Source organism: Solenopsis invicta, chromosome 4 (genome assembly GCF_016802725.1).
Source record: "Solenopsis invicta isolate M01_SB chromosome 4, UNIL_Sinv_3.0, whole genome shotgun sequence".
NCBI lineage: Eukaryota > Metazoa > Arthropoda > Insecta > Hymenoptera > Formicidae > Solenopsis > Solenopsis invicta.
In genome coordinates this window covers 29,022,417-29,136,123 of record NC_052667.1, presented here as the reverse complement: position 1 = coordinate 29,136,123, position 113,707 = coordinate 29,022,417, and the positions used below count along the sequence as shown (strand labels likewise).

Sequence of the window (113,707 nt, the reverse complement as noted above, 5' to 3'; positions counted from 1 at the left end):
TGGCCTGGCCTGGCCTGGCCTGGCCTGGCCTGGCCTGGCCTGGCCTGGCCTGGCCTGGCCTGGCCTGGCCTGGCCTGGCCTGGCCTGGCCTGGCCTGGCCTGGCCTGGCCTGGCCTGACCTGGCCTGGCCTGGCCTGGCCTGGCCTGGCCTGGCCTGGCCTGGCCTGGCCTGGCCTGGCCTGGCCTGGCCTGGCCTGGCCTGGCCTGGCCTGGCCTGGCCTGGCCTGGCCTGGCCTGGCCTGGCCTGGCCTGGCCTGGCCTGGCCTGGCCTGGCCTGGCCTGGCCTGGCCTGGCCTGGCCTGGCCTGGCCTGGCCTGGCCTGGCCTGGCCTGGCCTGGCCTGGCCTGGCCTGGCCTGGCCTGGCCTGGCCTGGCCTGGCCTGGCCTGGCCTGGCCTGGCCTGGCCTGGCCTGGCCTGGCCTGGCCTGGCCTGGCCTGGCCTGGCCTGGCCTGGCCTGGCCTGGCCTGGCCTGGCCTGGCCTGGCCTGGCCTGGCCTGGCCTGGCCTGGCCTGGCCTGGCCTGGCCTGGCCTGGCCTGGCCTGGCCTGGCCTGGCCTGGCCTGGCCTGGCCTGGCCTGGCCTGGCCTGGCCTGGCCTGGCCTGGCCTGGCCTGGCCTGGCCTGGCCTGGCCTGGCCTGGCCTGGCCTGGCCTGGCCTGGCCTGGCCTGGCCTGGCCTGGCCTGGCCTGGCCTGGCCTGGCCTGGCCTGGCCTGGCCTGGCCTGGCCTGGCCTGGCCTGGCCTGGCCTGGCCTGGCCTGGCCTGGCCTGGCCTGGCCTGGCCTGGCCTGGCCTGGCCTGGCCTGGCCTGGCCTGGCCTGGCCTGGCCTGGCCTGGCCTGGCCTGGCCTGGCCTGGCCTGGCCTGGCCTGGCCTGGCCTGGCCTGGCCTGGCCTGGCCTGGCCTGGCCTGGCCTGGCCTGGCCTGGCCTGGCCTGGCCTGGCCTGGCCTGGCCTGGCCTGGCCTGGCCTGGCCTGGCCTGGCCTGGCCTGGCCTGGCCTGGCCTGGCCTGGCCTGGCCTGGCCTGGCCTGGCCTGGCCTGGCCTGGCCTGGCCTGGCCTGGCCTGGCCTGGCCTGGCCTGGCCTGGCCTGGCCTGGCCTGGCCTGGCCTGGCCTGGCCTGGCCTGGCCTGGCCTGGCCTGGCCTGGCCTGGCCTGGCCTGGCCTGGCCTGGCCTGGCCTGGCCTGGCCTGGCCTGGCCTGGCCTGGCCTGGCCTGGCCTGGCCTGGCCTGGCCTGGCCTGGCCTGGCCTGGCCTGGCCTGGCCTGGCCTGGCCTGGCCTGGCCTGGCCTGGCCTGGCCTGGCCTGGCCTGGCCTGGCCTGGCCTGGCCTGGCCTGGCCTGGCCTGGCCTGGCCTGGCCTGGCCTGGCCTGGCCTGGCCTGGCCTGGCCTGGCCTGGCCTGGCCTGGCCTGGCCTGGCCTGGCCTGGCCTGGCCTGGCCTGGCCTGGCCTGGCCTGGCCTGGCCTGGCCTGGCCTGGCCTGGCCTGGCCTGGCCTGGCCTGGCCTGGCCTGGCCTGGCCTGGCCTGGCCTGGCCTGGCCTGGCCTGGCCTGGCCTGGCCTGGCCTGGCCTGGCCTGGCCTGGCCTGGCCTGGCCTGGCCTGGCCTGGCCTGGCCTGGCCTGGCCTGGCCTGGCCTGGCCTGGCCTGGCCTGGCCTGGCCTGGCCTGGCCTGGCCTGGCCTGGCCTGGCCTGGCCTGGCCTGGCCTGGCCTGGCCTGGCCTGGCCTGGCCTGGCCTGGCCTGGCCTGGCCTGGCCTGGCCTGGCCTGGCCTGGCCTGGCCTGGCCTGGCCTGGCCTGGCCTGGCCTGGCCTGGCCTGGCTGGCCTGGCCTGGCCTGGCCTGGCCTGGCCTGGCCTGGCCTGGCCGGCCGAGCCTGGCCTGGCCTGGCCTGGCCTGGCCTGGCCTGGCCTGGCCTGGCCTGGCCTGGCCTGGCCTGGCCTGGCCTGGCCTGGCCTGGCCTGGCCTGGCCTGGCCTGGCCTGGCGCCCTGCGCCGTGTCGCCGCCCTGGCTTTTCTGGCGCCTGGCCTGGCCTGGCCTGGCCTGGCCTGGCCTGGCCTGGCCTGGCCTGGCCTGGCGCTGGCCTGGCCTGGCCTGGCCTGGCCTGGCCTGGCCTGGCCTGGCCTGGCCTGGCCTGGCCTGGCCTGGCCTGGCCTGGCCTGGCCTGGCCTGCCGCCTGCCGCCTGGCCTGGCCTGGCCTGGCCTGGCCTGGCCTGGCCTGGCCTGGCCTGAGCCTGGCCTGGCCTGCCGCCTGGCCTGGCCTGGCCTGGCCTGGCCTGGCCTGGCCTGGCCTGGCCTGGCCTGGCCTGGCCTGGCCTGGCCTGGCCTGGCCTGGCCTGGCCTGGCCTGGCCTGGCCTGGCCTGGCCTGGCCTGGCCTGGCCTGGCCTGGCCTGGCCTGGCCTGGCCTGGCCTGGCCTGGCCTGGCCTGGCCTGGCCTGGCCTGGCCTGGCCTGGCCTGGCCTGGCCTGGCCTGGCCTGGCCTGGCCTGGCCTGGCCTGGCCTGGCCTGGCCTGGCCTGGCCTGGCCTGGCCTGGCCTGGCCTGGCCTGGCCTGGCCTGGCCTGGCCTGGCCTGGCCTGGCCTGGCCTGGCCTGGCCTGGCCTGGCCTGGCCTGGCCTGGCCTGGCCTGGCCTGGCCTGGCCTGGCCTGGCCTGGCCTGGCCTGGCCTGGCCTGGCCTGGCCTGGCCTGGCCTGGCCTGGCCTGGCCTGGCCTGGCCTGGCCTGGCCTGGCCTGGCCTGGCCTGGCCTGGCCTGGCCTGGCCTGGCCTGGCCTGGCCTGGCCTGGCCTGGCCTGGCCTGGCCTGGCCTGGCCTGGCCCTGGCCTGGCCTGGCCTGGCCTGGCCTGGCCTGGCCTGGCCTGGCCTGGCCTGGCCTGGCCTGGCCTGGCCTGGCCTGGCCTGGCCTGGCCTGGCCTGGCCTGGCCTGGCCTGGCCTGGCCTGGCCTGGCCTGGCCTGGCCTGGCCTGGCCTGGCCTGGCCTGGCCTGGCCTGGCCTGGCCTGGCCTGGCCTGGCCTGGCCTGGCCTGGCCTGGCCTGGCCTGGCCTGGCCTGGCCTGGCCTGGCCTGGCCTGGCCTGGCCTGGCGCTGGCCTGGCCTGGCCTGGCCTGGCCTGGCCTGGCCTGGCCTGGCCTGGCCTGGCCTGGCCTGGCCTGGCCTGGCCTGGCCTGGCCTGGCCTGGCCTGGCCTGGCCTGGCCTGGCCTGGCCTGGCCTGGCCTGGCCTGGCCTGGCCTGGCCTGGCCTGGCCTGGCCTGGCCTGGCCTGGCCTGGCCTGGCCTGGCCTGGCCTGGCCTGGCCTGGCCTGGCCTGGCCTGGCCTGGCCTGGCCTGGCCTGGCCTGGCCTGGCCTGGCCTGGCCTGGCCTGGCCTGGCCTGGCCTGGCCTGGCCTGGCCTGGCCTGGCCTGGCCTGGCCTGGCCTGGCCTGGCCTGGCCTGGCCTGGCCTGGCCTGGCCTGGCCTGGCCTGGCCTGGCCTGGCCTGGCCTGGCTGGCCTGGCCTGGCCTGCGTCCCTGGCCTGGCCTGGCCTGGCCTGGCCTGGCCTGGCCTGGCCTGGCCTGGCCTGGCCTGGCCTGGCCTGGCCTGGCCTGGCCTGGCCTGGCCTGGCCTGGCCTGGCCTGGCCTGGCCTGGCCCTGGCCTGGCCTGGCCTGGCCTGGCCTGGCCTGGCCTGGCCTGGCCTGGCCTGGCCTGGCCTGGCCTGGCCTGGCCTGGCCTGGCCTGGCCTGGCCTGGCCTGGCCTGGCCTGGCCTGGCCTGGCCTGGCCTGGCCTGGCCTGGCCTGGCCTGGCCTGGCCTGGCCTGGCCTGGCCTGGCCTGGCCTGACCTGGCCTGGCCTGGCCTGGCCTGGGCCTGGCCTGGCCTGGCCTGGCCTGGCCTGGCCTGGCCTGGCCTGGCCTGGCCTGGCCTGGCCTGGCCTGGCCTGGCCTGGCCTGGCCTGGCCTGGCCTGGCCTGGCCTGGCCTGGCCTGGCCTGGCCTGGCCTGGCCTGGCCTGGCCTGGCCTGGCCTGGCCTGGCCTGGCCTGGCCTGGCCTGGCCTGGCCTGGCCTGGCCTGGCCTGGCCTGGCCTGGCCTGGCCTGGCCTGGCCTGGCCTGGCCTGGCCTGGCCTGGCCTGGCCTGGCCTGGCCTGGCCTGGCCTGGCCTGGCCTGGCCTGGCCTGGCCTGGCCTGGCCTGGCCTGGCCTGGCCTGGCCTGGCCTGGCCTGGCCTGGCCTGGCCTGGCCTGGCCTGGCCTGGCCTGGCCTGGCCTGGCCTGGCCTGGCCTGGCCTGGCCTGGCCTGGCCTGGCCTGGCCTGGCCTGGCCTGGCCTGGCCTGGCCTGGCCTGGCCTGGCCTGGCCTGGCCTGGCCTGGCCTGGCCTGGCCTGGCCTGGCCTGGCCTGGCCTGGCCTGGCCTGGCCTGGCCTGGCCTGGCCTGGCCTGGCCTGGCCTGGCCTGGCCTGGCCTGGCCTGGCCTGGCCTGGCCTGGCCTGGCCTGGCCTGGCCTGGCCTGGCCTGGCCTGGCCTGGCCTGGCCTGGCCTGGCCTGGCCTGGCCTGGCCTGGCCTGGCCTGGCCTGGCCTGGCCTGGCCTGGCCTGGCCTGGCCTGGCCTGGCCTGGCCTGGCCTGGCCTGGCCTGGCCTGGCCTGGCCTGGCCTGGCCTGGCCTGGCCTGGCCTGGCCTGGCCTGGCCTGGCCTGCGGCCTGGCCTGGCCTGGCCTGGCCTGGCCTGGCCTGGCCTGGCCTGGCCTGGCCTGGCCTCCGGCCTGCCGCTCCTGGCCTGGCCTGGCCTGGCCTGGCCTGGCCTGGCCTGGCCTGGCCTGGCCTGGCCTGGCCTGGCCTGGCCTGGCCTGGCCTGGCCTGGCCTGGCCTGGCCTGGCCTGGCCTGGCCTGGCCTGGCCTGGCCTGGCCTGGCCTGGCCTGGCCTGGCCTGGCCTGGCCTGGCCTGGCCTGGCCTGGCCTGGCCTGGCCTGGCCTGGCCTGGCCTGGCCTGGCCTGGCCTGGCCTGGCCTGGCCTGGCCTGGCCTGGCCTGGCCTGGCCTGGCCTGGCCTGGCCTGGCCTGGCCTGGCCTGGCCTGGCCTGGCCTGGCCTGGCCTGGCCTGGCCTGGCCTGGCCTGGCCTGGCCTGGCCTGGCCTGGCCTGGCCTGGCCTGGCCTGGCCTGGCCTGGCCTGGCCTGGCCTGGCCTGGCCTGGCCTGGCCTGGCCTGGCCTGGCCTGGCCTGGCCTGGCCTGGCCTGGCCTGGCCTGGCCTGGCCTGGCCTGGCCTGGCCTGGCCTGGCCTGGCCTGGCCTGGCCTGGCCTGGCCTGGCCTGGCCTGGCCTGGCCTGGCCTGGCCTGGCCTGGCCTGGCCTGGCCTGGCCTGGCCTGGCCTGGCCTGGCCTGGCCTGGCCTGGCCTGGCCTGGCCTGGCCTGGCCTGGCCTGGCCTGGCCTGGCCTGGCCTGGCCTGGCCTGGCCTGGCCTGGCCTGGCCTGGCCTGGCCTGGCCTGGCCTGGCCTGGCCTGGCCTGGCCTGGCCTGGCCTGGCCTGGCCTGGCCTGGCCTGGCCTGGCCTGGCCTGGCCTGGCCTGGCCTGGCCTGGCCTGGCCTGGCCTGGCCTGGCCTGGCCTGGCCTGGCCTGGCCTGGCCTGGCCTGGCCTGGCCTGGCCTGGCCTGGCCTGGCCTGGCCTGGCCTGGCCTGGCCTGGCCTGGCCTGGCCTGGCCTGGCCTGGCCTGGCCTGGCCTGGCCTGGCCTGGCCTGGCCTGGCCTGGCCTGGCCTGGCCTGGCCTGGCCTGGCCTGGCCTGGCCTGGCCTGGCCTGGCCTGGCCTGGCCTGGCCTGGCCTGGCCTGGCCTGGCCTGGCCTGGCCTGGCCTGGCCTGGCCTGGCCTGGCCTGGCCTGGCCTGGCCTGGCCTGGCCTGGCCTGGCCTGGCCTGGCCTGGCCTGGCCTGGCCTGGCCTGGCCTGGCCTGGCCTGGCCTGGCCTGGCCTGGCCTGGCCTGGCCTGGCCTGGCCTGGCCTGGCCTGGCCTGGCCTGGCCTGGCCTGGCCTGGCCTGGCCTGGCCTGGCCTGGCCTGGCCTGGCCTGGCCTGGCCTGGCCTGGCCTGGCCTGGCCTGGCCTGGCCTGGCCTGGCCTGGCCTGGCCTGGCCTGGCCTGGCCTGGCCTGGCCTGGCCTGGCCTGGCCTGGCCTGGCCTGGCCTGGCCTGGCCTGGCCTGGCCTGGCCTGGCCTGGCCTGGCCTGGCCTGGCCTGGCCTGGCCTGGCCTGGCCTGGCCTGGCCTGGCCTGGCCTGGCCTGGCCTGGCCTGGCCTGGCCTGGCCTGGCCTGGCCTGGCCTGGCCTGGCCTGGCCTGGCCTGGCCTGGCCTGGCCTGGCCTGGCCTGGCCTGGCCTGGCCTGGCCTGGCCTGGCCTGGCCTGGCCTGGCCTGGCCTGGCCTGGCCTGGCCTGGCCTGGCCTGGCCTGGCCTGGCCTGGCCTGGCCTGGCCTGGCCTGGCCTGGCCTGGCCTGGCCTGGCCTGGCCTGGCCTGGCCTGGCCTGGCCTGGCCTGGCCTGGCCTGGCCTGGCCTGGCCTGGCCTGGCCTGGCCTGGCCTGGCCTGGCCTGGCCTGGCCTGGCCTGGCCTGGCCTGGCCTGGCCTGGCCTGGCCTGGCCTGGCCTGGCCTGGCCTGGCCTGGCCTGGCCTGGCCTGGCCTGGCCTGGCCTGGCCTGGCCTGGCCTGGCCTGGCCTGGCCTGGCCTGGCCTGGCCTGGCCTGGCCTGGCCTGGCCTGGCCTGGCCTGGCCTGGCCTGGCCTGGCCTGGCCTGGCCTGGCCTGGCCTGGCCTGGCCTGGCCTGGCCTGGCCTGGCCTGGCCTGGCCTGGCCTGGCCTGGCCTGGCCTGGCCTGGCCTGGCCTGGCCTGGCCTGGCCTGGCCTGGCCTGGCCTGGCCTGGCCTGGCCTGGCCTGGCCTGGCCTGGCCTGGCCTGGCCTGGCCTGGCCTGGCCTGGCCTGGCCTGGCCTGGCCTGGCCTGGCCTGGCCTGGCCTGGCCTGGCCTGGCCTGGCCTGGCCTGGCCTGGCCTGGCCTGGCCTGGCCTGGCCTGGCCTGGCCTGGCCTGGCCTGGCCTGGCCTGGCCTGGCCTGGCCTGGCCTGGCCTGGCCTGGCCTGGCCTGGCCTGGCCTGGCCTGGCCTGGCCTGGCCTGGCCTGGCCTGGCCTGGCCTGGCCTGGCCTGGCCTGGCCTGGCCTGGCCTGGCCTGGCCTGGCCTGGCCTGGCCTGGCCTGGCCTGGCCTGGCCTGGCCTGGCCTGGCCTGGCCTGGCCTGGCCTGGCCTGGCCTGGCCTGGCCTGGCCTGGCCTGGCCTGGCCTGGCCTGGCCTGGCCTGGCCTGGCCTGGCCTGGCCTGGCCTGGCCTGGCCTGGCCTGGCCTGGCCTGGCCTGGCCTGGCCTGGCCTGGCCTGGCCTGGCCTGGCCTGGCCTGGCCTGGCCTGGCCTGGCCTGGCCTGGCCTGGCCTGGCCTGGCCTGGCCTGGCCTGGCCTGGCCTGGCCTGGCCTGGCCTGGCCTGGCCTGGCCTGGCCTGGCCTGGCCTGGCCTGGCCTGGCCTGGCCTGGCCTGGCCTGGCCTGGCCTGGCCTGGCCTGGCCTGGCCTGGCCTGGCCTGGCCTGGCCTGGCCTGGCCTGGCCTGGCCTGGCCTGGCCTGGCCTGGCCTGGCCTGGCCTGGCCTGGCCTGGCCTGGCCTGGCCTGGCCTGGCCTGGCCTGGCCTGGCCTGGCCTGGCCTGGCCTGGCCTGGCCTGGCCTGGCCTGGCCTGGCCTGGCCTGGCCTGGCCTGGCCTGGCCTGGCCTGGCCTGGCCTGGCCTGGCCTGGCCTGGCCTGGCCTGGCCTGGCCTGGCCTGGCCTGGCCTGGCCTGGCCTGGCCTGGCCTGGCCTGGCCTGGCCTGGCCTGGCCTGGCCTGGCCTGGCCTGGCCTGGCCTGGCCTGGCCTGGCCTGGCCTGGCCTGGCCTGGCCTGGCCTGGCCTGGCCTGGCCTGGCCTGGCCTGGCCTGGCCTGGCCTGGCCTGGCCTGGCCTGGCCTGGCCTGGCCTGGCCTGGCCTGGCCTGGCCTGGCCTGGCCTGGCCTGGCCTGGCCTGGCCTGGCCTGGCCTGGCCTGGCCTGGCCTGGCCTGGCCTGGCCTGGCCTGGCCTGGCCTGGCCTGGCCTGGCCTGGCCTGGCCTGGCCTGGCCTGGCCTGGCCTGGCCTGGCCTGGCCTGGCCTGGCCTGGCCTGGCCTGGCCTGGCCTGGCCTGGCCTGGCCTGGCCTGGCCTGGCCTGGCCTGGCCTGGCCTGGCCTGGCCTGGCCTGGCCTGGCCTGGCCTGGCCTGGCCTGGCCTGGCCTGGCCTGGCCTGGCCTGGCCTGGCCTGGCCTGGCCTGGCCTGGCCTGGCCTGGCCTGGCCTGGCCTGGCCTGGCCTGGCCTGGCCTGGCCTGGCCTGGCCTGGCCTGGCCTGGCCTGGCCTGGCCTGGCCTGGCCTGGCCTGGCCTGGCCTGGCCTGGCCTGGCCTGGCCTGGCCTGGCCTGGCCTGGCCTGGCCTGGCCTGGCCTGGCCTGGCCTGGCCTGGCCTGGCCTGGCCTGGCCTGGCCTGGCCTGGCCTGGCCTGGCCTGGCCTGGCCTGGCCTGGCCTGGCCTGGCCTGGCCTGGCCTGGCCTGGCCTGGCCTGGCCTGGCCTGGCCTGGCCTGGCCTGGCCTGGCCTGGCCTGGCCTGGCCTGGCCTGGCCTGGCCTGGCCTGGCCTGGCCTGGCCTGGCCTGGCCTGGCCTGGCCTGGCCTGGCCTGGCCTGGCCTGGCCTGGCCTGGCCTGGCCTGGCCTGGCCTGGCCTGGCCTGGCCTGGCCTGGCCTGGCCTGGCCTGGCCTGGCCTGGCCTGGCCTGGCCTGGCCTGGCCTGGCCTGGCCTGGCCTGGCCTGGCCTGGCCTGGCCTGGCCTGGCCTGGCCTGGCCTGGCCTGGCCTGGCCTGGCCTGGCCTGGCCTGGCCTGGCCTGGCCTGGCCTGGCCTGGCCTGGCCTGGCCTGGCCTGGCCTGGCCTGGCCTGGCCTGGCCTGGCCTGGCCTGGCCTGGCCTGGCCTGGCCTGGCCTGGCCTGGCCTGGCCTGGCCTGGCCTGGCCTGGCCTGGCCTGGCCTGGCCTGGCCTGGCCTGGCCTGGCCTGGCCTGGCCTGGCCTGGCCTGGCCTGGCCTGGCCTGGCCTGGCCTGGCCTGGCCTGGCCTGGCCTGGCCTGGCCTGGCCTGGCCTGGCCTGGCCTGGCCTGGCCTGGCCTGGCCTGGCCTGGCCTGGCCTGGCCTGGCCTGGCCTGGCCTGGCCTGGCCTGGCCTGGCCTGGCCTGGCCTGGCCTGGCCTGGCCTGGCCTGGCCTGGCCTGGCCTGGCCTGGCCTGGCCTGGCCTGGCCTGGCCTGGCCTGGCCTGGCCTGGCCTGGCCTGGCCTGGCCTGGCCTGGCCTGGCCTGGCCTGGCCTGGCCTGGCCTGGCCTGGCCTGGCCTGGCCTGGCCTGGCCTGGCCTGGCCTGGCCTGGCCTGGCCTGGCCTGGCCTGGCCTGGCCTGGCCTGGCCTGGCCTGGCCTGGCCTGGCCTGGCCTGGCCTGGCCTGGCCTGGCCTGGCCTGGCCTGGCCTGGCCTGGCCTGGCCTGGCCTGGCCTGGCCTGGCCTGGCCTGGCCTGGCCTGGCCTGGCCTGGCCTGGCCTGGCCTGGCCTGGCCTGGCCTGGCCTGGCCTGGCCTGGCCTGGCCTGGCCTGGCCTGGCCTGGCCTGGCCTGGCCTGGCCTGGCCTGGCCTGGCCTGGCCTGGCCTGGCCTGGCCTGGCCTGGCCTGGCCTGGCCTGGCCTGGCCTGGCCTGGCCTGGCCTGGCCTGGCCTGGCCTGGCCTGGCCTGGCCTGGCCTGGCCTGGCCTGGCCTGGCCTGGCCTGGCCTGGCCTGGCCTGGCCTGGCCTGGCCTGGCCTGGCCTGGCCTGGCCTGGCCTGGCCTGGCCTGGCCTGGCCTGGCCTGGCCTGGCCTGGCCTGGCCTGGCCTGGCCTGGCCTGGCCTGGCCTGGCCTGGCCTGGCCTGGCCTGGCCTGGCCTGGCCTGGCCTGGCCTGGCCTGGCCTGGCCTGGCCTGGCCTGGCCTGGCCTGGCCTGGCCTGGCCTGGCCTGGCCTGGCCTGGCCTGGCCTGGCCTGGCCTGGCCTGGCCTGGCCTGGCCTGGCCTGGCCTGGCCTGGCCTGGCCTGGCCTGGCCTGGCCTGGCCTGGCCTGGCCTGGCCTGGCCTGGCCTGGCCTGGCCTGGCCTGGCCTGGCCTGGCCTGGCCTGGCCTGGCCTGGCCTGGCCTGGCCTGGCCTGGCCTGGCCTGGCCTGGCCTGGCCTGGCCTGGCCTGGCCTGGCCTGGCCTGGCCTGGCCTGGCCTGGCCTGGCCTGGCCTGGCCTGGCCTGGCCTGGCCTGGCCTGGCCTGGCCTGGCCTGGCCTGGCCTGGCCTGGCCTGGCCTGGCCTGGCCTGGCCTGGCCTGGCCTGGCCTGGCCTGGCCTGGCCTGGCCTGGCCTGGCCTGGCCTGGCCTGGCCTGGCCTGGCCTGGCCTGGCCTGGCCTGGCCTGGCCTGGCCTGGCCGCGGCCTGGCCTGGCCTGGCCTGGCCTGGCCTGGCCTGGCCTGGCCTGGCCTGGCCTGGCCTGGCCTGGCCTGGCCTGGCCTGGCCTGGCCTGGCCTGGCCTGGCCTGGCCTGGCCTGGCCTGGCCTGGCCTGGCCTGGCCTGGCCTGGCCTGGCCTGGCCTGGCCTGGCCTGGCCTGGCCTGGCCTGGCCTGGCCTGGCCTGGCCTGGCCTGGCCTGGCCTGGCCTGGCCTGGCCTGGCCTGGCCTGGCCTGGCCTGGCCTGGCCTGGCCTGGCCTGGCCTGGCCTGGCCTGGCCTGGCCTGGCCTGGCCTGGCCTGGCCTGGCCTGGCCTGGCCTGGCCTGGCCTGGCCTGGCCTGGCCTGGCCTGGCCTGGCCTGGCCTGGCCTGGCCTGGCCTGGCCTGGCCTGGCCTGGCCTGGCCTGGCCTGGCCTGGCCTGGCCTGGCCTGGCCTGGCCTGGCCTGGCCTGGCCTGGCCTGGCCTGGCCTGGCCTGGCCTGGCCTGGCCTGGCCTGGCCTGGCCTGGCCTGGCCTGGCCTGGCCTGGCCTGGCCTGGCCTGGCCTGGCCTGGCCTGGCCTGGCCTGGCCTGGCCTGGCCTGGCCTGGCCTGGCCTGGCCTGGCCTGGCCTGGCCTGGCCTGGCCTGGCCTGGCCTGGCCTGGCCTGGCCTGGCCTGGCCTGGCCTGGCCTGGCCTGGCCTGGCCTGGCCTGGCCTGGCCTGGCCTGGCCTGGCCTGGCCTGGCCTGGCCTGGCCTGGCCTGGCCTGGCCTGGCCTGGCCTGGCCTGGCCTGGCCTGGCCTGGCCTGGCCTGGCCTGGCCTGGCCTGGCCTGGCCTGGCCTGGCCTGGCCTGGCCTGGCCTGGCCTGGCCTGGCCTGGCCTGGCCTGGCCTGGCCTGGCCTGGCCTGGCCTGGCCTGGCCTGGCCTGGCCTGGCCTGGCCTGGCCTGGCCTGGCCTGGCCTGGCCTGGCCTGGCCTGGCCTGGCCTGGCCTGGCCTGGCCTGGCCTGGCCTGGCCTGGCCTGGCCTGGCCTGGCCTGGCCTGGCCTGGCCTGGCCTGGCCTGGCCTGGCCTGGCCTGGCCTGGCCTGGCCTGGCCTGGCCTGGCCTGGCCTGGCCTGGCCTGGCCTGGCCTGGCCTGGCCTGGCCTGGCCTGGCCTGGCCTGGCCTGGCCTGGCCTGGCCTGGCCTGGCCTGGCCTGGCCTGGCCTGGCCTGGCCTGGCCTGGCCTGGCCTGGCCTGGCCTGGCCTGGCCTGGCCTGGCCTGGCCTGGCCTGGCCTGGCCTGGCCTGGCCTGGCCTGGCCTGGCCTGGCCTGGCCTGGCCTGGCCTGGCCTGGCCTGGCCTGGCCTGGCCTGGCCTGGCCTGGCCTGGCCTGGCCTGGCCTGGCCTGGCCTGGCCTGGCCTGGCCTGGCCTGGCCTGGCCTGGCCTGGCCTGGCCTGGCCTGGCCTGGCCTGGCCTGGCCTGGCCTGGCCTGGCCTGGCCTGGCCTGGCCTGGCCTGGCCTGGCCTGGCCTGGCCTGGCCTGGCCTGGCCTGGCCTGGCCTGGCCTGGCCTGGCCTGGCCTGGCCTGGCCTGGCCTGGCCTGGCCTGGCCTGGCCTGGCCTGGCCTGGCCTGGCCTGGCCTGGCCTGGCCTGGCCTGGCCTGGCCTGGCCTGGCCTGGCCTGGCCTGGCCTGGCCTGGCCTGGCCTGGCCTGGCCTGGCCTGGCCTGGCCTGGCCTGGCCTGGCCTGGCCTGGCCTGGCCTGGCCTGGCCTGGCCTGGCCTGGCCTGGCCTGGCCTGGCCTGGCCTGGCCTGGCCTGGCCTGGCCTGGCCTGGCCTGGCCTGGCCTGGCCTGGCCTGGCCTGGCCTGGCCTGGCCTGGCCTGGCCTGGCCTGGCCTGGCCTGGCCTGGCCTGGCCTGGCCTGGCCTGGCCTGGCCTGGCCTGGCCTGGCCTGGCCTGGCCTGGCCTGGCCTGGCCTGGCCTGGCCTGGCCTGGCCTGGCCTGGCCTGGCCTGGCCTGGCCTGGCCTGGCCTGGCCTGGCCTGGCCTGGCCTGGCCTGGCCTGGCCTGGCCTGGCCTGGCCTGGCCTGGCCTGGCCTGGCCTGGCCTGGCCTGGCCTGGCCTGGCCTGGCCTGGCCTGGCCTGGCCTGGCCTGGCCTGGCCTGGCCTGGCCTGGCCTGGCCTGGCCTGGCCTGGCCTGGCCTGGCCTGGCCTGGCCTGGCCTGGCCTGGCCTGGCCTGGCCTGGCCTGGCCTGGCCTGGCCTGGCCTGGCCTGGCCTGGCCTGGCCTGGCCTGGCCTGGCCTGGCCTGGCCTGGCCTGGCCTGGCCTGGCCTGGCCTGGCCTGGCCTGGCCTGGCCTGGCCTGGCCTGGCCTGGCCTGGCCTGGCCTGGCCTGGCCTGGCCTGGCCTGGCCTGGCCTGGCCTGGCCTGGCCTGGCCTGGCCTGGCCTGGCCTGGCCTGGCCTGGCCTGGCCTGGCCTGGCCTGGCCTGGCCTGGCCTGGCCTGGCCTGGCCTGGCCTGGCCTGGCCTGGCCTGGCCTGGCCTGGCCTGGCCTGGCCTGGCCTGGCCTGGCCTGGCCTGGCCTGGCCTGGCCTGGCCTGGCCTGGCCTGGCCTGGCCTGGCCTGGCCTGGCCTGGCCTGGCCTGGCCTGGCCTGGCCTGGCCTGGCCTGGCCTGGCCTGGCCTGGCCTGGCCTGGCCTGGCCTGGCCTGGCCTGGCCTGGCCTGGCCTGGCCTGGCCTGGCCTGGCCTGGCCTGGCCTGGCCTGGCCTGGCCTGGCCTGGCCTGGCCTGGCCTGGCCTGGCCTGGCCTGGCCTGGCCTGGCCTGGCCTGGCCTGGCCTGGCCTGGCCTGGCCTGGCCTGGCCTGGCCTGGCCTGGCCTGGCCTGGCCTGGCCTGGCCTGGCCTGGCCTGGCCTGGCCTGGCCTGGCCTGGCCTGGCCTGGCCTGGCCTGGCCTGGCCTGGCCTGGCCTGGCCTGGCCTGGCCTGGCCTGGCCTGGCCTGGCCTGGCCTGGCCTGGCCTGGCCTGGCCTGGCCTGGCCTGGCCTGGCCTGGCCTGGCCTGGCCTGGCCTGGCCTGGCCTGGCCTGGCCTGGCCTGGCCTGGCCTGGCCTGGCCTGGCCTGGCCTGGCCTGGCCTGGCCTGGCCTGGCCTGGCCTGGCCTGGCCTGGCCTGGCCTGGCCTGGCCTGGCCTGGCCTGGCCTGGCCTGGCCTGGCCTGGCCTGGCCTGGCCTGGCCTGGCCTGGCCTGGCCTGGCCTGGCCTGGCCTGGCCTGGCCTGGCCTGGCCTGGCCTGGCCTGGCCTGGCCTGGCCTGGCCTGGCCTGGCCTGGCCTGGCCTGGCCTGGCCTGGCCTGGCCTGGCCTGGCCTGGCCTGGCCTGCGCCTGGCTCCTGGCCTGGCCTGGCCTGGCCTGGCCTGGCCTGGCCTGGCCTGGCCTGGCCTGGCCTGGCCTGGCCTGGCCTGGCCTGGCCTGGCCTGGCCTGGCCTGGCCTGGCCTGGCCTGGCCTGGCCTGGCCTGGCCTGGCCTGGCCTGGCCTGGCCTGGCCTGGCCTGGCCTGGCCTGGCCTGGCCTGGCCTGGCCTGGCCTGGCCTGGCCTGGCCTGGCCTGGCCTGGCCTGGCCTGGCCTGGCCTGGCCTGGCCTGGCCTGGCCTGGCCTGGCCTGGCCTGGCCTGGCCTGGCCTGGCCTGGCCTGGCCTGGCCTGGCCTGGCCTGGCCTGGCCTGGCCTGGCCTGGCCTGGCCTGGCCTGGCCTGGCCTGGCCTGGCCTGGCCTGGCCTGGCCTGGCCTGGCCTGGCCTGGCCTGGCCTGGCCTGGCCTGGCCTGGCCTGGCCTGGCCTGGCCTGGCCTGGCCTGGCCTGGCCTGGCCTGGCCTGGCCTGGCCTGGCCTGGCCTGGCCTGGCCTGGCCTGGCCTGGCCTGGCCTGGCCTGGCCTGGCCTGGCCTGGCCTGGCCTGGCCTGGCCTGGCCTGGCCTGGCCTGGCCTGGCCTGGCCTGGCCTGGCCTGGCCTGGCCTGGCCTGGCCTGGCCTGGCCTGGCCTGGCCTGGCCTGGCCTGGCCTGGCCTGGCCTGGCCTGGCCTGGCCTGGCCTGGCCTGGCCTGGCCTGGCCTGGCCTGGCCTGGCCTGGCCTGGCCTGGCCTGGCCTGGCCTGGCCTGGCCTGGCCTGGCCTGGCCTGGCCTGGCCTGGCCTGGCCTGGCCTGGCCTGGCCTGGCCTGGCCTGGCCTGGCCTGGCCTGGCCTGGCCTGGCCTGGCCTGGCCTGGCCTGGCCTGGCCTGGCCTGGCCTGGCCTGGCCTGGCCTGGCCTGGCCTGGCCTGGCCTGGCCTGGCCTGGCCTGGCCTGGCCTGGCCTGGCCTGGCCTGGCCTGGCCTGGCCTGGCCTGGCCTGGCCTGGCCTGGCCTGGCCTGGCCTGGCCTGGCCTGGCCTGGCCTGGCCTGGCCTGGCCTGGCCTGGCCTGGCCTGGCCTGGCCTGGCCTGGCCTGGCCTGGCCTGGCCTGGCCTGGCCTGGCCTGGCCTGGCCTGGCCTGGCCTGGCCTGGCCTGGCCTGGCCTGGCCTGGCCTGGCCTGGCCTGGCCTGGCCTGGCCTGGCCTGGCCTGGCCTGGCCTGGCCTGGCCCTGGCCTGGCCTGGCCTGGCCTGGCCTGGCCTGGCCTGGCCTGGCCTGGCCTGGCCTGGCCTGGCCTGGCCTGGCCTGGCCTGGCCTGGCCTGGCCTGGCCTGGCCTGGCCTGGCCTGGCCTGGCCTGGCCTGGCCTGGCCTGGCCTGGCCTGGCCTGGCCTGGCCTGGCCTGGCCTGGCCTGGCCTGGCCTGGCCTGGCCTGGCCTGGCCTGGCCTGGCCTGGCCTGGCCTGGCCTGGCCTGGCCTGGCCTGGCCTGGCCTGGCCTGGCCTGGCCTGGCCTGGCCTGGCCTGGCCTGGCCTGGCCTGGCCTGGCCTGGCCTGGCCTGGCCTGGCCTGGCCTGGCCTGGCCTGGCCTGGCCTGGCCTGGCCTGGCCTGGCCTGGCCTGGCCTGGCCTGGCCTGGCCTGGCCTGGCCTGGCCTGGCCTGGCCTGGCCTGGCCTGGCCTGGCCTGGCCTGGCCTGGCCTGGCCTGGCCTGGCCTGGCCTGGCCTGGCCTGGCCTGGCCTGGCCTGGCCTGGCCTGGCCTGGCCTGGCCTGGCCTGGCCTGGCCTGGCCTGGCCTGGCCTGGCCTGGCCTGGCCTGGCCTGGCCTGGCCTGGCCTGGCCTGGCCTGGCCTGGCCTGGCCTGGCCTGGCCTGGCCTGGCCTGGCCTGGCCTGGCCTGGCCTGGCCTGGCCTGGCCTGGCCTGGCCTGGCCTGGCCTGGCCTGGCCTGGCCTGGCCTGGCCTGGCCTGGCCTGGCCTGGCCTGGCCTGGCCTGGCCTGGCCTGGCCTGGCCTGGCCTGGCCTGGCCTGGCCTGGCCTGGCCTGGCCTGGCCTGGCCTGGCCTGGCCTGGCCTGGCCTGGCCTGGCCTGGCCTGGCCTGGCCTGGCCTGGCCTGGCCTGGCCTGGCCTGGCCTGGCCTGGCCTGGCCTGGCCTGGCCTGGCCTGGCCTGGCCTGGCCTGGCCTGGCCTGGCCTGGCCTGGCCTGGCCTGGCCTGGCCTGGCCTGGCCTGGCCTGGCCTGGCCTGGCCTGGCCTGGCCTGGCCTGGCCTGGCCTGGCCTGGCCTGGCCTGGCCTGGCCTGGCCTGGCCTGGCCTGGCCTGGCCTGGCCTGGCCTGGCCTGGCCTGGCCTGGCCTGGCCTGGCCTGGCCTGGCCTGGCCTGGCCTGGCCTGGCCTGGCCTGGCCTGGCCTGGCCTGGCCTGGCCTGGCCTGGCCTGGCCTGGCCTGGCCTGGCCTGGCCTGGCCTGGCCTGGCCTGGCCTGGCCTGGCCTGGCCTGGCCTGGCCTGGCCTGGCCTGGCCTGGCCTGGCCTGGCCTGGCCTGGCCTGGCCTGGCCTGGCCTGGCCTGGCCTGGCCTGGCCTGGCCTGGCCTGGCCTGGCCTGGCCTGGCCTGGCCTGGCCTGGCCTGGCCTGGCCTGGCCTGGCCTGGCCTGGCCTGGCCTGGCCTGGCCTGGCCTGGCCTGGCCTGGCCTGGCCTGGCCTGGCCTGGCCTGGCCTGGCCTGGCCTGGCCTGGCCTGGCCTGGCCTGGCCTGGCCTGGCCTGGCCTGGCCTGGCCTGGCCTGGCCTGGCCTGGCCCTGGCCTGGCCTGGCCTGGCCTGGCCTGGCCTGGCCTGGCCTGGCCTGGCCTGGCCTGGCCTGGCCTGGCCTGGCCTGGCCTGGCCTGGCCTGGCCTGGCCTGGCCTGGCCTGGCCTGGCCTGGCCTGGCCTGGCCTGGCCTGGCCTGGCCTGGCCTGGCCTGGCCTGGCCTGGCCTGGCCTGGCCTGGCCTGGCCTGGCCTGGCCTGGCCTGGCCTGGCCTGGCCTGGCCTGGCCTGGCCTGGCCTGGCCTGGCCTGGCCTGGCCTGGCCTGGCCTGGCCTGGCCTGGCCTGGCCTGGCCTGGCCTGGCCTGGCCTGGCCTGGCCTGGCCTGGCCTGGCCTGGCCTGGCCTGGCCTGGCCTGGCCTGGCCTGGCCTGGCCTGGCCTGGCCTGGCCTGGCCTGGCCTGGCCTGGCCTGGCCTGGCCTGGCCTGGCCTGGCCTGGCCTGGCCTGGCCTGGCCTGGCCTGGCCTGGCCTGGCCTGGCCTGGCCTGGCCTGGCCTGGCCTGGCCTGGCCTGGCCTGGCCTGGCCTGGCCTGGCCTGGCCTGGCCTGGCCTGGCCTGGCCTGGCCTGGCCTGGCCTGGCCTGGCCTGGCCTGGCCTGGCCTGGCCTGGCCTGGCCTGGCCTGGCCTGGCCTGGCCTGGCCTGGCCTGGCCTGGCCTGGCCTGGCCTGGCCTGGCCTGGCCTGGCCTGGCCTGGCCTGGCCTGGCCTGGCCTGGCCTGGCCTGGCCTGGCCTGGCCTGGCCTGGCCTGGCCTGGCCTGGCCTGGCCTGGCCTGGCCTGGCCTGGCCTGGCCTGGCCTGGCCTGGCCTGGCCTGGCCTGGCCTGGCCTGGCCTGGCCTGGCCTGGCCTGGCCTGGCCTGGCCTGGCCTGGCCTGGCCTGGCCTGGCCTGGCCTGGCCTGGCCTGGCCTGGCCTGGCCTGGCCTGGCCTGGCCTGGCCTGGCCTGGCCTGGCCTGGCCTGGCCTGGCCTGGCCTGGCCTGGCCTGGCCTGGCCTGGCCTGGCCTGGCCTGGCCTGGCCTGGCCTGGCCTGGCCTGGCCTGGCCTGGCCTGGCCTGGCCTGGCCTGGCCTGGCCTGGCCTGGCCTGGCCTGGCCTGGCCTGGCCTGGCCTGGCCTGGCCTGGCCTGGCCTGGCCTGGCCTGGCCTGGCCTGGCCTGGCCTGGCCTGGCCTGGCCTGGCCTGGCCTGGCCTGGCCTGGCCTGGCCTGGCCTGGCCTGGCCTGGCCTGGCCTGGCCTGGCCTGGCCTGGCCTGGCCTGGCCTGGCCTGGCCTGGCCTGGCCTGGCCTGGCCTGGCCTGGCCTGGCCTGGCCTGGCCTGGCCTGGCCTGGCCTGGCCTGGCCTGGCCTGGCCTGGCCTGGCCTGGCCTGGCCTGGCCTGGCCTGGCCTGGCCTGGCCTGGCCTGGCCTGGCCTGGCCTGGCCTGGCCTGGCCTGGCCTGGCCTGGCCTGGCCTGGCCTGGCCTGGCCTGGCCTGGCCTGGCCTGGCCTGGCCTGGCCTGGCCTGGCCTGGCCTGGCCTGGCCTGGCCTGGCCTGGCCTGGCCTGGCCTGGCCTGGCCTGGCCTGGCCTGGCCTGGCCTGGCCTGGCCTGGCCTGGCCTGGCCTGGCCTGGCCTGGCCTGGCCTGGCCTGGCCTGGCCTGGCCTGGCCTGGCCTGGCCTGGCCTGGCCTGGCCTGGCCTGGCCTGGCCTGGCCTGGCCTGGCCTGGCCTGGCCTGGCCTGGCCTGGCCTGGCCTGGCCTGGCCTGGCCTGGCCTGGCCTGGCCTGGCCTGGCCTGGCCTGGCCTGGCCTGGCCTGGCCTGGCCTGGCCTGGCCTGGCCTGGCCTGGCCTGGCCTGGCCTGGCCTGGCCTGGCCTGGCCTGGCCTGGCCTGGCCTGGCCTGGCCTGGCCTGGCCTGGCCTGGCCTGGCCTGGCCTGGCCTGGCCTGGCCTGGCCTGGCCTGGCCTGGCCTGGCCTGGCCTGGCCTGGCCTGGCCTGGCCTGGCCTGGCCTGGCCTGGCCTGGCCTGGCCTGGCCTGGCCTGGCCTGGCCTGGCCTGGCCTGGCCTGGCCTGGCCTGGCCTGGCCTGGCCTGGCCTGGCCTGGCCTGGCCTGGCCTGGCCTGGCCTGGCCTGGCCTGGCCTGGCCTGGCCTGGCCTGGCCTGGCCTGGCCTGGCCTGGCCTGGCCTGGCCTGGCCTGGCCTGGCCTGGCCTGGCCTGGCCTGGCCTGGCCTGGCCTGGCCTGGCCTGGCCTGGCCTGGCCTGGCCTGGCCTGGCCTGGCCTGGCCTGGCCTGGCCTGGCCTGGCCTGGCCTGGCCTGGCCTGGCCTGGCCTGGCCTGGCCTGGCCTGGCCTGGCCTGGCCTGGCCTGGCCTGGCCTGGCCTGGCCTGGCCTGGCCTGGCCTGGCCTGGCCTGGCCTGGCCTGGCCTGGCCTGGCCTGGCCTGGCCTGGCCTGGCCTGGCCTGGCCTGGCCTGGCCTGGCCTGGCCTGGCCTGGCCTGGCCTGGCCTGGCCTGGCCTGGCCTGGCCTGGCCTGGCCTGGCCTGGCCTGGCCTGGCCTGGCCTGGCCTGGCCTGGCCTGGCCTGGCCTGGCCTGGCCTGGCCTGGCCTGGCCTGGCCTGGCCTGGCCTGGCCTGGCCTGGCCTGGCCTGGCCTGGCCTGGCCTGGCCTGGCCTGGCCTGGCCTGGCCTGGCCTGGCCTGGCCTGGCCTGGCCTGGCCTGGCCTGGCCTGGCCTGGCCTGGCCTGGCCTGGCCTGGCCTGGCCTGGCCTGGCCTGGCCTGGCCTGGCCTGGCCTGGCCTGGCCTGGCCTGGCCTGGCCTGGCCTGGCCTGGCCTGGCCTGGCCTGGCCTGGCCTGGCCTGGCCTGGCCTGGCCTGGCCTGGCCTGGCCTGGCCTGGCCTGGCCTGGCCTGGCCTGGCCTGGCCTGGCCTGGCCTGGCCTGGCCTGGCCTGGCCTGGCCTGGCCTGGCCTGGCCGCCTGGCCTGGCCTGGCCTGGCCTGGCCTGGCCTGGCCTGGCCTGGCCTGGCCTGGCCTGGCCTGGCCTGGCCTGGCCTGGCCTGGCCTGGCCTGGCCTGGCCTGGCCTGGCCTGGCCTGGCCTGGCCTGGCCTGGCCTGGCCTGGCCTGGCCTGGCCTGGCCTGGCCTGGCCTGGCCTGGCCTGGCCTGGCCTGGCCTGGCCTGGCCTGGCCTGGCCTGGCCTGGCCTGGCCTGGCCTGGCCTGGCCTGGCCTGGCCTGGCCTGGCCTGGCCTGGCCTGGCCTGGCCTGGCCTGGCCTGGCCTGGCCTGGCCTGGCCTGGCCTGGCCTGGCCTGGCCTGGCCTGGCCTGGCCTGGCCTGGCCTGGCCTGGCCTGGCCTGGCCTGGCCTGGCCTGGCCTGGCCTGGCCTGGCCTGGCCTGGCCTGGCCTGGCCTGGCCTGGCCTGGCCTGGCCTGGCCTGGCCTGGCCTGGCCTGGCCTGGCCTGGCCTGGCCTGGCCTGGCCTGGCCTGGCCTGGCCTGGCCTGGCCTGGCCTGGCCTGGCCTGGCCTGGCCTGGCCTGGCCTGGCCTGGCCTGGCCTGGCCTGGCCTGGCCTGGCCTGGCCTGGCCTGGCCTGGCCTGGCCTGGCCTGGCCTGGCCTGGCCTGGCCTGGCCTGGCCTGGCCTGGCCTGGCCTGGCCTGGCCTGGCCTGGCCTGGCCTGGCCTGGCCTGGCCTGGCCTGGCCTGGCCTGGCCTGGCCTGGCCTGGCCTGGCCTGGCCTGGCCTGGCCTGGCCTGGCCTGGCCTGGCCTGGCCTGGCCTGGCCTGGCCTGGCCTGGCCTGGCCTGGCCTGGCCTGGCCTGGCCTGGCCTGGCCTGGCCTGGCCTGGCCTGGCCTGGCCTGGCCTGGCCTGGCCTGGCCTGGCCTGGCCTGGCCTGGCCTGGCCTGGCCTGGCCTGGCCTGGCCTGGCCTGGCCTGGCCTGGCCTGGCCTGGCCTGGCCTGGCCTGGCCTGGCCTGGCCTGGCCTGGCCTGGCCTGGCCTGGCCTGGCCTGGCCTGGCCTGGCCTGGCCTGGCCTGGCCTGGCCTGGCCTGGCCTGGCCTGGCCTGGCCTGGCCTGGCCTGGCCTGGCCTGGCCTGGCCTGGCCTGGCCTGGCCTGGCCTGGCCTGGCCTGGCCTGGCCTGGCCTGGCCTGGCCTGGCCTGGCCTGGCCTGGCCTGGCCTGGCCTGGCCTGGCCTGGCCTGGCCTGGCCTGGCCTGGCCTGGCCTGGCCTGGCCTGGCCTGGCCTGGCCTGGCCTGGCCTGGCCTGGCCTGGCCTGGCCTGGCCTGGCCTGGCCTGGCCTGGCCTGGCCTGGCCTGGCCTGGCCTGGCCTGGCCTGGCCTGGCCTGGCCTGGCCTGGCCTGGCCTGGCCTGGCCTGGCCTGGCCTGGCCTGGCCTGGCCTGGCCTGGCCTGGCCTGGCCTGGCCTGGCCTGGCCTGGCCTGGCCTGGCCTGGCCTGGCCTGGCCTGGCCTGGCCTGGCCTGGCCTGGCCTGGCCTGGCCTGGCCTGGCCTGGCCTGGCCTGGCCTGGCCTGGCCTGGCCTGGCCTGGCCTGGCCTGGCCTGGCCTGGCCTGGCCTGGCCTGGCCTGGCCTGGCCTGGCCTGGCCTGGCCTGGCCTGGCCTGGCCTGGCCTGGCCTGGCCTGGCCTGGCCTGGCCTGGCCTGGCCTGGCCTGGCCTGGCCTGGCCTGGCCTGGCCTGGCCTGGCCTGGCCTGGCCTGGCCTGGCCTGGCCTGGCCTGGCCTGGCCTGGCCTGGCCTGGCCTGGCCTGGCCTGGCCTGGCCTGGCCTGGCCTGGCCTGGCCTGGCCTGGCCTGGCCTGGCCTGGCCTGGCCTGGCCTGGCCTGGCCTGGCCTGGCCTGGCCTGGCCTGGCCTGGCCTGGCCTGGCCTGGCCTGGCCTGGCCTGGCCTGGCCTGGCCTGGCCTGGCCTGGCCTGGCCTGGCCTGGCCTGGCCTGGCCTGGCCTGGCCTGGCCTGGCCTGGCCTGGCCTGGCCTGGCCTGGCCTGGCCTGGCCTGGCCTGGCCTGGCCTGGCCTGGCCTGGCCTGGCCTGGCCTGGCCTGGCCTGGCCTGGCCTGGCCTGGCCTGGCCTGGCCTGGCCTGGCCTGGCCTGGCCTGGCCTGGCCTGGCCTGGCCTGGCCTGGCCTGGCCTGGCCTGGCCTGGCCTGGCCTGGCCTGGCCTGGCCTGGCCTGGCCTGGCCTGGCCTGGCCTGGCCTGGCCTGGCCTGGCCTGGCCTGGCCTGGCCTGGCCTGGCCTGGCCTGGCCTGGCCTGGCCTGGCCTGGCCTGGCCTGGCCTGGCCTGGCCTGGCCTGGCCTGGCCTGGCCTGGCCTGGCCTGGCCTGGCCTGGCCTGGCCTGGCCTGGCCTGGCCTGGCCTGGCCTGGCCTGGCCTGGCCTGGCCTGGCCTGGCCTGGCCTGGCCTGGCCTGGCCTGGCCTGGCCTGGCCTGGCCTGGCCTGGCCTGGCCTGGCCTGGCCTGGCCTGGCCTGGCCTGGCCTGGCCTGGCCTGGCCTGGCCTGGCCTGGCCTGGCCTGGCCTGGCCTGGCCTGGCCTGGCCTGGCCTGGCCTGGCCTGGCCTGGCCTGGCCTGGCCTGGCCTGGCCTGGCCTGGCCTGGCCTGGCCTGGCCTGGCCTGGCCTGGCCTGGCCTGGCCTGGCCTGGCCTGGCCTGGCCTGGCCTGGCCTGGCCTGGCCTGGCCTGGCCTGGCCTGGCCTGGCCTGGCCTGGCCTGGCCTGGCCTGGCCTGGCCTGGCCTGGCCTGGCCTGGCCTGGCCTGGCCTGGCCTGGCCTGGCCTGGCCTGGCCTGGCCTGGCCTGGCCTGGCCTGGCCTGGCCTGGCCTGGCCTGGCCTGGCCTGGCCTGGCCTGGCCTGGCCTGGCCTGGCCTGGCCTGGCCTGGCCTGGCCTGGCCTGGCCTGGCCTGGCCTGGCCTGGCCTGGCCTGGCCTGGCCTGGCCTGGCCTGGCCTGGCCTGGCCTGGCCTGGCCTGGCCTGGCCTGGCCTGGCCTGGCCTGGCCTGGCCTGGCCTGGCCTGGCCTGGCCTGGCCTGGCCTGGCCTGGCCTGGCCTGGCCTGGCCTGGCCTGGCCTGGCCTGGCCTGGCCTGGCCTGGCCTGGCCTGGCCTGGCCTGGCCTGGCCTGGCCTGGCCTGGCCTGGCCTGGCCTGGCCTGGCCTGGCCTGGCCTGGCCTGGCCTGGCCTGGCCTGGCCTGGCCTGGCCTGGCCTGGCCTGGCCTGGCCTGGCCTGGCCTGGCCTGGCCTGGCCTGGCCTGGCCTGGCCTGGCCTGGCCTGGCCTGGCCTGGCCTGGCCTGGCCTGGCCTGGCCTGGCCTGGCCTGGCCTGGCCTCCAACCTAACCTAAGCCTAACCTAACCATAACCAAAGACCATAACCAAAGACCATAACCAAGACCATAACCAAAGACCATAACCAAAAGACCATAACCAAAAGACCATAACCAAAAGACCATAACCAAAAGACCATAACCAAAAGACCATAACCAAAAGACCATAACCAAAAGACCATAACCAAAAGACCATAACCAAAAGACCATAACCAAAAGACCATAACCAAAAGACCATAACCAAAAGACCATAACCAAAAGACCATAACCAAAAGACCATAACCAAAAGACCATAACCAAAAGACCATAACCAAAAGACCATAACCAAAAGACCATAACCAAAAGACCATAACCAAAAGACCATAACCAAAAGACCATAACCAAAAGACCATAACCAAAAGACCATAACCAAAAGACCATAACCAAAAGACCATAACCAAAAGACCATAACCAAAAGACCATAACCAAAGACCATAACCAAAAGACCATAACCAAAAGACCATAACCAAAAGACCATAACCAAAAGACCATAACCAAAAGACCATAACCAAAAGACCATAACCAAAAGACCATAACCAAAAGACCATAACCAAAAGACCATAACCAAAAGACCATAACCAAAAGACCATAACCAAAAGACCATAACCAAAAGACCATAACCAAAAGACCATAACCAAAAGACCATAACCAAAAGACCATAACCAAAAGACCATAACCAAAAGACCATAACCAAAAGACCATAACCAAAAGACCATAACCAAAAGACCATAACCAAAAGACCATAACCAAAAGACCATAACCAAAAGACCATAACCAAAAGACCATAACCAAAAGACCATAACCAAAAGACCATAACCAAAAGACCATAACCAAAAGACCATAACCAAAAGACCATAACCAAAAGACCATAACCAAAAGACCATAACCAAAAGACCATAACCAAAAGACCATAACCAAAAGACCATAACCAAAAGACCATAACCAAAAGACCATAACCAAAAGACCATAACCAAAAGACCATAACCAAAAGACCATAACCAAAAGACCATAACCAAAAGACCATAACCAAAAGACCATAACCAAAAGACCATAACCAAAAGACCATAACCAAAAGACCATAACCAAAAGACCATAACCAAAAGACCATAACCAAAAGACCATAACCAAAAGACCATAACCAAAAGACCATAACCAAAAGACCATAACCAAAAGACCATAACCAAAAGACCATAACCAAAAGACCATAACCAAAAGACCATAACCAAAAGACCATAACCAAAAGACCATAACCAAAAGACCATAACCAAAAGACCATAACCAAAAGACCATAACCAAAAGACCATAACCAAAAGACCATAACCAAAAGACCATAACCAAAAGACCATAACCAAAAGACCATAACCAAAAGACCATAACCAAAAGACCATAACCAAAAGACCATAACCAAAAGACCATAACCAAAAGACCATAACCAAAAGACCATAACCAAAGACCATAACCAAAAGACCGCCCGGGGGGGCTCGCCCCCCCGGACCCCAATTATATCACTTCTTTTTCTTTTCTCTCATTTTCACATTGTTTTCCTTGGTTAGGGCGGGAAAAAAAAGAATCAAAATCCTATAACCCCTAACCTTAGTCAAAGTTCAAAATATTTGAGTATAACTTGTTTTGCGATTTTCTCCAATATCTCTGTGTTCTGATAGCCCCCAGAAGAGTTCTAACTTTTATCATGATCGATCGAGACGCTAAAGTGAAAAACGAAAGACATATCAGTCAAAGTTCGAAATTTTTGAGTATAACTTTTTTCGCGAATTTCTCAAATATTTCTGTGTTCTGATAGCCCCCAAAAAGAGTTCTAACTTTCATGATGGTTTGAATCGCTAAAATGAAAAACGAAAGACTTATATCAGTCAAAGTTCGAAATATTTGAGGAAAACTATTTTTGTGATTTTCTCCAATATCTCTGTGTTCTGATAGCCCCCACAAGATTTCTAACTTTTATCATGATCGATCGAGTCGCTACAGTGAAAAACGAAAGACTTATACCAGTCAATCAGGGAACGGAAATATTTGCGTGGAGGAATTAAAATGGGACACCCTGTATCAGTCAAAGTTCGAAATTTTTGAGTAAAATTTTTTTTTCGCGAATTTCTACAATATTTCTGTATTCTGATAGACCCCAGAAGAGTTCTATCTTTTATCATGATGGATCGAATCCCTAAAGTGAAAAACGAAAGACTTATATAACTCAAAGTTCGAAATTTTGAATAAAATTTTTTTTTTTTTGCGAATTTCCTCAATATTTTTGTTTTCTGTTAACCCCTAGAAGAGTTCTAACTTTTATCATGATGGATCGAATCGCTAAAGTGAAAAACGAAAGAGTTATACAGGGTGTCCCATTTTAATACATCCACACAAATATTTCAGTTCCCTTGCATTTTACAAGAAAATGTTTCACACAAAAGTTGTATGCTTTCGAGGGTGACATAAGATGGTGTCATGAATTTGACCTCGAATAGTTGCTTAAAGGTCACATGAAGGTCACGTTCAATTTTTTAAATAAAACTGCCTATTTTTTATTGCATATTCTTGTAGCTTATATCGAGACGTTTCCAAAACACTATAAACACATGTCTTTCCGTTAAGTATTTTACGAGTTGTGACGCTTGAAAGTTGGTGGACCATTTAATACATCGACACAAATATTTCCGTTCCCTTGCATTTTACAAGAAAATATTTCAGACAAAAGATGTATTCAAAGAGGGCCAACCGTTGATGACCTTGAACTTGACCTTGTACTCGATTTTCAAAGTCATTTTAAGATTAACAAGTGTTTTTCAATCGAAACCCGTATTTTTGATCCCGGATTTGGAAAGAGCACAAAATTTTGCGTAAAACATATGTACCCATGTTAAGGCCTAAAAGTGGACCATAGCAGACATTTAGACGAAAACACGTGATTTTATTTTAGTACTACTTTTTGTGATAAAGTATTTACCACTACACATGTTAATCAATCACCCCAAAGGGAACAGAAAACTACCTCGTCCATGTCGTTGTTCCTGGGTAATGCTAAAAGTAGTGCTAAAATAAAATCACCTGTTTTCGTCTAAAAGTCCCCTATAGTCCGCTTTTAGGCCCTAACATGGGTACACATTTTTTACGCTAAATTTTGTGCTCTTTCAAAATCCGGGATCAAAAATACGGGTTTTCATTGAAAAAACACTTGTTAATCTTAAAATGACTTTGAAATTGACTTCAAGGTCAGGTTCAAGGTCATCAATGGTTGGCCCCCTTTGAACCATACAACTTTTGTCTGAAACATTTTCTTGTAAAATGCAAGGGAACGGAAATATTTGCGTGGAGGTATTAAAATGGGACACCCTGTATCAGTCAAAGGTCGAAATTTTTGAGTAAAATTTTTTTCGCGAATTTCTCCAATATTTCTGTTTTCTGATAGCCCCCAGAAGAGTTCTAACTTTTATCAAGATGGATCGAATCGCTAAAGTGAAAAACGAAAGACCTATATCAGTCAAAGTTCGAAATATTTGAGTATAACTTTTTTTGCGATTTTCTCCAATATCTCTGTGTTCTGATAGCCCCCAGAAGAGTTCTAAGTTTTATCATGATCGATCGAATCGCTAGAGTAAAAAACGAAAAACTTATATCAGTCAAAGTTTGATATCTTTAAGTAAAATTTTTTCGCGAATTTTTCCAACTTTTCTGTGTTCTGATAGCCCCCAGAAGAGTTCTAACTTTTATCATGATCGATCGAGTCGCTAAAGTGAAAAACGAAAGACTTATATCAGTCAAAATTCGAAATTTTTGAGTAAAATTTTTTTCACGAATTTCTCCAATATTTCTGTGTTCTGATAGCCCCCAGAAGAGTTCTAATTTTTATCATGATGGATCGAATCGCTAAAGTGAAAAACGAAAACTTATATCAGTCAAAGTTCGAAACATTTGAGTATAACTTTTTTTGCGAATATCTCCAATATCTCTGTGTTCTAAACGCCCCCGGAGGTTCTAACTTTATCATAATGGATCGAATCGCTAAAGTGAAAATCGAAAGACTTATATCAGTCAAAGGTCAAAATATTAAAGTAAAATTTTTTTTGCGTATTTCTCCAATATTTCTGTGTTCTGATAGCCCCCAGAAGAGTTCTAACATTCATCATGATGGATCGAATCGCTAAAATGAAAAACTAAAGACTTATATCAGTCAGAGTTTGAAATTTGGAGTAAAATTTTTTTGCAAATTTCACCAATATCTCTGTGTTCTAATACCCCCAGAGGAATTTTAACTTTTATCATGATGGATCGATTCGCTAAAGTGAAATTCGAAAGACTTATATCACTCAAAATATTAAATTTTGGGTAACTTTTTTTTTGCGACTTTCTCCAATATCTCTGTGTTCTGATAGCCCCCAGAAGAGTTCTAACTTTTATCATAATGGATCGAATCGCTAAAGTAAAAAACGAAAGACTTATATCAGTCAAAGTTCGAAATTTTTGAGTAAAATTTTTTTGCGAATTTCTCCAATATTTTTGTGTTCTGATAGCCCCCAGAAGAGTTCTAACATTTATCATAATGGATCGAATCGCTAAAGTGAAATTCGAAAGACTTATATCAGTCAAAGTTAAAAATTTTGAGTAAAATTTTTTTTGTGAATTTCTCTTTTTAAAAATCGAAAGACTTATATCAATCAAAGTTCGAAATTTTTAAGTAATATTTTTTTGCGATTTTTTCCAATTTTTCTGTGTTCTGATAGCCCCCAGAAAAATTCTAATTTTTATCTCGTTGGATCGAATCGCTAAAGTGAAAATCGAAAGACTTATATCAGTCAAAGTTCAAAATTTTGAGTAAAATTTTTTTGCGTATTTCTCCAATATCTCTGTGTTCTGATAGCCCCCAGAGGAATTCTAACTTTTATCATGATGGATCGATTCGCTAAAGTGAAATTCGAAAGACTTATATCAGTCAAAGTTTGAAATTATGGGTAACATTTTTTTTGCGACTTTCTCCAATATCTCTGTGTTTTGATAGCCCCCAGAAAAGTTTTAACTTTTATCATGATGGATCGAATCGCTAAAGTGAAAATCGAAAGACTTATATCAGTCAAAGTTCGAAATTTTGAGTAAAATTTTTTGCGTATTTTTCCAATATCTTTTTTCTGATAGCCCCCAGAGGAATTCTAACTTTTATCATGATGGATCGATTCGCTAAGGTGAAACTCGAAAGACTTATATCAGTCAAAGTTTAAAATTTTGCGTATGTAAGAAATATCTGGTCACACTCGGTACAATAATTGTAATTCTTAGTTTGGCCGCTAGTCGCGTGCGTATCGTTCCGTTAGCGAAACGCCATTGGCTCTCCTCACCACGTGACTCGAGACTGTAACACCATTGGCTCTGCGTCCTAAACGAAGGCATGATTGGCTCAAGCCCACGACACTAGCGTGCCCGTTTGTTCTCAAAAAGGAACCTTACCGGGGAAGAGAGACTGCCCACATCGGGCAGAGACATCCTCTTCTCGTCGGACCACGAAGGGTCGTCCGCCATGCGGACAAATACAATAAAGTATCTGCTTTAGGTTGAAGCTACCGACTGTGATATCTCTGCCCTTCCATCCATCCCTAACGACTCCCTTACACGTAACATTTTTTTTGCGACTTTCTCCAATATCTCTCTGTTTTGATAGCCCCCAGAAAAGTTCTAACTATTATCATGATGGATCGAATTGCTAAAGTAAAAAACGAAAGACTTATATCAGTCAAAGTTCGAAAATTTTGAGGAAAATTTTTTTTGCGAATTTCTCCAATATCTGTGTTCTGATAGCCCCGAGGAGAGTTATAACATTTATCATAATGGATCGAATCGCTAAAGTAAAAGACGAAAGTGTTATATCAGTCAAAGTCGAAATTTTTTAGTAAAATTGTTTTTTTTGCGAATTTCTCCAATATTTATGTGTTCTGATAGTCCACAGAAAAGATATAACTTTTATCATGATGTATCGAATCGCTGAACTGAAAAAGGAAAGACTTATATCGGGCAAATTTCGAAATTTTTGAGTAAAATTTTTTTTTCGAATTTCTCCAATATCTCTGTGTTCTGATAGCCCATAGAAGATTTCTAACTTTTATCATAATGAATCGTTTCGCTAAAGTGAAAGACGAAATAGTTATATCAGTCAAAGTTCGAAAATTTTGAGGAAAATTTTTTTTGCGAATTTCTCCAATATCTCTGTGTTCTGATAGCCCCGAGAAGAGTTAAAACATTTATCATAATGGATCGAATCGCTAAAGTAAAAGTCGAAAGTGTTATATCAGTCAAAGTTCGAAATTTTTTAGTGAAATTGGTTTTTTTTCGAATTTTTCCAATATCTCTGTGTTCTGATAGCCCACAGAAGAGATATAACTTTTATCATGATGTATCGAATCGCTGAACTGAAAAAGGAAAGATTATATCAGGCAAATTTCGAAATTTTTGAGTAAAATTTTTTTTGCGAATTTCTCCAATATCTCTGTGTTCTGATAACCCCGAGAAGAGTTATAACATTGATCATAATGGATCGAATCGCTAAAGTAAAAGACGAAAGACTTATATCAGTCAAAGTTCGAAATTTTTTAGTAAAATTGCTTTGTTACATCCAGCCTTAAGAAAAAGGGAGGCTATCCCTCAAAAGATGCCTGGGACTTGAGGAAGGCAGGGAAGGATGCAACAAAAACTCTTTTATTCTCGTGACCGCACTAGTGCGACGTGCGGCACGAGCCGAACGCACTTTTGAAGATTCCGAAATTATGCGTCAACGTGTAATGACACTCTTTAACGCCTTTTCAAAATCGTGCGATCGTTGGTCCTAATTTGAGTCAGAGAATTCAATCTCTATAACTCGGGATCGGACCGAGTGTAATCTTTTCGAGTCGGGAGGTTAGTGTGCGAGTACGAGATGGGTTTGATGAAATACAATTTTACATTGGAGCTTCTTTTAAACTAAAATTTAACATATATTCTAATATTTGAATTTTACATACATAAAGGTTCAGAAGGAATTAGCAAATGAATACATTATCGGTTATGGTTATTTAATAGGAAAAGAAGAAAACAACATAACAAGGTAATCATTATTAATTAAGACAGCAGTACGTAATCGGTTAGTTTAAAATACGAAACGATTAGGTAATGATTATTCAGAAGTTTAAAAGTTATATACATTGTTTAATATCGATACATAATTGTAAAAGTGAACAAAACAAGAAATTAATTAAAGGTTATTGAAGAAATTAATATTATGCATTATCGCTAGGAGTTATAGTATAAAATATAAAAAATAAAAAACTTAATTCTATTACATTTGAGTAGGAGAATATGGAATTGATTGATTTCGGTTACGGGAATTGTAATTATGCGTTATGATTCATATTTTAACTATTAAATCAAATCAAAACTTAAGATTTAAGAATGGAAGTAGAACATTTCATTTTCATAGAGATTTAAGAAATATTTAGAAGGAAAGTCGGGAATTGTCTAAAATGAGAATTGCTGTATTAATCCGAAATAAAAATAATAATATTGGGAACAAGGAGCTGGGACATGAACGGCTGTGATTGCTCATTAGCGATTGATTCCTGGCGAGTTGAATGGAAAATTGAAGTAAAACCGGAAAAGAGAAAAAAAAGAAAAAACTTACTTATTAGTTATACAAGAAGAGAAAGATAAGAACTATGGAAATCTGCGGGTTGAAAAGTGATTGACGCAGCGCAGGCTGTCCGCTCTGGGGATGCTTCAACGGTGGGCTGCTCGGAGTTTTAATGTATGTGATTCTTAAGCGCAGATTCTAAGTTTAAAACGATTTTGAAAATAACGCGCACAGCTTCGACACTTGCAACGCGTGGATGTGAGTGCGAACTTGAACTTTGAATATTTTGAATGAATGAATGCTCGAGCCGTTCGAAGCTGCGTATTTTATAGGGCTTAGGAAAAGGGCGTGAGATTAGTTTGGTGGGTGAGATGAGGATTTGATTGGGTGAAGCTTTTTGAGCTTTTTCCCTTTCCCTGGAGATTCCTTGTTGTTGAAATTTTGAGCTTATTCGTTGGGTAGTTCACCAACGCTCACTACCAATCATATTCTCGTATGATCTTTCGTTGGCTAATTTTCCATCTTCTCCCGATTTTTCTTAACTCTAAGAGGGGCGAGCAGTTGCATCACCCAATCGCTTAAGGGATTCGTTATCTTCGGTTCCTCTTCTTGGAACGTTCGGTCTCGATTTTTTATATCGCCGCGTCCGTTTATTTGGGACTCGCTTTCCATATGAATCATCTTTCCGTTCGTGATGAAACATAGGTTCGAACAAACAAAGCCGGGTTGTAAATTTTGATTTTATAGTTATTATAGTTTCCGTCCGGCGTCGCGACTCAATCTTATCTCTGATTGTTGCCAGACTTTAATAGCGTTTAGATTTTTTCTCTTTCGAGTCCAGGCTTTGTTCGTCCATATGAATTATTAAATAAGCATCGTTGCTTATAATTTTGCAGTCGCACGATTTCTCCTTTTTTTGCGTCTATTTATTGCTCCGGATGTAATATGTGGCCATTATATATATATTCCGAGAACAATGTTTGATTTTTTTTTTTTATAATAGCCGGGTGATAGTGTTATTTATAAAAGAGAAATCGTGGAGTTCCGGATATAAGTGTAGTAAATTTTACAGACAATCCCTTAGCTTGTTTAGCATAATTTATACAATGGATGCGAAAATGGAAATCGTGAAATCCTCCGGATGTAACACGTTTTATAACGCGAAAAAAAAAATAAACGTTTTCTATGCGATATTTTCTTTTCATTATGTTAAAATGCATTAAACAAGCGTTAATCTGCAATAAAAAAAATAATAAAAATAAATAAAAAAAAAAACAAGAATATTGCGTTATACAACGCGCATTTAAAAAAAAGGAAACGTTCTTTATACGATATTTTACTTGTAATATATTAAAAAAAAAAAAACATTGAACAATCGTTAATCGGCAGTAAAAAGAAGAATATTGCGTTCATTAACGCGCATTTAAAATGAACCTTTCTCTATGCGATACTTCACGTGTATTATGTTAAAAAGCGTTGAAAAAGCGTTAATCTACAGTAAAAAAAAAAAAAGGAAAAAGCCCAAAACATTTCGTTATTTAACACGCAATGCAAGTTAACTGTTCTCTGTGCGATATCTCACATGTATTACGTTAATATGCACTGAACAATTGTTAATCATCAGTAAAAACCAAAATCTTGTCTTCTTTAACGCACAAATTAATTGAACGTTGTCTATACGATATTTGATTTGTATTACATGAAAAAAAAAAAAAACATTGAACAAACATTGATCAGCAATAAAAACCATTATACTGCGTTCATTAAAGCGCATTTTTCGTAAAACTTTCTCCATGCGATATTTCTCTTATATTATGTTAAAAAAAAAACCAAAATATTTTGTTCCTTAACGCGCATTTAAATTAAACGGTCCTTATGCAATATTTTATTTGTATTACATGAAAAAGCATTGAAAAAGTGTTGATCATAAGTAAAAACAATTATATTGCGTGCTTTAACGCGCATTTTAAATGAACCATTCTCAATGCAATATTTCACGTGCATTATATTAAAAAGCATTAAATAAGCTTTAATCTGCAGTAATTAAAAAAAAAAATATGGCTTTTTTTAACGCGCATTAAAATGAAACGTTCTTTATGCAACATTTCACTTGTGTCATGTTAAAATGCGTTGAACAAGTGATAATCTGCAGTGAAACCACAACATTGCGTCATCCAACGCGCATTTCAAATTATACGTTCTCCATGCCATATCTCACGTGTATTACGTTAATGAGCATTGAACAATCGTCGCTTTGCAGTAAAAACCAAAATATTACTTTCTTTAACGCGCATTTAAAATTAAACCTTTTGTGTGCGATACGTCACGTGTATTACGTTAGTAAACATTGAACCAACCTTGAACTGCGATAAAACCCAAAATAATTCGTTTCTTACCGATTTTTCTATATAAAACGTTATCGATGCGATATTTCACTTGTATTACATAAAAAAGCATTGATCAAGCGTTAATCTGCAGTAAAAACCAAAATATTGCGTTTTTTATACGCCGGTTCCTTCCTTCCCAGAGACATCTATAATTCCGTCCCTATTTCCCCGGCTCTCCCTCACACAATGCAATATTTCATTTGTATTATGTTAAAAAGCATAAAACAAGCGTTGATCTGCAGTTAAAACCAAAATATTGCGTTATTCAAAACGCATTTTAAATTAAAAATTTTCTATGTGGTATTTTACTTGTATTATGTTAAAAGCATTGAACAAGCATTATTCAGCAGTAAAAACCAAAATATTGCGTTATACAACGCGCATTTCAAAGGGAACGTTCTATATGCGATACCTCACGTGTATTTCGTTAATAAAAATTGAACAACAGTTGATCAGCAGTAAAAACTAAAATATTGCGTTCTTTAACGCGCATTTAAAATTAAACGTTCTCTATGCGATATGTCACGTGTATTACGTTAGTAAACATTGAACGAACCTTGAACTGCAATAAAAACCAAAATAATTTGCTTCTTACCGCTTTTTCTAGATAAAACGTTATCAATGCGACGTTTAACTTATATTACATAAAAAAACATTGAACAAGCGTTAATCTGCAGTAAAAACCAAAACATTACGTTTTTTATCGAGCATTTGAAATATATCGTTTTCACTGCAATATTTCATTTGTATTATGTTAAAAAGCATTGAACAAGCGTTGGTCTGCAATTAAAACCAAAATATTGCGTTTTTTAACGCGCATTTTAAATTAAAAGTTCTCTATGCAATATTTTACTTGTATCATGTTAAAAAGCATTCAACATGCGTTGACCTGCAGTAAAAACCAAAATATTGTATTTTTTATCATTCATTAAAAATAAAACGTTTTCTATGCAGTCTTTCACTTGTATTATGTTAAAAAAAAAACAAACATTAAACACATGTTGATCTGCAGTAAAAACCAAAATATTGCGTTATCCAACGCGCATTTCAAATTGAACGTTCCCTATGCCATATTTCACGTGTATTACGTTAATTAGCATTGAACAATCTCCGCTCTGCAGTAAAAACCAAAATATTGTTTTTTTTAACACGCATTTTAAATGAAAAGTTCTCTATGCAATATTTTACTTGTATTATGAAAAAAAAAAGCATTGAACAAGTGTTAAACTGCAGTAAAAACAAAACTATTGTTGCTCTTCGGAGCGCAGTTCAAATGAAATATTATCTATGCAATAACGGGAGGGTCCCAGATGCGCACAGGCCCAATTGGACACCACCAATTATAGCGGCCGATGGCTAGAGTATTTCCGTTGGTTGGGTTAGATTAGATTACGTGATTGGTGGTGTCCGATCGGGTCTGTGCGCATCTGAAACCCTCCCGCAATAACTCACGTTTATTACGTTAAAAAGCATTGAACAAGCTTTGATCAGCAGTAAAAACCAAATTATTGCCTAATTTAACGCGCATTTAAAATTAAACGTTCTCTATGCGATACGTCACGTGTATTACGTTAGTAAACATTGAACCAACCTTGAACTGTAATAAAAACGAAAATAATTTGTTTTTTACCCCTTTTTCTAGATAAAACGTTATCAATGCGATATTTCACTTGTATTACATAGAAAAGCATTGAACAAGCGTTGATCAACATAAAAAACCCATACATTGCGTTTTTTAGCGTGCATTTTAAATCAAACGTTCTCTATGCGATATCTCACGTGTAGGTATTACGTTAATTAGCATTAAACAAGTGTTGATCTACAGTATAAACAAAAATATTGCGTTCTTTATCAAGCATTTAAAATGAAATGTATTCTATGCAATATTTCACTTGTATTATGTTAAAAAGCGTAGAACAAGCGTTGATCTGCAGTAAAAACCAATATATCGCGTTTGTTACATCCGGAGGATTTCACGATTTCCTTTTTCCCATCCATTATACAAAATATGAAACGCGAAACAAGCTAAAAAGTTCTTTGTAAAATTTGTAATATTTATATCCGGAACTCCACGATTTCTTTTTTATAACACTATCACCCGGTAATTATAAAAAAAAATCAAATATTGTCTTTAGAATATATAATAGCATCCGGAGCAATAAGTCCGTTAAATAAGCAAAAAGAGGAGAAATCGTGCGACGACAAAACTACAATAACGGCCTATTCTAATACAATAATCCATATAAACGAACAAAGCCTGGACTCGAGAATAAAAAGAATCTAAATGTTATTAAAGTTTGGCAACAATCAAAGATAAGATTGAGTCGCGAAGCCAAACGGAAACTATAAAACTATGAAATCAACACTTACAACCCCGGTTTTGTTTATTCCAACCTATGTTTTATCACGAACGGAAAGATGATCCATATGGAAAGCTAGTCCCATATAAACGGATGCAACGATATAAAAATCGGGACCGTACGTTCCAAGAAGAGAAACCGTAAGATAACGAATTCCTTCAGCGATTGGGTGGTGCAACTGCTCGCCCCTCTTAAAGTTAAGAACAATCGGGAGAAGATGGAAAATTACCCAACGAGAGATCATCCAAGAAAATGATTGGTAGTGAGCGTTGGTGAACTACCCAACGAATAAGTCCAAAATTTTGATAGCAAAGAATTTCCAAGGAAAGGGAATAGCTCAAAAGGGCTTTAACCAATCGAATCTCCATCTCACCCACTGAATCATTTCCACGCCCTTTCCTAAACTCTATAAAATGTGCAACTTCCCGACACTCCGTCGTCACTATCATTTTTATTTTTCAAGATTCGAGATTCAAGATTTTATTCTCAGTTTAAAGTCGGAGCTGTGCGCTTTATTTTTAAAATCGTTTTGAACTTAGAATCTGTGCGCGAGACGCAAACTGTCTAGTTTTAAGATCATTCTCCATCAACAATTTCCAAAAATCAGAAAACGCGTCATCTCTCTGCTACCACGAGTAAGTTTTGTAAGTGAGCAATCGGCTCACTCGGTATAAATTTCAAATCGGCCGCCACTGCGGTGGCGTTGTCAGCGGATTGCTGCCTGCGTATTGCTTGCCTGATTGGCTGCGTGGGTCACGTGACCTTCTGTCTCGTACCCCAATTGGTTTTGCGAACCACGTGATATATATACCGCCATGCGATTGGCCCTGCAATGCTTACTAGCCCACCCCTGCGGTCTCTCTCGTGGGTGTATCATCGGAAGCGTTAAGCTCGTATCAGACTACGCATTAAAGATTGAGATTGAAGATTAAAGATTGAAATTTGACCAATCGAAACAAGGAAATTTTAACTCCTTTTATTTTGATTGGCTAAAGCTCAATCTTTAATCTTCAATCTTCAATATTCAATGCGTAGTCTGATAGGGGCTTTAGACTCGTCGAAGCTCTCTTCACGTGCGGCATGGTCGCCACGTTTCTGTACACGACCGGTGAATAAAATTCGGTTCTGCCATTGTATTCTTGGTGCGCAGTTAATTCCTCTTACCCTCCTTTTCGTCGGTATTTCCGGCTCCTGACACACGAGAGACCGTGTTGAGATATTCTCTTTCCTAGTATTTTCCGGCTTACACGTTCTCCTCTCTTTTGTGAGGCGGGATTTTGAACTCCTAATAGCCCGCTCTTACAAATTTTATTTATTCTTTTAGCGAAAATTAACAGAATAAGATAGAATTGCGTTAATTTATGCAAGATTCGTCAGATTGAGGAGGACGGAGTCCAATAGCGTACGGTGCGATAATCTATCATCTTGACTTATCTAATCCCTACCAACGGAAAAAAAAACTGTAGGCATTGGCTTCTGGAGTTGTTGTGTGCTATCAGGATCCGTCAAATTACAAATCTCTTTCACCAATCTAATTGATTGGTTAGACCATTGAAATTGACCAATCGCTTTTGTTATTTCGCTCAATAGGCAATGGCAAAGTAGAGATGGCAAATATTGACATAGCAACCGGGGCAAAGTTAGCTGTCGAACTAATAGCTATATCAATTTACACAATACCATTCTATTGCTAGTCGTTTGCTGGTGTTTGCACGTTTTTTTGTTTTGTTTGCATACTAATTAGTTTAGAAGAAAAATTGAAATTATATTTGGACAAGCTTTACTAGGTGAAATTGCGATTGGACCCTTTATCTCATTATTTCGTCAATATTTCAATGTCAAATCATTTGCTAGTCGTTTGCTAGTTCCGTATATATAAGTATTACATCAATAAATTGCGTCATAATTCATTCATTAAAAAATTTAAATTGTATAGTTACTTGATGCTTAGTTACTTTTTACATGACCCAAGTGTCGCATCTATAATGAACACGAATGTACAGTCGTGTTCATTATAGTTGCGACGGATGAGGCCCAGTTGCGCACAGACCCGATCGGACACCACCAATCATCTTGACTTATCTAACCCAACCAACGCTATGATTGGTGGTGTCCAATCGGGTCTGTGCGCAACCGAGACACTCCCGTTGCGACACTTTTTCTTAGATGCGTTTCTGAACGCCCAACTGTAACGAGAGCTGAGGACATGATTGGTTCTTACTTGTGGATCCAGCCAATTACGTTTGCCGCTCGATGAGCAAGGCTACATTCCAAAAACCATCAAAGAAAAAGTGTCGCAACTATAATGAACACGACTGTACAAGGCCCTTTATAGCGTTTTCGGCTGCAGTGTGTTTTAACCCATGTACGTCGCCATTTGCCGGAATCGTCCAATTAGAACGGATGATCGTCCGTTCTAATTGGACTATTCCAACAAATGGCGACAAACCTGGGCTAAAACACATTGCAGTCAAAATTCTATTAGCTTAATTTACGCAAATGCACTTCGAACACTACATATAAGTTTTTCTATGGCTATTAAAGTTATTTGAGTTCCCTATCTATACTTGATTTGAAAATGATATACGGCTCCTGTAGAATTTTGGAATGTTTGGAGGGTCTGCTTTAATTTAATAATTAGATACAAGTATTTAACAAATTTCTCCAATTTTTCTCTTCTTAAATTATTATTAAGTAAGATTTGTCATCATATAATGAAGAGAGTAATTATATTTGTTAATGGAACTGACGTTAATGGGAAGGTAATACCGTTTTATTCATATTAATTATATTTAAATCTGCATTTTCAAGATTGTTTTATTATTTATGAGTTAACTATTTGACATATCAGTGTAAATCGAGAAAAACAATTATATTTTTATTCGAAATATTTTTTTACCTAAGCGAAATTGTTACATTAATTATATATTTGTAGAATCTTTTTGCATCTATGGTTGCGGTAACGCAAAAGTAATATCACTATTTGCAATATTCCGCTTGCATTGACCGCTGCAAAAAGATGACTCGTTGCGTGATGTTGAAAGTACTTCTCGAACGAAAGAATTATAACCTCTATGAAAATTTTCACATAACCTCGTAATATTTTTTCATTGTTTTATTATACTAAGTTATAATGTATTTTCGAGAGTTATGGTTATATTTCACTCAAAATGCAAATAAAAATAGTTACAAATGATTGCAATTAACATTTAATAAAAAAAAAAATTTAGTTTTATTTTTTACGCGTAGGTATTTTGTGTATCGTAGGTATTTGTAGTGACTCATTCGTTAGAAGAATTATTGAAGGCAGCTAGCGCAAAATTCGAAATAACCGCAAAGAAAATTTTTACATCGCAAGGAGGTGAAATTGATGATATCAAGCTCGTTAGGTAAAATGTTTAATTTTCTTATAAACAGTTTATTTAGACATAATTATATGTTAAAATTTGTATGCATTATTAAAATATAATCAATCTTTTTTTGTAGAGACGACGATATTTTATATATTTCGAATGGAGAAAATTTTATACATACAAATAAAAATTTAAGCTACACTCCACTAAGCAAGAATTCAGAATGGATTACGCTAAATGTTGGAGGAAAATATTTTACTACAACTAGGGATACTTTGACGAAGAAGGAACCTATGAGTATGTTGGCGAGGTATATTATTTGTTTCTTACTGAATTAATCAGTTTTTATTACAATGAGCGTGTTCTTTTACTTATATTCTTTTTATAGGAAATATCTAAGGAGAGAAGACCCAACCTTTGACATCACAGATTTTGCCAAACTTGAAATATGTTGTAGTATATCTTTCGCGTTATTACGCAACATAATAACCGTTGCCAATGTGCGATAGTTTACAAGAAAATATTGTTTGAAATTGACCTTTTTATGATTATTATCATTCAAAAATTTGCGGAATATGCAAAATAACAAAAAAAAAAAAAATCTGAGTAACTTCATTTTTTTGTTAATTTGCCATATTTTATATTTACACGTTAATATGAAGTCAGCTGATACGAATTCAATTTGAAATAATGTAAATAAGGCCAATGAAAACGAGCATAGATTTGGGCGTTGATATAAATAATATCTCTTTTACAGTTGAACGTATAATTCAAGTATTATTCACAAACGTTTCGAGTCTACGGAATCCTCTTCAGTGTGCGCATTGTTACATTTACGGAGAGCTATACCGAACTTTATTTTTAATTTATATTTTTGTATTATATAAATTTTATTAATAAATTTTATTATGTATTTTACAAATAACTTTTATTTTTTACTTTCGTCTCCAGTAAAAATTTGTATTTTTTTAATACGTATTTGTTAAATGTAGGATCACTGCACCAGTCAATGAACAATTAAAAAGTTGAACCAGTTAAACGTATAAATGAAATTTTAATATAATTACATTTTTTAATATAAAATGTTACTATAATAAAATTTTTATGAAAATTAGATCGTAAGAAATACAATCGATTCACAATTTATTATTTTTAAGTCTTATTATTTTTATACATTTCTGAAATAGTCATTCATTGGTGATTGTTCAACGACTGGTGCAGTGACCCTATAAAGAAATATTTTAATTGGGAAATACTTTTTTGTTAAATAATTCTTTCTAAATAATGATTTCTTTTGTTTGCAAATTAAAAGAATTACGAACATAATAGCAGAATCTAAACTGAAAACCTTTAACATCGTATGTAAAAAGAAATAAATTTCTCTCGTTAACCGATTCTTGCATTATACATCTTTCTTGCTCGACTCTGAAATTTATTGTCAGTACTGAAAATATATAGTATTCGTAACGTAAACTAAAGGTTTTCAGTACTGACAGTGAATTTCGTTGACGCAACCTATGTTTAATGTACGATAATGACCTCTATCGGCTCGGTATATAATAGGCACACGATAAACGATAATTTAAGCTTTAAACGATAACTTTTAACTATTGCGCATTGGCAACAGTCGTTATACCGTGTAGTAGTATCAGTGGTATACCGCAAAATATTTGAAGTTTGATAAAATCTATGATGTCAAAGGTTGGGTCTCCCCTTGTAAGAAATTAAAAATTTCTCTGTTTGTTTAATTCTTAATGCAATTTCATAATACAGAGATAAATTATTATAATTGGAACAATTGAAATTAATGCTCTTATTATTAGTTTTTCTTATGATTTACAATTTGATGTATAATTTAACATCTGATATTTATTTATTTAATGTTAAGATTGAATTTGAAATCCTCGGTTTACAATATTTTTTATTAAGTTAAAAGACAGTTGTATTAAAATGACACTGGAAACTTATACTAAATTATTAAAATAACTGACGATGGAGGAAAGGCACGGAAATGTCGTCTTTTAGTACGAACCTTTAATACGTTCTAGTACGGATCGAAATAAAGGACACGTATTTTTTTATGCATGCCCGTTTTTATTTTTAGGGAGGAAAACATCTCTTTGAAGAAAATCGGTATTTTTCTTTCGAAGCGTATATCGTCGAATAAGAGATAGAAAATATAAGAGATAGAAAAAAAACGTTTTGGATGAAAGTTGTATAAAGAGTACTTTACAACAGTAATTGAAAAAATTATTTTTTAATTAAAAATAATTTTTTTAATTTAAAAATAATTAAAATTTTAAAAAATTAAAAGTTAAAAAAATTAAAAGTTAAAAAAATTAAAAGTAAAAAAAATTTATATCACTGTTATAAAGTAGTTTTCCAGCTATTCAACTTTAATTCGGAACGTTTTTTTCTATCTCTTATAATTTCGACGATATTTGCTTCGAAAGATAAATACCAATTTTCTTTAAAGGGGTGTTTTACTCTCTAAAAGTAAAAAGGGGTACGTAAAAAAACATGTGTCCCTTGTTTCGATCCGTACTACAACGTATTAAAGTTTCCTCAAATTTCGAGCACGATACTCGCGTGCTTTTCCTTGTGAGATGCATGTACGAACGAAAGAAGAAAAGAAAAATGAATCTGTTAAAATAAAGTAATTATAACATTTTGTAAAGGATGTTCACAGAAACTGAAAATACTGAACGTACGATACAGCCAAGTAGACAAGATCATCGGGGAGCATATCTGATTGACAGAAGTCCCACTTATTTTGAGCCATTGTTAAATTACCTGAGGCATGGCCAAATAATACTGGATACCAATGTTAACATAGCTGGTACATATTTACGAAACTTGTTAAAATCAATATGACGTATTAATTGTAATGAGACTAATATTTTACTTACAGGAGTGTTAGCGGAAGCTTGTTTTTACGGTATCGAAGGTGCTATTCGAATTCTAACTACAATGTTGGAGAAAGAAGAACAGCAAAAGGAGGGTCTTGTATCTCTAACTCGCAAAGATGTACTTAAAGCCATTATGTCTACACCAACAAACGCAGAACTTAGATTCCAGGGTGTTGATTTCGTAAGAGCCGATCTTTCAAAACTAGATCTTAGGAATATTAATTTCAAGGTAAAATGACATTTATTTTATGTAGTGCAATGTATAAAATAAATCAATAAAGTGTGATGCAATTTTTCGCGTTAAATCTCATACAATCTAGTAAAGTACTAAAAGTGATATATAAATTAAATTAAATTAATAATAAATAGCTAGTATTTTTTTGTGCAATGTAATACAGGAAACGGTAATGTCAACAATGAGGAAATTAATGCGATGTACTTAGGATATTGTTTATTAATCGTAGTTACGCGTATTCGTGATAACGTAAAATAACGTTAAAAAGAAGTATATAAAAAAAATTACGTTTCTACTACCACGGAGTCGAAACATACAGCTTTTCTTCATCAGCAGCGACAAATAAATAAATGTTTAGTTCCGATGTGGATATATTATCATTGTCAAATCAAACGTTAAAACTAAAAGAAACAGCTAATCATTGCACTTTGGTACGTTAGATCAGTGGTTAACTCGAGATCAAATCGTTACGATACAAATGTATATTACAAAGACGTTTAGATTATAAAATTATAGGCAATAAATACCGGATAGAATAAAAAAAATAGTCCATAATTAATGCTTTGTTCCGCTGCGAAAATGGGTTAAGTTGAATCGATAAAAATGTGTCGTGTAGAATTGTCAAAATTATACAATTATGTATGAAAAATATATCATCAATGTGATAAAATAGAAATGTAATCGTTGCAATCGAAACAGAAATTACGTCTGTTATTTTCGATTATTTGCTTTTACCAAGTTTTTGTTTATCATGGAAACTAATGGATGAGTGCAGTTACATTTTATACGACTTTATTTTCTCAAGTAAACACATTGACATGAAAAATTGCATTATGCGCTATTGACTTTAATCGATACAATGAAATGATAACTATACATTATGTTTCTCTCAATATAGTATGCCATTATGCATCACTGTAGTCTGGCGGGTGCTAATCTGTCGGGATGCTGTTTCGAACGCGCTGATTTATCCCATGCCAATTTGCAAGGCGCTCAACTTGTATGTGTCAAAATGTCGTGCGCAAATCTGGCTGCAGCCAATTTGCATTCGTGTAATTTTGAAGATCCCGGGGGTCTAATACCGGCAAACATGGAAGGTGTGAATTTGAAAGGTGCTAATCTTGAAGGCAGTAATATGGCAGCCGTGAATCTCCGAGTAGCTACATTAAAAAATGCTATTCTTAAGAATTGCATTTTAAGATCAGCTGTTTTAGCTGGTGCAGATTTAGAGGTACTCATCTCATTATTACGTATACTGCTTTAGAGATTATCTTAATACATTTCTTAAAATTTCTACTTTTTATTGTTAACACTTACTAGCCAATGTAAATTTTTGTTCTTCACTAGCCGTCACTCGCGGTTTACGCTTCTATTAAAGGATACACCGTAATGAGATGGTTTTCAACTACAATTTTACTTAGTTTCAATTTTCTAGTATACGGTTAAAAAGTGAACTAATAATTGATGAAACTATATAATTTTAGAAAATATGCGAACAAAGTTACGATAAATGTTAAGTAATTTTTAAAAAATCGTAACTTTCTTAAAAATTATCATAGAGAACTGATTCAAAAAAAGGAATTGAAGCTAAAGGATCATATTTTTATAAAAAAAATATTTCCTGGTTGTATTGGTTTGGATTCATAATTTAATGTTAATTTTGCAACATAAGAAATGCTTATTTTTATGATATAATATTAGCGGATAGTATGGGATTTTTAATAAATGTAGCTTCAGTTTTGTGAATTTAATGAATTTTATTATGAATTTAGTGTTGAAAAGTAAATATTACATCTTTATATTTATATATTTTTTAAACTATATGTATATGTTACTGTAAAAGCCCGAATTACGGTAAATCCTAAGATTTTCCAGTAAAACCTAAGATTTACCAACTCTTAATGGTAAAAGTCCGAACAGTTCTGTGATCATCGTTCATTTCGAACTTTTACCACCATTCACTTGGTAAATCTTAGGATTTACCTCAAAGGCACGGTAAATGTTGAAAAAGACATGTCATAACGTGTTCGGCGCATTGTCTCGTACTCGTGGGTAGTCTGCAGCCCCCCGCTACTCGTACCAAAATAGGTAAGGATTTGACTGATTAGTAATATAAATGATTAATAATTACTCTCATATGATACATAAAAATATGTAAGGTTTTGACTGATAGTTAATTGAAATAAATGATTAAGAAGTACTTATTGTTTTATTCCCAAAACCAACATTTACCAGCCGTCACTAGTAAAACCTAGCATGTACTAAATTCTAATGATAAAACCCGAAAAAGTCGTCCCTTTTTTTATAAATCCTTACATTTAACAACTCATGTCGGTAAATCCTGAGATTTACCAAGTGAATGGTGGTAAAATTTTAAAATGAACGATGATCACGGAACTGTTCGGACTTTTACCATTAAGAGTTGGTAAATCTTAGGTTTTACTGGAAAATCTGGGGATTTACCGTAGTTCGGGCTTTTACAGTAACATATACATATAACGCAATATTTCTATAATAACATAAAAGTCTAATACTTTTATTAATAAAAAGTTGAAAGCTACAAATATTGTGGACGTATATTAAAATATTATAAAAAATAAAAAATTATTTACTTCCAATTTTAGCACTTTCACCCCAGCCAAACTGAGGTCAGTCGTGCACTGTGAATTTTTTACACCGACGTAACTGTTAAAACGACAGCGGTTGAAAAGCGATACTGCGGCGTCATATTCCCCTACCGACCAAGTTTTTTTAGGCAGGGTATAGGCACGTGTTGCACGTATGTATGTATGTACATACCCGGGGGTGACTCTGCCAAGATTTACGCGTCTAGATTTTGTTTCACGGGAACATTAAGCCACTTGGCGCATAAGTCGACTTAAGCGCATAAGTCGACCTGCATCCTTACAACGCTTACAACCGATTTGAAAGTTATTGTTTTACTAGAAAATGCAGGTTAAAAAAATACAGTTCAATCTTACTAGATCGAATAAATCTTTCTAACAGTTTTAATCGTTTTAATTGTTTAGCAGGTCTATGCGTCAGTCAAATCTGTCAAATCAAAGGATGCAAGTAGGAACTAGCGCCTCTAGCGGATTTTCTAATCGTAAGGAGATATTCGAGGGACGCGTAAAAGCATAGTGAAGTATAAGCAGTGTCACCTCCGTGCACGTACCGTTCGGCGTACGCAATGCGAGAAATTTTGCTCGAACGCGAGTGATCCCACATTGGCTAGTAGGGTTATATTTTTATGTACTATGATACACATGCTTTTACTATTTTTAGTGCTGTGATTTATCTGGCTCCGATCTACAAGATGCAAATTTGCGCGGCGCAAATTTGAAGGATGCTGCTTTTGAGTTAATGTTGACGCCACTGCATATGTCTCAAACAATACGATAACAATGAACGCCATGCTGCACATGCTGCAGCTTTAATTCTCTAATAAACACATTTTATTGTTTTATATTATTTATAGTAACATTTGAATGTGTTTAGCGTTATAATATTATTGTTAAGATATATATATATATATATTTTTTTTTTTTAATACAATATGTAATCATTCTGAAATGAACAGAGGTTAATAGTGAATTGCAAAAATAGCATTTGTTTGTGTGTACACGTACCTGCGTGTATATAATGTTTTCATTATTTTTTTTGTAACATTATATAAAAGATATTATATAAAAGCTTTTATATAATAACATTATATAAAAGCGATTGATATATAAAACAGTGATATTTTCTATTCTTATGTTAATTTTGTACATTTCTTTTTTATTTTAACAAATTTTTAGTGTTTATAACATGTTGCGTCTTTTTCTGTCTTTTTGTTAATGTTCAAATAAATTACCCGTGTGAATGTTTCATTATATAATCTTGTCATATCTTATGAATAATGGACAAGCAGGAGTTTTCTGAGCGTGATCGAGTATCTCCCGTGAAAGGGATTACGATATAGCGAGACCACCTTCGAATAAGTAATAAATATCTAACTGATATTAATCCAAAGTATTTTCAATTGGAAGTAATATGTGATTTATACAATTTTAAATAGTTACATAATAAGAAACTACATGAGGAATTCGAATGAAAATAAATCTAGATCAGTAAATAGAAACTGTTTTACATATGATATATTTTTTATCTAATAATTGGTTAATGGAATTTTTCCAAGAAAAATATAAGTAGTTAACGTGATAAAAATATAAGTAAAAAATATATTTAACGTGATAAAAATTTAAGTAAAAAATATATTTAACGTGATAAAAATTTAAGTAAAAAGTAAGTCATTATAACAGAGATCAAGGATATATAAAATTTTTTTGTTTATATTCCGATGTACTACTGTAAATAATACTATATACATATAACAATGAAAGCAAATGTAACGTGTCTACATATTATAGCAATATGTTATAGTAATATATTATAGTAATCTATATATTATATGATACTTAAATGGTAACAAAGCTTAAATTTAATTTACGAGTTTTCGTATTTGAAATATTTGTTGCAAATTGTATTTTATTATAATTAATTAATTTTATACACTATATCATATATATGGTATACTTCAATAAGTTTAATTTAACACATGTAAATAATGGTGTGTGAAATATAACTGTTGTCGAATTTTGATGTTTCTACTCTAATGAATTCTAATTCTCATAGAGAGGAGGTAAAATATATTGAATATTTATATTTTTTTGCATTAAATTTTAATGAAAGATTTTAAGTATATATTTTTCTTTTTTATTTTAACTATGTAGAATTTTCTTATATGTAAAAAAATTTGTTTAATTGCAAACTTAATATAATATCATAAATACGATTATACATATAATTTATTGTACAATGATGACGTCATATTATATGTTTAATATATCACAATAATTGCACTGAAATGTCACAATACATTAATTTTCACAAAATAAAATTTCTAAATAATATTTGTCAACAAAAATTAGACATAATTTAATTTGAGATATAAATATTTTTAATTATTTATAAAACTGTATGATTTTTTATTTAAAATTTTCCATGCAAATCTAAATATAATATCTAATATATATTATATTTCATGTAACAATATTTCTACATTATAATTTAAAAATGTGTGCATTTTTATAAGCATACCTATGAGGCATCCTGAAATTCGCGATTCAAAATACTATAGCAAAAAGGTTCTGGAAGAATTAAGTAACATAGGTATTTGTTGATTTTTATCTTAAACGATTTTTATCTTATAAACGAATTTTCTGAAATATAATGACCTAAAATTGGTTAATCAAAGAATAGATTTAGACGATTGCTCCCTATGTGTTTACTATAAAAATACTACCGCTCGCGCGACTCACGGACATGCGACTGCATCTAAATATAGTTTGTCCAAATGTAATCGACAGTGATTAATTAATAGATTATTTGTAAAGTTAGTCGTCTATTTGCTATCGTTGGATAAAAAGAAGACCCCATTAGCGCATGGTGCAACAGCGCATGCACATTCAAATTAAGCATTGCCTAAAATTTTTTTGTACCACCAATCGAAATACGTGTTACTTATAATACTTTCATCTTTAGAGTCTAATTTTTAACTTGACTTGAAGAAAATCCTCATGTTTCAAAACATATTCTTGTCAAAACAAGAATAGAAAATGTCGCATATTGCTATGAACGTTTCTTTAAAAATCGTTCGTTAGATGTCTATTTAATCTGTTATGTATGCTAAAATCAAAAGATTTATAGTATAAACATCTGTGTATTTTTAATAATAAAAAGAATTTAATTATTGATACGTAATAATGAATTTTACAGTAGTATATTATGAGCAAAATAAATTCATTTTCTTCTAAATGTATTTTCTCAAATATTAAGCTTTAATATTAATTTAAGCTTTAGTATTAATGAGTTATACTTCTCACATTGTTTTTCAAAATCGAGTAGAAAAATCTTGGTTGTGAAGGGAATGCAATTGGAAAAGATAAGTTAACATGTATGTGTGCGCGCGCGCCCACAAGGTGTTTGATAATGGTTGTCCCCACGTTTTACCGTAGGAGCACGCATTTGTAATTTCTAATATAATAATATGTTAGAAATATATATACGTCGGTAAATATATATATATATATATATATATATATATATATACACATATATATTTATATATATATATATATATATAATTTTATATATATATATATATATATATATATATATATATATATATATGTGTATATATAATTTTAAATGGTAAAAGAGGCAACACAAATAATTAATTAGAAAACATGTTGCATGCACTCAAATTTTTACGTAAAAGCTAATATAATGAATTATTGTCAATGTATGTAAAATTATATGTGCAGTAACGAATAAAATTAAAATCTATGTATAAATAATAAAAATAGAAGAAAAGAATATTTTTGGCCACAAATCTTGGTGCTCAATAATATTTGTATATCTTTTAAATACACTTTTTAGTTTCATTAATTGTGCACACATTGCACGTATATAATATTTATTATATACGTATTATGCATTAAACACACACACACGCACGCACGCACATGCACACGCACACACACGCGCGCACGTATTTATGTATACTTATAGTATTGTATGTGCATTTTTATACGCTTATATTTGTATGTAGATACATGTATTTGTACAAGTACAATCCATAATATTTAGTATATATCTTGCAAGAACATGACAAAATACCAACAAAAGTCCATAAGCTGGTAAAACAAATCTTCCATTTAACTATGCAGAGCTCATTCAACTGCGCAATATTGTGCACCTGTAATAAAAGGTAATAAAAATATAGGCATGTATATGTTGCATCGATTTTTCTTTAAATGATAAAACTTTGATGCTGCCACTTCTTACCAGATGTTACGGATGTTATCCAATCGACGAAATATCCTACTCGTTTTGAGATAGCAGGAGAATTTGAAGCACAACCTTCACCGGAAGATATAATACCAACTATCACCAAATTATGTGTGATAGGATCCTGCCATAGAAGAGGCCCGCCACTGTCCATCTATGGCACACAAACGGAAAAAAATTTATAGCTCGAGGATAGTTTCGCATCACAATTCTTGAATAATTGTCCATTAAGTACTACTATTAACCATTATATTTAAATTCATAAAAACGATCTCTTCACCTGACAAGTATCCTTTCCGTCAGTATAAGTACACAAGTCTTGAACCTTTATCCCTTGATTGGGAAGCCTGTTTTGACATTCTTCAAGAGTTATTACATTTAAATTCACTTTTTGAAGCCTTGTCGCTTTAGGTCCTCCAAATTCCATCATACCCCAGCCTAACGATTAAATTAAATTGAAACGGATAATCGATTACCGTGGAAATCCTTATGGTGTAAATAATCTAGTAAATAACAAGACGACAACCCCCCAAGCGAAACAGGGAATCATCGCAACGTCAAAATGATGTCAAAGTGACTGCAAAATTATCGTTAAAAGTCACTTTTCGATCAATTACGATTCACTTTGATGTCATTTTGACTTGTTATTCCGCTTGGGCCATTGCGCGGCGTGTAATGGCAAATGAGCTCAATTTCTGGATCAATCAGAAATTGAGTTCATTTATAACGCAAACTATATCTCAAAACTCGATTGGCTGTCATGATTCCCATTATCTTCAATTCACTGCGCATCCAACGGAGTGGGTCACCTTAATTGTTATTTTCACCGTGAAAATACTTGGAAGATACTAACCTAAGGCAGTGACGTTACTACCAGCAAACGATTTGTATCTAAGTCGAAATGGTAAACAAGCTGGACCAACGTTAGCACTAAACGTGATGGTTTTAGAAGTCTTACAAACAGCAACGTCATTGTCACCAGTGTTTTCGTAGTAATTAGGATGGATCACGCATCCTTCCAGGCGGTACAAAACGGTTGCTTTGGTTTCGTCACCTATCCACAAATTATATTGTACAAGTTTTGTATAGGCTTCGATATATGCCAAATTTATTAAAAATTTCATATATACTGAAAAGTCATATATTAAGAAACAATGTGCTTATCTAAGTTTATTTCATTACTTGTCGATTCTACGCATAAATAAAATTTCATAAACTACTTGTGTTTATTTAATATTAACCAATATTTAAATTATTCATTTTTTATAATTTTAAGATTAATATAATTGTTTTAGTAAAGAATAAAATATTGCATTTATGATCATAAAATAAGAAATTTAGCCTTCTTTTTATAAGAAAAAGATGATCATTTTTTTATTACTTTGTACCGACGTATCTATCGCGTTATAAACTTATATAAGTTTTATCTCCCCAGCAAACGGAAATGGATTCAAAATATTTAAAATGGATAGAAATAGATTCAAAAAATTAAGAGTTTGAATTTGGCAATGACTACACTGATCCATTTTTATCCAATTAAAGTTTAAAAATACCTTGAATCTATTTTAATCCATGAATAATTTTAGAATTACGGGATTTCTATTTTTTTCAATTCAAAAAAGTTATGCGGGCCATATGATCCATTTTAATCCAAAAAAGATGATTAAAATTAAGTAATTTTTATTTTTTTAATCTAAAGGAAGTTTTTGCGGGTCCAATCCATTTTAATCCACAACATAAAATTGAAATAACTCGATTGCTGTTTTTTAATCCAAAATATATTTAAATAAATTAAAATGGATTACAAATTTTCAATCCATTTCCGTTTATTGGGTCATTAAATTTTAACTTTAAAATAAATTTGTATTACAAAACAAAAAATAACTGTACAATAATTTAACTTTGTTATCGCAATCGTAAACACAAACTTTATTTGCTTAATATTGAGGATAGATCTTAAATATTGATTAGATGAGTAATTTAACAATTACCCGTCGTTGTATCGTGTTCACCAACAAGTGCGGCTATGTCACCTATTATGTCTTGGTCTTTTAAGCAATGAGCTGCTGTCAATATGTATTCTGAAGATATTATAGTACAGCCGCAAAATAACTCTCGTCGTCCGTAACTAACAAGCCCAGCCATCATGGGATATTCATTAATTCCAGTTTCCCTACCGCCTACTATCCTAGTCTAAGTAAGCAATAATGTTTTATTTTTTATACCTAATTAATTAATTATAATGCTCCTAATAAATTATTATATGGTTGAGTAAAATTAGATTATTAAAAACAAAGATAAATAAGCAATAAATAATCTTTCCCATAAATAAACATGACAAAAATTAATGTAAACTTACAACTTTGCTCCAACCGCATTGGCATTGATTGTTTAAAGTTTTAATTTCGCATAAAAATTGACCTTGCGAGTTAGATGACCAAGAGTCGAATCTTATAATTGGATTCATCCCTTGAAGAATAAATTCATTATAACCACAAGAAGTATATTTATTATTTCCGTCAAATTGAACTGTAAGTGTATCTTGACAGTAATTATTCTGTAAAGTAATGTATTAAATTATTCCTTCCTTTTGTTCTTTGTTTCGAACAACTCTTGTCATAAATAATATAAATTTTCGATAACGTTGCCTTAGAAAAATTATACGTAGGTGGTCTTGACAAAGGTACTCTCGATAGTTTGCCATTGCCTTTCCGGTGCGAAAGATGACGATCAATTAAAAATTTAATATATACTGGATAAATTTATATCTGGATCTTTGGTACAGAGAGCAAACTCTCTGCACAATCACCATCCTTTATGTATGTGCATAAATTTTAAAACGCACATCAAGTAGAGAAACGACTTATACGGTTAGATCTGAATCTTATTGCCTAATAATATTACCATATGAATTTCTATACAATACATATACTCATCTAGAAAACATTTAATAATTAAATTCATATGCAAATATTAATCGGCACTATATAAGATTCAACTTTGATTGTATAAGGCGTTTTTCTACTTACTCGTGATTATATAACTTACCATGTCATTGGAACAATTTACTTGAGTAACAGAGCGACCTTCCGTTTCCCAAACGCAATGCTTTTCACCTTCATACATATTGGGAAATCCAGGATTATATGCATAATATGTTTGATCAGCTTGCAACTGTTGAAAGTATTTGCAATCGGATTGAGCACCATTTAGCGTCACGAGACACAGCAATATGCCGAATAACACTACCTTGACTAGAATAATTATATATATGTTTTATAATTCTATTAATAAAATTCTGTATTGAATAAAATTCTGTATACATTATTTACATACAAATACGTGAACATATAATACCTTTACCTTCTATTTACTATTTATTATTACTAAACATTATTATACATATATGTAATATTATGTATAATCTTTACACTTCTCTAGAATTTATATTCTTCAAAATGTGTATTTTTGTATAATATAGATTTTAATTTTTTGTACTTAAAAAATTTAGCAAAAATAATCCACCTTTTTTTCATCGAATAGTAAGTACTCATTTGTCAAGTACGTGTTTTATCAAGTATGTTGAAATTGATAAAGAATTACGCTTGATTAGTAAACTTTGTTTAGCTGGATCACATCTGTTCTTTAAAATTGTGAAAAGGCGAATTACATGAAAGCATAAAGGGTTGTTTTACATATGTATAAGATATTGTTGTTATTTTCTAAATTATGTATATAATTCAATCAAATGTTTAACATATGTATTTTAAATGATACTTTACCGTGTATCGTGGTATGCAAATTTAATAATTGACGATTTAAATGTTATTAATGTAGAACTGTTTGTTTTTTTTTCGACAGTTTGCAATTATTATATACAATTAAATGATTAAATTATTAAAAACCAAGATCAATTTATTCTTGACTTTTTTTGAATAAATTATCTATATATTCTATATTTCACGTAATTTTTATTATACACAATTATTTTGAGTTATTCAGATATTTACTCCTCTGTACCAGTTATAGTAAAAATAGTGAAAATTTAAATACCTGCTTCCATGATACATCAGCCAAAATATTTTACAACTAACTCCTTGAAAAGATAAATTACTGTTCCGACAAATAATCACTCGCTGTATGACAAATGCGTCTGCTTTTATCCCGATGCAAAGATAAAGTAAACTCAAAACTGATAATATCTCAGGTGTCTTATCTTTTACAGTTGTAGCTTGCGAGTAGAGCAAAGGCGGATATCTTTGAAATAGAAAGGTAGTGAGAGATGAACATGATGAGATGTCGAGATGACGAGACGAATAAGAAATCAGAGAAAAAGACTCTAAATAAAATCTATTGCATTTTTACAAAAGGCATTACTAAATTAATAGAAAATCGTAGGTCTGTATTAACGAACGGTCTACATTAACGAAAGTTTTATTCCTGTATAAAATTAAAAAATTGTTTTCTTTTTTGTAAAAATATATAGTAAACAGTGTTCGTTTTAATTAACAGAAAATTAAAATAAAAGATTTTATGCTATATTGCGTATTTCGCGGATTTTGGAAAGTTCGATTTTAAGATAAAAAATTTGTTAACGTAAAAATAATACGTATATAATAATATTTAGGTACCAATGTGTTAAAGGGTTGGAGTTACAAGACTTCTTTTTTTTTCTATTCAAGATCGATTGATAATATCTTTTCTTCCAGATATTTATTTTTTTCTCTTTTTAATAATTGTTTCATAATTCAACAAAACAAATTTTCAAATTTATTTATTTAGAAAATAAAAATAAAATCAATTATTTATACAACAAACTAAATAAGATAGTCCGAGATCGGTCATAAATTATTTATAATTATCAAAATACATTAAATTATTTCTTAGTTATATGCTGTTTAATAAAAACTATGAGTTTAACAGAGAAAAAGAGAGAGAGAGAGAGAGAGAGAGAGAGAGAGAGAGAGAGAGAGAGAGAGAGAGAGAATAGCATATGTATAGGCACCGTTCCTGACTGATTCTGTGAAGCTTTATTCGCTGTGAATAAACGCGTCTATCACGCGTGCAATCATTTCAAACTTAAAAATTTTGTAATTCCAATCCTTTGATCCATTGACGCCTAAATGTTACGTATTACTTTTACGACGTCAAACTTTCCAAAATTCGCGAAATACATACCTGGATCTTCTCTTATTAATCTTTATTCGAGCCCTCTTACAGATAGACTTTTTTAAATAAAATTTTATTGCACACAATTTATTAATTACCAAGTTACTAAATTATATAACGCGTTAAAAGAAAAAGTAGATATAAAAAAATTTTCAACATAAAATTAATTAAAAAGTATACGTACAAATTTTCTAATTCAAAAATTTGTACAATAGCGATATCTAATAATAATAAAAGTTTTACAGGATATTTCCTTATATATTTATAAAATATTTTAATTGCAAAAATAAATATATTGTATTAACACAATGGATTCTTGAAATTTTAATTTTATTGACGTTGTTATTATTGTAGTAAATTAATGGACACGGAAATTTTGAAGAATAACATTTTGTCCTACGAATGAAGCAGAAAGCAAAAAGCATACGTACGAAATGTTTTAAATAAGGTAAATAATAAAACTATTGTGTTTAATATGTTATTCGTATGTTATATGTAAACTGTTTATATAATTGTTAAAATAATAGAAATGGTAGCCGTAGAAGTTTGGACTGGTTCACGGGCGATTCAATTGCTGGACTAATTTTAACTTTCGCTTACATTCTATGCTCCCGTAGAACTTGCAACAAAACTCCATCGTCGAAACACACTAGTGTATCGTAACAGGTAACTTTTGTAAATGATCAGACTAGTAGCTTGCACCGTATAAAGTGTATATCGTGTCAAGTGTTTTACTGACAAAATGCATAAAGAGACTATTGTTCTTTGCGATGAACGTAGGCAGACTGTCCTATCATTTTACACACAACAATGATAACGCTCGTCGATACTCATTTCTATATCACCTCGAAATTGCATAAATACCATTCCCATTCTTTACTTCTTTCCGCGTACGTAATAAGCGTATTATTGATAGATAACAGTAATGTAGTGATAATATTTTATCTTATGCAAACGTTGCAAATAAAATTGAACGAAATTTGTAACGAATAATGTCAAGTATTGTGTTCGAGTAATTAAAAAATATTATCGTATAAGTAAGTAACAAGAAGAAAAAAGTAAGATTAAGGAAATGTAAAAAAAAATTGTATTTAAATCAGTAACACGAGGAACTTCACCATCTTTGAAGAACTTTTTTATTTGTGTAGATTGCGTCAGATGGATCGTGCAGATCTTGTTCGCTTTCCAATATCAATTTGACGTTGAGTCCTGTCAGCAGAGTTCTGCTCGATTTCTGTTACCAGTATATTAGTACGGAATGTCAACGGAACATAAAAGGAATCAGTCCGCTAACATTTTCCAAATGTTGCTAGTCTACCGATATTAGAACTGAATTACTTGTATTTTAAACTTGTTTCGTACTGTAAAATACTTATACACGTATAATATGCTTGACTTTTGACACGCAGCTTGTCCCATATCAAATATAATTATAACAATTTGCTAATAAAATAAAATGTGTAATTAAAAATGTTACATAATTATATGTTTTCGCCAGAATAGTTTCCTATTATCAATTTATTACGTACAAACAATAATGTACTAATGCGTATCATAAAAATTGTAAGCAAAAGTACACGAATAAAAATTTATACAAATGTAAAAAGACGTACTATAATACATTACGTAAGGCAATGACTAAAAAAATTATAATATTAAAAAATCATTAATTTATTTACAATTTTTTCAGGGGGAAAAAGGTTAATATTTAATAATACGTGATATTACTTAATCTTGTTCAATTTAGAATTGTGTTATGACTGAAAATTAATTTGGCACGCAGTTTATTGAACTTGAGAAAAGTATATAAAGTCACACAAACGATACAAGCATCAAGACCTAGCTGCGACCGTAAAAAGCATTCTTGTTCAATTTGTATTAAAAAATAATTATTTCTAATATAGATACAATAAAAAAAATCATGTGCGCCGTACGTTTTCCTGATGTGTATCATATATGTATATCGCACGCGTATATCATTATCGTTTTCACAGTTAAAATAATATACTCGAACTTTTCTCTTTTAAGTTGCAGCGAGCAAAAGCAACGAAAAGCCTCTTAACAATTTCCACGTTAGCGGCTTATTAATTAACGTCGCGCATGTCTGTTGGAACATTGTCCCTTGCGTAACAATTTTCGCGTATGGCGTTTGACGTGCAAGACAACGTGAAAAGCAATGTTAAAATATAATGCGCCAATGCACAATATTTGTAACATCTGGTACATGTTTTGAAATTACTACAAATTGCACTACGTTGAAAACGATGCAGTAAACACAACGACGAAATTTATAGCGCACATTAAACTGCGAGACAAACTATCTGAAATTTTCGATAAAGATAAAAACACAAGAAATAACGAATAAATTAAAATAAATACATTAAAGTTCTCTATAATTGATTTGTCATAACCTATTTTATTCTCAGAAACTCGTCTAATCACCAGAAAACAGTCATTGTTACACCTAATTACCATATATTTTTTTCTGAAATTTTCTGAAAATTAAAAGGCTTTTAGTTTTTAGATCTAACTCAATTTATTTTCAATTATTTATTCACACACACAGAGAGAGGGAGAGAGAGAGAGAGAGAGAGAAATATTGGTATGTACTTATCGTAAAGAATATTAAATTCTAACGTACATTGTCCAAGAAAAATTATAATTTGCAAAAATTTTTAAATATATGACATGCAAACATTATAAAATCTAATAAATTTCTTTTTCTTCTCGTTCTATTAATTTTAATATCTTTGTCTACATAAAAAATGTGTATTACTTATCTTCTTTCTGTTTTTGTAATTTTATAGTTTTATAAACATACTTGACAAACACACATAGATAACAATATCTTTTTTTAAACCTACGTTATTGGAGAACAAATAATTTATCGGTTTTGTATGTAGATTATAATGTAAAGCGATAAAATGTTTACAATAAACACAAAGTGATTTTGGAAGATAATTTAAAAAATCCGAGTTATATTTGTAGTAACTCACTTTACTTTTTTTTGCAGTTACTATTCTAATATTTATTTCTTAATATTATTTCACATTTAAAATTTTACAAATAAAGCCAAGCTTATGAAAATAAACTTGCATAATATTCAATTCAAACATAATTGTGATCACGCCAAACCTAATAATAATATAATACTAATAGTACACGTATTACATTCTGGATTAAATTCGAGATGATCAAACTAACATGTCCGTTTTCGAATCCAAATTGATTTGAATTATCAAGTAAAGCATAATCAATTTAATTGAAATCTTAATTTAGTTATACCTAAATGCATAATCGCTTTCCGACGTTTTTTCAACTAGCGATATATCGACATCGATACATATGTATAGTCGTGAGCTAAAAGGTTGCAACACATTTTCTTCGATTGTTTTTAAAATGTAGACTTGCTCATCAAACGGCGAACGTCATTGGTTCTTACCTGTGGATCCGACCAATTAAGCATCAAATCATCTACCATCAAAAAAAATGTGTTGCAACCTTTTAGCTCACGACTATACTTAAGTGGACGCGCGCACATATAATTTATAAGTTAAGTTACTGAAATATCTTCGCTAACAATAATACGTAATTAAATTAAACGCTAACAACAATTAAATTAAAGTTTTTATCGTGCATAAACTCAGTATTCAATAATGAAATCGAGCAGATCTTTGACAAACTGTCATATTGGCCGCGACATTATTACTAACGCATCAAGTTCGTACGTGTCGTAGATATTTTATAAAGCGTTATGCGAAACGTGATAATAGGTAATACATGCGAAAAACAACTCCACGATAAGTACAGTACCTAAACAATAGCATGCATAAACGTAGTTTGTAAGAGGAATATTTTAAATGATTCTCTTCAACTGTGCAGACTAGAGATAACGTACGCGTAAAATGTGCATGCGTTGTTCCCCGATAATAACAATAGTCTGTCGCAGTTTACAATAATTATATAGTTACAGTGATTTTTAAACACAAATGTTCTTTTTTTGCAATCATAAATAAGGTCTTCTTGAAGAGAGTCGCGAAGAATATTGATGTATTAGATGTTTTTTATTGCATCCATTGTTTAGACAGGATAAACATAGTAAAACATTCCTTGATAGAATGCATACCAATTAACTTTCTTACTGTATTTAAACAATTTACGCACGACGTTTCGTAACGTCGACATCTGACGAATAGAAATGTTAGGATAATAAATGGCTCCACGCATTACATATCGATGCGTCATTATGCGTCCGATAGACAATGTCTTAAAGTTGCTTAAAGAAAAGAGTTTCGTGAGTAAAAAAGATTTGCATTAAAATTTATGTATTTTAATAAAAAAATCAAAATATTATAAAATAATTTAATTTAAAATGGTATTCTCTCGTTAAAAATAATAAAAAAGTACTTGATTAATAAAGTATTACATTTTAAATTATCTACGAAAATACTAGCACAATAGTTAAGAGAATGCACAGAAAAAAATTTAGTATCAAATCAACAATTCATTGTTTCATATATAATATAAAATCTTGTTGGAAAAATTTATAATCTTAATCAGACATAATTTGCTGACACGAAGAAAAAAATTTTCTTCATCTAAGCAAATTATGTCTGTTTAAGATTATAAATTTTTCCAAAAAAATTTTATATTTTTGCTTATATGCATATAAAACAATGAATTGTTAATTTGATATTAATTTTTTTTTCTGTCTGTATTAAGTTTGAATGTATTAAGAGTGTTAAAGCAGTGATGCGCAATTTTTTTTAAACCAAAGGCCATTATCAGAAATAGGCAAAGTCTTGCGAACAACACAAATACTTACACATGCATTCATATAAAGATACATGTATATCGACTATAGATACTGGTTAGAAAAAAAATTAGTTTTTAATCAACAATTCATTGTTTCATATTATAAGCAAGAATATAAAATCTTTTTGGAAGAATTTATAATTTTTTTCTTCATGTAAGGTAATTATATCTGTTATTAAGATAATAAATTCTCCCAAGATTTTATATTCTTGCTTATATATGAAACAATGAATAGTTGATTTGATACAATAATTTTTTCTCTGTGTATGAATATCGGCCATAATTCTCCTTTTTCCATCGCTTATCGACCTGTGAGAACTGTAAGTATTCCCTTCACTGTGAAAATCACAGCTAAGTTTGTTCTAAGCGTAACTTTGAACAATTTTCCGCCACGAAGCAGTTTCTAACGAGTTTCCGAAACGAATGAATAACTTTTCCAATTTAACCATATGCGATTACATTTTCTTATAAACAACAAAATACTACTTCCTATTATTACTTTAAATAAATTATTTATTGATAAATTATAACGTAACGAAATATTCTAGCGCGCAACGTGCGCAACATGTCTTGTAAGAGAAAAATTTTAACTATTGTATTTAAAATCAATGTGTACAGTTTACACACACGCGCGCGCGCGCACAATTCAATTTTCAGACTTAATTAAATTAAGCGCTGTTTACTTAATGTTTTAATATTTTTACTATTTCATTAGAACGTGTGTGTCTTTACAAATCCTCTATCTATTAATCAGATTAATCAGATTTGTGTCAATTTGACTAATAACAATTTAAAAGTTAATTCTACAACGGCTTTTAGTGTTTTTTATATTATGTTATATCGTAACTCACTATTCTATTCTACATACCGCGACATGGAATTGAATTCCTAAAATACAATATTTAACGCCAATACAAATATTTAATTTCTTAAGAGAAAAATGTTTATAACAAGATATGTATTTTATAATGTATTAAAATATGTATTTTATAATCAGGCATTCTCTGTAGCACGTACAATAGGACACATTGGTGTATAGTACTCATGTATGGTATGTATGTACCATACACCAATTTGATCAGAAATTCCATCAAATTGTGAAACACGATTAATCGAGACTAATCTGCTGCATATCAGCCAACTAGTGAAGTATCATACATACATATGTGTTCACGTCTGATTTGAATTGATTGGTATCACAAAGTTTCGTAAAGTGACGAGCTCAATATCGGAAATGGTTTGTGGATCGAGAGAATCGAACTTTATGATAACATTTAAACGATACATTTCCAAACTTTCAAACTTATAGCACTCCATGTTGGTCGGATTAATTTCCGGAGCAAATTTAATCTAGGTTTGGCAACTAATTACAAGTCTCGCTCTCAAGGATACAGATTGCTCAGATTGCCATTTAATTTGATGAATATATGTAACTATTACGTACGTAGCTATTTCATAATCGCACTGTAATTATATGTAGTTTTAATTCAAGTTTTTAGTCTAAAAAGTGTCTTAAAAAGTGATAACTACGTAACATACGTATACATACGTATGATACTATACATATATATATTTTTAATATCAAGGTTAGCCAATTAATGCAAACGCCACATTCAATTTTTGTATTTTTATTCGATGACCGATGGTAAGATTGATAGATTTATCCAAGACGCAAATTGTTTGAAACGCTGAAACGATTGTTTGTAACAAAGTTATCCGCCTCTAGCGACTGCAACGAAGCCAGTCGATTGATTTATTGACTCGAGACATTCATAATAAAATGTTTTTTTCAAAATGTTACTAAAGATAAAATTAGGCTAAATATTAGCCTAAACGAACGAAAAGTTAAAGTCTATTAAATTACTATCGTATCGCACATCAGAATTATTCATCTTTCAGCAGGCTGTTGTTAAAAATTGTCAAGATATTCACATTATTAGAATTAGCCGATATCTCAGGTGCGATCTATACTGCTGTTCATTTCTACTTGTTCGCTCTCAATGCCAAAGCTCTTTTGTATCTTAGCCAGGCTCTGACCGCGAGTATCCTTTAGAAGTAAGGCGCAAAGAATTCCAGCTGTCCAACAAAAGCCAGCAAAGAGCCACATAGTTTTCGGAACACCGAGGGTATCCACCATTTCTCCAAAAGTCATTGTTGCTGTCAGAGATAGCAGCCAATTGAAAGCGACTACGCATGCTACAGCAGAGTCTCTGATTTGCATAGGAAAGACATCGCCTAACAGCGCCCACGAAATCGGTCCGGCGCCGATGTTAAAAGTGGCAAAGAAGAGAGTCGTCCAGGTCGGCGGCATCCAAAAGTAGATGTCGTCGTATTCTGGATCACGATTTCTCAATTCGTAAAACCATCCTGCAAATACAGACGATCGAAGACATGTGCTTTATGCTTACAATTAATTCCAATACGTTTTTTAAATATTTTGTTAATTTACGCGCGCGCAGAGCATGCAAAAAGAAAAACTTTTTGTTATCAACTATTTGCAATGATAAAACAATTGTTAAGGCAAAGTGAATAATAACGTAAGATGAACAATTGTTCCTTTTTCGACACACTTGTTTATTTTTCTATTCACGTTTATGTTCGTGATAATTGTACTCTGAGGTCTCGAGGAAACTAGACATGCGTTCGATTATTCGCTGATGGCACCGGCACCATTGCATCGTGATAAATCGTTTACCTAACAGTATCAGGAACAATCCCATAAGTATCGAGGATACAATTAGCAGTGTTCGACGTCCGACTACGTCTATCAGACCGATCGCCAGGAAACAAGATAATATTTGCACCCCACCAATAAGGACGGTTTGTTCGCTTCCAGTTAGGTTCCCCGATCCCCCAACGTTGAAGAGTGTCAACGCGTTAAATATCATAATATTAACTCCGCTCAATTGTTGAATCAGGAAGGCAAAGAAACATGTAAAGAAGGCACTTGTGACGTTTCGGTTTTTCAAAACATTTATCGTAATCTGTAAAGGAAATAACTTGAAATTGCAAGATTTTTGCAATTTACGAAGAAAAACAATCTAATTTTTTGAAATTTTTAAATAATTTTTACAACAAAAAGTATATTCTGTATCCATCTATTTTTTTTTTCGAAAGATATTTATCTTGATCTCTATGCTAGAGAGTACTTCATTTTATTTTATATATAGTGATCTGCAATATAGAATTTTAATTTTGAAATAGTTTTAAATAGTTTAGTTTATTATATATGTATGTATATTAATCATAATTAATCCAAAATTGAGAAAATCTTATTTTCCATATAAAGATCCATATAAAAGCACATTTAATCGAGCGAATTTTACCTTTCTTGAACGGCTTGCGAGATATTTCAATTCCTCTATTTCAACGTTGTCTTTATAAGTTGGGCCACGGTACCATTTCAGAGAATTCTTCGCCTTTACTTCGTTATTCTTCATAAGATAACCCAAAGGACTTTCAGGCAATAGATTTACCAGAGCAACCACAAGGCATGTCACAGCACAAATGAAGTTATACCTACTTATCCTATACATTATTAATGGTTACGTGAATTTCCTTGACATTTAATTCCGATTCGATTAAATTTTACACAAGGTATAAATTTTTCTGATTAATGTAGAATAAGATCGGGGAGGGGGGGGCAAGAATTTTTTTATTTTGCACAATCTGTATCTGCATTTTAGCACGCTACTTACAACTAGCGTGATAAAATGATGAACGATTGCGATGGCAATGGCATTTCATACCCCATGTTATCCACGCTGTGCTATACTTGACTAATTTAATACGACATTAACACTGTCGCAACATCGATTCATTGTCCCTCAAAGTAAAAAATCAAAATAAAATGAAATAATAAAGCGGGAATAAACTCTTTAATCTTTTAAAACAAGGAAACAAAAAATATTAAGTTGTAGAAATTTAAATAAAAAAATCTTGCAGAGTCATATCGTACATGTCACACTCCATCTACCAAGATGGATTCGGTTTCACCGAAAATTAAATTGATACGTTTCATCAGAAATGTATTGTGTAATTTAATGTTACAAGTACCTCCATGCAGAATCGTATTCATTTAATAGATGGGCGATTACAAAGGCATACATAATTCCGCAGTTGATTAAAAGATGAAAGTACATAAGAAGTCGTCCTCGCGAATCCCGGTCTGCGATTTCTGCGATATAAATAGGCGTCAGAATACAGAATGCTCCACCGCTCACGCCACATATGAATCGACCGATTATAAGAAGCGAAATCTATGTAAATATTATTACGGATTAATTGAGTGACCATTTTGCGAGATCCGATCTACGACAATAGGTATTCGTAAATCTTTAGCTTTTTGTTCCAAGTCTCTGAGCTGTGAGATTTCTTTTCCAGAGTAATAAACGTTTCTGATGCTTGAGCAGTAATCCTTAAGCTTCGAGCGAACTGGCCAGATTGCAACTGTAAAGTCAATTCAGAACGAAAGCTGTTACAGCGAAAGGCTGAAGGTTCGTTAATATACCTATTGCAGATCGGATCTTGGCGAACAACTAATTTACTCTCACTTTAATTTTGTTTTTTCAATTATACAGATTGTATTTTCTACGTAAATGATACAATATTTTGTAGTGAAACGACATACTTTTTGACCGGCCGCGGCGCCGGCGCAGCAAACAAACGTCCAACCGACGATGAATCCTGGCATAGTCAAGGACATGGCTGTGATACGACTGAAATACTTGATAAAGAGAGGCATAAACATCACTCCGACACAAGCACCGCCATTCAAGATACCACCGGCAAGGCCGATTTCGGTACCGCTAGCGTTCGAGTTGTTTCGAAGAACTTCTCCAGCGCTAGAATTCCATCCGAGTGTGACTCCGAGAGCGAAACCTCCGAGAGAAGCTAAATTTCCCAACAAAAAGACCACTGTCTTATTACGTATACTCGAAAAAGTTATATTGAAAAAATTATATTAAAATTTCTAGTTTCTTTCAAACATTTAGATATTGAAACTTGCAAATACATGTATATTTATATTTTAATATTATTTTTTTCTTAATGTATTGTAATGTATTCTAATCATCATTCAGATTATTGTATTTCTTCTCACTCATATACGGGCGTGCACAAGTGGTGGTCTGATGGTCCGCTTGTAGCGGAACGTTATACGCTGTATCTGCGTGAAAATGATTAGACTTGCATGAAACGAGAAACCACAATCACAACCCGCAAAATAGGGTTATTACAAAGAAATACATAGATTAATGTTCTTTTACATATTCAAGTTTTGCGTATTGAGCGTATTTCGTTTGATAAGTAATGAATATTGGAGATTTGTATATACTTGTTAAATACGTGTATATTGTACCTAATAAATGTAAAAGGCTATTATTCAAGTTTGTAATTTCCTTTCTGTAGCAAAACGTGGAAGAAATAACACTCTTTAATGTAAAAAAATAAAAAATGCACAAGAACAAGGCTAATCGTTTCCTGTTTCAATTTTTGCGCACTGAATACGATTGCGTTCATTAAATTGCCATAGCATGTTATAATTTTGAGAAATTTGCAGTTACAAACAGAGATTATTTGCATGTATCGTAATTACGATATGTGACACATCGAATTTAGTTTTACAACACGCGGCAACACTTGAATTTTGTCAACTTGTATCTCGAAAATTACTTAACCAAAAAGAATTTTATTGTAGTAACTTGAAAAAGTCTCGATGTCAGCTACATGAATGTATTGAATAAAAAATAAAAGAAATTCTATTAAAAATTTTCAAGATGACTGCTGGGAGCTGCTGCATACTCCATACTTGCGCTCAAGGTCAAATGAGTACCCCTTTCAATGCATTCGTTGAAACTCTACAACTTTTGTAAGAAACATTTTTTTCTAAATGCTTTAATTTCGCCGGATATTTTATCGTATTCTTACTTTTTCCTTACCCTGTATATCCTAATTGCACGTACGTTTTCAAACTTTTATTTCAATAGTTATTTAAAACAAGAAATTTACGTTTTTTTTTTTTAATTAGTTAAGGAAGAATAATAGCAAAGCAGCAAACTTACTTACGAAAGCTGCAATGTGCTGATTCAGTCGGTAGATCCTGTCATCGTTGATTTCGGAAGCTAACGTTGATGTCATTTTCATAACGGACGTGATATTGTCTAAGAACTATCACTACTCTCCAACTGTCATCCACCGATGGTACCGATACCGATTCAAATCGATTCGAGAGAATTCAGCCGCAAGACTGACCGCATAGACGATCCTCCGCCTCCGCTCGAGATCAATAAATCGATTTTACATTCAATACGACCGGATGTTTTACCAAACTTTATTGTTACCAAACTGTATTATTTACCAAAGGCCTTGATTCGTGATTTAAAGCGTGGATATAAAACGCGTTGCGCTCTTTCTGAGGTAGTCTCTTGAATTTTTTTCCAATTTTTTCATTAAAAGAACAAATTAGATAATTTATTAGGTAAATGATGAAATAAAATGCTGTATGTAAATAAGTAGAAAGAATAAATTTTTATATGTTTTTATATCACCTACATATGATAATATAAAGCAGTAAAAAAATCTATAATCAAAGTTGACATATTAGACGACATATAACACGCCAACTTATTAAAAAATTTTTAAGTTATTTTGGAGCTATTTTTTTTTGCATAAACATACTATTTCACGAGCAGCTCGAACCATTTGAGCGAACAAAAATGATCGCGTGATAACTTTTTCCGCAAAATTCTTCCAGCGACAACTGTTATACTCGTACAAGAAATAGAAACAGTAAGCAATTATTCAAACTATAAAATTTCAGCGGCTCAAATAAGAATAACAAATTTGCTCCAATTGTTCGATTTAACAACACAAAATCGTACTTTTTTTTTAAATAGCATCAATAATGAATTACTTTAAAAATCGTTACTGCTTTTGTATTTAATAATAATGTTAAATTTCCTTTTTGTTCACAACCGCTCCTCCATTTATATTTCATTGAGATACAGGAGCGGGCGGCATCGTCCTATTTTGAAAGAAGAACGTTGATTTATCTTTCCCAAGTCGAAACGTTTTAGGCATATATTTTCTCCACGGTAACACGCGTGTCTTCAAAGTTGCAGCGAATAGGGGCTACATAGTGACAATCGGATATTATAAGAAACACAATAAGCAAATTATTTTCTAAAAACTAAAAATGAAAAAAATTTATATTAAAAATTTATTTATACTAAAAGTAAAAATAAATAGTTAACTCAGTGCATTACCGAATAGCAGAATGATACGATAAAAATATGCTGTTTTACTCATACTCTGGATTTTGATGGTAAAAATATGATTAAACATAAATACACAAGGCAAATGATGAGATTGCCGATATGTACGCGCTGGCTATGCGCGATGTGCGGTTGATCGTGAGTGGACGTTCTATTCATTGTTTGCACATCATCGACATTTCTCATTTCTTGGCCAGAATGTCGATACTCGACCGACTATCGAATGTCGATGAAGTAACTTTGCGTGAATATTCAAAGAGTTGAAAAACAGCCAGTGCATTATACCAAAACAATTTGGTATTATAACGAGTCGTCGATATAATATAGATTATAGAAACTCGCGTCATATGCATTCTTGTTAAATTCTTTGTTTTCTAAAAAAAAAAAAAAACTAAAACCATCTATAGTTCCTCTAGTCCATGATGTAACTTTAAATGTGTAAGAGTGGTTAATTTTTGTCTCCAAGTTTTTACGTAAAAGTTTGTACGTTTTTTTTATAGATTTTGGGTAGCAGAATCACGTGATGTAATTAATTTTCTGTAAACATGAAAAAAATATACGTAAAAATGCGAGAGAAGTAAGTAAATAAGCGCTTATATTTATATATACAAATACTTACTGTCTCAGGGATAAAAATCGACCGAAGATTTTACACATTCTCCCTTTTATATATCTATATATTTCAGAGAAAAAGTAATAATTTTTTCTTTTTACCTTTTTATGATTTGTATATTTACAGAAATAAATTCTTAATAGTGCAATTTTTAAGAAAAGTATGTATATATATATATATATATATATATATATATAAAAATTGCACTATTAAGAATTTGTTTCTGTAAATATACAAATCATAAAAAGGTAAAAAGAAAAAATTATTACTTTTTCTCTGAAATATTAAAAACGTTATATCTTGATCTACATACTATTGTACATACATGAAATATAGTAGCATTCACTTAACATGACCTGTTATATACTAACTACACAACTATATGAATTCATCGCAAAAGATTATTTTATCCTCAGTCTAATTCGTACATATTTATTTTTCTTATCTTGAAGATGAAAATTCACTGAGATTAAATTGAAATATAGCGACAACTGTCACCTAAAAGAAAGAATAATGAGAACATTGAAATAGATTCAATTTATTATTTACATTTCCTGTACTAAATAACATCTCGTTGCCGATCATCATAAAAAAGTATTACGTGGTTCGAATTAACTGCGACATATATTGTAGTATAACGCGATATAATTTTTATTATAAAATAAAGAATTACTGCAACAGGCAGATGCTGAAAAATACGGCAATAATTTACGTCTTACATACTGTTGTATAGACAAAAATGATTTAATACCGACAAGGTTATTATTTAATAAAAGAAATATGATTTGTGAATATGCGAAACTCTGATTGTTGGTTATTTGTTGGTAACATGCAAGACTGGAACCAGTAGTTTTTGCCAGTAGTTGATTCCGCGGCTAGATGTCATCTAATATTAATGCGTGCACAGCTGTCGTAATCACGTTCCAGGACAAATCTTTCCCACGCTACATCGTTGAATGAAATAAATCGCAATTTCGAGTTTCATCCAGCCTGGGTTCCATCGTAGGCAGTATACAGCTCCTGGAAAAAGTGCCAACTTCTTTTTTGATCTCTATTCTTTGTGGCAGATTGTACAATATGCGCGCGCGCGCGTGTATGTGTGTGTGTGTGTGTGTGTGTGTGTGTATTCTCTGTAGATATGCATACGCTTCGTGTATGCGCAAGGTATTGATTGGTCGTTGCCCTCGAATATCTAGTTGCTTCACCACGATTAGATACTGTGGATTACGTGCTAATTATGAACGTAATTAATCATGCGTGCTTTCGTGATATCTTATCGAAAGTGAAAGCATCAACGTAATATCAATTCGTGTGTCAATGTCGTTATTACAATATGGAATAAATAAAAGTTATAAAAAATGGTTATAAACAAAAGAATTAAAAATTTTAATTTTAAAACCTTAATTTTCTTGCATACGTTGAAATGCAACTTGCGTAGTTTCTAGCATTCCATAAATAATTTTTGCCTAAACGACAAAAAGTTGAACAAACTGATTATAAATTTAATCGTCTACCCAAATTTTTATTATACTTAAATATCGTACAACTCGTGTACTTTTGTATCGCTAAATAAAGTTCTGATCTGTCACACTGATACAACGCGCACATTAAAATGCTATTGTGCATTATTGCGTTGTGACGCGCATTGGATGCATATATAATACTTATGTTTAGTTTCCATATAGTTTACATGCGTTATATTATAACGCATGTAAACTATATGGAAACTAAAGATCGACTCGTTCGTAAAGTAAAAAATGTTCGATTTGCATAGATAAAAAGAGAGTCGTACTAAAACTATTTTTAAAAACTATTTTCGATTTTAACAAGCAACTTGGTTCCGTTTATCGCATGTAACATGTGTGTACAAGTGTAAACAAAAATCATTTATCATATATCATTGTCATATATTTGTTTTACTATAAATATAATATATTTATAAACGTTGTCTTACATATCCGCCTTTTATTTCCGCGTACGTACTTGACATCTTCGTCGTACATAATTATACATTTTCGAAAGCTCTCAACTTAATAAATAAAGCCATCGACGTGTCATCTGCATTAAAAGAAACACAAGTGAGTTATAGGAGAGTAAATTCTGTCAATCGAGTGTTATCGTACCAAAGTTTTATTAATACCAGAGGAGAAAGGCGCATTTGAGAGTGACAGAGTGCATTTAAATAATGTTAAAAATATATCAAATTTTAGATATATTATTATATTTTATCGAGATATCAATATTTTATCGCTACATAAATATATAGTTTTGCAAAAGATATAAGATATTCTTCTTGTAAAGTTTAACGATTAAACTTTAATTTAAATTTTTTCAGAGTACATTACGTAATTTTTAAAATGGTATATTAATATTGTAATTACTAAATTATTATTTTTAATAATATTAGAACATATCAAACACAAATTCATATTTCGTAGATTTCAATTGAATCACATACATTTACATTTATTGAAAGAAGAGACTTGAATCTTGTAAAGAAAAGGCTGGTGGATAGAAAAGTCATTACTGACAATAAGAAAATTTAAGTTTCTTCAATTTTACAGCGGAATATATATTCGGAATTGATCTGAGCAGTTAATATAATTAGTTTAGTAGGTTCTGGATTTAAGCATCTTACTGATACGTAAGATATTTGTCGTATGCGCGAGTGTTAATAACATTATTATTAAATAATAAATTTTCTTCTAAATGTAAGCTGTATCCTATGTTTATGGCTGATTAATTTTACTGATATAACGCATATTTCTGTTTCTCTTTGCCTTAGAGTATATATTTGATAAGAAAGAAAAAAAATCGGTATAAGTTAAATGATTTCGAGTCATTTGCCAATGTATCTTTTAAAGGAATATACAGTTTATTCCTTTAATCGATAATTATCCTGTAACCAAACTCAATATGCGTCATGTCATCAATGATGGCGTTTTCCAAAATGTTGCAATAAAGTCGAACGTTCTATCCGATCAATGGCATTTAAATGAATGGTATTAAGGCCAGTATTCATAATTGATTCTTAAATTTAAGATCGTTTCAAGTACCATCTTAAAGTGTCATCAACCAGAACTCTTGGACAAACGTATTAGCGAGCTAAGACTTAGTTAGGACGATCTTGAAATAAGAATCGACTATGAATACCGGTCTAAAATCGTTTCTCAGTTTTTGCGCTACATAAATCAATTGCCAAGCCGTGTTGTTATTTCTGTTTCTATAATCAGACATATATCATAACTCGATTGCAAATACAGCGACGTAGAAAAAGCTGCCTCTTATCGTTAGGGCAGCTTTAAAATCACGCAAAAATCCCCGAAAAAAAGCGTGAATCTCTCTAAAGATTGCAAATAAGTCTTTGAAAATTTCGCTGATGGCATTGGCAGAGCCGTGGCTCAAGCTCTCCCTTGACGCTATACATACATCCCTCTGCTACCTCCCTCTCTATCCTCGTTCCTTTTGCCCGGCGTTTGTCTCTCTCTTTCTCCCACTCACGAACCCGAGGTACACTCGCTCATTCAAGCTCGCGACCCCAGTCGACTCGACAACGATTCAGTCGCGGTCGACCAGCCGCCGCCGCCGCTGCTGCTGCTGCTGCTGCTGCTGCTGCTGCCGTCGTCGTCGTCGTCGCCGCCGTAGCTGTTACGGTGCGAGCTTTGCTGAGTACGCGTGTGCTCCGAGGTGCCTCTTTCTCTCCTTTGTTCATCTCTATTCGTCCGTGTCCCCCCCTCTCTCTCTCTCTCTCTCTCTCTCTTTTTCTTTCTTTCTATCACACGTCTACGTTCTCTCCTTCACTTTTCGTCTCTTCCTTCTTCTCTGAATCTCGTTTCATTCCAATCGAACCATCGGTCTTTAAGAACCGACGAGATTTCTACTCATCTCGCCGGCTAAAGGAAAGACTGAGGGGCGATCTTGCGAATTAGGATTCGTTTGACACATCTCCATGGAGAAAGGGAGTGAGAAAAGGAGAAAGAACGGTGAGGGCGAAAGAGAGAGATAATCGCAAAATCGACTTGGAGGTTCGAAGCTCCAGGTTCGGAGCTTGCGCCGATTCGTCGGGAGCTTGGACTCGCGCGTGCGACAGCGCGGCGAATCTTTCCAATTTTCTCACGTTGCACGATCGCGACCACCGCGCACCCGACCAACGCTCGTCCCGAATCACGACAAGCTCGTGATAAATTGCTCTTATGCTCTTATACGAGCAAAGGAGTGTCGAGTGAATAAATGTGTCGCGGATTCTTTCGCTTCCTAAGAGGAATTGTGACCGTAGAGAAAGGACGTTAGAATGTATGTACGATCGACAACTGCCGTGCCGCGCCAGCTCAAACGCGGACGCGAGAAACGAGCTCCTTCGATCGCGTCGATTTCCGTTTAGACTTGAAAAGATTTATCCTAGATAAAAAAAATCCGATAGGGGTGTAACGGAAAGTACAGAGAAAGAGAGAGAGAGAGAGAGAGAGAGAGAGAGAGAAAGAGAGAGAGAGAGAGAGAGTGAGAGTGAGAGTGAGAGTGAGTGCATGTGTTTCTCGTCAAGAAATATCGAAGCGAGAAAAGGGGCGCGAGGATCGAGACAGCCTCCAAGATCCACACGTATCCAGAGATGTTCCTCGAGGGTTGCGCTGTCCAAACCTGGACGACTTATTCGCGTAAAAGGAAGTATGTGCTGTCGATATGTGACTCGGTGAGCAACGCGCCGCGATAATGGAGTGATTCAGTAGTCGTGATAACGTCTACGGTGCACGTGCGCGAATGCCGACAAGTACGAGGGAGTCCTGTCCTAGGAGAACGTGCTCTATATCAGTCGCTTGCCGCTTGACAGAACCAATTTTACTGGAAATTGCGAGAGATTGCGAGCGGAGGCTCAAAAACTTATGTAAGTTTTCTGCGACATTATACAACGACGCTATTTTGTGACAAATATATGACGAAACTTGAAATTTCTAATGTGAAGAAATCACAAGTATCAAAAGTATCATATTCCATTTATACATACATCTGAATTATAGATTAATTATTCGCATCCCAATCTCTGATGTATCATATAATAATGATAGACATGATGATACAATAATATTACGCTTGGATTCTATTATTATTGTAATATTTACGTCTTAGAGGGAAGTGTGCTTCTTCAATGTTTATTATAAACTGTATAATAATGTAACGTAAAACAAAATAAATGGGATATTTTTTGCAAAAATTATTATATGTTACAAAGCAACCATGAGAGTTAATTTCATTTATAGCTTGTATAATCAATTGTATAGCTTGTTAATCTGGACTCTTTTGAGAGAAATAAATGCAAACAAGCTTTTATTACTACTTAATAATAAATTGAAAAAGCTTTAGAAATATATCGATAAAATAATGTGCCAAATAATGTTTTATACAATTAAAAGTTATACATCTACAATAGAATATATTTTGTTGAATTTAAATCCCAACACATTTTATGTAGAATGTTTACGTAAAATGGTAAATTAAGAAATGTTTAGAAAAAAATTTGCCATAAGATAAAATTGATTCGTATCAAATTGCATTTTATCAAATTGTATTTTAAATTTTAAATTTTACAACTAAACAAAATATACAAAAATTAACAAGAAAATTAAGTCCTCGATATCAGATTAATTAATCAGATTAATAAATATCTCACGAATATATTTCAAACAATAAATGTTATATCGCTAGCGTATTATATGTATCAATACGTGTCTTATCTATCAATAATAAATTGACTTCAGAAATGTACAAGTAACACGCTTTACCAAATTAATAACAGATTTTTATGTACATTTGTACGTTGGTTCACTGTCGTGTCGACAAACAGATTTTGTTTACTAGTTTAGCGAGGTCGTACATACACGTACGAGAAGCGACAAAATTATATTTAGCAAATGAGATCCTATCGTGTCGCACGGTATTGCTTTGCGTGACATGAGAAATAATAAGTATTTGCGGCTATTTGTCCGCATATGCGCTTGCACTATATTTTGTTTGCGATCTTCGATACGGAATATTGTTAACATATACAATATGAATTTTGTCAAGGTTTTTGATTTATATATAGCAAAATTATCTTAGTCGTTCAAAGTCACGCACTCATTGATTTAAGAGATGTAACGCGAGAGCAAACGTGATAGCAAAATTTCTGACAAATAGTGAAAAAGTGCAACTTTATTACAACAAATGTACATATTCAATTAAACACATTGAATGTAACCATTGAATGTTCAAATGGTTGTAGACTCGAAATTGTAAAATATTTATTACTTTGGACGTTATTAATAAAAATTTGACGTCACTATGTAGTATAATGAGTCAAAAAGAAACAGAGATAATAATGTGCCTTCCCTCCCCCCTCCATCACAAAAATAGATTAAAAAAATTAATTTTCTTTAAAAAAACAATATTTTGTTACAAAGATATATATTTATTAAAAATAATAAGAAAATATTGTACAATATATATAATATGTAGATATATATAAATTGCAGTACCAAAAATCTATAATACATATAAACTACTAGATAAAGAGAACTACATTTAATTTACCGAATAAATACTTGGATATAAAAACTTAACAAAAGAAGCCTTATTAAAAGTTTCTGTTGAGGCATCAACAAGTTTAAAGAATTACATTATAGAAACATTTCACATTATGATTTAGCTTTGCACAATTCGAAATGTGTACAGCTGTGAGTAAAATGTTAAATAACAAAAACACTTGAATGCACATACATATATTCGTATGGTAATATCCCAAAGTTCAGAAAGAATAAAGAAATGTGTGTAATTACAACGTAAAATAAGATTTTCGAAATGCTCAAAAGTGAAAAATGCCTTGTAACAAATGTCGGCTATTGTATTTTGGCATATGAGCGCCATTATATAACGGTGAATTGCTAAACGAATGATTCCATAAGTAATCACTAAAATTTACTAATCACCTAATAACGAAGATATTACGAATAACCATAATACAACTGTCTCCTCTATATGTAATACATAAAAGAAAAGTCTAACATTAATTTCGATGTCTCTCTCCTTCTCTTTCCCTTTTCCTCCCCTTTCTTTCTCATTAAAATATGAATTGAGTATATTTATAAGTGCAGTTTCAAAACAGCAAGCACCTGTCGCATATCAGTTATTGTGTTACAGCAATGTTTTATATATATATATATATTTACATGTGTGTGTGTGTGTGTGTGTGTGTGTGTGTGTGTGTGGTGTGTGTGTATTTATTTGCATTTTTTAAATTTATTTTATCAACTTATACATATTTACCATACATGTAATAATTTTAAAGAATCAAAGCTTCAAAAGACTCTTTATTTTGATCAAATGTATAATTTAACAACAAAACACACTGCGTTTTATTAAACAAAACCAATGTTTAAATCAATTTTAGTGGAAGATTTTACATTATCACCTCTGTTTCTCTTCGACCTATTATGCACTGTCGCCATGTCATGACGATTTCCACAAATACCATCCCAAGTAATAAATATTTTATAATTTTGAATATAAAATTAATTAAATAATATGTTAACAAATAACGTTAAATTTTCAACTTAAAATATTATTAACAAAGTTAGTAAACAAAATATAAATAAGGGACCATAGTATCATCTTCTTCTCTAATAATTGTCATATTCTCTTTAACAGTTGCAAATTTATTTAAAAGTAAATAGATATAGTTATTCCAATCATTTTCTAGAATTTTTAAGGAAAATATAATAAAAAATAATAGAATTAATGAAAGATTTGTAGCTGTAGAGTATTCTCTGAGCAGTTGCGTATGTAAATTATTTGTTCCGTTCAATAACATTGCAAAAGTGAATAAATTAATTTTTTTAATCAAACTATTTTATGCCGTAACTACAATAAATAATTTTCCCGAAGATTTACATAGTTCCCAAATGTTTATATTTCTATAATACAAATGTGTTTATAAATGTAAGTATTTGTAGGAAACAAAAATATAATAAATAATGGAAAGAAAATATTTAACGATTAAGAAAAGAAAATTCCTGAAACTGAATCTAGATCAAGTTAATAAGCTAACGAATGAATCGCGAATGAACGTTAAGATAAATATGAACGAATGAAATGGAAGATATTCATAAATGTAAAGCATTTAAGTTTGTTTGTACGAACTTACGATACCGTCGATTTAATCAACTTCGCTCATAGATGTTTGTGCATATACCTACGATCGTGTATTTGAACCCATTTTTAACCCATGCATGTCTTCGGAAAGAACCTTCGTTAAGAACAAAGAATCGATATCTGGTGTATGTATGCACTTATATATACGTACATGTATATGTATGTGCATATTTGTGTGTGTGTGTGTGTGTGTCAAAAAATTATAATACGACGCTTCTACTTACATGTTATAAATTATACATCATTCATGCGCATGGACACACACACTCACCATGTACATATACATACACACACGTATGTAAGTATGTGTGCGTGTGCGTGTGCGTGTGCGTGTGCGTGTGCGTGTGCGTGTGCGTGCGCGCGCGCGCGCGCGCGTGTGTGTGTGTGTGTGTGTGAAAATTCATGACTTCTCTCTACTACTTACGTTGAAGCTTACAGGGAATTTAATTACCAAGAAGTGTAATGGAGTACAAAGCGGAATATTGCACTTGAGAGGAATGCTTCAGTATTGAGCGCAGCTATTAGTCACAGCAAGATATAGTTTACAATAAGATACATGTATTTATTAAATTTAATTTTAGTCTCATCATACATACAATTGCGTGATATATTTGTATTAACCAAAATTTATATTAACCAAAGCTTTTTTAATAAGTAAATCATTAAAATTTATTTAACAATTACTTTTCTTACTTATTATACAATATTCTCGTGTGATTCGAATAATTTAAATAATCAAATTGAAATATGTTCTAAATTAGAATAAAAAATTTTACATGAAATATTGTAAATTATAAAAAATTACGAGCAATGACATTAGTTTAAATGTTATTTACTTTTTTATAACCAAATAGATGTTTATAATACGACTTGCCTCATTTTTGTTGACGCGAGAATCAAGACGCTAATGTGATCAATCTTATCGGTTCTACACCAGACGATAATAAAGAGCAGTGATCCATTGTTCATGAAATCTCTATAGTAAAAGTCGTTCGTTATATTAGTTTTCTGCTCGGCAAAGTGGAGTTGTATTTCTATCGTTACATAACAATTTATTATCTCAATTGAAAAATATAAATTTCTTTTTTTTATATCTTGCAATTAAATATCGAAAAATATTTACGAAATAATACAAAAATTTTTAATATATTACATTATTATTATTTAGTTTTGCTTAGAATATAAAGATAGGTATCTTTATCTCTTAGTCATAACTCACAACGTCTTGTCAGATGTGTTGTGATCCATTACAATTGAACAGCCTCTAAATTGGAAATAGCTTGTACTACCATATTCCGTCATCCCCCTCTCTCTCTCTCTCATTCTCTCTCTCTCTCTCTCTCTCTCTCTCTCTCTCTCTCTTTCTCTGTGTGTCTCGAGATTTAAAAATAATTTTATTAGGCTGTCAGAGTAATTGTGCAAGCAGCATAATAATGCTTCATATTTAAACTATTAGAATGTTAAAAATTGTTTAAAGCATCATTATCATGCTTGAGCATCTACACAATTATTTTGATGTTTTAACAAAATCATTTTGAGATCTGTATCTAGCTAAATTTTTTTGTTATTTAAGCAAAATTATTTTTTCCGTCTGCTATCAACATAATAACATTTTTGAAAAAAACATCTCACATAAGCACAACATTTTTCCGTTTGATGTTGCATATGTAGAGATTGACGCTATACAAGCAAATGTGCAAGTAATTAGGAAAAATGTTTGAAAAAATTATTTCTATCCAAAAATATATTTCTTATAAGTATTTAAAATCAAATACACATGTGTTTCTTCTCTAGTATCATAATTTGTTGCGTGACGGATGAAAAATGTATTTATGCATCGACTTTTCCGTTTCGTCTTCTTTTAAGTGGCGTACTCTTCCTTGTTGATTTTCAGGCTTGGACTCTGGAGGATAGAGTAGCCCTCTTGTGACTCGTCTTTTTCTACAGCATGAAATTCAATTCTATCCGATTCTACGAGACTTTTGATGGTGTTATTACACCATCACCGTGCCATGAATCAGTAGAGATTATAGAAGGCGAGCTTTAGTAAAGTTAACGATTGGGATTGAAAAAGTTTATAATGGTCAATTAAATTTTAAGATAGTTTGCATATGCAACACTAGAAACAATATCTAATTACTATATATATTATTTATACCAAAAACAAACTAATAATTGTATTGGTACGAAAAGAATTTTCAGTATTGAAATTTTCAAAATTAAAATGAAATGAAATAATTATAATTGAAAATATATACTTAAAATAATAATATGACATTTCACTATATATTTTTCAACATGTATAACAAGATCTATTTTAAATAGCTCGCAAATTATCTATCCAATTTTTTCTTATTAAAAAAGTTAACTAGATAAAAAAAGAGCATTTATTTGTCCCGCAAATCATTTTAAAATATTATATATACACAACGATTGAGTTGATAAAAATACACAATACGAAGTGATTAGATAGTGCTTATTAATGACAACCATTTACAGTTTTTAAACTGCACTTGCGTATTAAAATTATTCTTTCGGACTTGTCTCAGTGATAATTACGAAAGTACTTAAAAAAATGTATCGCGATTTATACTGCACAAAATATTACTAACATTTTTTTTTTTTAAATGAAGTTTATCTATGCGTATTTTTCATTACGGCAATTTATAATATGCTATATTGCATTGAAAATTTTTTGATTAAAATTTGCTCTTATTTTTGACAGCAGAGCTCCTTTTTGCAAGTAATTTAATTTTAAATGCATAGAAATTCTCTCTCTCTAAAAAAAAAAAAAATGTAAGTAAACGGCACGAATACTTTATCGAACTCGGATACATATATTAAAAATTATTGTGTGTGTGTGTGTGTGTGTATGTGTGTGTGTGTGTGTGTGTGTCGCGTCTATCGATTGCGCGTTACACAAATATATTTTTCTCTTTTCCAAGTCTATTGCATACCAAAATATTTTTGCTGCAAATTGTTTCTTTTTCCTTATTTATTCAAAGAATTTCACAATTTGTTACTCTATATAATGGAGAAATTAGTTGCTTTTAAGACAGATTTAAAATTACAAGAACTCTTTGCACAAAATAGAAGAAACATTTAAGGAATAAGCTTGAACAGTAAGCTTGAAAATCACACTATTTTGCATTACATATAATATTATAACATAATAAATAAGTTTGATGTTAAATTAATTAATTAGACGATAAGTAACCATATAATTTATTAAAAAGTCTCCCTCGATTGTAGTTACTTTTTGCAGAATCTGCGATGTGGGAACAGGAATTAAAATCAGGAATTTATAATGCTTGCCCGTGAATTATGCTGCGATAACAAGCGATAATAAAACAAGATTATTTTCGCATAATGAGACGAGATATGATAATCTACGAATGGCTTAAGGTCGCTTTTGCATCTACAAGTAATCACATAAGCTAACTTCAACACAACTTTGCGTCTTGCATCTCGTATGCATACCGACCTAACCCAGAGGTATTATGTATTATGACGCGTAACATGCACTTGAACGAAATACACAATGTTTAAAAAAACAATGTCTTTGAACTTGCCTCAAAAGTAAAAATAAATAGTAATTCGCATGTCTGTAGCAAAACGGATTGTGCATTTCTAAATCTTTTATTGTATTAATGCAGTCACGTTTAGTATTTTTTTATTTCTTTATTTTTTTTCCATTGGATGCACGCGGTATAATTTGATTGTCGGCATAAAGTTGAATACAGATAATGACTTTCTAATGAGAGGTTGCATGTCTGTTATTACACGGAAAATTTTTTAGATCCATTCAAGTTGGATTGCGTCCGAAGAAAAATACAAGACACCTTCATGAACTTATGCTAAGTGTATGCAAAAACATAAGCGGGTAAAGAACGTCTATCATTTTATTAATTTCAGCAATTCATCTATTTCTTAAAACAATTTAATCATTTAAAATAATATAATTTATAACAATAAACTTGTAATGCAAATTGTTAATTTTTCTTATTTATATGTATGTACAGAAATTTTCCTAAGCAACACACCAGAAAAAAAAAATATTCCTGGACTTGTCTTATAAAGAAAAAGTCTTGTGAACACGTTTTTAAGTATTTTGTTTTTAAAATACAGGATGTTGAAATTGAGAAAAAGATATAAAAATTTCAAAAGTCTACAAAAAGCTTAGAGATATTTTAAATTTCTACGTACATACGGTATCAAAAATTATTTTCTAGTATCGATGAAACATCCAGTGACATGCGTACAAATAATCCCGAGTTTAAGTTTTTTTAATAAAAGAATGATACGCAATTAGAGTCCTCTACAAAAATTTTCTATTGTGTTTTTTCATGCAGTTAGCATCATTTTTTAATTGAAGTGACATATTGAAATTATAGCTATAAATAATTTCACTTTACTTCAAAAACATAATCAGATAAAAAGAATACAAGAGGCAAATTTTATAAAAATTCTATAAAATTATAGTTCGAGATTGAAGAAAAATATTGTTAAACTTGTAAAGAAAACAGTGGCATGACATTCTTTCGTTAAAAATACTTGATATGTTTTATTACTACTGGAAAATGATTCTTAATATTACGTACATTTACACACCAAATTTAAATAAAATATTTCTGAGTCTTTTTCAGATTTATTAAGTATTCGTATACTTTTTTTTCTCAACTTTGACACTGTATTTTAAAAATAGAACACTTTAGGAGATATAAATTCGTAAAACTGTTTGTTCATAAAATAAGCTAAGTAATAACTCCTTGAATTTTTTTATATACTTATAAATTATCCTGTACAAAGAAAAGTTATCAATATCAATATATTTCTTTGTCTTTAGATTGATATTTCTTAAAAATAAGAAAAAAACTAGAAATAAAATTTTGGAAAAATGAACTGAAATTAGAAAGTGTCTTCTATCTTTCATAATATTCAAATTTTGCAATAATGCAAACAAAAATGAGCGTTCGACGAAATAAACCCTAAAACTGTACAGTAGGCAGATAATAATACTACATTTTCCTTGCTGCCTATTACGCTGTATGAGACGATATGTCATGAAGCTATTTTAAAATATGACAATTGCCTGCGCAACGGCTGCCAAAATTCTATTAAAATGCGATCGTAGCATTTAAAGACACTCGCGATATATTTTTATAATGATGCATGGCCTACGTCCAAATGATGAAATTTCATCGAGATCTGAAAATATGAGTGAGCAACTTTACTCTAATGATAATTTTTGCTTCAAAGGTTGTGTGTATATATATATGTGTGTGTGTGTGTGTGTGTGTGTGTGTGTGTGTGTGTGTGTGTATTTATCTTTATTTACTATAATAGTAACACTGAATGGTTCTGAAATTACTCGCAAATGTTTTAAAATGATTATTTTTTATCATAATATTTTCATTCTTTTACTTCAACTTCTTACGTATTAATATAAAAAAATTTTCAAGAGCATATTTTAATTGCTATTAAACAAACGTAGCACAAATCTCGTTATTAAGATATACAAATTTTGTATTTAAAATTGAGTCTTTTACGCTGTCAACATGCGAGAAAATATGTATCTATACAGAGACAGTTGAATTTTATTTAATGACTACAAGTTATTTTTGCCGTAATGTTTATCATTGGCACGTAACAGCCGCGAAACGCATCTCGATTGACGAATGCATGTACACGTAACAGATTCTCTGCAATTAATCTGAGCACCGTGTGTCGAGCGCACCGAGAATGACGGTCGGGCAATTAACAATGGCATTGTGCTAAAGTATACAGCGCATCAACATAATGACAAAACCATTCCTAGTTTCTACACGCGGAGCCATTACAAAATTGTGATTGCCACAGAGCATTCATTTTGCATCTACATTCTTGTGATTGCTAATATCTCTCGAATAGTATTTTAATATCGAGTAAAATTTTTGACAACGTGGACAAAATTTTTAATTCACAGAACCATGTATATTCCTTCTATCGAAAATCTATTTCGCTCTCTGTCGAATATACGCGTACATACAGTATACGTATACGAGTACATACGTAATCCTCAGCGTTTCATTTATTTGATACGATAAATTATGTTATATTAATTATGTATATTAAAATACATATAATACACATATTATAAATTATGTTATATTAAAATATGTGTGTAATTTATTGTATTACATGATTGTATATTATTTACTGTAAATTTATTAATATAGGATTAATGCAATGTGTCAATTGCAATTACACAATTTTATTGAGAAAACAATATTACAATTTACATTAATTATTCACAACTATGTTGTAAAAATTTTCAACGTAAGTAAAATTTATTAAAAGTTGTAAAATTTTTTATAACTCTTATAAAATAATTCCTTGAAAATCGATAAAACATATAACGTTGCATTTTTGTCAATGGCAATAGCTATCAATCTAGAGAATCAAGTACTGATTAATGTTAAAGACTTATATAATGAGGACGGTATATTATCTGCATTAATTGGACAAAAATCCAGTTTCAAATTTAAAACATATACATATAAATAATTATGATTCATGATTCGTAAATTACTGGATCTCTGATAAACTTAACTATTATTGAAACTAGATAAATTCACAACACACGAGGCGCGACGATTTTACGCTGTAACGACTTCAATATTCGCTGTTTGAATATCGGTGTATAAGTTGATCGGAACTCAAAGTAAGTATTAACTATCATCTTCAAGGTCAAAACATTAGTTAAAAGCGATAAGATATAAACGGGCTAAGAAATGACAATATAACTATAATTAACATATGAGCGACAAGTCATAGAAATAGCAATATACATCTTACCTAGAGCCATAATAGCAAAGAAAACTTGTTTGGCTTTTATTTTTATAGCTCTAGTCATGGTGAAATATGTATGTAAGATTTGCTATAAACAATTTTACAACATAACCTGATACTTAACACGAGAGGCAATAAGCATTGTTATCGAGATAATCCCGAACCGATATTAAATGTATAATAAAAGCTTGCGTTAAAAAGATTTCGCTGTTATCTTTATTTTGTGATTTATAGAAGGGTCCTGAATAAGATGACATTTTCATTATGTCTATGATGTAATAGCTTCAAAATACATCAATTTATGGAATAAAGTACTGAGGGTTAATTACGTATATATTGACGTACATTTGAAGGAAAGTTTGATAATAGATATCAAAAGAAGGAATATACCTATGTACTATTTCTTAAAGATTTTTAGAAAAAATGCTATTTAGATCATATTAGTAGAGAGAAAGAAACATTACGATGAATGTATGTATTAATTATTGATCTAGGCCAAATTAGGACTTTACAAAAGGTTTTCTCTCTTTACAAGCAAAACGTAATGACGAAAATATAAATTAAATACATTGTTGTAAAGTAGCAAATATAGATAAACTACTTACTAATATAAATTGCAGAGATTAATAACCGTCACTTGATAATTAAAAAGAAAGCAGTAACTTTCCCATAAAACGATCGAGAAACATAATTAAGAAAATTCTACTTTTAACTTTATTATCAACAACAGAATACACAAAACGATCAACGGCATTGTCAACTGTTGCAAACGAGTTATGTTGACAGCTTGTACGACGTGTTGTGCGATACGTAATGTAAAAAATTTGTATACATACTAAGTAAGCAATGTGACATATGTAAATATATAACAAAATAAATTACTTCAATTTTACTTTCATATTAAAAAAAAAAACATTTATCTAAATTTGAGTTGTGAAATGTTGAAGCTCTTCAATTATCAGTTTCATCCACTAGAGTGTTAGTCGAGAATTTATATTGCTTGCCAGTTTCAGATTTATCACAAACAAGCTTCGCGCTCCAACTGATATTACGCTCCACTTCCTTAACTGAATCAAACATTGTCATTTCAGCTATTGTTGTTGTTCGTGTTACGTAAATTACTACCAATATCGTAATGGTCACTTTCCAGTATCGTGATTAGTGCACAATTATTATTACTACCATTAATGCATTAAAGAGGTTCTCCAGTCATAATGTGACTTGATCAAACTTTGTCAAATTTTGAGAATAAATTTGCGAATAATATACAGGCATTCTTAAATTTCTTTAAATTTTTCAACCGTCTAGTTTTCTTTAAATAATTTTTTAATATAGCTCCAACTCTTATAAGAACAACGATTTTTAATAGTATACAAATATATAGAGAAAACTTATGAAAGAATAGAATTTAAAGAAACATTTTAAAAGTAAAAGAAAGTCAAGTTTTATCGTGTCATTTTTAAATATAAGAATATAAAACGTTTGTGAATTATTCAATTCTCTTTAAATGTGACACGTTTTATCAATAAGTTTTATCAAATTATCACATTTTCCTATATTACTTACGTTATTACAAATGAGAGTAAGTAAGATAATCCAAATAAGTAAGAAATATGTCATTTGAGATATATTTCAAATAAAATGTGTTTTAAATATAAAACTCGGGATATAAAATTTTTTTGCTCCGTGGTAGAAGCGCACTGAACTCTTTCGAGCTTTTTTTCGAATCTTTCTAATGATTATCTGAATATATTACAGGCGTATGCTCGGATTTGCAAAATTTTTTTTCGATCAAACAAGATTAAGCGCTATTTTTACATTACGTGCGATTCCACGTCTGGCCGAAACTTTAAGTCTCGTCTCTCGAACCCTTGTCATTGCTGGAGGGTCGAATCGATATTCGACACCAAGTAGGGTCGCTTGGCAATCCGGCATTGCGCACTCTTCCGGTTAATGTTCTCGAGATAGGATTCTTTAGAAAGAGAAAGAGAGAGAACAAGAAGTTACTTTTCCAATTGTACTTAAAGTAATTATGCTCGTGTATACGCAGTGTACACGCAAATGCATTTTGCATTACACAAATAAAGGTCTTCGGATTGAAATGAGTAGATATATATATATATATATATATATATATATATATATATAAGGATAACGTAAGAAACTTGAACATTTAAGATTGCTCAAACACAATTAATCTATGCAAATTTATCAATAGATTGATTTAACAACAATTTTGTGTATACCTGTAACACACGTGTCCGCACGTGCGCGCGCGCGCGCACACACACACACACACACACGCACGCACACACACACACACACACACAGAGTACTGTAATTAAAGTGTGATTTCAATAATTGAAGTCAAAGAAATTATTTATATTTCTTAAAATTCTAGAGAGGTTTTCAGAAATATATATATTTTAAAGAAAAAAAGAAGAATTTTAAATCTGTCTTTTGAATCTACTATATTTTGTTTTTAAATTACATAAAATTAAAATTTGATATCTTTATAGTTTTATTTTTTAGGGCTTTTTAAAACACTGTAGTTTGATGAAACATCGTTGAGTAAAAATTAACAAAAAATTATTTTTAAGTAGGCTTTCTATGCTTCAGAATGTTTTTGAAAAAAAATTAATACAATAATTTCTCGTAATACAATAATACAATATCAAACTTGTTATGCAAAAATTTATTTCTTATAAATAAAAAGCAAAAATGCTTGGCAATGTGCTTGATGCGTATAAATTGTTTCAAAAATTTTCAGTTTTCGTGTAATATAACAACGTACAGCGCATGTAATGATTTCTATAAAAAATTTCTATTTCTAACAAACAGTAACAAAGGTTTTATGAAAAACAATGGTCACACTACAAAATTGTGTATTTAAATCTCGTTTGCACGTACATACATAACATACACATACTTTGCTTCACAACTAATTTGTATGGTAGATAACTATGGTAGATAATATCATTATAAAATTAATCAAGGTTTGCTAATTTATGACAAAATAACAAGATTTGTAATCACATGGCGTTGTATCGTGCTCTCTAAATTCTTTAGAATGGAATTTCATCTAAAAGAGCGGACTCCCACTCTAAAAGTGTGAACATACTACCACTCTTTATCAAGACTGGCAGGATTTTCACACTTTTAGAGTGGGATTTCACTCCAAAAAATTTAGAGAGTGCCGAAATGTCTCGAAATTATCTCACAATTTTCATTCTTTTCATGACTTATGGACTGAAAAATGTGAAACGAATAAAAGTTAACGAGTATTATTGACGCTCCCCGTGAGATTTAATCAAGCTTATAATATAATCTGTCTTTTTAATATCTATTGTGTGACGGATTAATAGGGAATTGAAAATAATGCAATAATACAATGAAATACCGCGAAACGTTAATTACTACATTTAGTCGACTCAAATTTACATCAAAGTTATTGTAATAAAACTCCAATTATCAATCACAGTTATTCTTCGGAGTAAATATACTTGTGAGATTGGCCAGTTTTATACGATGTTATAACTTGGCGTAAATCGGACCGTGTAAATGTAGTCAATGTCGAGCACGATGCCGATCTTGGTACTGTTCTGATTGCAACAGTATGGAAACAAACGCGAGGCATAGCACAACACTCTTCGCTACAACAATCTTGCCGATGCGACGGTCTCTTGCGTAATCAGCGTGGCGTTATTCAATTGCAGCGTCTCAAGGTTTCTACCTCGGTGTTCACGCGAGCGTTCGAAAATATTCAACATTCCATGCGGCTGCATTTATTATCTCGAATCTCGCAAGTCCTATGTTTTCAAGGTATAATAGTTCCTTCCCCGCGTTTCTAACTCTTTATCAACGATCTGTGTCATACTCGATCTCGCGTTAAGTTAACTTAAATCACGACAACTTATTCAAAACGTCTTTTATTTTTTTATGAGTGAGAGAGAAACAAAGCAGAGATTTTCTCTATTTGACAATTTTAACAAAGATAATCCAATAAATATCTGTCACAGTATTAATTGTAAGTAGGAGAAAAAAGGGTGAGACTGAGCGATGTTAAGATTTGTCGATTCTTCTTAATTTCCGTGATAATATAAAAATAACGATCTATATTTTTTTCAAATTTATTAAAGTCTTGTTTACCATCTGTAAAAATTAAAAGCTGAGAAAGTTAAATAAATAGAAATTTTAGGATTTTAAGAATATGTCAATTTCGTCATTTTGTCTCCATACGCGGGTAAAATAACTTTTAATAATTGATAAAATAGCAAACAGTCAAGTAAAGTTAAAAAAAAATATACTTTTTATGAATAAAAAGATTTATTATTATATTAATGTAATAAATTTATATTATTTTGATTTTAAAATGTAATTTAAAAAATGTAATTGGAACAAAAAATATTTATATAATTTGCAAAAATAAAATTTTTTTAATTACGATATACATTGTGATTAAATTTGCGTTATATATATATAGTCATAATGCTGTTAAGCTCAAAAAAACTAATGCACAAATGTTTCGTCTTGCCCATGCGTGATGACGTTCGTCATCTTATCCACAGTCGTTGTGTTTATTTATTGCATATAAATGTTACAACATAAAAAATGATAAGTATTAATATGATATGTATATTGTTTCTAGCCATACAATACTTATTGTTATTTTATAAAAAAAATGAAAATATTTATTGTAATTATATCATTCTTTATAAACAAACATCAAAAAATTACATATAGATGCAGTCGACCAACATTTCTCATTACATTCTCCACTTTTGTGTTAAAATCAAACTACCACAGATTATTTATTATCTAAAGTCTTTAATGAAATTAGCTCGTCATTTGTTATTAACTTGGAAAAATTAACGATTCGTCATCTTATCCGCCCTCCCCTCTCCTCCTCATTTTCCCTTACATGTACATAGAAAGTAAAATAAAAAAAATTACGAAAAATGCTATCTTTACACAGAATAACGATCAATAATTTTATAAAAATGGCATAAAAATGTAATTTTTAAGAGCGTTAAAAAGATTGTAAAATTTAAGAGAAAACTATAAAAATATATATATGCTTCTAAATATAAATGTATTTAAAGAGGTATTTAAAAAAAATCTCTTTTTACACGGGTCAAAGAAAAAGTGCAGTAAAAGATCTCTTTCGAGTCCTTTTTCCGTTTTATCACTGAATGACATAATATGATATGTTCGTTTGTATCAATAGTGAAAACCATTACTCGTATCACCAGATGATATTATGACGCGAGACAAAATACTCTCCGTGAGTCGCTTCCCTTGGATCGTGTAATGACATTCTATTTATATGATTAAGAACGAACGAAAATAAACAGGCGCATTCGATTATCTATTTTGAGAGTTCGTCAGCTCGAAGGTCGAATTACAAATTTCGTATTCAAGGGTATTAAGCACCACGTACTTTGGTACCCACACTCGTTAAATCGATCGCTGCCCTACGACGCGACCTGCAATGCAGCTACCCAATAAGAACGTATGTAACAAGATTTTCTAATTTTATTTTAATTATACAATTTTGTAAAACGCGTCGCGCAATGTCGCTATATCATGTAACAAATATCTTATAATATATATATATATATATATATTTATATATATATATATATATTTTTTTTTTTTTTTTTTATTACAAGTATCAAAACATTTACACCATGAGATTTGTATTAATGCTAAAAATTGTTGAACCAATGTTACGCATTGCATATACATTCACGTCAAACCTTCAGGTCAGACATTAAATCTTATTTATTTTGATCGTTCCAATTTAACTAACAATTTTATAGTAAAATTTTATTTATTTTCTACGTATAGTATAAATAATGACTCATATTGTAAATTAATTTACGCTAATTGGATTTATTTTATAATTATTTACTCCATCGTACGCGACTTATTACTGTGAATTGTCGAAATAGATATTTATTTCCATCGATATATCTTTACTTTATACCGCGCGCGCACTCGCGCGTGTGACATGCTAATGTAATATGATATTTGAATATTAAAGTATAACACATGAACATATAATATGAGTGTAATATAATGTAAAAAAGCATCTTTCAATTCGACACAATTTACTTTTATAGTTTACTTTTGCTTCGAGAAAAAAAATTAAATCTTATTACTTTTCCAACATACCATGTATACATATATAACTAAATAATACAGTTAATACTAAAATATAAAAATCAATACAAGTTTATATGGAAATAATAAATCTACTTATATGTGAATCTATTTTACATGTTGAATATATCTTTCAAGTTATATATGACTATAGATTATATTTTTTATTCAACTGAATAGAGCACGACATCTTTCACATAACCGAAAAAAATGAATATGCAGAAATCACGTATGAGAAAAATCATTAATCTATTTTATTACAAAAATTTAAAGGTATCTTTTTGAAAACAGTATCTCGCAGAAGAAATTGTATTGAACATTTTTTACTTGATCCTTCCATCCCTTTGGTTATATCACTCATTTTTTATTAATAAATGTAAAATCAATCATCAATTAATAAAATTTGTACTGACACGATCAAGAATCTCTACAAGCATCATTCAGTCGTCATAATCTCGAAAAAAATCAATATAAATTATTGGAAATTACATGTGCACTGCTATATGTATAATTTACGGCTTTGCTAATACTTGTTTATAGTATAATATCGTGCGGTTACTATCTATATCTATTATATGTCTATTTTCAATGCGCAAAATTCAGCGAAATAAATTGTCTTCCGTATAACGAAGTAAATAACAAGGTTTATCAAATAAATTTTGAGTGACGATGAAAACGAATAACAAAAAAATTGTATGTAACGCAATTAGTTATTGATCGAAAGAATAAACGAACGAGAAATAAAATGAACGAGAAGCGACGATATCTTTCTTCACAAAGATGAAAAAGATAAAATTATCTATTCCAATGCAACGCAATAGATTGGTTGACATTTTCGACTAAAATAACAAAATGGTTATCTGATGTAAACCACATCAAATGCCATGAAATTTAATTGCGAAAATTTAATCGCAGTTTAATTGCAATGATGCGAAGGACATTGTATCGTAGAACTTTCATTTACCAGTAATTTCAATCGTAGATTTTACTGAAGAAATTTTCGCAACATCTTGTTAAAATGTTTCTTCAATAATTAATTTTCTTTATCAAAAACAAAGGCGTCACTGCAAACGCAATCTATCGTAAAGTAATCTAGCAAACTTTGTAATAACTTGAAACTTAAAAATTTAGTGTTTTCTAATAAGAGAAGCTCTTCTCTCCATTCGTATCTCACACGTTTCATTATATTCTTTTGCAGACTGTAAATCTCATAATAGATATGCAACATTGTTTTGTATATTAACAATTAACACAATAAATGTATAAAAAACATGTGCTAAATTTAGAATTAAGAAAAATTAATTAAACTTGTTTATACAGGGTTATTATTAATGAATGTTCCTACCTTTTACCATCGGAGCATAATTTACCGACGGATACGTATTTCTAACATATTATTATATTAGAAATTACAAACGCGTGTTTCGATGGTAAAAAGTGGGAACATTCATTAATAATCACCCTGTATATATATATATATATATATATATATATATATATATATATGCGTGCGCGCGCGCGTGTGTGTGTGTTTGTGTCTGTATTTTTTTAATGAAAAAGAACTTAAACTTTTTACCGTCTTGTATTTACAAACATTAATGTTAAATGATCAACATACAATATAAATGTAACATAGTTATATATACAGCAGAAAATACGATATAACATTTTAGGAATATTGCAACAACATTGCAACATTTGAATGATATTGCAGAAACATTACAAAATTGCTTCAACGTTGCTAGAATGTTTTATGCTGTATAAGATACGTCAAATTGTATACAATATTAATTTGATTTTTATGGAATGCACTTTCGTGAAAATAGATTATGACTTAATAAATACTATTAATCAATATCTGTTGGTCAACGTCGTACTTAACATTTCGAGTCATATGACTTTAATCTTATTTATTATTAGACTAAAAGCTTTCCTTTAAAAAAAATTTGGGGTTAATTTACTTTTTTATTAAATAACCAAAAGTTTTGGCAGATAAATAAATAAATATAATGCAGAAGAAAAAAATTATTTTTATCTGCTAAATATTAAAGGATTCAATTTAATTGATTCCTTAAGTTAAATGACGTTTTGTTATTTTTAATTTCCATGTTTGTCAAAATTGATTATTTTAACACAAAATATATAGTTAGAAAAACAAGTTTATCTAAACAACTCATCCATCTGGTTAAAATATTGTATTTAATTTCAAAGTAAGCAACATCCACGTTAAAGTTTGCACCGAATAAATAATGAACTAAATTCGAGTTAAATGTAATACATTTTTTTTTAATTACATTAATTAACTCCATTGTTCTAGTTAAATTAACGATTAGAAGCAATAGCGACCTATAGAAATGATTAAAAATGACTCAAATTGGTTACAATTCGATAATATGAATTTAACATTTTAGTAAAATTTCGATATTTACCCCAAAACGCCGCACAACTATTTATTTTGTTAAACGGGAATGACACACTGGATATAACGTATCCTATTCCAAATTTAATTGCTTATAACTTTCGTAAGATTTTAAATAGTGTGCGCTATAGTTGTACGCTATAGTGTTCGCTATAGTGTACGCTATAGTTGTACGCGAAAGAAACGGTTTTGCTAAAAATTTAGCTATTACAGATTGAAAATATATGTAATTTTGAATTACATCGTTAAAATAATAATGTAAGACGTTTAAAGATGATAAGCAGTACTGCAAAAGTATGGACATTCTAGTGATCAACTTAAGTATCCTGTATAATTATTCCGATAATTTAATAAAATTACTTTCAGATCTACATCCAACAAAATTTTTAGATACTTTAGCAAAATCGTTTTTTCCATGTAGGTTTCAAACAAATTACATATTTGAGTATCGCATTTTTAATAGAAATTTTTACTCGTTACTATTTATGAAGATTCTTTGTTGATTAACGTTACTTTTTACGCAAAAAAAGGATATTCTAGCGCATTTAAATCTATCAAGTAAGTCAACTAAATTTCAAAATTACAGATGTCAATTTTCGAAAAAAATATCAGTGTATGCCCATGTTGCCCATACCCAAAGTGTATCGTTCTAGGATTAATCGAGCTTTAAACACAACGGTGCTTAATTATTGAATTCAACAATTTCTTATTTAATAATAAATTTTTAAACACAAAATGGATTGAATAGAATATCATATTAGATGATCATTGTATATTATGCAACATAAAATAGAACAAAGACGAAAATTACATAGTGGAAAATGAAGCACGAACATTTGGCACGTTTCGAGGTTTCGTTGGGTGAAAATCGATTAGTCGTTGCTGTCGCTCTACACTTTATCGATGACTTGACGATTTCATGAAGCATGTATCCGTAGAAATTTTAGTTAGATGTCGATCACGGAAGAAGAGGTTTGTTTGCGTTACTTGCATTTTTTGCACTCAGCATTTTCATTTTTTCTCTCTCTCTTCAATATCCGAATATACATATATATATATATATATATATATATTTACTTCAAGTGTAAAAATATTTGAAGATTTTGAACAACGCAAACAAACCTAAAATCATGTTCATAATCAAATTTCACAGATAAAATACGACTCCCAAATGTTTCACGTACATACACACACGCGCGCACGCACGCACACGTACACACATACACGCACGCACACGCACACGCACACGCGCACACACAAACACACACACACACACACACACACACACTGCACGCGCGCGTACTCACAGTCAAGCACGTGGCAAAGCCAAAGCAGAGTCAGACTCCTCAGTGGTCTTTGGCAACACACTTGATCCCACGACAATCCTGGCTTCTCGATCGAAGGTCAGTGTCGCAACAACGAGCTGTATTATTTACGGAAAAGCTCCCGACCGATCTAAGTAAACGCGCAGGATAAAATTATACGTAGAGTTACCTGAAAGAGCGTGTCTTCCGTCTTCCATTGCATAATTGAAATCTTAAAGACAAAAATCTGTGACAGGAGTAAATTATTTTTCTTCAGTTTTATTACCCTTTAATTTTTAAAGAAACAATAACTTTTTAACATTGTATAATAATAATGTAAGCAACATATAGCAATAATTAACAAAATAAATTTCATTTCAACATGTTCATAGCTTATCCATGCTTTACAGCAAAACATTTATTATTAAGTATAAACACAGCAATTAAGTAGATTTTTAGAAACTGCACTTTACTGCTGGTAATAAAGTTTTATGGAGAGAATTTACATAAATTGTATTCTTATTAATTTTCTTTGTGTAAGAAATTACTGGAAAGAAAGAGAAAACGAGAAAGAGAGAGAGAGAGAGAGAGAGAGAGAGAGAGAGAGAGAGAGAGACAGCTGCTGGTGCATATTATAATTTTTACAATTTCTGTCGAAAAACAAACGTATCAGCACTTACTAAAGTAAAACATTTAAGATTAATTATTATTGAGCGTAAACGCGTTTATAGATTGGTTAATTTTTGCCAAAAAGTTTAGACCATAAAATTTAATATTGGAAGAGTGTTCCAACTTTTCCCGATTTAAATGTCTCATTGTACACAGAGAAGATAAATAAACGCATATAAAAACGCTTAAATTATATGCAAATAACAAGATTTAAAATTGAATATATAACAGTTGTCAATTCTGGAACGTTTTATGAGAAGTTTATACATTAATATCATTATCGTCTTATTATTCAATATTCCATTTCCATATTTCTTATCATATAACATAATAAATTAAGACAACTGTAAACAGTTTCTATAAATAAAGATGAAAGGTAAAATTGAAAAACATCAAATCTATTTCAGCTTTTGTGATTATCATAATAATACTTATTTTTTGTACAATTTTTTATTGCTAATAAAATACTTGGAAAGAAAATGCAGATCAAAATTGCAAATACCACCAATTTTTCAAATTTTTACAACAACATTAGCAAAACAATCGCAATTTAATGCGTAAAAAAGTATTTTGTAAAGGCTAAAAGAAAACGTGTACACCATAGATTGTTTTCTTTCTTTCATTCTCCTTCTGTTTTTATTTTATCATAAATTTTCAAAGATCTCCACGCGAGCAAGTTATCTACAATATTATGGTAATATAAATGTTATCACGTGCTCCCTCTTAAATGATATCTTTATCTTCTTTTGTACCAAATGTAATATAATCTCCATAACAGATGTCTATAACAATTTTATTTAATTATTGCAGTATTTTTTAAATTCTAATAATGCATGTTTTCTAGAAAGACAATACGTTAGTCTTTCCGAATGCATACGACTCCAACTGCATTTTTCGGCATTTTTGATAATAGAAAGTTTCGGTCAAGTTTTATTAAAAATTTTGTGTCTAGTGAACATATTATGAATATATAAATATATAATGAAACCAACATCTTATCTTTTAAAGAATGTTAAGCAACTGCAAACTGCAAAGATAGGGAAAGTAGCTTTTCAAACAAACATCGTTTTGCATCAAATTATTATATTTAATTATTATACTGGACTAAAAAAATACCAACTTTTTAAATTTTATTTTAGTTGAAACTCTCATCAAAATTTAGAATACAAAATTCGCGAATATAGTTATGTAGACCAGATTTGACCAATGTAGTGGATTAATAGGTATATACATTTGTTCGCACAATTTACGATTTCCATTTCTCCAATCATAGATTAATAGAAAATAAAATTTTTTAAGAAATCTTTGCATTATGATACAAATTGCGTTTTTATATTCAATTTGCAAAGATACGAATACACGTGTAAATATCCAAATTTTTTAAAAATAAGATTCACAATACTAAACGAACGAATTAATGATATGACTAAACAGTATTGTTCTTATATTAACGTAAAATCTTTTCCTTCTTCCATATCAAATACATGTATTTTATTCTTAGTACTCTGTTGTAATGTAGAGAGTACTTTTTCTCTTTATTATCAAAGATATTGTATAATACGATAAAAGAGATGTTAAAAAATTTGTAAAAAGTTTTTCTAGTAACTGACTTTTAACGCAATATAAAGAATTGGATTATTATTATTATCATGTCGTTTCATTCTTTTACCAAATATATAAAAACAATAATACATAAAAACCTCTAAAAATGTACGAGAATATTACTTAATAAAAATAAAAATGTGGAAACGAAATATTTTCTAAATGTAACTAAAAATGTGTGTGTGTGTGTGTGTGTGTGTACGTTTAAACGCACGCACGCGGATTGTATAATGATAAATACATGTAAATATATAATACACGTACAAATGTTTCATATACATTTAAATTTGTTTAAAAATTTTGTAATTTTCAATATTTTATAGCGTTTTTTTATTTCTTAAAATTGTAAAAAGAATTTGTTAAGATTAATATATATTGTATTTAGCAACATATTTATAACCATCAGCATAAAAGCAACGTTAGTTCGTCAATGAAAAAGAAAGTAGAGAAACGGATTAAACCAAGATTTTTAAAAGATTTTGATACGTTTGGTAGTATTGCAAATAAAGCATAAAAAATCTAGATATTTCTTTTATCTACATTTTTCTGTACTAATGAAATTGCGTAATATATCAATGTACTATTTTTGCTGAAATAACGGAATATTCGGACGAATCAGTAAAAGATAAAATTCTGAGTTAAAATGGTGAGCCTTATATTGTTGGATGACTTATGTACGCTATTCACGTTTCGGGAGAATTTTGGCGTACTTGATGCGAAACGCATACTAAGCCTACTTATCCCTCAGCGGCTATCCTGACAAATTGCGAAAACCACGATATCGCTCGTAAGCGTACACTTGCTTCAAAAATAAACGAGAAAATCATGAACAAATTTTTTCATCAAGAAACATTTCGTGATTCAAGCAGGATTTCATGATATAAATATTATAGGAGAAGTTCTCTTTACATAAACTATTCCAAAAATTTATATTGAACCTTAATCAAGACCCTTAATCAAACCTTAATTAAGAAACATCATATTCAAAAGAAATTCGCTGACTCAAGGTATTCAAGTGGAAGATGATAAAACTAATATTATTAAATAGTTCATTGCAGCTCATTTGGAAATAAATATAAGCACGCAGAATGCACGCACGCACCCGCGCGCGCGCGCGCACACACACACACACACACACACACACACACACAGAGAGAGAGAGAGAGAGAGAGAGAGAGAGAGAGAGAGAGTTATCAAAAATAACACCAATCAAAAATGCCTAAATTTTTCTAATAAAACAATGTTCTAATTTATTAATTTTCTAAAAATTTTCTCTTTGATGAGATTTTACGCACAACTATGAAAACGCATTAACGCAAATGCTCAAAAATGCGAAAAATTCTCATTACTCTGAGGACCGCAAGATACGAGGCCGACTCATCATTGATCTTTCAAATTCTGCCCTTGGCCAGTCTTAGCGTCAAGAATTCTACTTATATTCAATAGACGTGCGATTTACATGCTCGGCATCGTTACGTGATGCGATTCTCTACCCTATAAACAAGATGTATGCTTCGTTCCTTTTCATAGATATGTATTCATGTAGGTAAAATTTTTCATGTACATGAAATTTTTTCAAAGATACTGAAAAGTACATACAAATCTTACGCTGCTTCTATCAATAGAACAGCAAATACTTACATTTCTGTTCAGATAGCAGGTACACCAATATTTATCAATGGTTTTTCTATAATCCTTTGAGAAGGCAATTGCAGGGAACACACTATTACTATTACACCCATCTACAATATCTTGTATGATGAGAGAGAGAGAAAGAGAGAGAGAGGCAACTTTTTATACCTTAATTATGTTAAAATTATGATACAATCTTTTGTTTTATAATATTTCTTCCTATCTCATCCAATCTCTTATCTCTCTTCTTTCTTATCATTCCTTTATTTCTCATTACATTAAAAACAATTTGTACTTGGAGAAAAGCGCAAGAAAAACGATTGATTTACATGCAACAAGAGATAATATATGTATATATTAATATTTAAGTAAAATTTTATCTCTCTCTCTCACTCTCTATTTATCACACTTTTGTGTATGTACCACCTGTTGATTTTCATTATATATTGCAATATTGTTACCACGGTATTCCAAATATTCCATATATCTAAATTTTCATTTAATAACGTTGATAGTAATATATCGTTTACGTATGTATACATATGCATATGATGTGTTTACCTTTTCATGTTTACAATTAAATTGTATCTTTATATAAATCACTGTTTAAATTATATTACCGTGATTACAATTTATTCAAGCGATGAATTGCCAATTTTATACAAAGTATAATAAAGTATTTTTCTAATTAAATTTGCAATTTAAATAAAAACCATATATTAAATTATCATATAAATATAAAAACTCAATATAATATATTCTTATAAAGCAAAGCACGCAATAACTTTATTAATTTTACGCATTTTCTTACAATAATTAAATAATTGAAACACTGAAATTGGAACAAAATTACGGCGTTAGTGAAAATGTTGGTACTTACTTCGATTAAAACTTGGTCTATTTTTATAAATTGATTAATGATGTATTGTCTCTTAATGCAATAATTCTTTTTTGCTTTATTATCTCTACATTTCTTTCTTCGCTTTTGATTTCTACGATATTAACACAGCACCAGTTCATTGAAAAATAAAAATTGCATCTTTAAACGATAGTTTTTCTCTCGATCTTCTTCACGGCCGACCAAAGCTACTGCTGGAATTATTGACCTAAATATACCGCAAAAATAGCGGATCATAAATTACATAGACTTGACAAGAGTGCACTTGACACAGCAATGTTGCAACACACTACTATGCTGAAGAAAGAGACAGCAAGATGCAAAGTGGGAAGAGAAAGAAAGACAATGACGACAGAGAAAGGTATTGGGGAGGGAAAAAGGAAAGAGAACAGGGAAAGAGAAGAGGATGTTCTATTGAAGGTTGCCAGCTCCCTTCCGACGTGGCGACGTGTCCTCATTTTAAGTGGAAACGAATGGAAAACTGCCATACAAGCTGATATGCGAATCTTGAAGAAATATAGCAATCAAAAGGTCTATACGCCGAAGGCTCGCATATAAATCGTCTATTGCATCTAAGTTTATTTATGAGTTTTGCGATGCGTATGGTTTACATCGGCAAACTGAAGAGATCACACACACACACACACACACGCGCGCGCGCGCGCGCGCACGCACGCACGCACGCACACGCACACACACACTTCTAAAAAAAGAAATAAATTAAGTGCAAACTTATTTAATTATGTAACCTATTCAAAATATGTGTATAAAGAACATAGTTTATATTTTTACTGTAGTTGCCATTGCTCTCCTAGAAGAGCACCTTAACTCATGTTATATTTTTAATTATTATTAAAAAATTTGTAAAACATTACGGATATTATTTTAGATCCTTGTTTATTTTTTTTGCATCTTTTGCATAGAAAATCAAATATTTAATTTAATCAAGAAAAAATTAGATATAATTATTTATATTAAATCTACACTATCTATATTATCTACATTAAATAAATTTATAGTATACAAATATTTTAACATAATTTATTGAGTGAAAATCTGTCAAATAATTTTGCGACATAAAAAATAATAAAATTTCTCAGATATTTTGAAACGAAATGGCAACAATTCTATTGTCATAACGTTGTTACTTTACGTCGATTGTCTCATTTAAATCAAACCTTGCAGTTAAAGATCCATTGAAATGATCCAAACAAATATCTCTTGTGTGCGCAATGTATGCGAACGCTCGCATTTACTCGTTCGCATCGCGCGATAACGGATTAAAGAAATTCTTTTATTTTCTTAAAACGTATTTTTTCGTTTTTCATTTACAGATTTCGAAGAGTGTACGACATCGTAATAGCATCGCGAAAGCTCTGCTGCAGAACAGAGTGCCTTTCCAACATTTTTCGAAACATCTTCGTAAACCTCGTTAATTGGACCGATTACATCGGTAAATGAGCTCGAAGATAAAACGTGGAAAAGCAGAAACCGTTTCTTTGCTCGAACCAAAGATGAACGAATGTCAGATAGGCCAACTAATCGGGACTTCCGTCACCTAAAGTCATCATCGTGCAACTCTTGGACTAAGAGAAAGAGAAAGTAGAGAACGATCGACAGCGGCGTGAAACCAATGCGCCGCGCCGTTGGACGAGCATGAGCACGAAAACAACATTCGATCCGGTCGAGATTTCCTCGTTCGACGTGACATCACTGTTGGACGTCACTTCGACCGAGGATTCTCCTTATGCCAATAATACCGAGGTGAACGAAGAGGAGGTCAACTGGTCAGACATGCCCTCGGCAATCGTTAAGATCTGCATCCTCGGTTCGATCATCGCAACGGCGCTGTTCGGTAATCTGCTAGTGATGGTGTCTGTGATGCGGCACAGAAAGCTACGAATCATCACCAACTATTTTGTGGTTTCGCTAGCACTAGCGGATATGCTGGTGGCGATGTTCGCGATGACCTTCAATGCTAGCGTTCAGGTGACTGGCAAATGGCTTTTTGGCTATTTCATGTGCGACGTCTGGAATTCCTTGGACGTCTACTTTAGTACTAGCTCGATACTTCATCTGATGTGCATCTCGGTAGATCGATACTATGCGATCGTGAAGCCACTCAAGTATCCCATCAACATGACGAAAAGAGTAGTAGCGTTTATGCTGTTGGCCTGCTGGGTGTCGCCGGCCATCATTTCCTTCGTACCGATCTTCTATGGGTGGTACACTACGGAGAAAAACAGCGTGCACAGGCACAAGCACCCAGAACTTTGTGAGTTTAAGGTTAACACGGTATACGCTATACTGTCATCGAGCATATCTTTCTGGATACCCTGTACCATCATGGCAGTCACCTATTTTGCTATATTCAAAGAGGCTAACAAGCAAGAGAAGCAAATGCACAGTAGAATGGGTAACGCTATGTTGCTCAGTCACAGGCCAAGTAAGGATCTTAATAATTTAAATGGCGAGCTCAACAGCGCCGGATCATCGAAAACTCTCACTTTAAATGAAATCAACACCGAGCATTTACACACACCCACGAAAGATAAGCATATGATGAAGATGAAGAGAGAACACAAAGCGGCGAGAACGCTGAGTATCATTATGGGTACTTTCATCCTTTGTTGGTTGCCATTTTTCCTTTGGTACGTGCGACCAAATTTCTTCGCAAAACATTATGTTACTAAAGATTAATTAATTTCCCTGTATTTTTAATACGTAATCTTAACGAATTGCTCTCTTAATTCGATAGATGGCATTGAATCAATATTAGATTTAATGTATACAATTAACAGTTACATTAGTAAAATATTCAACTCGTATAAAGGAAACATTTTGTAATGGGTGATCCACTATACAAATGATAAAACTGAGATAATGAACCGATATCAAGTCCAAGACGTTACGTACTATTTCATTTTTAAAAGGATCTGATTATAAAAATCAGAAACTTGTAAACATTTTCAGTTTTACTTTCGAGCCAGAATGTGTTACTGTTATAGCTATCTTACAACATATTTCTTAACTATCCAACATATTTCAACATACATTGGCTATCAAAGTATAAATAAACAAATTTAACTTTTTTTTAAATAATAGAAAAAAATTACAAAATGTATCTACAAAAACTTTTCGTAAAGTGTCAAGAAAAGATTTTGTTTTTTCTTAAATTAAATATTTTGATTTTATATATACATATTTTCATAAAGGTCAAATAAATGAGAGAAAAATAGAACGAGAAAGAAAAGAATTATTGTTGAATTAAATTTATCAAGTTGATCGGTATTACTGTTGAAAGTTGTGGCAAATTTATGGCGCAAGAAAGGATATTTCTTATTTACCTGTTTTAACATTTGATTCTTTTATACGATAATTATTTATATATTTATATATTTTTTATGCATCCTTTCTAATTATACCATCATTGATGGATTACCCAATACAAAATTTGATAAGATTTTCTACCAAACTTTTAATTATTTAAATTATTTTTGAAAACATGTTTCTGTATATGGAAATTATCTTAAATTAAAAATACAAATTAGCCTCAAAATTTAAAACAAGCATTATTAAGTTTGAATAAATTATCTCTCGTATTTACATATTATTGCTTTCATTAAAGTTTGGAAATAATTAACCTTCTATTTGTTTGTGTTTTTAACATTTGTAAAAATATAATTATTAATTTAATTGTTAGGTACGTCATTACAGCGCTTTGCGGCGAGGCTTGTCCGTGCCCCAACGTCGTGATTGCAATTCTATTTTGGATTGGGTACACGAATTCAGCATTAAATCCATTGATCTATGCGTATTTTAATCGCGACTTTCGAGAAGCGTTTAAAAATACTCTGCAGTGCGCTTTTTGTTCGCTCTGTAGACGAGAGCCATCAGATCTCGAAGCGCTGGATTTTCGTCGGCCATCCCTCAGGTACGATCTGGTATGACAAATTTAAGGTATGCATTACGTTTTATCGCTTTTTTCTTTAAAAAATTTTCCTTTCTTAAATTTTGTTGATCGTACTTGTAATCTATGTATATCGGTATGATGATAGGGTTATATTAAAAAAGTTTTTATAATATCGTTTCAATTTTGCCATAAATTCAGTTCTTCCCAAGATAATAAAAAATTAATGAATTTGACCAAATGAGTCCCAAAAAACCGACATAATAGGCAGTAATGCTACATTTTCTTTTACTCGTCCCTTGATATGAGTCATTTGTACATAATACAAGTTAACGTACATAAAGATTCCAACGAGTCCTTCACACACAATATAACACCTTTTTCTTCGATTTATACAAATATGCCTTATACAATTCCGCAAGATACAATATCGCTACACTATATATAATATATAAAAATTAGATTGGGTTATACTAATTAAACGGATAAAATCCATAATTGCTGTGCTTTTTATTCCATCTCTTATATGATCTTTACTGTCTTACAATCAGTCTTATTGACAAGTGTGCCAATGTAACGCTGCATTTTGAGGTTTACGTTTAAAATCGCATTATGAAAAAAATAAGAAAAGAAAAATACAATAAAAATTTTTAGGTAGAATAATCTGTAAAATGATTTAAAATTATCAATATATTTAAACTGTGCAAGTTATACGAAAGAAAATCGTGTAAATTTTATTTTTGCTTTTGTCTGCAGAACTTGTCTGTAACGAATTTTACATAAAAGAAACCCATGAATATATAGACTATGAATTTTCATTTCTTTTAGTATCTATGCAAATCATGTTTTTATCAGTAAATATTAACAAAGTGCAATATTTAATTTCCGAGAAGTAAAGAGAAGCGTTGCTTTAAAAAATCTACAATATTGTCGACTCCCCTCTACGTAAACGTCGAAACTGTTATAAAACACAATTTTCGTAATCTGAGTTATAAAAATTAATTTTTCTAATTTGTTATTGAAATTAATTATTATGTTTGAATCAATTTATCACATAAAAATCATATAAAATATTATAGATCATTGGAAAATGCTACAATATTATTTGCGTTAAAGGATGTTTATTATACTTTTTATATTTATATTTATAGCAAAACAAACACACGAAATACAATACTTAATTGTTACTAATAAATAAACAGAATAAAATAGCAAAAAAAGTAAATATTTAGTAAATATTTAGTAAATTTAAATTTATTACAAAAACGTTACATTTGCAGTTCTAAGAAATGATCGTTATACTCATAAGTTAAACCTAATTTAATCCGCGTGGACGTATGGCGTCATGTATCTCTATTTTCATTCCCTGTGCCAATTACTCCATTATTCGGTTCAATTACGTGTACTGCGTATCTCGCACGAGCTGCATCCGCGATGATGCGCGAAGATGATTGAACTGACAACTATACGAGAATCAAGATATACTAAACGGAACGATTACTTTTTCACAATTACTTTTTCAACAAATGTTTTTTAACACGCCATTTTTGTTCAAAACATTACACAGCATTGCAACATGATAATTTATTGATTCTTACTTACAAAACAAAATTTAAAATTAAAATTATTAAAATTAATATAACATCTGTCTATATACATCTGTCTATATATATTTAAATCTGATATATCTGTCTATTAAAATCAACAGGATTAATTCTATTGTTTATTAGCACTTTATTAGAGCGGAAGTTTAATCGTAACACAAATAAACGAAAAAAGTTTATTTATTATATATCATGACTAGCATTACAATACAAGTACATAAATCTTTCTGCAAGCCATGTATTTATTATACAGTTTAATATAGCGAATAGAAAATTAGTAGATATGGTCATTTTTTATTTTGTTGAATTGTTGAATGTTTGCAAAATTGTTGAAAAAATACGGAAAACACAAATGTGTTTTTTATCTATTATTTTATATAAAATGGCTCAAGTACAGAGTTGTAAGCTATCATCTATTCCATCTAACAAAAAGACATGCTGAAAGACCAAATTGTCTCGAGCTTCTTTCGCACAATTCATATTCATTTACATGTATAATCGAATCATAATACAAATAGATGTTCTTTCTTATATCGATTTTAAGGAGGAAGTAAATCTTAATTTATTTTAATTTTGTTTTCAGATACGATGATCGTACCAAGAGCATATACTCAGAAACGTATATAAAACACGTTGATAGACGAAGATCAAGCGAGCTTGGCAGCAGTCTTTGAGACGAAACAATATTTCCAAGGTTCTAAACAAGTGCAAAAAATACGCATCCATTAACAGCATTCACATACGTATCACATACATCGCGCAAATTTAAGCATGACCACACGTACACACACACACACACACACACACACACACACACACACACACACACACACACACACACACACACACACACACACACACACACACACACACACACACACATACACACACACACGATCCTGCAGAGACATCATCTACTATTTTGCCAAATAATAGACGAAAACGAAGGAGATCAAAGAGATACGTGTCATTTTTCTTATGGTGACACGCGCGAATACGCCGGAAACATCTCGCATCGCGAAGCTAGAGACATATGTATACAATAATTATATCGTATTGCCAAAGTTAAATTTTTAAGTAAGCTTGCGTAGCCAATGAAAAGTGTGTCGTCTTTTGTGAAGATTAATAAAATCGTGCTTGTGGAGAAGAACAAAGGGGATTCCGATTGAATGACGAACTTTGCTAAACACTTGACAAAAATGAAACGTGTTGCTTCTGCGATATAATATTTTGGTAGAATACCTAAACGAATGAATACCCGAACGAACTTTGAGAAGCCACGATAAAAAGTTCAATTGGTCCCATAAATTTTAATGTACTTTTTTTCATGTCAAAAATCTAGTTCTTTTCTATCTCTTCTATAGCCTCTTTTTTATTCGAACCTCGCAGTTTCGACAGAATTAGCTTTCCTTTATATTACTATTTTGTAATTAGAGATGTATATATCACGACGCTAAAAATAATTGACATACGTAAAATGTACCACGCGTATGTTTACACGCATAGTATAATTGAAAAATGAGAATGTGATCGATATTATCTATAACACACAAATACTCTTTTATAAACATATTAAAGTAATGGTACATATTCATTTATTATTTAATTCAATTTATTTATTATTTATTAATTAACTTAAAATGGTATATATACAATGATCCCAAGTATATTTTATTGTTAAAATATTCATTTCTGTATAGTTAATGCATGTTTCGAGAAAACTGTTGCGTTAAACAATGCGCGCTTATTATTGCAGTTTCAAAATTAATCAAGTAAAACAAAACATATATGAGATGATAGATGATTATGTATTACTAAAAGATAGATACGAAATAGTCCAGATATACCAGGTGTATTGTTTTAAGAATTAGTCAATCCAACACTAGTCAATGATATAAAGATTTATACTCGATCTGTGCGTTTTTAAATCGCACTAATCAAACTAATGTGAGATTATTCGATCGATTATTTTTAATTTTATTTATATACTATAAGTTAAGTGGGATTCACGTGGAATTTTACCTTTTTAATTCTAGTTAAGTTCCAATTGGCTAGCGATACAGCCATATACATCTCTTCTGATTAATTGTAAGATGCGTGATAATGCTGGATATCAAGATTACATAGGATATCGTTCTATTAGAATTGCTCTACGTACAATTCCGCGATTAAGATTTAAAAACGATTTTTTTTGTTTTTTTTTGTTTTTACATATTACCTAAATGTTAATTCCTAAAATTTATACTTTATTAATGCCCATAGAGCGTTGATTATTATACCATTAGTAAAATTCGATTATAGTACATGAATATATTATATGTGTTGCATTGTATTTACATAACTTATCAAAAGAGCATAACCTTTGTTGATTTAATTATCGCGTTAAGTTATGAATATCAAGCCGGTTTTTACTCTAATTGTATTGCCTTGTAGTCACAAAGTTTTTGCCAGATCTGCCATTGATTTCGTTTATGTCCCATCGGCATCGATACTTGGAAAGAAATTTTCTATAAATAATTGAATGCTTTCTCGGGATTGCAGTCGTTATAGATGGAATCTCTGCATGTTTGAGCAATTTCTGCTACACTTGCACAAAAGCAGTTGGTGTAACGACAAATCACAACAGTATTGTTACAGTATCGATACTAATGTATTACATGGAAATGTATTATAGCGTAACATATTGCGAACGCGACTTGGCGATTTAATTCATTGAATCAAACGATGTTAAAGATAACATTGTGACTTTAAAAAAAATATAAAGCAAGCATAAAGCGTTCAGGTACTTTCATCACTTTCTTTTTCGTTCTTGTCGCGATGACTAATTGAGTTACTTCCAGTTAGTTCCTTATTAGAATTAAGGATTCCCTCTTGTTTGCAAAAGTTAATATTCGGACGCACTGTACGTTAACAAGTACAATTTATTAATAAGTCATCGCTAATCTTATAGACTCACCTACTTTCCTCGTGGTCTTTCAACAGAATTTTGCCATCTTCGGAGACATCGGTTCTCGTTTCGATATAAACGGCACCGGAATGTTGATTTCCTTTGTTCAGTCAAGCGATAAACGAAAAAGAAATGATTGAAAAAGTTGAAAAGATTCGTTTCACTTTTTCCAGAATGATTAACTGTTATTCAACAGAAATGGTAATAATTGAACTTTTATTCGAGTCCAATAAGCGTATGTTCATTTATATCTTCCGTTTCTTATTATTAGTTGCGAGTGTTTTCAGCGAAAATCACATCAATAAGTATCGACTTAAGTCCCCGTGATATTTGTAACACCGATCTAGAATCTAGTCATGCGAATACAGAATTGATAATAATTCGCCATCTTCAGTAATCATCGATTGTTGAGCGTTACATTTGCGTTACGCGTCGTCGTCGATCGCCAGTGGATGACAGTGAAATATATTAACTTACCGTTTTAACACCATTGTACAAAAACAAGAGTGAGTGATTACTGCGACTAATTGAATGATTGGCAATCACGATAAATTATTATTACTTGCCGTGTTTTCATCAACTTTTAGTTGCAGTTACACATTTATAATCAAACGTGGTAAAATTAAAGAAATTAATGCCACGCTAATCGCCACAATAATTAATTTTTTTGAAATATTTAGTATGTTTCATAAGGATGAAATGCTCACAATATTACTGTTGATAATCTTCAACTATCGTAAATTTAGATATTTCTAATTTTCATCAGAAATGAGCAATTGCCGTAACAACTTGCTTGGATTATTCAACTCGCTTATTAAGCAGGAAAATATTATTTGTTGTAATAATAAAATTTCAAATTTACATTGAACTAACTCGTATAACTAATCGAAATGCTTTGTTACATTTTGTTATTTTCAAAATTCTTTTTGCCTTGAACATCACATATACATACGTATAACAATTGTAAAAAACGAAATGATTACTCCTTTCTGATACTGATAATTAATTTCACCAGTAAGAAATACATATATTTGCTATGTCACTTGAGTAACGGGTAATATCGCATCACTGACAAAACATTCGAGCAATCAACATAATCGTAATGTAGTGTAACAAAAATGTTTCACAAAAAAGGTTAAATCTTACGTTTGGCTTATCTTCATTTTTTTTTAATAGCTGAATCGTTTTACAAAAAAGATATTATCATTATATACAGGGGAAGAGTGGATTTCTTTTGCCAAAGAAAGAAACTGACAATGAATCGATGCAATAACGTCATATCTCATTACATCGCTTATATTATAAAAATTTTTTGTCCTGATTTGTTTATTCCTAATTAGTCTTGCATTATTGTTTTCCAAGTTATTGTATATTTTATATTAAACAATCATTTAACGTATTTAAAACATTCGCAGTTATTTTGGAGTAGTTTATATAATTAATCGTGTTATACACTTTACGGTCCTATATGTACACAATTGATTTATACATCGATTGCATTCATTCACAAAATATTTTCGAAAAAGAAGAGAAATATAATAATTTAATAATTAACCTATGTCAACCAACATAAAATTGTTGTTTGTTTAGATCATTATGATACTATTGTATATGTATCTACGTTATTGCTTTTCTTCTGTGATAAAAATTAGGAAAATTGTCGAATTTTATTAACTATTTGTACATAGCTTGTAAATATATAACTACTTGTATTATTTCGTATTATTTCATAAGAAAAATGAAAATAATTACTGAAAAGACTAGCTGTGCAATAATTATACTTGAAAAAAGTATTCTTCTGTTTTGATAACGTTTTTATTAGTTCTAAAGGCGTATTAACAATCAAATACAATGTATTGCTCGTAGAGCATATAAAACCTGTAAACAAATAGTATAAAAAGGAATTAAAGCATTTTGTTCCATTAGCTTTTATCCGTCATATCGCAACGTGGCATCGGTCAACGGTGCAATATATTATCAATTTTCATTTCATCTTTTGTGTATTATTTTCAGAATTTTTATTTTTGTTGTGCAGAAGTTTGCGAAGAGAAATGGCAATATAAAAAAAAGCAATTACTGAGCAATAAAATAAATCCAGATTATACCTGTTTATATATAATACGTATATATATATATATATATATATATATATATATATATATATATATATATATCTAAAAAATTACTCAACTTAATTTTAAAGATAATTTATTTACAAGGCGTATATTTGAACAGTATTTTATAAAAACATATCAACGCTACGTTGTGAGAAAATGTGTACAAATGTTTTGTATGTATAGATAATAACGATTTCTTTCTTGCATCGTAAAATATACATCATAAAAAATTCCAAAGAAGCATGTTGAATACATAAATTGATTGTAAATCAAAATTCGTATGTCTACTAATTAAAAGTATGAATCTTATATTCAGACTTTTTACTACATGCACGTGTGTGCGTGCGTGCGTAAGTGCGTACGCGTACGTGTGCATATGTTCACACTTTGTACTTTTTCCATTTCGTTTCTATTATATTTACATAGTAATACTATATAATATTACTTTTTAACACACTTTTGAGCAACAATCGTTTATTAATATAAATTAACAATGTATGTATTTTTTTCTATGTATATTTTAAATTGAAAAATATCTCACACGCGTATATAATGTTCCTCGATTTTATTTTGTTTCTCGTTATCAAAATTTATAGTTTACATTACATGAAACACTGACACTTATTTTGTTTCAAAAAACTCTTTTATTTATTGTAAAATCTTTTATTACTTCAATTAAGTTACATCATTTGTCTCTTCAATTAATAAATATAGTATTATACAATAATACTTTGAATTAAATTGTTGTTAAACTTCTTTATACAAAGAAAGCACGTTTTTCGCGACATTGCGGAAGAGTTGGTAACATGGCCGTAAATGGGCAATTTTTGGAGTGGGAAATATTGCCATCCGTGGACGGCAAAATGGGCAAAATCAATATTCTCGTACGATTCCGCATGCGCACTTTTGTCACGTGACGTTTCATTACGCATACGCTGAACGTAAAGTCGAAATGCATGAGCGAAGATAGTACACTGATTTCTCATAACCTATCCTATAACCGGGACAGGCAGTGACAGAAAAATACCACACGCTAGTTCTCCCTCAAATGCCGCAAAAAACGTACTTCCTTTGCATAAAATACCGCATGCAACATGAGGCCGAGCGCGTTCTCGACTTCGGACGCTGTTTTCAGCATTCGGCTGCGCTACGCGCGGTTCGCGCGTGTAACTACGTCTCGTACTGAAAACATCGTCCTCAATCGAGAACGACAAAGCTCGACCCCGTGTTGCATAATGTACTATTATACAGAAAGAATAGATATGATAACATTCTGTTTCTTCTGATGAGAAGTTTAAAGTTTTTTTTAGTCTTTTATATATTACGACTTATATATTATTCTCTCCCCCACCCCTCTCTCTCTCTCTCTCTCTCTCTCTCTCTCTGCCTTTATTTATATATTGCAATGTTCAATAGAATAAATAAGAATATTTATTATCCAAAAATAACTTAAATAAAAAGAGAATCAAAACGTTCATATATCATACACACAAAAAATAAACTTTGTTACAATAATTAACTAGTAATTTTGTTAAGCATTTTTAAGATTAAGTATTGTATTCAATTTTCTACATAAAAGTAATAATTCGATTTATTTCACAATACAACGTTTGTGAAATGTTTCTCAAAAATTCTAACAAATTAAAATTATGTTGTATAAAAAATATTGATAAAAAATATTAGTTGTACAATCATTTTTCGGGTATTACAAACGAAAAAAAGTAAAATAATTTTATTATGTTTTATTTGTTTAATAGGACTTGCTTCAAAAACAAAATATAGATACACATATGCATAAGACATAAAAGAAATGACATTGCAATTATAAAATATATTTGAAATAAAATATTGTAATAAAAAGGGTAAATCTAATCTGCGTAAAAACATCAATTTCTCTTGATAAATTTTATTCCGTAAATTCGCTGTATTAAAGGCTTACTACGGCAAAGTGATTATATTGAAAGAAAAAATGCATTCACTACGAATATGTACAATCATGCTTCAATTTAATCAGATTTATAATTTAATACTTTTTACTTTGTAACCAATGATCTCTTTTGCATTATAATTGGCTCTATTCCACCATTTCTTCTCTTTGAATCCTCTTCCTCTCTTATAAATCCAACGTACGTTAATGCCATTCATGCGATTATTTTTAGTTAAATGTATATGTACATACAGCTAGTATAGTTATGTACTATTAAGAAATATTGTTGTTTGTTTCACAGAAAGCAGCAAATTAGTTTTTCTATGTACGTAATGCGATGTCAGAAAATAAATGTGCGCACAACAAATGACGTTCTTGTTCAAGAGCACGAAAAATACGCACAATAATATTAAAAATAAAACTAAATTATCAATTGCTAAATTAATTGTAATATAGCAATTGACGCTAATAAAACAAAAATAGTTAGAGTGTCGATATAGATGAAATAAGATTACATGAAAAAGATAAAAGCGTTTGTTCCTCCTTACAAAGTTTTCCGCCCAAGAACTTTGGACCAATCATTCCCTTTTCGTCTTTATGAGATTCTCGTGAGAAGTAAAACAAGTAAGTTTGGTAACTTGAAAAGTTTGTAGAAAAGAATAAATGGAAGGAGAAATGGAAGGAACGTAAAACGCTGTGTTACGGCATATGTATTCACGGAGCGCCCTTAAGCCTATGAGTATCGAACTATAGGTATCTGCTAACGAGAAATAATGATGAAATCGACAACGTCAGTTCCATTATCATTTCTCCCTGGATATCAGAATGGGTTGCAGGGGTTACGAATTTTCGAATGACGATTAAAGGACGGACAAATAAACGACAGACTGAAATAAAATCGTCAACCGGTAAGCCTATAAGGTCAGATACGGGCTTTAAACTAATCATTTCTCTTTCATATTTAATTTCTTCATCAGTATCATACTAAAGAGAAAAACCTAATGACACTCTTTTCTTTTTTATCTCAATTTTGTAGAGCAAGTTTAAAAATTGTGATAAATTTTGTTTTAGCTCCTTCAATTCGCAGTATAAAGCTAATATGATTTTAATTGAAAACAGCTCTCTAAGAAGATTGTATGAGAGATAATGTTGTAATAAGCTAGTAAATCGTTATTTTTGCTCTCATCAAATAATACTATAATAAACATTTATATCAAAGGTTTAGAGTATGTAAAATATTAAAACCGTGATCATCTTTAAGATAAAAACTTTGGTATATATATATATATATATATATACAATATATACTCGTGTATATATATATATATATATATATATATATCATTAAATAATCCTTTTTGTCAAGTATCATAGATTAAAGTTCATTTCAAGGTTTTCTAAAAGAGATCTTCATCTATGCAAAAAATACAACTGATTAATATAAATTTAATGTAGATAAACGCACAATCAAAATTTCTCTTAAATAATAAAAACAATTATTGCAATTTTATAATTACTATTAGTAAATCAGCTTTTTTATACAATTAGTAAGAATAATGATATGAATTTGAAATATATAAACAGCCATTTTCTCTATCATTGAAAGGAATAGAATAGAATGCCTAAAAACGTCATAAACACCAATAAAGTATGCATTGTGCATCATATTATTTTTCTTCTAATTTTTAGACACAATTAATTTAATGTTTATCGTACGTCTGTGTGTGTGCAAATTGAATAAAATATACGCCGAAATATATAACGACTATCGGTCACATCTTGGATAATATTTTTATCATATCTTCTTGTAATGACAATCACCATTTTTTTATTACATTTCTGAATATTTATACAATATTTGTAATGTACATATTTATCAGCTCGTATATTTATTAAATCGTTACCTCTCAGTTTGCTCTTTCTCGCTACATTATTTCCTCTTTTTCTCGTACTAACTTTGAAAAAAGAAAGAAAACTATTAAAAAGAATATTAAAGAGAGGATAACGCAACACTGATTCTTACTTTGTTCCGACAAACACGATGACAAGTGTGTCTCCCAACAGTTGCAATAAAAATATCAAATCTGCCGCAAAAAAAGAAAAACATATTCTCATATTAGTGTCAAAAATTATTAGCAAAAAGAGTATTAATATTAACAAAAAGTTACTATAAAATTTATAAAGAGGAATAACAAACGATTCTTTAACCAGTAGTAAATTATCTTATTTTTCAATAAAGTTTATGCAAACTTTACAAAAAAGAATTTTTTAAATAAATATTTAACATTTGCCAACATATCAAAAATATTGATACACAATAAGAGAATTATACTTAATATGTTATTTTTCAAAGAAAAATTGGTTTATATTTAATCAAATTTTATAAAAAAAAAAAACAAGAATTTGGAGACAATCTATACGATGCATATTCGAAAGAAGACATAAAGAAATTATAAACAGCAGACAATCAACAGCACTGATAGCAAACTTTATCAACATTGTTGCTTCTGATCAAATTTTCTGATTATATCATAATTATTGTGTCTATTGAAAGAATATACTTTTTTTTAAAATATTTGTATGTATTGCAGTAAATATTTCTTTTGTACTATCCATTATAATGTAGATATGTGATAGTATATTTATGATAATATTTTTGATCTTTTTAGTTTTGTCAAGATTAAGAAACTGTTCAAATTTATAATTGCACTCTATCATTTGGCATATTAAACAAGCAATTACAACAGATCAATTACATTTTATGAACATATTATATAATCATCTTGTTCCTAAAATGTTTAATACATTACAAGAAATAATTAGAAGACAATTATACGTTATAGAGTATATTTGTAACAATACTCCTTTAAATGTATGACAGTAAAGTGCCGAGATCTGGCGAAAGCGAGACCGGTTGCGCATTGCAGCAACTCTAACACAAACGCTTCTGAACTACATACAGCTAATGCAACAGTATAAGGGACGTCAACGATAGTTCGGTACAACTCCGCAAACATTCATATGATAACTATTGCATACAATACGTTAAACCATTTTACTTGAAAAATATTACAATTAACTATAATTAACTAATGATCTTAACGCCTACAAATTATAAATATTTACATGGATATGTGCTTGGATTAAAAATAAATAATTATTGAGACGTCAATAGTCAATAAGACTATTTATTTAAATGACAAAACGTAATAAATAAATATAATAGATAAAGAGAACACTTTTTAACACAAAATATTATTTTAGTTTTTAATTTAAAATATTGTTCACTATCACATAATAGATACACAATATTGTAGGGAGATAATTAATTGAAAAACAAAAGTATATAGCAGAAATAAATATGTATCCGTCATTAATTAAAATATTATAAAATTTTTATAATTGTAATAATATCGTAATAATACCGAATTCCATTATTTTATAACTAGTATAAATATATCTGTAAAACGACGTTAAAAACAAAAATTGAGTATGCATTAATTATTATGTCTAATTTATAAAACATACTTTTTTAAAAAAAGAAAAATACAATTGTCTTTTTAATTAAATTTATACAATAATTATATCTGAAGAAAGTTTGTATCTGCAGATGATGCATTGTTTTAATATATTATCAAGTGAATTTTTATTTTACCATTATATCCAGAAATCATTAAACAAAGCACAAAATGAACAGATTAAATTGCAATTCCAGGAAAAGCAAATCATGTTGATTTCCTATTCCTATCTCGCTTAAGTTTAATTATCGTCGCTATCGTTATTAATGGAATTTTTTTAAGGAAAATTGAAGATGAGAAATGTGTAATTATTATAGATATTGTCATTGCGCGACTTCACTAAAGAAATATCGAAAAAAAAATCGTTAACAACGTTCTCTCATTGACATATACTTACAAAGTATTAAATATTTTTTATCAAAGTCTCTCCCTATCTAATTAAAATTTAATACTCAAACAAAAAGTCTCAAATCTATATAGGAATAAAATTTATACGAATGGGATATTATCTAATTCTTTTATCAATTTTTAATTCTCAATTTTTAGCTTTGAGTAAACTTAAAACAAGCAAAATAATTACATTGAACATAAAGTAATAGTAAATTCAATTAATATAATTTGTTCTCGTTCTCGTTTATCATGAATAATTATTTATCGACAATCGGTAAATTGTACAACGTCTATACCATTCAAGTTACTCTAGTAAAAATCAACATAATGTATAAATATCTTGAATACCAAACGTCGGTATAAACAAATTTAATACTACGCATGATTGTATCATAAGATATATAAAATACAACTTAATCTACACACACGCGCGCGCAATCACACAAAGAGAAAAAATAATAAAAATCTAAAGATAAGAAAGAGTGAAAAGTTAGAGAATTATATATATTTGATATACAGGATGATTATTAATGAATGTCCTCACTTTTTACCATAGAAGCACGCATTTGTAATTTCTAATATAATAATATGTTAAAAATACGTAGGGGAAAGTAGGTAAATTGCACGCACCTAAGGGAAATTTATCGCAGTGAAGTGATTTTTAAAGTTGAAATCGACACGAGTACAGAAATAGAAACTTTAAACATTTTTTTATCATTATGTATTGTCATATTGAACAATTTTTTATTTGGTAATGCTATATTCAGCAAAAAGAAGCAAGTGGTTAAACGAAAAAATTTCTCGGGCCTTGGGTAATTGTACGTGCGGTTGGATAAATGGACGCGGAGGAAAAATGAGGTTATAGCCCATTCTTTTAACTACACTACACTGTACTAGTGGCACTATAGTTGATCTCACGTGGTCTCACGCCTTTCAAGATGGATGCGTAAAATTGTCGACGGCGAACTTGATTTGATAAAAAAACAATTACTTGATGACTATTTAATTAAATTTA

General features: G+C 40.6%; 4 protein-coding genes across 11 annotated transcripts; 2 read left to right on the top strand and 2 right to left on the bottom strand.

The window, feature by feature from the left end:
• Positions 1 to 37,856: 37,856 nt before the first annotated feature.
• Positions 37,857 to 45,410, top strand: LOC105200421 (BTB/POZ domain-containing protein KCTD9). Of its 3 annotated transcripts, none has more exons than XR_003269256.2 (8): positions 37,857 to 38,081; positions 38,587 to 38,708; positions 38,806 to 38,982; positions 41,351 to 41,511; positions 41,584 to 41,810; positions 42,715 to 43,047; positions 44,441 to 44,595; positions 45,102 to 45,231. XR_003269256.2 is itself a non-coding variant. In XM_026139333.2 (7 exons), exons 1-7 carry the CDS (start codon positions 38,034 to 38,036, stop codon positions 45,216 to 45,218), a joined length of 1,185 nt encoding a protein of 394 aa, XP_025995118.1. In that variant the 5' UTR covers positions 37,857 to 38,033; the 3' UTR covers positions 45,219 to 45,410. The 3 variants fall into 3 exon arrangements, 1 of the variants encoding a protein (XP_025995118.1); XR_005574499.1 differs by lacking the exon at positions 45,102 to 45,231 and adding an exon at positions 44,849 to 45,088 and having other exon boundaries at positions 44,441 to 44,771; XM_026139333.2 differs by lacking the exon at positions 44,441 to 44,595 and having other exon boundaries at positions 45,102 to 45,410.
• A 2,828-nt stretch (positions 45,411 to 48,238) lies between these two features.
• LOC105200420 (venom serine protease) lies at positions 48,239 to 54,687 on the bottom strand. Of its 3 annotated transcripts, XM_011167975.3 has the most exons (9): positions 54,480 to 54,685; positions 52,764 to 52,967; positions 51,759 to 51,964; positions 51,070 to 51,267; positions 50,702 to 50,903; positions 49,564 to 49,764; positions 48,991 to 49,148; positions 48,708 to 48,864; positions 48,443 to 48,618 (listed from the first exon to the last, which is right to left on the bottom strand). In XM_011167975.3, the coding sequence occupies exons 2-9, from the start codon at positions 52,771 to 52,773 to the stop codon at positions 48,593 to 48,595; spliced, it is 1,158 nt and encodes a 385-aa protein (XP_011166277.1). In that variant the 5' UTR covers positions 52,774 to 52,967; positions 54,480 to 54,685; the 3' UTR covers positions 48,443 to 48,592. The 3 variants fall into 3 exon arrangements, with proteins under 3 accessions (XP_011166276.1, XP_011166277.1, XP_039304116.1); XM_011167974.3 differs by lacking the exon at positions 52,764 to 52,967 and having other exon boundaries at positions 48,239 to 48,618; positions 54,480 to 54,687; XM_039448182.1 differs by lacking the exons at positions 52,764 to 52,967; positions 54,480 to 54,685 and adding an exon at positions 52,074 to 52,189.
• A 4,160-nt stretch (positions 54,688 to 58,847) lies between these two features.
• Positions 58,848 to 66,657, bottom strand: LOC105200440 (facilitated trehalose transporter Tret1). Its single transcript, XM_011167995.3, has 6 exons — positions 64,757 to 66,657; positions 63,325 to 63,587; positions 62,751 to 62,953; positions 62,021 to 62,213; positions 61,390 to 61,678; positions 58,848 to 61,061 (listed from the first exon to the last, which is right to left on the bottom strand). Exons 1-6 carry the CDS (start codon positions 64,836 to 64,838, stop codon positions 60,649 to 60,651), a joined length of 1,443 nt encoding a protein of 480 aa, XP_011166297.1. The 5' UTR covers positions 64,839 to 66,657; the 3' UTR covers positions 58,848 to 60,648.
• A 3,478-nt stretch (positions 66,658 to 70,135) lies between these two features.
• On the top strand, positions 70,136 to 106,665 carry LOC105200419 (octopamine receptor beta-2R). 4 transcript variants are annotated; one of them, XM_026139335.2, is made up of 5 exons: positions 70,136 to 70,268; positions 71,122 to 71,460; positions 97,614 to 98,930; positions 99,983 to 100,213; positions 102,377 to 106,665. In XM_026139335.2, exons 3-5 carry the CDS (start codon positions 97,936 to 97,938, stop codon positions 102,465 to 102,467), a joined length of 1,317 nt encoding a protein of 438 aa, XP_025995120.1. In that variant the 5' UTR covers positions 70,136 to 70,268; positions 71,122 to 71,460; positions 97,614 to 97,935; the 3' UTR covers positions 102,468 to 106,665. The 4 variants fall into 4 exon arrangements, with proteins under 4 accessions (XP_025995120.1, XP_011166273.1, XP_025995123.1 ...); XM_026139336.2 differs by having other exon boundaries at positions 70,233 to 70,250; XM_011167971.3 differs by lacking the exon at positions 71,122 to 71,460 and having other exon boundaries at positions 70,144 to 70,268.
• Positions 106,666 to 113,707: the final 7,042 nt, after the last annotated feature.

Excerpts from the sequence above, each read along its gene's own strand:
- LOC105200421 (XM_026139333.2), top strand. The coding sequence starts at position 38,034 with ATGAAGAGAGTAATTATATTTGTTAATGGAACTGACGTTAATGGGAAG. Across the intron at positions 38,082-38,586 it reads GAACTGACGTTAATGGGAAG|GTATTTGTAGTGACTCATTC; the intron begins GTAATACCGTTT and ends TGTGTATCGTAG. Across the intron at positions 41,811-42,714 it reads TTAGGAATATTAATTTCAAG|TATGCCATTATGCATCACTG; the intron begins GTAAAATGACAT and ends CTCTCAATATAG.
- LOC105200420 (XM_011167974.3), bottom strand. The coding sequence starts at position 54,516 with ATGGAGTTTTGTTGCAAGTTCTACGGGAGCATAGAAT. Across the intron at positions 50,904-51,069 it reads AATGCGGTTGGAGCAAAGTT|ACTAGGATAGTAGGCGGTAG; the intron begins GTAAGTTTACAT and ends TTGCTTACTTAG. Across the intron at positions 48,865-48,990 it reads ACGGAAAGGATACTTGTCAG|ATGGACAGTGGCGGGCCTCT; the intron begins GTGAAGAGATCG and ends TGTGTGCCATAG.
- LOC105200440 (XM_011167995.3), bottom strand. The coding sequence starts at position 64,838 with ATGAAAATGACATCAACGTTAGCTTCCGAAATCAACGATGACAGGATC. Across the intron at positions 62,954-63,324 it reads GCGCCGCGGCCGGTCAAAAA|ATTTCGCTTCTTATAATCGG; the intron begins GTATGTCGTTTC and ends ATATTTACATAG. Across the intron at positions 61,679-62,020 it reads TCGCAAGCCGTTCAAGAAAG|ATTACGATAAATGTTTTGAA; the intron begins GTAAAATTCGCT and ends TTTCCTTTACAG.
- LOC105200419 (XM_026139335.2), top strand. The coding sequence starts at position 97,936 with ATGAGCACGAAAACAACATTCGATCCGGTCGAGATTTCCTCGTTCGAC. Across the intron at positions 98,931-99,982 it reads TGGTTGCCATTTTTCCTTTG|GTACGTCATTACAGCGCTTT; the intron begins GTACGTGCGACC and ends TTTAATTGTTAG. Across the intron at positions 100,214-102,376 it reads TTTCGTCGGCCATCCCTCAG|ATACGATGATCGTACCAAGA; the intron begins GTACGATCTGGT and ends TTTTGTTTTCAG.